Source organism: Phyllostomus discolor, chromosome 6 (genome assembly GCF_004126475.2).
Source record: "Phyllostomus discolor isolate MPI-MPIP mPhyDis1 chromosome 6, mPhyDis1.pri.v3, whole genome shotgun sequence".
NCBI lineage: Eukaryota > Metazoa > Chordata > Mammalia > Chiroptera > Phyllostomidae > Phyllostomus > Phyllostomus discolor.
Genome location: NC_040908.2, coordinates 126,889,380 through 127,018,136, shown reverse-complemented (window position 1 = coordinate 127,018,136; position 128,757 = coordinate 126,889,380). Strand labels below are relative to the sequence as shown.

Genomic DNA, 128,757 nt, shown 5'->3' with positions numbered 1-128,757 from the left:
TCTATATTGTCACCTTAATGGGCAACATCAGCATAATCATGTTAATCAGAAGCAGCCCTCAGCTTCACATACCAATGTACCTTTTCCTCTGCCATTTGGCCTTTGTAGACATTGGTTACTCCTCATCAGTCACACCTGTTATGCTCACAGGCTTCCTCAAGAAAGGAACCTCTATCAGTGTTGCTGGTTGTACAACCCAGCTCGGTTCTGTGGTCACATTTGGGACAGCTGAGTGCTTCCTGCTGGCTGTCATGGCCTATGATCGCTATGTGGCCATCTGTTCCCCATTGTACTACCCCACACACATGTCCCACAGAATCTGCATTCTCTTAGTGGGAATGTCCTACTTGGGTGGGTGTGTAAATGCTTGGACATTCACAGGATGTTTATTAAGTCTATCCTTTTGTGGACCTAATAAAATCAATCACTTTTTCTGTGACTATTCACCACTTTTGAAGCTTTCCTGTTTTCATGATTTTACTTCTGAAATAATTCCAGCCATCTCTTCTGGTTCCATCATTGTGGTCACTGTGGTTATCATTGTTCTGTCTTATGTGTACATCCTTTTCTCAATTCTGAAGATGTGTTCCACTGAAGGACGCCAGAAAGCCTTCTCCACCTGCTCATCTCACCTCACAGCAGTCATCCTGTTCTACGGGACCATCACATTCATTTATGTCATGCCCAAGTCCAGCTACTCAACAGAACAAAACAAAGTGGTGTCTGTGTTCTACACGGTGGTGATCCCCATGCTCAACCCTCTCATCTACAGTCTGAGGAACAAGGAGGTGAAAGAGGCCATGCGAAAACTGATGGCTAGAATATATTGGTGGTCCTAAAGTAATCTGATTTTAATAATAAACACTATATCATGAGGACCTCTTCTGCAGATGCATGGATAATATACCAAGTAAATTTCATTGTATATTCATAGTATTCTAGACTCATAGATTTCATTGTTATTCTCAAGAAAGTTTTCAGTGTAAAGAATAAATGTGCATGCACTAAGACAGTAATACCTAGTAAAAAATAATTGCTTTATGCTTTCTTCACCTACCATTTGTTGCATCTACAAGTATTGTACAAATATTTTCAAGTAAGTTCTGTGCTCTTTGAATGCAGTGTTTGGAATTAACAGCTGGAAGCATGTGAAATTCTTTGACTGGGAAATAGAGAAGAGTGTGGCCATCCAAGATCTCATCATCTAAAGAGGTGGTGCCTGTGCTGTACAGACAATGTAAGGGTTGAAATCAATGATTCTGGTAGTTGTAAATCTTCTGGTGCATTGTGATCTGAGTGTGACCAACAGGATTCCTCCCACAGTACCACTGCAGGTGAGCCTCTTCAAGCCAAATCAGAAGGCACCTGAAAACTCTATTCAGCTAGTAGTTTTTTCCTTTCAGGAATTTATTTGACAAAATACATGAAGAAGTCCCAAGAAGAAACCCTACTGGGGGTTAATTCACATGATCTGGATCCTTTTTAGATGAAGAAGAAAGGTTACTTTTTTTAAAGGTTGTTTCAATCTTTTCAAATGTATGCTGCATACTTTTAAAAATTTTTATTAAATTTCTTGGCCAACATTGGTGAATAAGATTATATAAGCTTTAATACAGTTCCATAATACATCATCTGTATATTGTATTGTATGTTCACCACCCAAAGTCAAGTCTCTCTCTCTCACCATATATTTTAACCCGCTTTACCCTCTTGTCCCTGCCCTCCTCTTCCTTCCCCTTTTGGTACTACCACACTGTTGTCTCTGTTGAAGAGTTTTTTAGTTTCTTATAGGTAACCGATCGGCATGGAAGTGGCAAATATAGCCCAGCATTGATCGGAAAACTGATTGAATGTGAAGTGGCACACAGGAGCCAGGTGCGCAGATTGGCTTTCCCATGAGGAATCAGGACTGCATTGTACCTAGGCTTCTTTAAGATTCTCTTTTGCTAAAACTCCCTCACTCTGAGTTGAGACTGTAGATGTTTAATATATATCTCTGAAGCTACTCGCTAAAGTCTGTACTAAGACATCCCAAAGACAAAATGTAACCAAATCAATCCTTTTTATCATTCCCTGGCATTTGCAACATTTTTTCTTTTTCTTTTGTTATCTGTAAAATATAGTTACTTAATGTAAATCTAAGGATAATGAATGAGAACCTTCTTTGATGTAGGGACTGAAAGCAATAAAAGCTTGTCCAGGCAAGGGTTGAGGCACTCTCCCTTTGAGAGAGTGGCCAATGAGCTCTCTCTCGGAGAGTGGCCGTGCTGTTCCTTTTTCTCCACAGGACTTCTATAGTCCATGTGAATTCATTCATTGCATCCATAACACACAGACTCAGCTGGCCAGAGTCTGCATCAGTTTCTGTTTTAAATCCCATATGAGTAAAATGTTATGGTTCTAGTGTTTTTCTATCTGATTCATTTTGCTTAGCATGCTATTTTCAAGATCCATGTTGTTGCAAATGGCAGTAATTCATCTTTTCCTATGGCTGTATAGTATTCCATTGTGTATATATACACCACATCTTCTTCATCCAATCATCCATTGAAGAACACTTAGGCAGTTTCCATATCTTGGTCACCATGGATAATGCTGCAAATGAGCCTAGGGGTACATATATCTTTACGAATACATGTTTTCAAAATTTTGGGGTAAATACCCAGAAGAGGGATTGCTGAGGCTATTCTTAATTTTTTGAGGAGTCTCCATACTGTTTCCCATAGTGGCTGTACCAGTTTACATTCCCACCAGCAGAGAATGAGGGTTCTTTTTTCTCTACAACCTCTCAAAAACTTATTTGTTGTCTTGTTGCTAATAGCCATTCTAACAGGTGTAAGGTGGTATCTCATTGTGGTTTTCAAAAAATTATATTGTATTGTTTATGTAATTACAGTTGTCCCAGTTTTCATCCTTTGCCCTCCTCCACCCAGCTCCTCCCCTCCTTCATGCAATTCCCACACCACTGTCCATATCCATGTGTCATGCATATATATTTTTTGGCTAGTCTATTCGCTATGCTGTACTTTACATGGTCATGATTATTCTGTCACTATCAATCTGTATTTCATAATCCCTTCACCTTTTTCACCCATCCCCTGAACCCCTCTCCCATCTGGCAACCATCAAAATGTTCTCTGTAACTATGTTTCCTTTCTACTTATATGTCTATTTTGGTTTTATATTCCATTGGTGATAGATATGTATTTATTGCCATTTTGTTGTTCATGTTTTTCCTCTTCTTCTCCCTCCTCTTCTCCTTCTCCTCCTCCTCCTTCTTCTTCTCCCTCTTCTTCTAGAAGAAACTTTAACGTTTCATATAATACTGGTTTGGTGGTGATGAACTGCCTGTAGCTTATCCTTGTCTGGGAAGCTCTTTATCTGTACTTTGATTCTTAGTGACAGCTTTGCTGGGTAGAATAATCTTGGCTGTAGGTCTTTGCCTTTCATTGCTTTGAATATTTCTTCCCAGTCCCTTCTAGACTATGAGGAATCTTTTGAGATCAGTTGACAGTCTTATGGGAGTTCCCTTGTAGGTAACTAACTTAGATTCTCTCGCTGCTTTTAAGATTTTCTCTTTGTCTTTAACCTTTAGCATTTTAATTATGATGTGTCTTGCTGTGGGCCTCTGTGCATTCATGTTGTTTAGGACTCTCTGTACTTCCTGGACTAGTATGTCTATTTCCCTCTTCAAGTCAGGGCAGGAGCTAGATGCAGCTGTCTCTCAGGCAGAAATGTGGGCAGAGGCCAATATTCCTTTTCTGGGTCCTCCCTTTACAGAGCTACAGAGAGACAGAGCTGGTAGGTGAGCCCCATATCTGTGACTCCATCAACATGGCTCACACTGTTTTCCCCACCCTAGTCATTCTGTGACACCTCTGCCACCCATCTTTCAGGCCCACCCAAGCTGTTTCCAGTGACTTTTCCATACAAATAGTTTGTCTTGTCCCATGTTTCAGATTTTTCTAAATTCTTTCAAACAAGTAGCACCTGGCTTCAGTAGCCCCATAACTCTTGTTAGTTGCTCCAGGCCCAGCACTATCAGCTACCAGTCTTAGTTAACAGCTTGGCTATCTCCTGGAAACCTCTAAGCCCAGCATGAGTAGTAGTCATCTGCAGATTTCTTTGTAGCTTATGTTGTGTGATTCTGGACAGAACACAGGCAGTGGCTGACCTTGGATGCATCAAGAGCAACCAAGACTCAACTACAACAGAAGGGTGTACATAGCCCACATGGTGAGTATACCCTGAGTACCCAGCTTGGGTAATAGATGAGGCTGTGCCACCAACCCTACAGAACACCTACAAATCTAGGCCATACTATCAGGCCTGGGAGACATAGCAGCAAACACAGGGAGGCTGCCAGAAGGAGGAGAAAAAGAAACATGACCCAAATGAAAGAACAGAAAAAATCTCTAGGAAAAGAACTAAAGAAAATGGAAACAAGCACCTATTAGATGCAGAGTTCAAAATACTGGTTACAAGGATGCTCACTAAACATAGTGAGAATGTCAACAGCATAAAAAATATCAATCAGAAAGAAAGGATACATTAATTGAAATAAAAGAAAAATTTACAGGGAATCAACATAGAATGGATAAAGCTGAGAATCAAATCAGCAATCAGCAATTTGGAGAAGGAAGCATTAACAACCAATCAGAACAGCAAAAACAAGAAAAGAGACCAAAAGAATGAAGGTAGTGTAAAGAGTTTCAGGGACAACTTCAAGTGTACCAACATTTGCATAAAGGGGTTTCAAGAAGGAAAAGAGAGTAAGAAATTGATAACCTATTTGAAAAACAAGCATTGTGGTTTTGATTTGATTTTACCTTATAGCTTGTGTAGTTAGACACTTTTCCTATATGTGTTGGCCATTTGTATGGGAGAAGTGTCTGTTTGGGTCCTCTGCCTATTTTTAAATTCAATTGTTTGTGTGTGTGCGTGTGTGTGTGTGTTGAATGAGTTCTTATATATTTTGGATATTAGCTCCTTTTGTGAGGTATTGTTTGCAAATATCTTTACTATTTGGTTGGTTGTTTTTTTATTGTTGATGGTTTCTTTTATTATACTGAAGCTTCTTAGTTTGATATAGTCCCATTCATTTATGTTTACTTTTGCTTTCTTTGCATTTGAGAGCAAATTAAAAAAATCCTGGCTAAGACCAAGCACCTATGTTATTTATTGTTTCAGGTTTTATATTTAGGTCCTTGATTCATTTTCAATTAATTTCTTGTGTACATTGACAAATAGCAGTCTAATTTTATTCTTTTGCATGTGGCTTTCTAATTTTCCCAGCACCATTTTTTAAAGAGGCTTTCTTTTCACTCTGAGCAATGATGCTTAGTTGGTTGGGGGTTGTCCCACAAAGTGAAAGGTCACCAGTTTGAGTCCCAGCCAGGGCACATGTCTGGGTTGTGGGTTGTATCAGCGCACATTCAAGAGGCAACCAATCGGTGTTTCTCTGTTACATTTATGTTTCTCTCCCTCTTTCCCCCTCCCTTCACCTCTCGCTAAACAATTTGGGAAACGATACATAAAATTTTAAGAAAATTAAAGTTATGCCAGGGCACAATATTAACAGCTGGAAACTTGAAGGATAAAGAAACTGATTGTTGGAATTGTTGTTTCAGGATTTTTAGGGTATAATCCCAGGAGGGGGATCACTGGTTCAAAAGACAGTTCCATCTTTAGTGTTTTGAGGAAATTCCATACTGTTTTCCACGGGGGCTGCACCAATCTGCACTCCCACTAGTAGTGTACCAGGGTTCCCTTTTATCCACAACCTCACCAGCACTTGTTTTTTGGTTTGTTTATGATGGGCATTCTCTAGTGTGAAGTGGTACCTGGTTGTGGTTTTAATTTGCTTCTCTCTGATGGTTAGTGATGCTGAGCATATTTTCATGTGTCTATGTGCCCTCTGTATGTCCTCCTTGGAGAAATGTCTGTTCAGGCCCTTTGCCCATTTTTTAATTGAATTGTTTTTCTTTCTAATGTGGAGTAGTGTGAGTTCTTTATATATTTTAGAGATCAAACCCTTGCCCAAGGTATCATTGGCAAATATGTTTTCCCACATAGTTGCTTCCCTTTTCATTCTGCTGATAGTTTCTTTAGCCATAAAGAAAATTTTTAATTTGATGAATCCCCACTTATTTATTCCTTCTTTTATATCCCTTATCTTAGGGGATGTATCAGTGAAATATTGCTGCATGGAATATCTGAGATATTTTTCTGCCTATGTTCTCCTCTAGTACTTCTGTGGTGTCACTTCTTATATATAAGTGTTTTATCTATTTTGAATTTATTTTGGTGTATGTATGGTATGGTGATGAAAGACAAATACCATATGATCTCACCTATGATTGGAACCTAATCAACAAAACAAACAAATGATTAAAATGGAACCACAGATATTGAAATAAAGAACAAACTGACAGTGAAAAAAGGGAAGAGGGAATAACAGAGGAAAAAAGGTGAAGGGGCAAGTCGAGAAACATGAATAGAGGACTCATGTGCATGGACAATAGGGTAAAGATTGACTGTGGGAGTGGTGGGGAGCTGGCAGGGGAGAGCAACTAGGGAAAAGGTGGGACAACTGTAACTGAACAACAATAAAATAAAATTAAAAGTACAACATGAAATATAATGCCTTAAAAAAAAGAAAGTGATTTTTAAGGTAATATAGAATTTGAGATGACAATTTACTAAGCCAGTTATTACATTTGTTACATGGATATGAATAAAATGTTGGAAAATATATGCAACCAGTAATTACTGGAACTGATAACATACGTTTCTTGGGGGTAAGATTTACATTTATTCTCTACTTAGCTAGAATATAGTTAAGTAGCTTATTTGTAATAACTGTGCCTATGAGATTCTACTTTAACTCTGCCTGTTTACTGCTATATACCTTTCAAAACTCAATACTACTGCATTTCAGTGCTTGTTATCTGTAAAAACATTAATTTTTATTTTATCTTTGAAATAGAATATTGAATTTAAATTTATTTTTTTCATATTTAATCTGTTGATTACTCTGACCTTCTTATAATAAATTCAACAAATGATATTTATAAAGATCCTCTCCAACTTGTAAAAGCCACAAATTTTTTCTTGTATCAATTATGTCCATATATATATAAAGGGAAACAGGCACAAACACAGACACAAATTCTAAGTTTTCTTTTGTAAAGCATATTATTTAAGGATATTAATAAATCTCAATTGCAAAATAATTTTAAGAGTCAAAAGTTGTTATATGCAGGAAATTGTACTGTAGATATATAAAGAAAGGGAAAATGCATGATACTTTTTTCTTCTAAGTCATTCTAACCAAGTGTGTGTACTATTTAATAGCAGTAGAATGAGCAATATTAAATTATTTTAATAAACAATTCACTCTGGTGGTTCGGTGGAAGACCAAATGAACATATAGGAAAATAAAACAGGTTTTGCAGTGTCCAAATAAAGAGAAGTGGACATGTGACAGGAATTCGGAGGTACGACCAAGAAAAGTTGGTCATGGGTGAACACATGAGACTAAGTTAGGATCCTGAGTACTGGTCTGACACTCAGGGCCAGGCTGTAGGTCTAGCCAGTTTAGGGAATTAGGCAGAGTGTTGAGGGTGGGAGGCAAAACCTGTATGTCAGAGACCAGATGGGAACCAGTGGTCACAACTGAGGCAGTTAGGTCTTGAAGTTGACAGTAGAAGTTAAGAGAATTTGATGACAGTAGAGGTTAAGAGAACTTGAATTTAAAACTTGGATTGAATGATACCACTTGAATATATAGGAGAAGTATCTTGAACTAAGGCTCAGGTTACTCTGTAAAATTAGGGTGATGGGAATACTTAGCTTACCAAATTATTGTGAGGATTCAATGAACATATGTAAATAAAGTGTTAAACAAGTGCTTGGCAAAGAGTAAATTCTGAGTGAAAGCTGGTTAGTATTATTAGAATTTCCATCGAGTGATGCATCAGCTGGGGGGGAAAGAACTTTCTAGAATAAGGGTAAGCAAGAGAATTAGCTGAGTCTTCAGGTTGAAGATAGCTGTTTCTACCATCATTCATCTACTTAAATAAGCCAGTAATCAGTGGTCACCCCTTTGAGGCATGTGGATTAACTCTGACGTGGAAGTCATTCAGACATCTTTTTACTTCATAGTTCTGTATCTACAACTTTAAAGATTATATATATATATTTACCTTTTGCTAGGAAAATATATACACATTTTAAATGACTGTGTTATTTAAATTTCTACTTTACATGACATTCCACTTCAAGGATCCCAGAAGCACCTAAAGGAGTGTCTTACACATATGACAAAACCCATAAAATAATACACATTCAGGAAATAAAGCTAAGGTTACCTTTTTATAGTTGAAGTTTATTATTACTTAACCTGAAACAGCAAAGTGCACTTAGAAACACTATTTAGCTATGAAATAATTTACCATTTATACCCCCAATGACTATCAACTAGAAGTGCACCAAAACCTAGATATTAAAAATGGACAAGTTCAGAGGACTTCTGGCCAAGATAGAGGTGTAGGTAGATACACTGTGCCTCATGGCACAACCAGAAGGAGGACAACAAATTTAAAAACAAAAAGCTACCAGAATTCACAGAAAAATTGAACTGCATGGAAGTTTGACAACCAAGGAGTTAAAGAAGAAACATTCATCCAGACAAGTAGGAGGGGCAAGACAGGCACCTGGGCAGAGAAGACTCATGGCCAAGTGGAAGCTGGAGGAGTGGGGTAGGCAAGGCTGTGGCTGGTGGGCAAGGTGGCAGCTGGAGGCCTGGGTGGTCCTACTTTGTGTGCAGATAAACAGGGAGGAACAACTGGGGAGTGAGACAGACCACACAACCCAGAGTTTCAGCTCAGGGAAATAAAGCATCAAACCTATGATTGGAAACACCTGTGGGGGTTGAGGTGACGGTGAGAGAAACTCCCAGCCTCACAGAAGAGTTCATTGGAGACACCAACAAGGTCCTAGAATGTACACAAAACAACCCACCCAAGAATCAGCACCAGAAGGGCACAGTTTGAGTGTGGGTAGTGGGGGAAATGACTGAAAACTTGCAGAGAGTGGAGCAAGTGGCACTGTTCCCTCTCAGACCCCTCCCCCATGTACAGTGCTACACACAGCCATGTGCATTGCCCCACCCTGGTGAACATCTAAGGCTCCATCCCTTACTACATAACAGGAATTCAAAGACAAAAAGAAAAATGGATGAAATGAAAGAACAGACCAAGGCTCCAGAAAAAATATAACTAAGTGATGAAGAGATAGCCAACCTATCAGATGCACAGTTCAAAACACTGGTAATGAGAATGTTCACAGAATTGACTGAATATGGTCACAAATTAAATGAAAAAAAGGAAGGCTATGCTAAGTGAAATAAAAGAAAATGTACTGGGAACCAATAGTGATGGGAAGGAAACCAGGACTCAAATCAATGGTGTGGACCAAAAGGAAGAAAGAAACATTGCACTAGAACAGAATGAAGAAACAAGAATTAGAAAAGTGAGGAGAGGCTTAGGAACTTCCAAGACATCTTTAAATGTTCCAACATCTGAATCATAGGGGTGCCAGAAGGAGAAGGGGAAGAGAAAGAAATTGAAAACTTATTTCAACAAATAATGAAGGAGAACTTCCCCAAACTGGTGAAGGAAATAGACTTCCAGGAAGTCAAGGAAGCTCAGAGAGTCCCAAAGAAGTTGGACCCAAGGAGGAACACACCAAGGCACATCAAAATTATATTAGCCAAGATTAAAGACAAGGAGAAAATCTTAAAAGCAGCAAGAGAAAAGGAGACAGTTACCTGCAAAGGAGTACCCATAGGACTGTCAGATGACTTCTCAAAAGAAACCTGGCAGGCCAGAAGGGGCTGGAAAGAAGTATTTGAAGTCATGAAAGGCAAGGACCTACGTCCAAGATTACTCTATCCAGCAAAACTATCATTTAGAATGGAAGGGCAGATAAAGTGCCTCCCAGATAAGGTCAAGTTAAAGGAGTTCATCATCACCAAGCCCTTATTATATGAAATGTTAAAGGGACTTATCTAAGAAAAAGAACATCAAAAATATGAACAGTATAATGACAACAAACTCACAGTTATTAACAACCGAACCTAAGACAAAGACAAAAACAAACTAAGCAAACAACTAGAACAGGAACAGAATCACAGAAATAGAGATCACATGGAGGGTTATCAGTGGGGAGGTGGGTGGGGAGACAGGGGGAAACGGTACAGAGAATAAGTAGCATAAATGGTAGGTAGAAGATACACAGAAGGAAGTTAAGAATAGTATAGGAAATGTAGAAGCCAAAGAACTTATATACATTACCCATGGACATGAATAAAAGGGGGGAGGAATACAGGTGGAAGGGGGTGTGCAGGGCAGACAGGAATGAAGGAGGGAAAATGGGACAACTGTAATAGCATAATGAATATAATGTATTTTTTAAAAATTGACAAGTTCAAAATTAACAGCCCCTTCAAGATTAGTTGTGTTCTTGTGAAGTGAACTGTCAATACTCACTTGAGAATGTGATAATGATCCCTGGTGCTTTGGAATTCACATTTGAGTCTCTACAATCTTCAGAGATTTATCCCCAAAGGCAAACAATAATAAAAAACATGGCTAGTATATAACGACAATGATTTTGAATTTATTGCTGGAAGATGAATGAATTCCTATATCAAGAGGTAAAAATTTGGCTTTTGTGAATAATCTGATGTGATGATTTCCATTTCCCTTTTGAAAACACTTTATACTCTAAAGTTATACTCACAAGCCATGGTGCAGAGACAGGGCAGATAGATGTAGTCCAGCAGTCAGCGAGCCAGTAATCTCAGCTGACAGCCTTCAGTCTCCTCAACCCATGTATAAACAGGCAGGATTCAAGGGAGCAGGATTCCTCATTAATCCAGCCATGAGACCAGAAAATCACAATATCTAAACTTGGCACTACCTTAATGCTAATAAACTTACTAGTTTTGAGATGCTTTAGAGACCTATTGTTTGTAATATTCTGTGGGAAATCTTCCTTTATTCATTGTTTTGAATGTTTTAGCTTATAGCTTAGAGGCAACCATATACTTTTGACCAAGTCAAGAATATACAGCCAGAAAATTTGGAGATGAGCTTCAACCTGACCATGAGCTGGGTGAACCTGGGTAAACTTCTAAACATTTTAGGTGTGACTTTATTCAGCTGTATATTATGTTGAAACTAAAATTACTTCATTCCATAATACTCCAATTATAAAGCATTGTTATATTAGAACATGATTCAACTCGTTTGAGTAAATATATTTTAATTATGCTCTAAATAGTAAGCAAATGTTTTGTGTAGTAATTTAGATTGATATTTCAAACTACTTGATAAAACAATATTTTAATTGTCAATGTTAAATATACATAATAAATATATAGTACTTTATTCATCAACTTAATTTGAAATTCCTTTCTCTTTCTTCTTGGTCCTTTAAAATTTTTCTAATTTTCATTTGAAAATGGTCTAGTTTTACCAAGAGAAATTGTAAACTTTGTGATTAACTAGGCACCCCTTTTATACATTAGCTGTCAAACAGTAGAAAAGTAATTTGTTGTCCACCTATTTCCAAGAGCCTTGACTTCATCAATAGTATTATAAATTCCATTTATAGCATATTACTAAAGAAATATACTAGATTCGAATTGTCTGATACTCACAACCAGATTCCACCACTTGATATGTAAACTTAGGTAAATACTTAACATTGTTAAAATAAGTTTCTTCATCTACAAATAAAATAGAAGTTTTTAATGTTACTTCAGAAAATTAACATAGAACTATCCATGTAAAATTCTGAACTGTGTGCCTACCATTAGTCAGCTTTCTATAAATGTGAGTGCTAAAGTCTCCCTTACATGATCCTATATTTATACATGTTTATCTTTGTGGTCATAATGAACATTCATTTTTGCTATTCTAATAAATCTTATGTTTAGATTAAAAGCCACTTTAAGTACATTTTATAAATAGATACTATAAGAGGAAAAAAGGACATTATTTGAAGCAGGTTCTCTAGTGTTTGGGTGAAAAGCAATTGTTAAAATATACAGACTCATTATACATAAATATACACTATGGGCTCTAGAGCAAAAGGAAGCTCCAAACTTAGCTAGAATCATTTTTTTACAATAACCTCTATGTGTATGAAACAAAATGAAACCATCAAATTTATAAATTTTTTAATGTTTTTAAAGATTGTATTTATTTATTTTTAGAGAGGGAAGGGAAGGAGATAGAGAGAGAGAGAGAAATATCAATGTGTGGTTGCTGAGGGTCATGGCCTGCAACCCAGGCATGTACCCTGACTGGGAATCGAACCTGCAATACTTTGGTTTGCAGCTTGTGCTCAAACCACTGAGCTATGCCAGCCAGGGCTTATAATTACTTTAATGTAATGTTTCCTCACAGGTTCGTATTGGTAGCAGCAACGTTATCTCATGGATTCACTGGGGCCTGGGAACCACACTGCAGTAACAGACTTCATTTTACTGGGCTTAACTGATGACCCAGTCCTTCGAGTCATCCTCTTTGTGATCATCCTGTGTGTCTACCTGGTGACTGTATCTGGCAATCTCAGCACAATCATTCTTATCAGAATCTCTTCTCAGCTCCATCATCCTATGTATTTTTTTCTGAGCCACTTGGCTTTTGCTGACATAGGCCTTTCAACTTCTGTCACACCCAATATGCTTGAAGACTTCCTGGTGAAGGGAAATCCAATCTCCTATCATGGATGTGGCATGCAGCTTGGTTCAATTGCTGTCTTTGGGGCAGTTGAGTGCTTCCTTCTAGCTATGATGGCATATGATCGCTTTGTGGCAATCCGCAACCCACTGCTTTATTCAACCAAAATGTCCACACAAGTCTGTGTTCAGTTTATCATAGTGGCTTACATGGGTGGTTTTCTCAATTCTTGCTCTTTTACTATTTCCTTCTATGTTTTACTGTTCTGTGGACCAAATCATGTCAATCATTTTTTCTGTGATTTTGCTCCTCTAGTGGAAGTCTCCTGTTCTGATAGCAGTATCCCTGCAGTTGTCCCCTCATTTGTTGCTGGCTCCATCGTTGTAGTCACAGTGTTTGTCATACTTGTCTCTTACATCTATATCCTCATCACCATCCTGAAGATGAACTCCAAGGAGGGGCGCCACAAGGCCTTCTCCACCTGCACTGCCCACCTCACAGCGGTCACTCTGTATTTTGGGACTGTCACATTTGTTTATGTGATGCCCAAGTCCACCTTCTCAAGTGACCAGAACAAGGTGGCATCTGTGTTCTACAATGTGATCATCCCTATGCTGAACCCCATCATCTATAGTCTCAGGAACAGTGAAATTAAGGGGGCTCTTAAGAGAGAGCTTTGCAGAATATTTTTGTAGTGAAGTTTGATATTTTTTATGATTTGATATAATAAGCCATAAATAAAACAACAAAAAGAAATTCAGTGGTCTGTGGTCTAAATATATTGGTCCATATGTCATCATGTGTGGGGAACATTTCAGTGAAGGTAGGGGTTGGATTTTCTGATGTCAATGGTAACTTCAAGGCACATAGTGAGTTGTTAATAACATTCATTTATAATCAGAAACAAAAACATGAAAAAATACTTAATATGCTGAAAAGGCTATTAAAATAGTGTTTATTTTTTCAAAAGCTATTCTCTGCCATAAGTTAAGGTTATTATACCTCCAAGCATTTAAGGCTGTGTCTGCATATAATAGCGGCTTATTCTGAAATGAGAGGGACGCTTACAGTTGTGATTGTGTATTGATGTGGACTGTGGCCAGCAGTGTCCATGGCGTTGTGAATGTAGCAAACAAATTCACATGAACTACAGAAGTCCTGTGGAGAAAAAGGGATGGAATGGCCACTCTCTCAGAGAGAGAGAGAGAGAGAGAGAGAGTGCCTCAACCCGTGCATGGACAGGATTTTATTGATTTGCAGTAGCACTACATTAAAGAAGGTTCTCACTCATTATGCTCAGGTTTGCTTTAGGTGATTACTTTTACAGATCACAAAGGAAAGGATGTTACTGATTCCTTCCTACAGATTAACAAGGAAAAAATGTTGCAAATGCAAGGGAATGATAACAGTGATTGGTCTTGTTACACTGCATCCTTGGACGAATTAGCACAGACTTTAGGGAGCTAGGTTAAAGATATGTAGTAAGCGTTTGCAGCTTCAATTCAGGGTGAGGGAGTTTTAGCAAAAGCAAGCCACAAAGCAGCCTAGGTATAAGGCAGGCCTGGTTTCCCACTGAAAAGCCGATCCTTGGGTTTGGATCTACTTTGCTGACTCATGCCTGTTGGTTTTCTGATAGGGCTGGGCTATATTCCCCAACACCAAGCAGATTGGTTTGCTATAGTGTGTATTCTGAGTGGAAATGACCAAGTAAAACTAGACTGTAAAACTATTGATGACATTCTTCCTATAGAAAAGTTATCTGCTGGGATGCACTTTGTGGACCTGTAAATTGTGACCTGTGTTCCTGATCTCTGGCTCCAGGCTAGTTCTGAGGAAGGCCATGAAAGAATAGGATGAGATGCCCCGGATTGATTAACTTGTGAGTTCTGTCAGGTCAAAACAATAACTTCTCTGTTGCAATGAGCAGTGTTCCTGAACTCCTAGGGGACTGAGTGAACAAACTCTTGAAGTGACTAGTTCATGGGTAGGCTCATTTGTGTTAAGGAAGCTTGAGAGAACTGGATTGTGTTTCCTGTGAAGCCTAACTGACCTTTGTCACACACTACCATATTTATCTGGTTTTCCCCACCAGCTTCTTAGTGTTGTAGACAATTTTTTTTTGTCTATTGAATTTCCAGGACAAACTGTATATAAAGTGATCATCTGCTTTCACCCAAATTGCTCTCTTGCAATTGTCTGTATTTTATGAAGACACCACCATTCAATCAATTGATTAATTCTGAACTCCTGAGTAACTATTTCTTCCACACACATTGTACATTGTCTTGTACATTCTCAGTCCAATATTCATCACCTACTTCTCTTTTTTTATTGTCAGCACCTCTATTTCAATCTACCACCCAATTCATGGGTTTTACAATAGTACTCATGTGATAGCTAATTTTATGTGTCAAGTTGACTAAGCTATGGTGACCAGCTGTTTGGTCAAACAGCCATCTAGATTTTACTGTGAAAGTTACTGTTTACATGCGATTAACCCTTAAATCAGTAGACTTTGAGTCAAGCAGGTCACCCTCAACAATGTGAGTACCTCTTATGCAATTAGTTGAAAGCCTTAGAGAAAACTGCAGTTCCCCCAAAAAGAGGGACATTGTCTCCAGGCTCCCTCATAACTCAACAGTGTGACATCAGCTCTTACTGAAATTACTGGTCTGGACTGCTCTTGGATTCTGGAATTGCCCACTCCCATGCTCTGTAAGCCAGGTCCTTAACAATCAATCAATCACTTGCTCACTCTCCATCTTTGCATGTATGTACATATGTGTGTGTGTACATACATGTATATATCTCCTATTGGTTGTATTCCTCTGGAGAATCCTGACTAACACATCCCTAACTAGCTTCCTCCTGCCTCTCTCGCTCTCTTCCCATCATTTTCCATATACCAACCATGGCCACAACTCTAAATAGATAAATTCCTTCATTAATAGCCCTAACAATGTTATCATAAGGTTACAATTCTGAACATAGCTTACAAAGTCTTGAACATGGCCCATGTTTCTTTTTTGACCTTCACATCTCTTCCCTTGATCTCTAAACACACAAAATCTAGGACCAATCACTTGGTTTCCTTTACAGGAAATAGATGGCTACTTTTCCCTGTTTTTTGATTAATCTATTTTTCATTTTTGTTCAAGTATAGTTGTATCCATTTAATCTCCCACTCCCCCTAACCCACTCAGCTCCACATCCCACCCTCAATCTTACCCCCTTTGGCTTTGTCCATGTGTCCTTTATACATGTTCCTTAATGACCTTTCTCCTATTTTCTCCATTATCTATCTCCCTCCTCCCCTCTGGTTACTGTCAATTTGTTCTTTATTTCAATGTCTCTGGTTCTGTTTTGCTCATTTGTTTGTTTTGTTGATTAGGTTCCACTTATAGGTGAGATCATATAGGACTTGTCTTTCACCACCTGGCTTATATCACTTAGCATAATGCCCTCCAGATCCATCCACTCTGTCACAAAGGGTAGGAGCTCCTTCTCTCCTTCCACTCCATAGTATTCCATTGTGTAAATGTACCATAGCTTTTTGATCAACTCATTTACTGATGGACACTTAGCTTTCTTCCAAAACTTGGCTACTGCAAATTGTGCTGCTTTGAACATTGGGATGCATAGGTTCTTTTGAAGTGGTGTTTCAGGACTCTTAGGGTGTAATCCCAGCAGTGGAATTGCCAGGCCAAAAGGCAGTTCCATTTTTAGTTTTCTGAGGAAATTCCATAATGTCTTCCCCAGTGGCTACACCAGTCTGTATTCTCAAGAGTGTCCTATGGTTCCCTTTTCTCCACAGTCTCACCATTACTTGTTGTTTGTTGATTTATGATGGCCATTCTGACTGGTGTGAAGGGGTATCTCATTGTGGTTTCAGTTTGCATCTCCCTGATGGCTAGTGATGCTGCACATCTTTTCATTTGTCTCTGGGTCCTCTGTATGTTCTCCTTGGAGAAGTGTCTGCTCAGGTCCTTTGCCCATTTCTTAAATTGAGTTGTTTTTCTTCCTGGAGTGGAATTGTGTGAGTTATTTATATACTTTGGAGATCAAACCCTCTCTGAGGTGTCATTTGCAAATATAGTTTCCCATATGGTTGGTTCCCTTTTCATTTTGCCGATGTTTGCTTTAGTTGTGCAGAAGCTTTTTAATTTAAATCCTTAAACATGCCCATGTTCTTTACCACATCAAGACCATGTCATATGCAGTTGCTCTACCTGAAATGTAATTTTCACCTCACCTGGGCAATGCCTAATGATACTATAGGTACTAACCTAAATGCTGTTTTCTATCCTCTGGAAAGTCTTCTTGAGGCTCCTAACAAATTAAGGACACCTATTATCCCTCTGTAGAACCCTGTATATTTTCTTCAGAATACCCAATGCACATTACAATTGAACATTCAGTACTTGTTTTCTCCCCATTGTTGGAAGCATCATTTAGACAGCTACAGTGTCCTTCCTCACTCCCCATGCATCTATGTTCACACAGTTCCTGAACCATAGTGAGCATAAATGCTTAGTTGAAATGGAACAATTAATAAATGAATGGCTAGCTGAATGAAGCTGTTGCTGTGTGATGAACCACTGGTTCTGCTGGCTGTGAGTCCTGGCCACTGATCTGTTGAATATTTCATCCTGATTCAAGTGACTGAGTAAATGTATGTATCAGATGTTGCTACAACTGTGACTGGCCAGTACACAAAATGATGGTGTACTGATGGTGATCAGTATGTCCTTGCTTCCATACTGATTAATTCAGATTGGCAACTGGAGTTGGAGGATTGCTGAGGCTATTCAGAGTCTTTATGGTTCCCTATACATATTTGGAACACTTTTCTAATTTTCTGAAGCACATCGTGGCTGTGTTTTGATAGGAATTGCAGTTGAGATATCCCTCCAGAACCTCAGCCACCACTGTGGGAGTGGGGTCAGCCCTTTTCATGTCTCTGCCCTTCTTACCAGTCTTGATGTGGCTTCTTCTGTAAATTCTTGGTTATAAAACTTCTGTTCAGCAAGTCAGTAGTTGTTTATAGAGGTAGATTTTTTTAATTAGGTTGAGTAAAATGTTCATTTATATTTTCTGTATGATTGTTCTAGTAGTGCTCAGTTGTCTTTAACTTCATTTGAAGTAATTCTGTTCGATTGTATTCTGACAGCTCTCATCTCAGTGTGCATTAAAAAATACTTAATCAAAGTTCAACTTTTGTGTAGCTTTTTTAATATTGGAGATGGAGGAAGATACAGAACACTTTTATTGCATTATACTTCACTATTTTAAGAAAGGTAAAGATGACACTTAAATGCAAACAAATACATATACTTGTGCAGTGTATGGAGAAGTTGCTATGAGTGACCAGATGAGTCAAAAGTTGTTTTCAACGGTTTGTGATACTCGTAACATTTTGGACAAATAATTCTTTGCTGTAGGGTTGTCTTATGTATTGGAAGATGTTTTGCAGCACCCCTGGCCTCTACACAGAAGAAGCCTATATCATGAGGTAGCTGATATACTCTTGTGCAAATCACTACTTATTGGTGAAAATGAAAGATGTGTCTTTTATTGTAGAGAAAGAAGCTAAACAAACTTTTTGCCCAACCCAATATACTTTATACTTTAGTATCCTTACAATCATTAGTTTAAAGTCTATATCACATAAACTGCTTGCCTCCATTTCATTTAGTTCTTCTTCTAGAGAATACTCTAGTTCTTTCATTTGGGGCCTAATTCTTTGTCTTCCCATTTTAGCTGCTTCTTTGTATTTAATGCATTATACAGATCTGCAAAGACTTTGGTGCGACCCTATATTGGAGACTGCCTGTGACTGGCCCTGGGCAATCTGTTTGGAGTGATCAGTGATCCACAGCTGGTGCTTAAGCTGCACAGGGTGGGCCAGGAAGGATTCCTGTGGTTGTGGCCATTGCTTCCCTTCAGGCTTATGCTGCCTGGTGGAGAGTGTTCTAACCAAGAAAGATGGCTTCAGCATTATGGGGAAGGAGTCAGCACAGGGATCCTGGTGGCTGATCCTTCAGCTCTCTCCACAGAGCCACCACCCCCAGACTGTTCTTGAGCATCTCTAATCTACTCTGCCCTCCCTCCTCTGGAGCCCAGGGTAAAGTGGCTGCTAGTGATATTTTTGCATTACCTCTTTAAGAGGCTCTGTCCATCTCTAGCCATCTCTGTGTGGAAGACAGAAACCCGCTGTTTTTCACAGCCAGGTGTTACTGGGGTTCCTTTCCCAGTTCTGTGCTCAAGGCTGGGGAGCCCTGCTTGGGATCTAGTCCCCTCACTTCTCAGGGGGAACACCCTGGCCACTGAAACATCCCTCCAGAACTTCTGCTGCTGCCCTGGGAGTCCAGCCAGCCCTCTCATGTCCCTGCACTAGATACCAATCTCAATCTGGTGATGTGGTTTCTTCCATCAGTCCTTGGTCATTTGGCTTCTCTACAGCTAGTGTTCAGTTGGATATTCAGGATAATTTTTCTTTGAATTAGTTGTAATTCCATTAGTCCTGGAAAGAGGTTAGTATAACTTCCACTTACTCCTCTGCCATCTTGGGTCTGCCCCATTTTCTTCTCCATTGTTTTATGTTTTAGTTGTAAGTCTAGTTGTTCCTGAGAGCAGGCGACTGTATCTTCTCTTTTCCACTGCCATCTTGGATCCTTCACTCTTGTCACTTGGCATTGTTTTGTAACTTTAGCTATTCCAATGGTTTCATATTTTTTTAGTGGTTTTATGCATCTTCTCAGCTGCTTATTAGTAAATTGCATGTCTCCTCTTTAAAGTACATATTCAAAGTTTTCTCCCATGTTAAAAAGTAGGCTGCCTTCCTTTCATTTAGTTCTAAGAATTCTGTATATATTCTATATTTAGCCTTTTCTCATAAATATGTATTTTCTGATGTAATATGTTCTCCTTTTTAGTCTCCTAGATGAAGTGTTTGAGGAGCAAATGTTTTCAGTTCTGAAATCTAATGTGTCAGTTTTGTTATTTTTTGTAAGTCTCAGTCCTATCTAAAAACCTTTGCCTAATCTAAAGTTATAAATACTTCCTCATATATTTAGCAGTAAAAATGTTATAGTTTTGTGTTTTGTATGCATATCTGTGATAGATTTGGAGTTGATCTTTCTCCATGGCCTGTGACAAGTGTTATTGTTCATTACTTTCATATAATACAAATTTTTCATGTAACAGATGCTCAAAACTTTTCACCTGTTGAATTGCATTTTACATCAGTCCAAAATATATCAATATACATACATATATACATATGTTTGTATGTGTGTACTTCCAATATTTATGTGGATATATTTCTGGACTATCTCTCTGGATCTGTATGTCTATCATTTCACCAATACCATACTGTCATAATTACTTTGGTTTTATGGTAAATCTTGAAGTCATGTAGTGCTAGTCAGCCAAATATTTTGTTTTTAAAAATTACTTTCACTTTCTGGCTTATTTTATATCCACAAATAAGCAGCTTCTCTATTCATATAAAAGCCCTTTTATATTCTTTATCCATATTACATTGAATCTGTAGGTCAATGTTTGGAGAGTCAGTCCCTTAATGATATCAAGTCTTCCAACCCATTAACATGGTTTCTCTCACTCCATTTATTTATGCCTTTTTTCTTTTTCTCATCAATGTTCTATAATTTTTAGTGAAGAAGTGTTACAAACTTTTTGATAATTTTATTCCTAAATATTTGTAGGTTTTGGCATATTATAAATGTACCCTTCTCTTTTAACCCTCCTGTTGTTTGCTATCATATAACATAAAAATGTTTGTATTAACTTTTTATCCTGCAATCTTACTAAATTAGTTATAAAATGATTTTTAGATGTCTTAGGGTTTTCAGTATGAACATTTACTTCCATCATTGTATTTATTATATCTTTCCTTTATACCTCCCAATCCTCACTTCTCTTACCCCATTACACTGAGGCATGGACTTGCATGGTCTAAGTCTTGCTTTCAGATGCTCTCAACAGTCATCAACTGCTTTGAGCTGAGAATTCCTGAGTCCAAACCCTTTTTAGTCTCACGGTGATGATGTAAATGAGGGTAGATCACTACCCAAGAAATACATTTATGTGCAATCTATGAGAACATTTTCAGTTTTTAATGGGTTAGAGTTTCCTTGTAAATCCAGACAATGGAACTATGATTGATGTTAACAACTTAATTTCAAGGCTTAGAATGTAAAAATACTCTTTTTAATTCTTACCATTAAAGAACACTATACTGTGTCAAATGGAACTCTTTGTTTTTAACATGTGTTTAAATATAGATAAACCTCCAGTCAAGTCTTATGATTGTGGTTCCCAAACCTGATTTTCCAAAACATGGGAATCAACCCAGTTTTCCCATGCTACACTTTGTTTTGGAATCTTCACAACCTAGACCTTTCTAGGGCAAGAGTTTGTTCAAGAGAGTGGTACTGAGGCTTGATCACACTATGCAAATCCTCTGGAACAGTAACAGCTGGAATTCTGAGACTGATGCGTGGCATCACAGTAGATGTTAAGGACATAGAATCAGAGTAGTTGAGTCCACCTCTTCCCAGACAAACTATTGGATCTCCCTGAGATTTAGGATTCTAATCTGTACATTGAGGAAAACTTACAGGACTGGGATCATGGGGTTGCTGAGAAAATTAAATGGAGAAGTACAGCAGTTTGGGACCCAAAGTTTGTGGATTCAAACACTGGATGCACAGCCTCCTAGCTGCATGATTTTGGGCAATCTCTTTAATGCTTCTGTGCCCCAAATGATTTATTTGTAAAATAGAAACACTACTTCTACTTAATGCAGTTTTGGTGAGCAATAAACCAGTTAATATATGTAATGTGCTTAGAATAGGGCTTGGTACTTATAAGGACAAATTATTGTTTGCTAAATAAATTAAATAAGAAAAAGTGCTTGCCACCTGCAGGTATTAATAATAGTAATAATAATTGGTTTACAAGTGTATAAAAATGAGAGTTAAAAGAGGTATGAATTTAATTTAAGTAATCAGTTATGCAGTATTTAGTAGCTCCTCAGCGTGATACAGACAGACAAACACAAACTTTATAGGACATCTGCCATGGTTAGAATGGATCCTAAGAATGTAATCTGACAATTGCCTTTATCAGGGCCTCCTTCACATCTCTGTTCCTCAGACTGTAGATGAAAGGGTTCAACATGGGGATCACCACCGTGTAGAACACAGACACCACTTTGTTCTGGTCAGTTGAGTAGCTGGATTTGGGCATGACATAAATGAAGGTAATCGTTCCATAGTACAGAGTAACTGCAGTGAGGTGGGAGGAGCAGGTGGAGAAGGCTTTATGTCGTCCTTCAGCAGAACGCATCTTCAGGATGGTGGTGAGGATGCAGATGTAAGAGACAGATATCACAAACACTGTGACCACAATAATGGACCCAGAAGAGATGGAAGGAATAATTTCAACAATAGAGATATCTGAGCAGGAAATTTTTAACAAAGGGGAGAAATCACAGAAAAAGTGATCTACCTGATTTGGTCCACAGAAAGACAAACTCAATAAACAGCCAGTAAATGTCAAACCATTCACACACCCACCCAAGTAGGACATTCCCACTAAGAGAATGCAGATTCTGGGGGACATGTGTGTGGAGTAGAGCAGTGGGGAGCAGATGGCCACATAGCGATCATAGGCCATGACAGCCAGCAGGAAGCACTCAGCTGTCCCAAATGTGACCACACAACAGAGCTGGGTTGTACAACCAGCAACACTGATAGAGGTTCCTTTCTTGAGGAAGCTCATGAGCATAACAGGTGTGACTGATGAGGAGTAACCAATGTCTACAAAGGCCAAGTGGCAGAGGAAAAGGTACATTGGTGTGTGAAGCTGAGGGCTGCTTCTGATTAACATGATTATGCTGATATTACCCATTAAGGTGACAACATAGATTACTAGAAACACAATAAATAAAATGACACAAGCTGTAGCATTCTCCGTGAACCCCAAAATGATAAACTCAGTCACACTGGTGTGGTTTCCAACCTCCATGTCCTCTGTGAATTATTCCTGCTGTGGGAATGGTGAATATTTTCTACGCTTCTCCATGTTTTGCCATTGTGTTCTGACAAGGGAAAAGTTCCTCTGCTTTGAGGCAGTTCTGCAAAAGCATTATTGATGATGAATAATAAGAAAAGACAAAGAAATTTCAATACACAGCAATAATTATAGGACATACTAAAGATTTGGTGAAAATTGGAAAAGAAAGTTATGTTTATCAAAATGAGAAAATAGAAGTATGAAATTAATGTTTAAATATCTCTGTAAAATATTATAATATAATTTAATTGCTACTTAATTTTCCCAAAAATTTCACTTATGCACTCTTTTTTGCCCATTAACTGCAGCTAAATAAAACTCCTTGCAGATACAACCTACAGGTTTATAAATCCTTTCTGTATGCATTTGCTTTTACTATTTTAACATATATTAATGACTAAAGAAAGGCTCAGTGACACATCTTTAATAATGCCTCACAATACATTTTGATTTATTATAATGGGGTGGCATATATTAAGTAGTATTTACATATGTGTAATCATGTGATATGCTCTACTTTTGTCATTTAAAATTTCAATCAATACCATCAATAGAATATACCTCATTTTCCTAAGAATTTTCATATCAGAAATGCTGAATGGAAAACACATCAAACTGCTCAGCATGGTATTCACGAAGTTTCATAATTTATCTCCAATTACTTTTCTAAATGTATCTTGCTATATATGTGTTTCCTTGCAATTTTTGTGCTATTAAGAGTCATGTGAACATGAAACTGAGGGTTTCTACTCAGTCTTATTGGTTCTAATTTGCAAGGAAACACAATGTTCTGCTAACAACATTATTTCAGTTTTTAACATTGTACCTACTTACCCTAAGTGGTAAATATCAGAACAAAATATCATTGAAAGGTCTTATTTTTCTATTAGGAAGCATTTAATATTTCCAATAATGGGATTTAGTTCTCTGACTCAATGGATGGTAAGATATAATGAACCAATAGTTGGGAATCCACAGTTCATTAAAAAGTACGTTCTATCTCTTCTTTGATTTCATTAAGTACATTTAAATTACTCTAGTGACAGGTAGCTGGCTGCCATTGCTGTAAGCTCTATCATTAAAAGTCTGTTTTTCATCTTATCAATGATCCTCAGGAGCAAACCTTGTCCTTTCTGTAGAAAGGCTGTGACATATTCGAATATATCTAGCTTGCCTCTACTGCCTTTCCTTTCCTAAAATTAAGTATCTATAGTTCTCTGGCCATTCCATCTGTGGCACACTTTTCAGATCCCTCACATTGGTCCTTGTTTACCTCTGAATACACACTGGGGCTGAGCATGGGGTGGAGCATGTGTCCAAACACCGAGCAGCCCTGTGGGACCACCTCTGCATCACTGTGCACGCCCTGTGAGCCTCCATCTGTGCTGACAGCAGGTATGAAGGTGAGGAGAGAAAAACAGATCCTAGACCTCCCACTGGCCAGTTGTTTTAACTTCTACATGAAACCTCCGTGCCTCTCAGTGTTTTCATTTGTAAAATGGGTATAATTGTTTCTGTAATGCAGCTTTGGTGTGAGATTAAAAGAAATTATATTTATCAAGTACCCAAAGGTGTTTGGTCATATACGAAGTGTAAGTAACTATTATTTGTTAGGTAAAAATGAGGTGTTGGTAGGTTTTCTGGTGAGAAGTATATACAGCTCCACTTCCAACACATGGCAGGAGATTTTCACTTCAAACCCAAAAATAAGACTTGAAGTATAATATCTGATGCCATCCCAATTTTGGACTATGTCATTCAGATGCACAAGGAGGTAACTGATTCTTGCTGCTCCCTTCCTCCCTCCACTGCCCACCTACGGTTCCTCCTTGAGTTCTTCACTCTGCTATCCACTCATGCTTGCCACCTGCAGCAGGGACTCTGACTTTCACCTATCCCTTCACTCAATGCATGGTGACGAGAAGGCATAGGACTATGTGAGCCTCATCCAACCTGAATATCTGGTGGCTTCTCTGCAATTCCTTCCATAGTTTCAGTTACACAAGCACAGCAGTGGCTCTGGCTGGGCAGCCTGGTTCAAGTGACCAGAATTACCATCCTGCAGAGGATCCCTTGCTGAGGCCACAGGTTCCACAGTGGTCCAGAGCTAAGTTGATAAGATAGCTTCTTTTATTTTCATTTCATGTAACAAATACAAATATAGAATACTTAAACAAAAATCCAGAAATATTACACTGACCTTCAGAGCCTGAATTGTTGAGGATGAAACCCAAAGAGAATCTTATACAGCAAAAGTTTTCCACTTAGTTTTATAAGTAGCTGTGGCCTGAATACTTGACACTGTAAACCACTGAATGCTCCCCTTCATCAAGGACCACAGTTACATAAATGCTGTGAGGATGAGGGTGGTTATCTATATGGGTGGTGGGAGAAAAGGAAGCTTGGAATAGATTACAACGAATCCCCTGGGGCTGTTTTTGCTTGCCCCATTGGTAAATATGTTCTCTCCTGTAGCAGACTTTCTCAAGCCTTGTGAGTCATTAAGGCCAGGCTGTCCTTCCCAAAGGGACAGCTATATGCCATGTGTACTTTGGAATTCCTTCTCCCTTACTTAATGAAAGTGAAGGAGAAAGTTCTTGCTCTCAAGAGCATGGGAAACACTCAGAATAATAGCTAACTACTTTATTAGCATTAGATGGATAATGCCACTGTACTTTCCAATAAGGTAACCTTTGAGTCAATATGAAAAGAAGCATTAGAACTGAAATAGGGAAAGAAGAAAACTACTGCTTTGACTTAGTGACTATTTAGCTACAGAAAAAAAATTAAGACAATTCCCTTTGGAATTCAGGACACACAAGATGGTCCCTATTTAAATTTTTTTTTTTTTCAATCATTGTTCAAGTACAGTTTTCTCCCCCCTACTCCCGTTCCAGCCCCTCCACCCAACCCTCCCCCCTTCCCCCCATTATCCCCCACCCTTAGTTTTTGTCCATGTGTCCTCCAAATTTGTTCCTGTAATCCCTACCCATTCCCCCCTGAAATTCCCTCTTCTCTCCCCTCTGGCCACTGTCAGACTATCCCCTATTTCAGTGTCTTTGGTTATATTTTGCTAGTTTTTTGTTTTGTTTTGTTTTGTTGTTTAGATTCCTGTTAAAGGTGATATCATGTGGTATTTGTCTTTCACTGCCTGGCTTGTTTCACTTAGCATAATGCTTTCCAGCTCCATCCATGCTGTTGCAAAGGGTATGAGCTCCTTCTTTCTTTCTGCTGTATAGAATTCCATTGTGTAAATGTACCATAGTTTTTTGATCCATTCATTTACTGATGGGCATCTAGGTTGCTTGGAACTCTTTTCTTCTCACTGCTCAACAGAACAATTCAAGGAATTCTTCTGAGGCATCTAAGTATCCACATTCCTTTGAGCGAGCAGGCAATAGTCAATACATTAGATATCCCACCTTCTCTCATGCTTCTAAAGTTTACCATTAAGATCCATTATTGCTATAGATCTTTTCACACATTCTGATAAGATGAGGCATCTCCAATTGATTCATTTGCTAGTCATAACCATCATTTTCCATCCTCAAGTTCTGCTCAAGGCTGGATTACCTTACTTCCTATAGCAATCATTTGAGCACCCCCATTCCAGAATTCTCTGACCCCATGTGAAAAAATATCCTTCAACATAAAACCATCAAAATGTTTCACTGTAATGTGAAGGAGGCTATGTAAGCCTCCTTAGTTCATATGCCTTTCTAAAAGTACTTACATCGTTTTCAAGAAGCAGAATGGATTGCAAATCCAGAACAAGGAGCAAGGCCAAATCTTCACAATGGTGACTGCCAGTAGATCTGCATCTTGCTCAATCCTTCTTCTGCATTAAATTGTACTATTCATCTTTTTGGACAATGGCAGTGGTCAGTGCTCCATGAGCCCTGAGAAGTTGAGAGCAAATCCATTACTCATCCCATCACTAATTTAATCAACACAGCATCAAAACTAAATTGAGGCCCTGCTATCCAAAACACAGAACAACCAAATTTCAACCCAGATGGGATTTATCATGCAGTGTCATATGAAATACAATGAAGGCATGTAGAAGCAGCTTCAGAAATATAGGAGAAAGAATGATTTACTTTGTACCTAAGGCGCTGGTCAGGGAAGGTGGCCTTAATAGGTCAGATGCTGACAAAAGTATATTTTCACAGGTCCTAATGGAAGCTTGGCCCAGAGACTTGGACAAAGAACTGTCAGAACAGAAATTTGGCTGGAGAGATGAAGACAAGAGTCAGTCCCATCAGGGCTCTAATTCCAACACTGCAGACAAAACAGTCCCTTTAGCTGGGGACTTCAAGTAGTGGGGAGAGAGCCATGGAATAATGTGAGTAGGCAAGGAAAAACAAGACACAGTCCACTGTTACTCAAAATGTGGTCCATGGACTGGTGGCCATGAGCAAATTATTCATTACCACTGCATGACAAAACGTGGGCCAGAAGTTGAGGGCAACCGTTATACACTTTCATTGCAATTTGACAGAGTAATAGAGTAAATTTAAGTGTGTTAATTCTAATAATAAAACTGCATTTATATTTTGTTCATATTTAAGTTTTAGTAGTTCCATAGTAGTTTTATTATTTTCTAAAAATTTTTTATCCTTGGATGCTTGAAATAAAATAGTTTGAAAAACCCAATTTTTCAAAGGTGTGGCCTTTTTACCCAGGAGTCCTGGGTTCAATTGGAGATGTATGAGCTCAGGAAACCTGTTTAACCTCTTTGAGACTCAATTTCATGGTTTCTAAAATGGGGTTAATAATTCCTATCCAATAGGCTGGCCAATCATTAAATAGATTTAACTAACAAAGAGTATAGTTATGCAGAAAAGTGAACTGAAGCTATTGATGGATCTCAAATATGTAGTAAATAGAAGAAAGTGCCTAAGCATTTCTCCTTGGATAGGTCACACTGATCAGAATTGGGTGGATCCCTATTACCTTTCTCAAATTATTGTATTTCTTCCTCAATCCCACATACTGCCTCCTATGAGATCCATGACATTGCAACTACAGTACCTTCTGGTTGCCACATTCCTCTCACTGCCATTCCTCACTCCTTGAGGACTTTAGCACCTGCACCAAAATTTTCCTCTCCATCTCTCTATCTTGTCATCAGCAAGGACAACTTCCAACTACTTGCATATGTGAACTGATAATCTAACTTAAATTCCTCTGCATTCTTGACTCTAATAGCTTTTATTCATCTATACTCTTTTAATGAAACCCTCTATCAAATTCATACCCCAAATATCACTCATTTTCAGTTCTGTGCCTCTTAAGAATACGTAAAACTAAAAACATGGTGGTAAAGCCTAATGAGCCAAAGGCCACCAGAAACAGACTTGCAATGCAACAAGATAAAGTTTGTCTGGTCAGTGCAGTGATGAGACGCTTGCTCTCCAGAAGACCACCACATGCCTCTCAACAACAGAGAGAAGGTCCTTTTTGAAAAGTTTGGATTCTTATTGAAGAATTTTGAAGAGAGGAAAGGGGATGCAGAGATCAGTTCTGACTGGTTGCTGTTTCTGAGGAGAGAGTAAAAGAATGGAGTAACCCAGGATTGCATATTGTTATGAAATGAGGGCCATTTGGCAACTGTGTATCTCTAGCAATAAGTGGAAGCAGCACATCAAAACTAGATGTATTATGGAACATGTATAAATAACCCATGGACAAAGACAAGAGGAGGGGGGGGATTGAATGTGGGAGGTGGGGGTGAGTAGGGTGGGGCAGAGGGATGGGGGGAAAGGGGAAAACTGTAATTGAGCAACAATAAAAACTCGATGTATTATTGGGAAGAAAACAGTAGTCATTTAAAAATTAAACCATTATTGCTTTTTACTGCTGCTGCATAAACTTGAAATAAATTAATTTTTCACACCTCTTAAAAATTGGATTTCTGGCTGCCCAGACAGCAGAACAGTGGTAATGCTCTGTCTTGCAGTCCAGTTGTTTGAGCCTGACTTGTATTGGTGGGGGAAAATGGCCCTCCTGTGCTACAACCAGGGCTGCGGTCAGTGCTTCGATCCTGAGACCAATTCCGATAGTGGTTGCACCTACCACCCAAGTGTTCCAGTCTTTCATGATGCATTAAAGGGTTGGTCTTGCGGTAAGAGAAGAACAACTGATTTTTCTGATTTTTTAAGCATTAAGGGCGCTACAAAAGGAAAACATAATAGTGAAAAGCCACCTGAGCCAGTCAAACCTGAAGTCAAGACTACTGAGAAGAAGGAACTATCTGAATTGAAACACAAATTTCAGGAGCACATCATTCAAGCCCCTAAACCAATAGAAGCAATAAAGAGGCCAAGCCCAGATGAACCAATGACAAATTTGGAATTAAAGGTATCTACTTCTCTTAAAGAAGCACTTGATAAACTTAAACTGTCATTGGGGAATGAAAAAAAATAAAGATGAAAACAGTCATGAAATTAAAATGGGGACTTCATGTAAAAATGGAGGGTGTTGAAAGACATACCAGGGTCTGCAGAACCTAGAAGAAGTCTGTGTATATCATTGTGGAGTACCTATTTTCCATGAAGGGATGAAACACTGGAGTTGTTGTAGAAGAAAAACTTCTGATTTTCATACATTCTTAGCCAAAGAGGGCTGTACAACAAGTAACACATGTGGACTGCAAAGGATGCTGGGAATAAAGTTGTTCCATGTAGACATGACTGGCATCAAACTGGGGGTGAAGTCATCATCTCAGTGTATGCTAAAAATTCATGTCCAGAGCTCAGTCAGGTAGTTGCGAACACTACATTGTTAAATGTGCACATTGTATTTGAAGGAGAAAAGGAATTTCATCAAAATGTGAAATTGTGGGGTGTGACTGATGTAAACCAAAGTTATGTAAGTATGACCACAACAAAAATAGAGATCACCATGAGAAAAGCTGAACCTAGGCAATGGGCAAGCCTTGAACCCTTGAACTGCCTATAGAAACAACAACAACAACAACAACAAAACAGGAAAAACAAAAACAAGGTAAAACAGAATAAATTGAGAGGGAATAACCAGTTATTACCTCTTTCAAACTTCTTAATATGTGGTGAAATAATGGCTTGCTGCTGTAATCTTTAGTTTAATCTTTGGTTTTGCTGTTGTAGAATCTGGCATTTTAAGGTCCACAGGCTAGGATCTTAAAAGCCAAAGTCAGTTTATCTTGTGCTTCCCATTTTTCTTTTGAGTTACCTAAGACTGATTATTCATTTCTCCTCACTGATAGAACTATAGTTGTGTCCCACACTTGAAAAAGCTAGAAAATAGCTCATGAATAGAGTAGTTCTTAGTAAATATTATGTCAAGCAGCAAAATGTAAAGTAATATTTGTTCACATCTCTTTGTATTATTTCATAATTAGTAAAACAAGATGAAATGTCAAAATTTTAATTAGTTTTTTTCATGCATTTTTGTTCCTATAATACTTGAAAATCTTGAAGGAAAAGATAAAGTTCTGCAATGTTTCTTCCACTTGGGTCAGTTACTTTCTGTAAGAGGATTAATTCGGAAGTAGTGTAGTAAGTAGTTAAACAGAAATATATGTGTTGATTAATAAATCAGAACTTGCAACTAATTGAAAATTTTTATCAATACCTGTATTACTTGCCAAGAAGTACCATTTAATAGTATAGTAAACATTATAAATAAAAGTGTGGAGGTATCAATTTGGTTAAAATTCACCATTTTGCAAGACTAAGCAATAATGTTAAATATCTCTTCCCTAATTATTTACAAGGCCTTGGTATGGTGTTATGGCTAAATTGTATCTGAATTACAGCTTACACTCTCTTAAAATTTTTAATTAAGTATAAAGAGAAACTAAATCTATATCTGATTTCCCTTGCTAAACTATATCTTTAAAATTATAGATTAAAAGGTTTATGGAAATACATTAGTCCAGAAAGCTAAATATTTAAGCTTTGCTTTATGACAACTATCTATTACATATTAAATAAAAGAGCTTAATTATTTTATAGTTTTTTTAGGCTTTCATGAACAGTTTGACAATACTAGGTGTACAATGTTGATTATATATTGTACTGTATTAAACAGGTATCACAGAATTACATTGTTTATGCTAATTGACACCATTAAATGATAGGTTACTTTTTGAAGTAGTGCAGAGTTCATGAAGACAATGAAAAATGTTATGAAGGCAAAAAATGGCAGAATTTAATAAATGTGGGCATGAATTATGCTTACATAGACTAAAATGATTATTTCCTAAAAATAAATTGGATTTCTTATTCTCTTCTTTAGTCATGAAGGCTCTTTATATGCTTTTGATACAAATCCTTTAATAGATATACATAGTAAATAATTTATTGCAATGTGTATCTTGGCCTTTTATTTTTAACAATTTCTTTTGAAGCCCTTAATGCTTTAATTTTTATGAAGTTTGCATTATTATATTTCAAGTTCATGTGTTTGGTGTTATATAAGATACCTTTGCCTCAGGTTAATCAAATTTCCTGTATAGTTTTTTTCTTTGAAATTATATAAGGTTTGTTTACATTTATTCCTAAACTCTTCTTTATCTTAATTTTTGTTTTATGTGTGAATTAAGTATTGAGGTGTTTTTTTTAATGGATAGTTACTTGATCCAGTCTCCCCAGTGGGAGACACTTGGCCTGTCCTTCTGAGCCCCACTCTGCTGAGCTGAGTCCCACAGGGGGATTCGTGTGCTACTCAGACCTGGAAACTTTGGAGAGTGTCTGTCTTAGAAGCTCTTGTCAGGACTCAAATGAGCACTGGGTTGTGTGCTGTGACTCAGGGCCCAACCTTACCTCACCTGTCAGTTGGCCAGTACTATTCCCTCAACAGGAGATCTTTCTGACCTGTCCTTCCATCTCCTGGGGGCTTTGCTCTGGTGAGCTTGCTCCTGCAGAGGGGCTGGCTGGCTGCACCCACCTGATCCCCCAAAGCACTCCTCCTGGGGGAGCTAGGGTTGGACTATCTGGCAGGGACTGAGTGGTATGGCTCTGGAGTAGGGGCCATATCCTTCCTCCCCCCTCACTGAGTGTCTGATCATGCTGCCTCCAAGCAAGAGATGTACTGTCCCATGCTCCTGACCCTGGTCATGCTGCCCTACCAAGCTCATACCTTGTGTAAGGGTGTGTGGGTTGTGGCCAGCCAGGGCCCACTCTACAGCCTTTCCTTAGAAAGCCCTGGAAGAAAAGCAGGCAATCTCAGGGGGTGGTAGAATAGCTGACAGGTGTAGGCAGATCTCAGGGTGCCTTGGAGCTTTAACTGATCTGCCCCTGGCTCAGAAATGGTCGAATCTAGCCCCTGTATATAGCTTGTCCCCTCCCATGCTCACCCAGGTCCAGCAGAGACAGCCACAAATAGTGAATAGCATGGAGATCCAGTTAGTAGCTCAAGGCCAGGTACTTGCTGCCTCTGACATTCACATGCACCAGAACCACCCCTCCAAATGGACTCAGATCCAATGTAACCATGGTGGGCCTCAGACCACACCAGAGCTAGACACAAATAGCCACACACACAGCATATCTAAAGGGGGATTCTGGCAGGCACCAGACCTCCTTGCTGGAAACTGCACCTCTAGGGCCAGACCCTGCACAATGACTCATATACTGTGATTGAGGTCTATCCTTATAGTCAGCCAGCCTGAAGTTTAACCCCACTCACAATTGGGCCAACAGCATTCAAGTCTCAACTGTAATGGGAGGGCACACATAATCCACAAAGGGGTGTTCCTGGAGCACTAGCTTAGGTAAGCTGGAAGGACAGATAGAGAGCTTTCCAGAAAAGAAAATGATAAAGGGCTACATCATCACCAAACCAGTATTATATGAAAAATTAAGGGGTCTTCTTTAAGAACAAGAAGATCAAACACATGAACAATGAAATGGTACTACATACACCATTAGTAACTGAATCTAAAAAGACAAAATAAATGAACAAGAAAAACAGAAAGAGAATCATACGTACAGAGAATGTTTTGATGGTTGCTAGATGGGAGGGGTGTCAGCAGGATGTACAAAAAAGGTGAAGGGATTAAGAAATACAAATTGGTTGTTACAAAACAGTCATAGGGATGTAAAGTACAGCACAGGGAATATAGCAGCCAAAGAATATACATGCATGACCCATGGACATGGACGATGACACAGGGACTACCTGAGGCTGGTGTAGTCTGAATGAAGGGGGCAACAGGAGAAAAGTTGGGGCAACTGAAATAGCATACACAATAAAATAAAATTTAAATTAAAAAATGAAATAAATTTCCCAAATTATCTCTGAAAGAAGAGACATAAGGTAGCTGAATGTATTAAAAAACAAGATCCATATATATATGCTGTCTAAAAGAGACCCACATCAGAACAAATGATACACAAAGTCTGTAAGTGAAGAGATGGAAAAAGATACTCCATGCAAATGAAACAAATAAAAAGCTGGCATAGCAATACTTATATCACACAAAACAGACTTGAAAACATGGGCCATAACAAGAGACACATAAGAACACTGAAGAATACTAAAGGGATTGATACAAAAGGAAGGCATAAGCCTTCTAAATATATATGCACCCAACATAGGAGCACCTCAGTATATAAAAAAATCTTCTTGGACACAAAGAGACAGATTGACAGTAACACAGTCATAGTAGGGGATTTTAGCACCTCATGTATGTCAGTGGATAGATCTTCCAGACAAAAAAATCAACAAGGCAACAGGGGTCTTTAGAACACATTAGACCACATGGATTTCATTGACATGTGTGACAGGGCAGCTGAATATACATTCTTTTCAAGTCCACTTGGGGCATTCTCTAGAATAGGCCACGTGTTAGACTATAAAACAAGTCTTACTAATATTAAAAAGATTGCAATAATAACCAGCATCTTCTGAACCACAGTGATATGCAACTAGGAATCAAGTACAATAAAATCCCCATGAAAAATGCACAGATGGAGGTTAAATAATACTTTAGTAATAGCAATAAGATGGAAAGGGAACCAACCATATGGGAAAGCATATTTGCCAATGATAGCTCTGCCAAGGGTTTAATCTCCAAAATATATCAGGAACTCACATGACTCCACACCAGGAAAATGAACAATCCAATTAAAAACAGGAAAAGGACCTGAACAGACAATTCGCCAGGGACAGCCCATAGACCCATGAAAAAAACGCTGAACATCACTAGCCATCAGAGACATGCAAATTGAAACCACAATGAGATATGACTTCACACTAGTCAGAATGGCCACCATAAACAAATCAACAAACAACAAGTGCTCGTGATGTTGTGGAGAAAAGGGAACCCTAGTACATGGTTGGTAGGTATGCAAACTGCTGCATCCACTGTGAAAAACAGTATGGAATTTCCCCAAAAAACTAAAGATGGAAGTGCCTTTTGATCCAGTAGGGATTATACCCTAGAATCCTGAATCACCAATCCAAAGGCACCTATGCACCCCAATGTTCATGGCAGTATATTTATAATAGCCAAGTGCTGGAAACAGCCTAAGTGACCATCAGTAAATGAGTGGATCAAAAAACTGTGGTACATTTACATGATGGAATTTTATGCAGAAGAAAGAAAGAAGGAGTTCCTACCCTTTGTGACAGCATGCATGGAACTGCAAAGCTTTATGCTAAGGGAAAAAAGCCAGGCAGTGAAAGACAAATACTGCATGATCTCGCCTGTAAGTGGACTTAATAAACAAAACAAACAAATGAGCAAAATATAACCAGAGATATGGAACTATAGAAAAAACTGACAGTGAACAGAGGGGAGGGAGGAGAGGGATAACAGGAGAAAGAATTGGAAGGGGCAAGCCAAGGAACAGGAATAGAGGATACATGGGCATAGACAGTGGGGTAGGGATTGACTGTGGGAGTAGGGCTGGGGAGAGGAATGGGGGAAAAGGTGTGAAAACTGTAACTAAATAACAAACAAGTGAAGAAACAAACAAAAGTAGCATGTTAGTAAACAATGAATGGATCAACCATAAGATCAAGAAAGAAATCAAAATTTACCTTGAGACAAATGTGAATGAACATACAACCCCAAATCTATAGGACACAGTAAAAGCAGTTCTAAGAGGGAAATTCATAGCATTACAGGATCATATCAAGAAGCAAGAAAAATCTCAAATAAACAACTGAACGTTATACCTAAACTAGGAAAAAAATTAAAAAGAAAGCCCAAAGTGAGTACAAGGGAGGAAATAATAAAGATCAGATCAGAAGTAAATTAAATTGAATCAATATCAACAACACAAAAGGTCAATGAAACCAACAGCTGATTCTTTGAAAAGATAAACAAGACTGATGACCATTTAATCAAATTCATCAAGAAAACACCCAGAGGTCCCCTAAAAATAAAATCATAACACTAAGACAAGTACCAACTGACATTACAGAAATAGAAAGGATGAGTTAGTAAGAACATATTATAAACATTTATATGATAAAAAATTGGACAATCTGGATGAAAAGGGATAAATTCCTACACACAATCCTCCAAAGGTGAATCGGGAAGAATCAGAAAATTTGACTATATCAATTAGAACGAATGAAATCAAAGCAATGATCAAAAAAGTCCCAGCAAACACAAGTTCTGGACCAGATGACTTCATAGGCAAATTTTTCCAAACATTTAAAGAACTAACTGTCCTTCTAAAACTATTCCAAAATATTCAGGTGAAGGCAAGGCTCTCAAACTCATTTTACCATGCCAGCATTATCCTAATTCTAAAACCAGGTAGCACCACAAAAAGAAAGAAAATAATAGGCCAATGTCCCTGATGAACATAGACATGAAAATCTTCAACAAAATATTAGCAAATGGGATCCAGCAATACATTAAAAAGAACATATACTATTATTTATTGGGATTTAGTCTGGGGGCCCATGGTTGGTGCAATATTTGTAAATAAATAAACATGATACACCATATAAAGAAAATGAAGGGTAAAAAGCACATTGTCACATCACTAAATCAAGAAAAAAGCATTAAAAAAATCCAGATCCCATTTATGGTAAAAACAACAACAACGACAATAACAACAACAAAAACAACAAAACTCTCAGCAAAGTGAGGATAGATGGAACATACCTCAACGTAATAAAGGCCATAAAAGACAAACCCACAGCTAACATGATACTCAATGGGCAAAAACTAGAAGCATTTCCCTTAAGGTCAGGAACAAGACAGAGATGTCCACTTTCACCTCTCTTATTCAACACAGTACTACTAGTCCTAGTCACAGCAATCAGACAAGAAGAAGAAATATAAGACATCCTAGTTGTAAAAAAAGAAGTAAAGCTGTCATTATTTGCAGATGGCATGATACTGTATACAGAGAACCCTAAACATTCTACCAAAAAACTAATAGAACTGTAAAAGGACTCCAGTAAAGTAGCAGTATACAAATTAAATATCCAGAAATTGGTTGCATTGTTTATACACCAATGATGAACTGGTTTCTCAGAAAGGGAAACTAAGAAAATAATCCCATTAACAACTGCATCAAAAAGTAAAATACCTAGGAATAAATTTACTCGAGGATGTAAAAGACCTGCACTCAGGAAATTATAAGACACTGAAGAAAGAAACTGAGTAAGATACAAATAAGTGGAAGCATATATGGTGTTCATTGGCAGGAAGAATCATCATGAAAATGTCCATATTACCCAAACCAATCTAAAGACTAAATGTAATTCCTATCAAGACACCAAAGGTGTATTTCACAGAATATTCTAACAAATATTCCAAATATTTATGTGGAACCACAAAAAACCCCAAGTAGCCACAGCAACTATCTTGAGAAATAAGAACAAAGTTGGAGGACTAGGGCTACCTGATATCAAACTATACCACAAGGCCATAGTAATCAAAACAGCATGGTTCTGGCAGAAAAACAGGCAAATGAGGTTCCCAGAAGGTACCCAGCCATGTAATAGGAAAAATGAGAGACATTTTTTGAAGAAGATACAAGAAACATTATGTACAGGACAATGACACCTCAGTGCTCAGACAATGACACTTCAAAGTAGATACCTTGGGACTTCACACAATTCTCCCATTCATCATCAGCTGCCGCATGATATTTTGAGAATCATGCACTGTTGGTGGGAATGAAGATTAGTGCATCCTCTGTGGAAGGCAGTATGGAGTTATCTCAAAAAATTAAAAATTGGGTGGGCTAATGACCTAACAATTCTACTTCTGGGAATATATCCAAAGAAACCCAAAACACTAATTTTAAAAAACAGATGTACTCCAATGTTCATTGCAGCACTACTTGCAAGATCCAGGATTTGGGAGCAGCCCAAGTGTCCATCAGTAGATGAGTAGATAGACAGTAGAATACTACTCAGCTGTGAAAAAAGAAAGAAATCTTGTCCTTTTGGACAGCATGCATGCACCTGGACACATTATGCTCTATGAAATAAGCCAGGCAGAGAAAGACTAGTACCATATGATTTCACTCACATGAGGAAACTAATGAAGAAAGTAAACCAACAAAATAGAAGCAGGTTCAGAAAACAGGCTGACAAGTATTAGAGGGGAGAAGGTTGTGGGGCTAGGTGAAGGGATTAAGCAAGCAAACAAGCAAACAACTCATAGACACAGACAACGACAGCATGGTGATTACCAGAGCAAAGGTGGGGTGACGGATGTTGAAGAGGGTATCAACGTGGCATAAATGGTCAAAAGAGGTATAACCCGGGGTAGTGAACACACAATACAAGATCCAGATACTATATTAAAGAATTGTCACCTGAATCCTATATAATTTTATGAACTAATGTCACCCCAATGAATTCAATTTAAAAAAAGGAGTCAAGCATGTTCCCCTGTGGGAATTTGAAAAGGAAGGGTAAATGAACAATTGTTATCTCTTCTGAGCCATTTTAACCAAGTACATATAATTGACAGCACTAAAATGAGTGATATTAAGTTATTTTAATAAGTAACTCAGGCTGTTCTATGGAAGACCAAATGTACATATAGGAAAATCAATTGTACCACTTTGCACTGTTAAGGTAAAGTGGACATGTGTCAGGAATTAGGAGGTAAGACCAACAGGAGTTGGTCATGGGTACACATATTGGAAAAGTTTGGATCCTGAGTACAGACCTGGTGCTCAGGGTCAGAACTTAGGTCTAGCCACTTTTAGGGAATTAGGCAGACTGTTTTGAGTGGAAAGCAAAAAGTGTAGGTCAGGAACCAATTGGGAACCAGTGATCACAACTGAGGCTCTCAAGTCTTAAAGTCAACTAGAGGATAGGAGCAGTTAAAAGTACATATTCTGGCATCAGTCTGGCTGAAATTTTAAACCTGGATAGAATCATACCACTTGACTATATTAGATAAGTATCTTATACTAAGATTCAGGATACTCTGTAAAATTAGGATAATGGGAATTCTTAGCTCAGCAAATTATCGGGAGGATTACAGGAGTGTGTGTATATAAAGTGTTAAGCAAGTGCTTGGCAAAGAGTAAATTCTGAATGAAAGTTGATTAGTATTATTAGTAGAATTTCCATGGAGTGGTGTATCAGCAGGGTGAGACAGAACTTTCTAAAATAAGGATTAGCAAGAGAATTAGCTGAGTCTTCAGGTTGAAGACAGCTGTTTCTACATTCATCCATCTTCTCAAATAAGTCACTAGTCATTAGTAGTCATCCTTTTCAGGAATGTGGATTAACTCTGATCTGGGGGTCATTCTGACCTTTTTACTTCATAGTCCTGTATCTACAACTTTAAAGATGTATCTACATACACACACACACATATATACACATGCACACATTTACTCTTTGCTAGAAAATATATACATGTTTTAAATAATTGTGTTATTTAAATTCTAACTTTTTGTGCATTCTACTGCAAGGATGCCCAAGGCACCTAAAGGAGTATCTTACATATATTATGACAAAATACATAAAATACATACACACTGAGGGAATAAAGCTAAGGTTACCATTTTATATTAAAGTTTAATATTGCTTAAGTGAAAATATTAAAGTACACTTGTGTCAGGAAAACAAACCCGCCCATGTAAAAGCTTCTATGCTCTGCAGCTTCTTTGATAAGCAGTACTCTCTGTAACACTTGCAAAATTTCACACGGGACTATTTTAGGTACAAGCTGACCAGTAGTTGTTACCAAGGTAACCGTTATCTCAAGGCCAAAACACTGACCTTCCCTTCTGATTCTGTATGCTTGTTTTAAGCAGTTGCTCCCTCTTCCCTTTCTGCCTGTGTAACTAGTATATAAAGAAAACTCCAGCTTAAACTCTTTGCTCAGAATTTGGGATTCCCCTCCTAGCCCCTGCGTAATAAAGTTTGTGCTTTGTCACCTCTCCGAGTGTGATTTTCCGCAACACACTTACAAAGAGTATTTAGCTATGAACTAATTTATTATTTATACTTCAATAATTATCCATTGAAAGTACCAAAATCTAGATATTAAGCAAAAATGAGTAGTTCAAAATTAACAGACCCCTTGAAGATAAATTGTGTTCATGTGAAGTGAACTGCTCCACACTCACTTGGGTATGTGATAATGACCCCTGGTGCTTTAGAATTCACATTTGAGTCTCTACGATCTTCAAAGATTTATCCCCAAAGGGAAACAATAATAAAAGGCACCATTGCTGCTATATAATAACAATGACTTACCTGTAAGATGAATGAATTTCATATCAAGAGGTAAGATTTTGGCTTTTATGGGTAATCTATGATTTCCATGTATTCTCTAAAGTTGCACTCATAAGACACACAGGAAAAATAAGACAGATGTAATCTGGCAGTCAGCTAGCAAGTAACCTTAACTGAACTAATCTAAATTTCTACAGTCCAGTTAGTGGGTATAAACAACTATAATTCAGTATACCAGGATCCCTCATTTATCCACCCATAAGACCAGAAAGTCATAAGATCTTTCACACTACCTAACCTTGGCACTCAACTATAATGCTAATAAATTCAATAGCTTGAGATACTTTGGGGGCTTACTGTTGGTAAATATCCAAATACTTCCTTTGTTTACTGTTTTGGATGCTTTAGCTTAGAGGCAACAAGGTACTTTTCACAAAGTCGAGAATATACAGCCAGAAAACATGGAGGTGAGCTTCAACTTGGTCATGGGTTAGATAAACCTGGGTAAAATAAACTTTTTAGACTGTAGCTTTTATTCAGCTGCATTATTGTGCTGAAACTAAATTTATTTCATTCTATAATACTCTATAAAACATTGATATATTAGGAAATGATTTGATTTCTTTAAATTTATACACTATTTAGGTAGATATTTCAAACTACTTGATATTAACAATAATTTAATTGTAATGTTAAAGATACATAACAAATTTACAACAGGTGTCTTCATTCATAATGTCAATTTAAAAATCCCTTGTATTTCTTCTATGCCATATTAAAAATTGTATTTCTCCTTTCAAGAATACTTTACCCTTAGTGACAGCATGGATGGACATGGAGAACATTTTGCTAAGTGAAATAAGTCAGTCAGAGAAAGACAAATACCATACAATTTCACTGATATGGGGAATCTAATGAATGAACTGAACTAACAAGCAAAATAGAGACAGACTCCTAGATAGAGAGCAGGCTGACAGCTCTGGGAGTGGGTAGTTGGGGGTGGAAGGATTGAGCAAAAAAGAAAAAGAACTCATGGTCATGGACAACAAGGTGGTGACTATGGGGGTGGGTGGAGGTGGAAGAGGGTAGAAATAGGGTAAATGGTAATGGAAAAAAACACAATAAAATGGGATAGCTAAATGAAAAAAATTGTATTTCTCCTTTTAAAAAATGAAGTTGTTTACTGATAAAAATTTAAACTTTCTCATTAACTATGAACCTACTGTATACATTAGCTATAAAGATGGTAATTTGTGACCAATGCATTTCTGACTCAACTACATCATGAATATTATTTAATTTCACTTATAGTATAGTTATAAAAGGAATGGACTAGATTCAAACTCCATGAGAGTCACAACTTCATCCCACCCTTTGATGGGTAAACTTGGTAAGTTACTTAACAATGACAAATCAGATACTTCATCTATAAATGTAAGTCCTCAGTATCATTTCTTAGAAATTAATATCTAAATTTTTACACTGTGCTTAGCATTTAGTAACCTTTCACTAAATGTTAGCTATTACTCTCACTTCCATTATGTAATCCTATATTTACACATGTATCTTTTGTGTTATACTGACAATTCCTATTTGGCATTCTCATAATTTTTATATTTTCAGAGCTTAGATTTCAAGCCACTTTAAGTACATTTTATAAATTGATAATATAAAGAGAAAAACTAATACATTATTTGAAGCAGGTTCTCTAGTGTTGCTGATAAGAACAATTTATTTTTTATCTTTACTACATATTTTCCATTACCATTTAGTTCCTTTATACCCCCTCCCCCCATCAATCACTACACTGTTGTCCATTTCCATGAGTCCCTTCCCTTTCTGCCCAATCACTCCATCCCTTAACCTCCCCCCTCATTAGCTGTCAAAAATATACAAGATTCAATGCACATAACTCTGGACTCTAAAAGGTGCCCAAACTTACCTTGAGTAATTATTTTGTTTAGAATAACTTTTATGTGCATTAATGAAGATAAACTATTGAATTCACACCTTTTCTATTGTTGGCACTATTACAGATATTCTCCATTTCCCCTTACCCATCCCTTGCCTCTCTCCACCCAGCCCTTGTCCACACAACTCCCAGCTTTCATCACATTCTTGTCTGTGTCCATAGGCTATGCATACATGCATATGTGTTCCTTGGCTGACCTCTTCCAGTCCTCCCACCCACCTCCCCTCTGAGATCTGTCAGTCTGTTCCAGGTATCCATGCCTCTGGTTTTATTTTGTTCATCAGTTTATTTTGTTCATTAGATTTCATGTTTGAGTGCTGATATTAATGTAATGTTTCATGACAGGTTCATTTTGGTAGCAGCAACATTATTTCATGGATTCCCTGGGGCCTGGGAACCACACTGCAGTGACAGACTTCATTTTACTGGGCTTACCTGATGACCCAGTCCTTCGAGTCATCCTCTTCATGATCATCCTGTGTATTTACCTGGTGTCTGTATCTGGCAATCTCAGCACAATCATTCTTATCAGAATCTCTTCTCAGCTCCATCATCCTATGCATTTTTTTTTGAGCCACTTGGCTTTTGCTGACATAGGCCTTTCAACTTCTGTCACACCCAATATGCTTGAAAACTTCCTGGTGAAGGGAAATCCAATCTCCTATCATGGATGTGGCATGCAGCTTGGTTCAACTGCTGTCTTTGGGGCAGTTGAGTGCTTCCTTCTGGCTACGATGGCGTATGATCGCTTTGTGGCAATCTGCAACCCACTGCTTTATTCAACCAAAATGTCCACACAAGTCTGTGTTCAGTTCATCATAGTGGCTTACATGGGTGGTTTTCTCAATTCTTGCTCTTTTACTATTTCCTTCTATGTTTTACTGTTCTGTGGACCAAATCACGTCAATCATTTTTTTCTGTGATTTTGCTCCTCTAGTGGAAGTCTCCTGTTCTGATAGCAGCATCCCTGCAGTTGTCCCCTCATTTGTTACTGGCCCCATCATTGTGGTCACAGTGTTTGTCATACTTGTCTCCTACATCTACATCCTCATCACCATCCTGAAGATGAACTCCAAAGAGGGGCATCACAAGGCCTTCTCCACCCGCACTGCTCACCTCACAGTGGTCACTCTGTATTTTGGGACTGTCACATTTGTTTATGTGATGCCCAAGTGTACCTTCTCAAGTGACCACAACAAGGTGGCATCTGTGTTCTACAATGTGGTCATCCCTATGCTGAACCCCATCATCTGTACTCTCAGGAACAGTGACATTAAGGGGGCTCTGAAGACAGAGCTGGGCAGAATATTTTCATAGTGAAGTTTGATATTTTTTATGATTTGATAATAATAATATGCCATAAATAAAACAACAAAAGGAAATTGAGTTGACTATGGTCTAAACAGATTGGCCTATATGTCATTATGTGTGTGGAGCTTTTCAGTGAAGGTAGGGGGTGGATTTTCTGATGTCAATGATAACTTCGAGGCACATAGTGAGTTGTTAATAACATTCATTTATAATCAAAAACAAAAAACATGAAAAAATACTTAATATGCTGAAAATACTCTAAAAATATTATTTCTTTTTTTTCAAAAAGCCTTCTCTGCCACAAGTGAAGGTTATTATACCTCCAAGCATTTAAGGCTGTGTCTACTTATAATAGGAGCTTATCCTGAAATGAGAGGGATGCTTACAGTTATGATTGTGTATTGATGTGGACTTTGGCCAGCAGTGTCCATGGTGTTATGATGCAACAAACAAATTCACATGGACTATAGAAGTCCTGTGGAGAAAAAGGGATGGAATGGCCACTCTCTGAGAGAGGGAGAGCACCTCAACCCTTGCCTGGACAGGCTTTTATTGCTTTCCAGTAGCATTACATCAAAGCAGGTTCTCATTCATTATACTCAGGTTTGCTTTAGGGCATTACTTTTTACAGATAACAACAGAAAGTATGTTACTGATTACTTTCTACAGATTAACAAGGAAAAAATGTTGCAAATGCAAGGAACTGATAAGAGTGATTGGTCTGGTTATACTCCATCCTTGGGAGAATTAGCACAGACTTCAGGAAGTCACTTTAAAGATATGTAGTAAACATTTGCAGCTTCAATTCAGGGTGAGGGAGTTTTAGCAAAAGCAAGCCACAAAGCAGCCTAGGTATAATGCAGGCCTGGTTTCCCACAGGAAAGCCAATCCATGGGTTTGGATCCACTGTGCTGACTCATGCCTATTGGTTTTCTGATAGGGCTGGGATATATTCCCCAACACCAAGCAGATTGGTTCCCTACTGTGTATACCCTGAGTGGAAATGGCCAAGTGGAAGCAGACAGTAAAACTATTGATGACATTCTTCTTATAGGAAAGGTATCTGCTGGGATGTACTTTGTGGACCTGTAAATTGTGACCTGTGTTCCTGATCTCTGGCTCCAGGCCAGTTCTGAGGAAGGCCATGAAAGAACAGGATGAGATGCCCCCGATTAATTAACTTGTGAGTTCTGTCAGGTCAAAACAATGACTTCTCTGTTGCAATGAGCAGTGTTCCTGAACTCCTCGGGGACTGAGTGAACAAACTCTTGAAGTGACTTGTTCATGAGTAGACTCATTTGTGTTAAGGAAGCTTGAGAGAACTGGATTGTGTTTCCTGTGAAGCCTAACTGACCTTTATCACTCACTACCATATTTATTTGGTTTTCCCCACCAGCTTCTTAGTGCTGTAGACAAAAATTATTTTTGTCTATTGAATTTCCAGCACAAACTGTATATTAAGTGGTCATCTGTTATCACCCAAATTGCTCCCTTGCAATTGTCTGTATTTTATGAAAAGACACCACCATTCAATCAATTGATTAATTCTGAACTCCTGAGTAATTTTTTTCCTCCACACGCATTGTACATTGTCTTGTACATTCTGAGTCCAATATTCATCACCTACTTCTCTTACTTTTTATTGTCAGCAGCTCTATTATAATCTACCACCCGATGCATGGGTTTTACAATAGTACTCATGTGGCAACTAATTTTATGTGTCAAATTGACTAGGCTATGGTGACCAGCTGTTTGGTCAACCAGCCATCTAGATTTTACTGTGAAAGTTCCTGTTTAGATGTGATTAACACTTAAATCAGTAGACTTGGACTCAAGCAGGTCACCCTCAACAATGTGAGTACCTCTTATGCAATTAGTTGAAAGCCTTAGAGAAAACTGCAGTCCCCCCAAAAAGAGGGACATTTTCTCCAGGCTCCCTCATAACTCAACAGTGTGACATCAGCTCTTACTGAAATTACCGGTCTGGACTGCCCTTGGATTCTGGAATTGCCCACTCCCATGCTCTGTAAGCCAGTTCCTTAACAATCAGTCAGTCAATCATCCAATCAATCAGCTGCTCACTATCCATCTCTGCATGTATGTTCATATGTGTGTGTACATACATGTATATATCTCCTATTGGTCCTATTTCTCTGGAGAATCCTGACTAACACAACCCTAACTAGCTTTCCTCCTGCCTCTCACACCTCTTCTCATCATTTTCCATATACCAACCATGGCCACAACTCTAAATAGACAAGTTCCTTCATTAATAGCCCTAACAATGTTATAATAAGGTTACAATTCTGAACATGGCTTACAAAGTCTTGAACATGGCCCATGTTTCTTTTTTGACCTTCACATCTCTTCCCTTGATCTCTAAACACAAAAAATCTAGGACCAATCATTTGGTTTCCTTTACAGGAAAAAGATGGCTACTTTTCCCTGTTTTTTCATTAATCTATTTTTTTATTGTTGTTCAAGTATAGTTGTCTCCATTTCATCCCACACACCCCCCAACATACTCAGCTCCACCTCCCACCCTCAATCTTACCCCCTTGGGTTTTGTCCATGTGTCCTTTATACATGTTCCTTAATGACCCTTCTCCTATTTTCTCCATTATCCATCTCCCTCCTCCCCTCTGGTTACTGTCAGTTTGTTCTTTATTTCAATGTCTCTGGTTTTGTTTTGCTCATTTGTCTGTTTTGTTGAGTAGGTTCCACTTATAGGTGAGATCATATAGTACTTGTCTTTCACCACCTGGCTTATATCACTTAGCATAATGCCCTCCAGATCCATCCACTCTGTCACAAAGGGTAGGAGCTCCTTCTTTCCTTCCACTCCATAGGATTCCATTGTGTAAATATACCATAGTTTTTTGATCCACTCATTTACTGATGGACACTTAGCTTGCTTCCAAGACTTGACTACTGCAAATTGTGCTGCTATGAACACTGGGGTGCATAGGTTCTTCTGAAGTGGTGTTTCAAGGTTCTTAGGGTGTAATCCCAGCAGTGGAATTGCCAGGTCAAAAGGCAGTTCCATTTTTAGTTTTCTGAGGAAATTCCATAATGTCTTCCCCAGTGGCTACACCAGTCTATATTCTCAAGAGTGTCCTATGGTTCCCTTTTCTCCACAATCTCATCAGAACTTGTTGTTTGTTGATTTATGATGGCCATCATGACTGGTGTGAAGGGGTATCTGATTGTGGTTTCAATTTGCATCTCTCTGATGGCTAGTGATGCTGCACATCTTTTCATTTGTCTCTGGGCCCTCTGTATGTTCTCCTTGGAGAAGTGTCTGCTCAGGCTCTTTGCCCATTTCTTAAATTGGGTTGTTTTTCTTCCTGGAGTGGAATTGTGTGAGTTATTTATATATTTTGGGGATCAAACCCTGTCCAAGGTATCATTTGCAAATATAGTTTCCCACGTGGTTGGTTCCCTTTTCATTTTGCTGATGTTAGCTTTAGTTGTGCAGAAGCTTTTTACTTTAAATCCTTAAACATGCCCATGTTCTTTACCACATCAAGACCATGTCATATGCTGTGGCTTCACCTGAAATGTAATTTTCACCTCACCTGGGCAATGCCTAATGATACTATAGGTACTAACCTAAATGCTGTTTTCTATCCTCTGGAAAGTCTTCTTGAGGCTCCTAACAAATTAAGTACAACTGTTATCCCTCTGTGGAACCCTGTATATTTTCTTCAGAATACCCAATGCACATTACAATTGAACATTCAGTACTTGTTTTCTCCCCATTGTTGGAAGCATCATTTAGACAGCTACAGTGTCCTTCCTCACTCCCCAGGCATCTATGTTCACACAGTTCCTGAACCATAGTGAGCATAAATGCTTAGTTGAAATGGAACAATTAATAAATGAATGGCTAGCTGAATGAAGCTGTTGCTGTGTGATGAACCACTGGTTCTGCTGGCTGTGAGTCCTGGCCACTGATCTGTTGAATATTTCATCCTGATTCAAGTGACTGAGTAAATGTATGTATCAGATGTTGCTACAACTGTGACTGGCCAGTACACAAAATGATGGTGTACTGATGGTGATCAGTATGTCCTTGCTTCCATACTGATTAATTCAGATTGGCAACTGGAGTTGGAGGATTGCTGAGGCTATTCAGAGTCTTTATGGTTCCCTATACATATTTGGAACACTTTTCTAATTCTCTGAAACACATCATTGCTGTGTCTTGATAGGAATTGCAGTTGAGATATCCCTCCAGAACCTCATCCACCACTGTGGGAGTGGGGTCAGCCCTTTTCATGTCTCTGCCCTTCTTACCAGTCTTGATGTGGCTTCTTCTGTAAATTCTTGGTTATAAAACTTCTGTTCAGCAAGTCAGTAGTTGTTTATAGAAGTGGGTTTTTCTATTAGGTTGAGTAAAATGTTCATTTATATTTTCTGTATGATTGTTCTAGTAGTGCTCAGTTGTCTTTAACTTCATTTGAAGTAATTCTGTTCGATTGTATTCTGACAGCTCTCAAATCAGTGTGCATTAAAAAAAACTTAAAGTTGAACTTTTGTGTAGCTATTTTAATATCAAAGATGGAGGAAGATACAGAACATTTTTATTGTTTTATACTTTATTAATTTAGTAAAGGTAAATATGAAGCTGAAATGCAAAAAATACACATACTTGTGCAGTGTATGGAGAAACTGCTGAGAATGACCAGATGAGTCAAAAGTGGTTTGCAAAGCTTTGTGGTACTCTTGACATTTTGGACAATAATTCTTTGCTGTAGGGTTGTCTTATGTATTGGAAGATGTTTTGCATCACCCCTGGCCTCTACCCAGTAGAAGCCCACATCAGGAGGTAGCTGACATACTCACATGCAAATTGTTAGTTATTGGTGAAAATGAAAGATGTGTCTTTTATTGTACAGAAAGAAGCTAAACAAACTTTTTGCCCAACCCGATATACTTTATACTTTAGTATCCTTACAATCATTACTCTAAAGTCTATATCACATAAATTGCTTGCCTCCATTTCATTTAGTTCTTCTTCTAGAGAATGCTCTAGTTCTTTCATTTGGGGCCTAGTTCTTTGTCTTCCCATTTTATCTGCTTCTTTGTATTTAATGCATTACACAGGTCAGCAAAGACTTCGGTGCCACCCTATGTTGGACACTGCCTGTGACTGGACCTGGGCAATCTGTTTGGAGTGATCAGTGATCCACAGCTGGTGCTTAAGCTGCACAGGGTGGGCCAGGAAGGATTCCTGTGGTTGTGGCCATTGCTTCCCTTCAGGCTTATGCTGCCTGGTGGAGAGTGTTCTAACCAAGAAAGATGGCTTCAGCATTATGGGGAAGGAGTCAGCACAGGGATCCTGGTGGCAGATCCTTCAGCTCTCTCCACAGAGCCACCAACCCCAGACTGTCCTTGAGAATCTCTAATCTACTCTGCCCTCCCTCCTCTGGAGCCCAGGGTAAAGTGGCTGCTAATGATATTTTTGCATTACCTCTTTAAGAGGCTCTGTCCATCTCTAGCCATCTCTGTGTGGAAGACAGAAACCCACTGTTTTTCACAGCCAGGTGTTACTGGGGTTCCTTTCCCAGTTCTGGTGCTCAAGGTTGGGGAGCCCCACTTGGGATCTAGTCCCCTCACTTCTCAGGGGGAACACCCTGGCCACTGAAACATCCCTCCAGAACTTCTGCTGCTGCCCTGGGAGTCCAGCCAGCCCTCTCATGTCCCTGCACTAGATACCAATCTCAATCTGGTGATGTGGTTTCTTCCATCAGTTCTTGGTTAATAGGCTTCTCTACAGCTAGTGTTCAGTTGGTTATTCAGGATAATTTTTCTTTGAATTAGTTGTAATTCCAGATTAGTCCTGGGAATAGGTTGGTGTAACTTCCACTTCCTCCTCTGTCATCTTGGGTCTGCCCCATTTTCTTCCAGATTGTTTTATGTTTTAGTTGTAAGTCTAGTTGTTCCTGAGAGCAGGCGACTGTATCTTCTGTTTTTCTACTGCCGTCTCGGATCCTTCACTCTTGTCTCTTGGCATTGTTTTGTAATTTTAGCTATTCTAATCGTTTCATATTTTTTAGTGGTTTTAAGCATCTTCTCAGCTGCTTATTAGTAATTTGTATGTCTCCTCTTTAAAGTACATATTCAAAGCTTTCTCCCATTTAAAAAAGTAGGCTGTCTTCCTTTCATTTAGTTTTAAGAATTCTGTATATATTCTATATTTAGCCTTTTCTCACAAATATGTATTTTCTGATGTAACATGTTCTCCTTTTTAGTCTCCTAGATGAAATGTTTGAGGAGCAAATGTTTTCAGTTCTGAAATCTAATGTGTCAGTTTTGTTATTTTTTGTAAGTCTCAGTCCTATCTAAAAACCTTTGCCTAATCTAAGGTTATAAATAATTCCTCATATGTTTAGTAGTAAAAATGTTATAGTTTTGTGTTTTGTATGCATATCTGTGATAGATTTGGAGTTGATCTTTCTCCATGGCTTGTGATAAGTGTTATTGTTCATTACTTTCATATAATACACATTTTTCATGTAACAGATGCTCAAAACTTTTCACCTATTGAATTGCATTTTACATCAGTCAAAATATATCAATATACATATATACATATGTGTGTATGTGTATATTTCCAATGTTTATGTGGATATATTTCTGGACTATCTCTCTGGATCTGTATGTCTATCATTTCATCAATACCATACTGTCATAATTACTTTGGTTTTATGGTAAGTCTTGAAGTCATGTAGTGCTAGTCAGCCAAATATTTTGTTTTTAAAAATTACTTTCACTTTCTGGCTTATTTTCATATCCACAAATAATCAGCTTCTCTATTCATAGAAAAGCCCTTTTATATTCTTTATCCATATTACATTGAATCTGTGGGTCAATGTTTGGAGAGTCAGTGCCTTAATGATATCAAGTCTTCCACCCCATAAACATGGTTTCTCTCACTCCATTTATTTATGTCTTTTTTCTTTTTCTCATCAATGTTCTATAATTTTTAGTGAAGAAGTGTTACAAACTTTTTGATAATTTTATTCCTAAATATTTATAGGTTTGGCATATTATAAATGTACTCTTCTCTTTTAACCTTCCTGTTGTTTGCTATCATATAATATAAAAAGGTTTGTATTAACTTTTTCTCCTGCAATCTTACTAAATTAGTTAGAAAAGGATTTGTAGATGTCTTAGGATTTTTGGTATGAACATTTACTTCCATCTTGGTATTTATTATATCTTTCCTTTATACCTCTCAATCTTCACTTCTCTTATCCCATTACAGTGGACTTGCATGGTCTAAGTCTTGCTTTCAGATGCTCTCAACAGTCATCAACTGCTTTGAGCTGAGAATTCCTGAGTCCAAACCCTTTCTAGTCTCATGGTGATGATGTAAATGAGGGTAGATCACTACCCAAGAAATACATTTATGTGCAATCTATGAGAACATTTCCAGTTTTTAATGGGTTAGAGTTTCCTTGTAAATCCAGACAATGGAACTATGATTGATGTTAACAACTTAATTTCAAGGCTTAGAATGTAAAAATACTCTTTTAAACTCTTACCATTAAAGAAAACTATATTGTGTCAAATGGGCCTCTTTGTTTTTAACATGTGCTTAAATATAGATAAACTTCCAGTCAAATCTTAAGACCTGATTTTCTAAAAGATGGGAATTAACCCAGTTTTCCCATCCTACACTTTGTTTTGGAATCTTCACAACCTAGACCTTTCTGGGGCAAGAGTTTGTTCAAGAGACTCATACTGAGGCTTGATCACACTATGCAAATCCTCTGGAACAGTAACAGCTGGAATCCTGAGACTGATGAGTGCCATCACAGTCGAGATTAAGGGCATGGAATCAGAGTACTTGAGTCCACCTCTCTCCAGACAAACATTGCATCTCCCTGACACTCAGGAATCTAATCTGTACATTGAGGAAAACTTACAGGACTGGGTTCATGGGATTGCTGGGAAAATTAAATGGAGAAGTACAGCAGTTTGGGACCCAAAGTTTGTGGATTGAAGCACTGGATGCACAGCCTCCTAACTGCATGATTTTGGGCAATCTGTTTAATGCCTCTGTGCCTCAAATCATTTATTTGTAAAATAGAAATACTAGTTCTACTTAAAGGCAGTTTTGGTGAACAATAAACCAGTTAATATGCGTAATGTGCTTAGAATAGGGCTTGGCACACAGTAAAGAAAAATTATTGTTTGCTAAATAAATTAAATAAGAAAAATGCTTGGCCCCTACATTTATTAATAATAGTAATAATTATAGTAATAATAATTGGCTTACAAGTGTATAAAATGAGAGTTAAAAGAGGTATGAATTTAATTTAAATAATCAGTTATGCAGTATTTAGTAGCTCCTCAGTGTGATACAGATAAACACAAACTTATAGGACATCTGACATGGTAAGAATGGATCCTAAGAATGTAATCTGACAATTGCTTTTCTCAGGGCCTCCTTCACATCTCTGTTCCTCAGACTGTAGATGAAAGCGTTCAACATGGGGATCACCACCGTGTAGAACACAGACACCACTTTGTTCTGGCCAGTTGAGTAGCTGGATTTGGGCATGACATAAATGAAGGTAATCGTTCCATAGTACAGAGTAACTGCAGTGAGGTGGGAGGAGCAGGTGGAGAAGGCTTTATGTCGTCCTTCAGCAGAACGCATCTTCAGGATGGTGGTGAGGATGCAGGTGTAAGAGACAGATATCACAAACACTGTGACCACAATAATGGACCCAGAAGAGATGGAAGGAATAATTTCAACAATAGAGATATCTGAGCAGGAAATTTTTAACAAAGGGGAGAAATCACAGAAAAAGTGATCTACCTGATTTGGGCCACAGAAAGACAAACTCAATAAACAGCCAGTAAATGTCGAACCATTCACACACCCACCCAAGTAGGACATTCCCACTAAGAGAATGCAGATTCTGGGGGACATGTGTGTGGAGTAGAGCAGTGGGGAGCAGATGGCCACATAGCGATCATAGGCCATGACAGCCAGCAGGAAGCACTCAGCTGTCCCAAATGCAACAGCAGTACAGAGCTGGGCTGTACAACCAGCAACACTGATAGAGGTTCCTTTTTTGAGGAAGCCTGTGAGCATAACAGGTGTGATGGATGAGGAGCAACCAACGTCTACAAAGGCCAAATGGCAGAGGAAAAGGTACATTGGTGTGTGAAGCTGAGGGCTGCTTCTGATTAACATGATTATGCTGATGTTGCCCATTAAGGTGACAACATAGATTACTAGAAACACAATAAATAAAATGACACAAGCTGTAGCATTCTCTGTTAACCCCAAAATGATGAACTCAGTCACGCTGGTGTGGTTTCCAACCTCCATGTCCTCTGTGAATTACTCCTGCTGAGGGAAATGTGAATATTTTCTATGCTTCCCCATGTTTTGCCATTGTGTTGTGACAAAGGCAAAGTTCCTCTGCTTTGAGGCAGTTCTGCAAAAGCAGAATTTATGATGAATAATAAGAGAAGACAGAGAAATTATAGTACAATGCAATAATTTCAGGACATACTAAAGATTTGGTGACAATTGGAAAAGAAAGTTATGCCTATCAGAATGATAAAATAGAAGTATGAAATTATTTTTTAAATATTTCTGTAAAATATTATAAAATAATTTAATTGCTACTTAATTTTCCTGAAAATTTCACTTATGCACATCTTTTCTCACCATTAACTTCACCTAAATAAAAATCCCTGCCGATACAACCTACAGATATATAAATCCTTTCTGTATACATTTGCTTTTACTATTTTAACATATATTAATGATTAAAGAAAGACTCAGTAACAAATCTTTAATAATGCCCTGTGATCCATTTTGATTTATTGTACTTTGGTGGCATACATTAAGTAGTATTTACATATGTGTAATCATGTAACATACTCTACTTTTGTCATTTAAAATTTCAATCAATATCATCAATAGAGTATACCTCATTTTCCTAAGAATTTTCATATCAGAAATGCTGAATGGAAAACACATCAAACTCCTTAGCATGGTATTCACGAAGTTTCATAATTTATCTCCAATTACTTTTCTAAATGTATCTTCCTATATATGTGTTTCCTTGCAATTTTTGTGCTATTAAGAGTCATGTGAACATGAAACTGAGGGTTTCTACTCAGTCTTATTGGTTCTAATTTGCAAGGAAACACAATGTTCTGCTAACAACATTATTTCAGTTTTTAACATTGTACCTACTTACCCTAAGTGGTAAATATCAGAACAAAATATCATTGAAAGGTCTTATTTTTCTATTAGGAAGCATTTAATATTTCCAATAATGGGATTTAGTTCTCTGACTCAATGGATGGTAAGATATAATGAACCAATAGTTGGGAATCCACAGTTCATTAAAAAGTACGTTCTATCTCTTCTTTGATTTCATTAAGTACATTTAAATTACTCTAGCGACAGGTAGCTGGCTGCCATTGTTGTAAGCTCTATCATTAAAAGTCTGTTTTTTGTCTTACCAATGAACCTCAGGAACAACCTTGTCCTTTCTGTAGAAAAACTGTGACATATTTGAATATATCTAGCTCGCCTCTACTGCCTTTCCTTTCCTAAAATTAAGTATCTATAGTTCTCTGGCCATCCCACCTGGGCACACTTTTCAGATGCCTCGCACTGGTCCTTGTCAACCCCTGAATACACACTGGGGCTGAGCATTGGGCAGAGCATAGAGCTGAGAACCCAGCAGACTGTGGGGCTGCCTCTGCACCACTGTGCACACTGTGTTAGCCTCCATCTGTTCTGACAGCAGTTATCAAGGTCAGGAGAGAAAAAGATATCCTAGACCTCCCACTGGCCAGTTGTTTTAACTTCTACATGAAACCTCCGTGCCTCTCAGTGTTTTCATTTGTAAAATGGGTATAATTATTTCTGTAATGCAGCTTGGGTGTGAGATTAAAGAAATTATATTTATCAAGTACCCAAAGGTATTTGGTCATACACCAAGGCTAAGTAACTATTATTTGTTAGGTAAAAATGAGGTGTTGGTAGGTTTTCTGGTGAGAAGTATATATAGCTTCTCTTCCAACACATGGCAGGAGATTTTCACTTCAAACACAAAAATAAGACTTGGAGTATAATATCTGATGCCAGACCACTTTTGGACTATGCCATTCAGATGCATAAGGAGGAAACTGATTCGTGCTACTCCCTTCCTCCTTCCACTGCCCACCTAGGGTTCCTCCTTGAGCTCTTCAGTCTGCTACCCACTCATGCTTGCCTATCTGCAGGAGGGACTCTGACTTTCACCTATCCCTTCACTCAATGCATGGTGACGAGAAGGCATAGGACTATGTGAGCCTCATCCAATCTGAATATCTGGTGGTTTCTCTGCAATTCCTTCCATAGTTTCAGTTACACAAGCACAGCAGTGGCTCCAGCTGGGCAGCCTGATTCAAGTGGCCAGAATAACCATCTTGCAGAGGATCCCTTGCTGAGGTCACAGGTTCCACAGTGGTCCATAGCTAAGTTGATGAGATAGCTTCTTTTATTTTCATTTCATGTAACAAATACAAATTTAAAGTACTTAAACAAAATCCACAAATATTAAACTGACCTTCAGAGCCTGAATTGTTGAGGATGAATTCCAGAGAGAATCCTATAAAACACAAGTTTTCCACTTAGTTTTATAAGTAGTTGTGGACTGAATACTTGACACTGTAGACCACTGAATGCTCTCCTTGATCAAGGACCACAATTACATAAATGCTGTGAGGATGAGGGTGGTTATCTGTATGGGTGGTGGGAGAAAAAGGAAGCTTGTAATAGATCACAACGAATCCCCTGGGGCTGTTTTAGCTTGCCCCATTGGGAAATATGTTCTCTCCTGTAGCAGACCTTGTTAAGCCTGGTGAGTCATTAAGGCCAGGCTGCCCTTCCCAAAGGGACAGCTATATGCCATGTGTCCTTTGGAATTCCTACTCCCTTACTTAATTAAAGTGAAGGAGAAAGTTCTTGCTCTCAAGAGCATGGGAAACACTCAGCACAATAGCTAAGTACTTCATTAGCATTAGATGGATAATACCACTGTACTTTCCAATAAGGTAACCTGTGAGTCAATATGAAAAGGAGCATTAGAATTGAAATAGGAAAAGAAGAAAACTACTGCTTTGACTTATTGACTATTTAGCTACAGAAAAAAAAATAAGACAATTCCCTTTGGAATTCAGGATACACAGGATGGTCCCTATTTAAGTTCCTTGGAACTCTTTTCTTCTCACTGCTCAACAGAACAATTCAAGGAATTCTTCTGAGGCATCTAAGTATCCACATTCCACTGAGCAAGCAGGCAATAGTCAGTACATTAGGTATCCCACCTTCTTTCATGTTTCTAAAGGTTACCATTAAGATCCATTATTGCTACAGATCTTTTCACATGTTCTGATAAGATGAGGCATCTCCAATTGATTCATTTTGCTAGTCAAAACCATCATTTCCCATACTCTAGTTTTACTCAAGGCTGGATTACCTTACTTCCTGTAGCAATCATTTGAGCACCCCCTTTCCAGAATTCTCTGACCCCATGTGAAAAAAATATCCTTCAACCTAAAACCATCAAAATGTTTCACTGTAATATGTAAGCCTCCTTAGTTCATGTGCCCTTTTAAAAGTGCTTATATTGTCTTCAAGAAGCAGAGTGGATTGCAAATTCAGAACAAGAAGGAGCAAGGCCAAATCTTCACAATGTTGATTTCCAGTAGATCTGTATCTTGCTCTATCCTTCTTCTGCATTAAATTGCATTATTCATCTTTCTGGACAATGGCATTGGTCAGTGCTCCATAAGCCCTGAGAAGCTGAGAGCAAACCCATCACTCACCCAATCACTAATTTAACCAACACAGCATCCAAACTAAATTGAGGCCCTGCTATCTAAAACACAAAACAACCAAAATTCAACCTGCATGGAATTTATCATGCAGTCTCATATGAACTACAATGAAGGCATGTAGAAGCAGCATCAGAAATATAGGAGAAAGAATGATTTACTTTGCACCTAAGGGGCTGGTCAGGGAAGGTGGCCTAAATAGGTCAGGTGCTGACAAAGGTGTATTTTCACGGGTCCTGATGGAAGCTTGGCCCAGAGACTTGGACAAAGAACCCTCAGAACCAAAATTTGGCTGGAGAGATGAAGACAGAAGTCAGTCTCGTCAGGGCTCTAATTCCAACACTGCAGACAAAACAGTCCCTTTAGCTGGGGACTTCAAGTAGTGGGGAGAGAGCCATGGATTAATGTGAGTAGGCAAGCAAAGATAAAGCATTATCTACTGTTACTCCAAACGTGATACATGGACTAGTGGCCATGAGCAAATTGCTCATTACCACTTCATGGCAAAAGATGGGCCAGAAGTTTAATTGCAATTTGACAGAGTAATAGAGTAAATTTAAGTGTGTTAATTCTAATAATAAAACCGCATTTATATTTTGTTCATATTTAACTTTTAGTAGTTCCATAATAGCTTTATTATTTCCTAAAAATTTTTATCCATGGATGCTTGAAAAAAATAGTTTGAAAAACCCAGTTTTTCAAAGGTGTGACTTTTTTAACCAGGAATGAGGGCCATTTGGCAAATGTGGAACCCAGGAGACCTGGGTTCAATTGGAGATGTATGAGCTCAGGAAAACTGTTTAACCTCTTTGAGACTCAATTTCATGCTTTCTAAAATGGGGTTAATAATTCCCATCCAATAGGCTAGCCATAGATTTAACGAACAAAGAATATAGTTATGTCGAAAAGTGAACTGAAGCTATTGATAGGTCTCAAGTACGTGATAAATAGAAGAAAGTGCCTAAGCATTTCTCCTTGGATAGGTCACACTGATCAGAATTGGGTGGATCCCTATTACCTTTCTCAAATTATTGTATTTCTTCCTCAATTCCACATACTGCCTCCTTTGAGATCCATGACGTTGCAACTACAACACCTTCTGGTTGCCGCATTCATCTCCCTGCCATTCCTCACTCCTTGAGGACTTTAGCACCTGCACTGAAATTTTCCTCTCCATCTCTCTATCTTGTCATCAGCAAGGATAACTTCCAACTACTTGCATATGTGAACTGATAACTTAAATCCCTCTGCATTCTTGACTCTAATAGCTTTTATTCATCTATACTCTTTTAATGAAACCCTCTATCACATTCATACCCTAAATATCACTCATTTGCAGTTCTGTGCCTCTTAAGAATAAGTAAAACTAAAAACATGGTGGTAAAGCCTAATGAGCCAAAGGCCACCAGAAACAGACTTGCAATGCAACAAGAGAAAGTTTGTCTGGTCATTGCAGTGGTGAGATTCTTGCTCTCCAGAAGACTACCACATGCCTCTCAACAATAGAGAGAAGGTGCTTTTTGAAAAGTTTGGATTCTTATTGAAGAATTCAGAGGAGAGGAAAGGGGATGCAGAGATCAATTCTGACTGGTTGCTGTTTCTGAGGAGGGTAAAAGAAGGGAGTAACCCAGGATTGCACATTGTTATGAAATGAGGGCCATTTGGCAACTGTGTATCTCTAGCAATAAGTGGAAGCAGCACATCAAAACTAGATGTATTATGGGACATGTATAAATAACCCATGGACAAAGACAAGACGGGGGGGGGGGGGGGAATTGAATGTGGGAGATGGGGGTGAGGGTGGGGCAGAGGGATGGGGGGAAAGGGGAATACTGTAATTGAGCAACAATAAAAACTCGATGTATTATTGGGAAGAAAGCAGTAGTCATTTAAAAATTAGATCATTATTGCTTTTTACTGCTGCTGCATAAACTTGGAATAAGTTAATGTTTCGCACCTTTTAAAAATTGGATTTCTGGCTGCCCAGACAGCAGAACAGTGGTAACGTGGGGGGAGTCATAAACACACCGTCTTGCGGTCCGGTTGTTTGAGCCTGAATTGTATTGGTGGGGGAAGATGGCCCTCCTGTGCTACAACCAGGGCTGTTGTCAGCACTTCGATCCTGAGACCAATTCCAATGATGCTTGCACCTACCACCCAGGTGTACCAGTCTTTCATGATCCATTAAAGGGTTGGTCTTGCTGTAAGAGAAGAACAACTGATTTTTCTGTTTTTTTAAGCATTGCGGGCTGTACAAAAGGAAAACATAATAGTAAAGAGCCACCTGAGCCAGTCAAACCTGAAGTCAAGACTACTGAGAAGAAGGAACTATCTGAATTGAAACACAAATTTCAGGAGCACATTATTCAAGCTCCTAAACCAGTAAAAGCAATAAAGAGGCCAAGCCCAGATGAACTAATGACAAATTTGGAATTAAAAGTATCTGCATCCCTTAAACAAGCACTTGATAAACTTAAACTGCCATTGGGGAATGAAAAAAATAAAGATGAAGACAGTCATGAAATTAAAATGGGGACTTCATGTAAAAATGGAGGGTGTTGAAAGACATACCAGGGTCTGCAGAGCCTAGAAGAAGTCTGTGTATATCATTGTGGAGTACCTATTTTCCATGAAGGGATGAAATACTGGAGCTGTTGTAGAAGAAAAACTTCTGATTTTAATACATTCTTAGCCAAGAGGGCTGTACAACAGGAAAACACATGTGGACTGCAAAGGATGCTGGGAAAAAGTTGTTCCATGTAGACATGACTGGCATCAAACTGGGGGTGAAGTCACCATCTCAGTGTATGCTAAAAATTCACGTCCAGAGCTGAGTCAGGTAGTCACGAACACTACATTGTTAAATGTGCACATTGTATTTGAAGGAGAAAAGGAATTTCATCAAAATGTGAAATTGTGGGGTGTGATTGATGTAAACCAAAGTTATGTAAGTATGACTGCAACAAAGATTGAGATCACCATGAGAAAAGCTGAACCTATGCAATGGGCAAGCCTTGAACTGCCTGCAGGAAAAAACAAAAACAAAAACAAAACAGGAAAAACAAAAAGAAGGTAAAACAGAATGAATTGAGAGGGAATAACCAGCTATTGCCTCTTTCAAACTTCTTAATATGTGGTGAAATAATGGCTTGCTGCTGTAATCTTTAGTTTAATCTTTGGTTTTGCTGTTGTAGAATCTGGCATTTTAGGGTCAACAGTCTAGGTTCTTAAAAGCCAATGTCAATTTATCTTGTGCTTCCCATTTTTCTTTTGAGTTACCTAAGATTGATTATTCATTTCTCCTCACTAATAGCACTGTACTTGTGTCCCATCCTTGAAGAAGCTAGAACACAGCTGATGAATAGAGTAGTTCTTAGTAAATATTATGTCAAGCAGCAAAATGTAAAGTAATATTTGTTCACATCTCTTTCTATTATTTCATAATTAGTAAAACAAAATGAAATGTCAAAATTTTAACTATTTTTTCATGCTTTTTGTTCCTATAATACTTAAAAATCTTGAAGGAAAAGGTAAAGCTCTGCAATGTTTCTTCCACTTGGGTCAGTTACTTTCTGTAAGAGGATTAATTCTGAAGTAGTGTAATAAGTAGTTAAACAGAAATATATCTGTTGATTAACAAATCAGAACTTGCAACTAACTGAAAAAAAAATTTATCAATACCTATATTACTGGCCAAGCAGTACCATTTAATAGTATAGGAAACATTATAAATAAAAGTGTAGAGGTATCAATTTGGTTAAAATTCACCATTTTGTAAGACTAAGCAATAATGTTAAATATCTCTTCCCTAATTATTTACAAGGCCTTGGTATGGTGTTATGGCTAAATTGTATCTGAATTACAGCTTACACTCTCTTAAAATTTTTAGTTAATTATAAAGAGAAACTAAATCTATATCTGGCTTCCCTTGCTAAAGTATATCTGTAAAATTATAGATTAAAAGGCTTATGGAAATACATTAGTTCCAGAAAGCTAAATATTTAAGCTTTGCTTAATGGCAACTATCTATTACATGTTAAATAGAATAGCTTAATTATTTTATAGTTTTTTTAGGCTTTCATGAACAGATTGACAATTCTAGGTGATACAATGTTGATTATATATTGTACTGTATTAAACAGGTATCACAGAATTACATTGTTTATGCTAATTGACACCATTAAATGACAGGTTACTTTTTGAGGTAGTGCAGAGTTCATGAAGACAATGAAAAATGTTATGAAGGCAAAAATGGCAGAATTTAATAAATTTGGGCATGAATTATGCTTACATAGATTAAAATGATTATTTTCTGAAAAAATTGGATTTCTTATTCTCTTCTTTAGTCATGAAGGCTCTTTATATGCTTTTGATACAAATCCTTTAATAGATATACATAGTAAATAATTTATTACAATGTGTATATTAGCCTTTTATTTTTAACAATGTTTTTTGAAGCTATTAGTGCTTTAATTTTTATGAAGTCTGGGTTATTATATTTCAAGTTCATGTGTTTGGTGTTATAAGATATCTTTGCCTCAGGTCAATCAAATTTCCTGTATAGTTTTTTTTCCTTGAAATTATATAGTGTTTGTTTACATTTATTCTTAAACTTTTCTTTATCTTAATTTTTGTTTTATGTGTGAATTAAATATTGAGGTGTTTTTTTTTAATGGATAGTTACTTGATCCAGTCTCCCCAGTGGGAGACACTTGACCTGTCCTTCTGAGCCCCACTCTGCTGAGCTGAGTCCCACAGGGGGATTGGTGTGCTACTCAGAACTGGAAACTTTGGAGAGTGTCACATTGGGAAGCTCTTGTCAGGACTCCATGAACACTGGGTTGTGTGGCTGTGAGTCAGGGCCTGGCCTTACCTCACCTGTCAGTTCAGCCAGCACTATTCCCTCAAAAGGAGATCTTTCTGACCTGTCCTGCCATCTCCTGGGGGCTCTTCCCTGCTGAGCTAGCTCCTGCAGAGGGGCTGGCTGGCTGGCTGCACCAACCTCATCCCTCAAAGCACTCCTCCTGGGGGAACTAGGGTTGGACTATCTGGCAGGGACTGAGTGGTAAGGCTCTGGAGGAGAAGCCATATCCTCCCTCCCCCCTCCCTGAGTGTCTGATCATGCTGCCTCTAAGCAGGAGATGTACTGTCCCCATGCTCTTGACCCTGGTCATGCTGCCCTACCAAGCTCATACCTTGTGTAAGGGTGTCTGTGTTGTGGCCAGCCAGGGCCCACTCTACAGTCTTTCCTTAGAAAGCCCTGGAAGAAAAGCAGTCAACCTCAGGGGGTGGTAGAGTAGCTGACAGGTGTAGGCAGATCTCAGGGTGCCTTGGAGCTTTAACTGATCTGCCCCTGGCTCAGTAATGGTGGAATCTAGCCCCTGTACATAGCTTGTCCCCTGCCACGCTCACCCAGGTCCAGCAGAGACAGCCACAAATAGTGAATAGCATGGAGCTCCAGTTAGTAGCTCAAGGCCAGGTACTTGCTGCCTCTGACATTGACCTGCACCAGAACCACCCTCCAAATGGACTCAGATCCAATATAACCATGGTGGGCCTCAGACCACACCAGAGCTAGACACAAATAGCCACACACACAGCATACCTAAAGGGGGATTTTGGCAGGCACCAGACCTCCTTGCTGGAAACTGCACCTCTAGGGCCAGTCCCTACACAGTGACTCACTATACTGTGATTGAGGTCTATCCTTATAGTCAGCCAGCCTGAAGTTTAACCCCCACTAACAAATGGGCCAATAGCATTCCAGACTCAACTGTAATGGGAGGGCACACATAATCCACAAAGGGGTGTTCCTGGAGCACCTAGCTTAGGTGAGCTGGAAAGACAGATAGAGAGCTTTCCAGACAAGAAAAAGATAAAGGGCTACATCATCACCAAACCAGTATTATATGAAAAATTAAGGAGTCTTCTTTAAGAACAAGAAGATCAAACACATGAACAATGAAATGGCACTACATACACCCATTAGTAACTGAATCTAAAAAGACAAAATAAATGAACAAGAAAAACAGAAAGAGAATCATACATACAGAGAATGTTTTGATGGTTGCTAGATGGGAGGGGTGTCAGCAGGATGTACAAAAAAGGTGAAGGTATTAAGAAATACAAATTGGTTGTTACAAAACAGTCATAGGGATGTAAAGTACAGCACAGAGAATATAGCAGCCAAAGAATATACATGCATGACCCATGGACATGGACGATGACACAGGGACTACCTGAGGCTGGTGTAGTCTGAATGAAGAGGGCAACGGGAGAAAAGTTGGGGCAACTGAAATAGCATAAACAATAAAATAAAATTTAAATTAAAAAATGAAATAAATTTCCCTAATTGTCTCTGAAAGAAGAAACATAAGGTAGCTGAATGTACTAAAAAATAAGATCCATATATATATATGCTGTCTAAACGAGACCCACATCAGAACAAATGATACACAAAGTCTGTAAGTAAAGAGATAGAAAAAGATACTCCATGCAAATGAAGCAAAAAAAAGCTGGCATAGCAAAACTTATATCAGAAAAAACAGACTTGAAAACAAAGGCCATAACAAAAGACAAATAAGGGCACTAAATAATACTAAAGGGATCGATCCAACAAGAAGGCATAACCCTTCTAAATATATATGCACCCAACATAGGAGCACCTCAGTATATAAAAAATCTTCGTGGACACAAAGAGAGAGATTGACAGTAGCACAGTCATAGCAGGGGATTTAGCACCTCGTTTATATCAGTGGAGAAATCTTTCAGACAAAAAATCAACAAGGCAACAGGGGTCTTTAGAACACATTAGACCACATGGATTTAATTGACATGCGTGACAGGGCAGCTAAATATACATTCTTTTCAAGTGCACTTGGGGCATTCTCTAGAATAGGCCACATGTTATAATATAAAACAAGTCTTACTAATATCATAAAGATTGCAATAATAACCAGCATCTTCTGGACCACAGTGATATGCAACTAGGAATCAAGTACAATAAAATCCCCATGAAAAACCCACAGATGGATGTTAAATAACACTTTAGTAATAGCAATAAGATGGAAAGGGAACCAACCATATGGGAAAGCATATTTGCCAATGATAGCTCTGCCAAGGGTTTAATCTCCAAAATATATCAGGAACTCACATGACTCCACACCAGGAAAATGAACAATCCAATTAAAAACAGGAAAAGGACCTGAACAGACAATTCGCCAGGGACAGCCCATAGACCCATGAAAAAAATGCTGAACATCACTAGCCATCAGAGACATGCAAATTGAAACCACAATGAGATATGACTTCACACTAGTCAGAATGGCCACCATAAACAAATCAACAAACAACAAGTGCTGGTGATGTTGTGGACAAAAGGGAACCCTAGTACATGGTTGGTAGGTATGCAAACTGCTGCATCCACTGTGAAAAACAGTATGGAATTTCCCCAAAAAACTAAAGATGGAAGTGCCTTTTGATCCAGTAGGGATTATACCCTAGAATCCTGAATCACCAATCCAAAGTCACTTATGCACCCCAATGTTCATAGCAGTATATTTATAACAGCCAAGTGCTGGAAACAGCCTAAGTGACCATCAGTAAATGAGTGGATCAAAAAACTGTGGTACATTTACATGATGGAATTCTATGCAGAAGAAAGAAAGAAGGAGTTCCTACCCTTTGTGACAGCATGCATGGAACTGCAAAGCTTTATGCTAAGTAAAAAAAGGCAGGCAGTGAAAGACAACTACTGCATGATCTCACCTATAAGTGGATTTAATAAACAAAACAAACAAATGAGCAAAATATAACCAGAGATATGGAACTATAGAAAAAACTGACAGTGAACAGAGGGGAGGGAGGAGAGGGATAACAGGAGAAAGAATTGGAAGGGGCAAGCCAAGGAACAGGAATAGAGGATACATGGGCATGGACAGTGGGCTAGGGATTGACTGTGGGAGTAAGGCAGGGGAGAGCAATGGGAAAAAAGTTGTTAAAACTGTAACTGAATAACAAACAAGTGAAGAAACAAACAAAAATAACATGTTAGTAAACAATGAGTGGATCAACAATAAGATCAAGAAAGAAATCAAAATTTACCTTGAGACAAATGTGAATGAACACACAACAACCCCAAATCTATGGGACACAGTAAAAGCAGTCCTAAGAGGGAAATTCATAGCATTACAGGACTACCTCAAGAAGCAAGAAAAATCTCAAATAAACAATTGAACCTTTTACCTAGAGTAGGGGAAAAAAAATAAAAAGAAAGCCCAAAGTGAGTAGAAGAAAATAAATAATAAAGGTAAGAACAGAGGTAAATGAAATAGAATCAATATCAACAACACAAAAGATCAATGAAACCAACAGCTGATTCTTTGAAAAGATAAGCAAGACTGATGAACATTTAATCAGATTCACGAAAAAACCCACAAAAACCCAGAGGTCCCCTCAAAATAAAATCATAAAAGAAAGACAAGTACCAACTGACATTACAGAAATACAAAGGATGTTCGTAAGAACATATTATAAACATTTATATGATAAAAAATTGGACAATCTGGATGAAAAGGGATAAATTCCTACACACAATCCTCCAAAGCTGAATCAGGAAGAATCAGAAAATTTGACTATATCAATTAGAATGAATGAAATCAAAGCAATGATCAAAAAAGTCCCAGCAAACACAAGTTCTGAACCAGATGACGTCATAGGCAAGTTTTTCCAAACATTTAAAGAACTAACTGTCCTTCTAAAACTATTCCAAAATATTCAGGTGAAGGCAAGGCTCTCAAACTCGTTTTACCATGCCAGCATTCCCTAATTCTAAAACCAGGTAGCACCACAAAAAGAAAGAAAATAATAGGCCAATGTCCCTAATGACATAGACATGAAAATCTTCAACAAAATATTAGCAAATGGGGTCCAGCAATACATTAAAAAGAACACATGCTATAATCTATTGGGATTTAGTCTGGGGACCCATGTTTGGTGCAATATTTGTAAATCAAAAAACATGATAGACCATATAAAGAAAATGAAGGGTAAAAAGCACATTGTCACATCACTAGATGCAGAAAAAAGCATTAATAAAAATACAGATCCCATTTATGGCAAAAACAACAACAACAACAACAGCAACAACAAAACTCTCAGCAAAGTGAGGATAGATGGAACATACCTCAACATAATAAAGGCCATAAAAGACAAACACACAGCTAACATGATACTCAATGGGCAAAAACTAGAAGCATTTCCCTTAAGGTCAGGAACAAGACAGAGATGTCCACTTTCGCCTCTCTTATTCAACACAGTACTACTAGTCCTAGTCACAGCAATCAGACAAGAAGAAGAAATATAAGACATCCTAGTTGTAAAAAAAGAAGTAAAGCTGTCATTATTTGCAGATGGCATGATACTGTATAGAGAGAACCCTAAACATTCTACCAAAAAACTAATAGAACTGTAAAAGGACTCCAGTAAAGTAGCAGTATACAAATTAATTATCCAGAAATTGGTTGCATTGTTTATACACCAATAATGAACTGGATTCTCAGAAAGGGAAACTAAGAAAATAATCCCATTAACAACTGCATCAAAAAGTAAAATACCTAGGAATAAATTTACTCGAGGATGTAAAAGACCTGCACTCGGGAAATTATAAGACACTGAAGAAAGAAACTGAGTAAGATACAAATAAGTGGAAGCATATATGGTGTTCATTGGCAGGAAGAATCATCATGAAAATGTCCATATTACCCAAACCAATCTATAGATTAAATGTAATTCCTATCAAGACACCAAAGGTGTATTTCACAGGATATTCTAACAAACATTCCAAATATTTATGTGGAACCACAAAAAAAAAAAAAACCCAAATAGCCATAGCAACTATCTTGAGAAATAAGAACAAAGTTGGAGGACTAGGGCTACCTGAAATCAAACGATACCACAAGGCCATAGTAATCAAAACAGCATGGTTCTGGCAGAAAAACAGGCAAATGAGGTTCCCAGAAGGTACCTAGCTGTGTAGTATGAAAAATGAGAGACACTTATTGAAGAAGATACAAGAAACATTATGTACAGGACAATGACACCTCAGCTCTCAGACAATGACACTTCAAAGCAAATACCTTGAGACTTCACATAATTCTCCCATTCATCATCAGCTACCCCATCATATTTTGAGAATCATGCACTGTTGGTGGGAATGAAGATTAGTGCATCCTCTGTGGAAGGCAGTATGGAGTTATCTCAAAAAATTAAAAATTGGGTGGGCTAATGACCTAACAATTCTACTTCTGGGAATATATCCAAGAAACCCAATACACTAATTTTAAAGAACAGATGCACTCCAATGTTCATTGCAGCATTACTTGCAATATCCAAGATTTGGAAGCAGCCCAAGTGTCCATCAGTAGATGAGTAGATAGGCAGTAGAATACTACTCAGCTGTGAAAAAAGAAAGAAATCTTGTCCTTTTGGACAGCATGCATGCACCTGGACACATTATGCTCTATGAAATAAGCCAGGCAGAGAAAGACTAGTACCATATGATTTCACTCACATGAGGAAACTAATGAAGACAGTGAACCAACAAAATAGAAGCAGGTTTAGAGAACAGGCTGACAAGTATTAGAGGGGAGAAGGTTGTGGGGCTAGGTGAAGGGATTAAGCAAGCAAACAAGCAAACAACTCATAGACACAGACAACGACAGCATGGTGATTACCAGAGGGGAAGTGGGGTGAGGGATGTTGAAGAGGGTATCAACTTGGCATCAATGGTCAAAAGAGGTATAACCCGGGGTAGTGAACACACAACACAAGATCCAGATACTATATTAAAGAATTGTCACCTGAATCCTATATAATTTTATGAACTAATGTCACCCCAATGAATTCAGTTTAAAAAAAGGAGTCAAGAGTGGTTTCCTGGGGAGATTTGAAAAGGAAGAGAAAATGAACAATTGTTTTCTCTTCTGAGCCATTTTAACCAAGTACATATAATTGACAGCACTAAAATGAGTGATATTAAGTTATTTTAATAAGTAACTCAGGCTGTTCTGTGGAAGACCAAATATACATATAGGAAAACCAATTGCACCACTTTGCACTATTAAGATAAAGTGGATATGTGTCAGGAATTAGGAGGTAAGACCAACAGGAGTTGGTCATGGATGAACACATAAGAATAAGTTAGGATCCTGAGTACAGACCTGGTGCTCAGGGTCAGAACTTAGGTCTAGCCACTTTTAGGGAATTAGGCAGACTGTTTTGAGTGGAAAGTAAAAAGTGTAGGTCAGGAACCAATTGGGAACCAGTGGCCACAACCGAGGCTCTCAAGTCTTAAAGTTAACTAGAGGACAGTAGCCATTTAAGAGTACACGTGGCATCAGTCTGACTCAAATTTTAAACCTGGATTGAATTATACCACTTGAATATATTAGAGAAGTATCTTGTACTAAGACTCAGGATACTCTGTAAAATTAGGATAATGGAAATTCTTAGCTCAGCAAATTATCGGGAGGATTACAGAAGAGTGTGTATATAAAGTGTTAAGCAAGTGCTTGGCAAAGAGTAAATTCTGAATGAAAGTTGATTAGTATTATTAGTAGAATTTCCATGGAGTGGTGTATCAGCAGGGTGAGACAGAACTTTCTAAAATAAGGATTAGCAAGAGAATTAGCTGAGTCTTCAGGTTGAAGACAGCTGTTTCTACATTCATCCATCTTCTCAAATAAGTCACTAGTCATTAGTAGTCATCCTTTTCAGGAATGTGGATTAACTCTGATCTGGGGGTCATTCTGACCTTTTTACTTCATAGTCCTGTATCTACAACTTTAAAGATGTATCTACATACACACACACACATATATACACATGCACACATTTACTCTTTGCTAGAAAATATATACATGTTTTAAATAATTGTGTTATTTAAATTCTAACTTTTTGTGCATTCTACTGCAAGGATGCCCAAGGCACCTAAAGGAGTATCTTACATATATTATGACAAAATACATAAAATACATACACACTGAGGGAATAAAGCTAAGGTTACCATTTTATATTAAAGTTTAATATTGCTTAAGTGAAAATATTAAAGTACACTTGTGTGAGGAAAACAAAAACCCCCATGTAAAAGCTTCTATGCTCTGCAGCTTCTTTGATAAGCAGTGCTCTCTGTAACACTTGCAAAATTCCCATAGGAGTATTTTAGGTAGAAGCTGACCAGCAGTTGTTACCAAGGTAACCGTTATCTCAAGGCCAAAACACTGACCTTCCCTTCTGACTCTGTATGCTTGTTTTAAGCAGTTGCTCCCTCCTCCCTTTCTGCCTGTGTAACTAGTATATAAAGAAAATTCAAGCTTAAGTTCTTTGCTCAGAATTTGGGATTCCCCTCTGAGCCCACGCGTAATAAAGTTTTTGCTTCGTCACCTCTCTGCATGTGATTTTCCAAAACACACTCACAACCAATATTTAGCTATGAACTAATTTATTATTTATACTTCAGTAATTATCAATTGAAAGTACAAAAATCTAGATATTAAGCAAAAATGAGTAGTTCAAAATTAGCAGACCCCTTGAGATAAATTGTGTTCATGTGAAGTGAACTGCTCCACACTCACTTGGGAATGTGATAATGACCCCTGGTGCTTTAGAATTCACATTTGAGTCTCTACAATCTTCAAAGATTTATCCCCAAAGGCAAACAATAATAAAAGGCACCATTGCTGCTATATAATAACAATGACTTACCTGTAAGATGAATGAATTTCATATCAAGAGGTAAGATTTTGGCTTTTATGGGTAATCTATGATTTCCATGTATTCTCTAAAGTTGCACTCATAAGACACACAGGAAAAACAAGACAGATGTAACCTGGCAGTCAGCTAGCAAGTAACCTTAACTGAACTAATCTAAATTTCTACAGTCCAGTTAGTGGGTATAAACAACTATAATTCAGTATACCAGGATCCCTCATTTATCCACCCATAAGACCAGAAAGTCATAAGATCTTTCACACTACCTAACCTTGGCACTCAACTATAATGCTAATAAATTCAATAGCTTGAGATACTTTGGGGGCTTACTGTTGGTAAATATCCAAATACTTCCTTTGTTTACTGTTTTGGATGCTTTAGCTTAGAGGCAACAAGGTACTTTTCACAAAGTCGAGATTATACAGCTAGAAAACATGGAGGTGAGCTTCAACTTGGCCATGGGTTAGATAAACCTGGGGAAAATGAACTTTTTAGACTGTAGCTTTATTCAGGTACATTATTGTGCTGAAACTAAATTTATTTCATTCTATAATACTCTATAAAACACTGATATATTAGGAAATGATTTGATTTCTTTAAATTTATACACTATTTAGGTAGATATTTCAAACTACTTGATATTAACAATAATTTAATTGAAATGTTAAAGATACATAATAAATTTACAACAGGTGTCTTCATTCATAATGGCAATTTAAAAATCCCTTGTATTTCTTCTATGCCATATTAAAAAATGGTATTTCTCCTTTCAAGAATACTTTACCCTTAGTGACAGCATGGATGGACATGGAGAACATTTTGCTAAGTGAAATAAGTCAGTCAGAGAAAGACAAATACCATACAATTTCACTGATATGGGGAATCTAATGAATGAACTGAACTAACAAGCAAAATAGAGACAGACTCCTAGATAGAGAGCAGGCTGACAGCTCTGGGAGTGGTTGGTTGGAGGTGGAGGGATTGAGCAAAAAATAAGAAGAACTCATGGTCATGGGCAACAGGGTGGTGATTATGTGGGTGGGTGGAGGGGGAGGAGGGTAGAAATAGGGTAAATGGTAATGGAAAAAAACACAATAAAATGGGATACCTAAATGAAAAAATTTGTATTTCTCCTTTTAAAAAATGAAGTTGTTTACTGATAAAAATTTAAACTTTCTCATTAACTATGCACCTACTGTATACATTAGCTATAAAGACGGTAATTTGTGACCAATGCATTTCTGACTCAACTACATCATGAATATTATTTAATTTCATTTATAGTATAGTTATAAAAAGAATGGACTAGATTCAAACTCCCTTGAGAGTCACGACTTGATTCCACCCTTTGCTGGGTAAACTTGGTAAGTTACTTAACAATGGCAAATCAGTTACTTCATCTATAAATATAAGTCCTCAGTATCATTTCTTAGAAATTAATATCTAAATTTTTACACTGTGCTTAGCATTTAGTAACTTTTCAATAAATGTTAGCTATTACTCTCACTGCCATTATGTAATCCTATATTTATGCATGTATCTTTCGTGTTATACTGACAATTCCTATTTGGCATTCTCATAATTTTTATATTTTCAGTGCTTAGATTTCAAGCCACTTTAAGTACATTTTATAAATTGATAATATAAAGAGAAAAAGTAATACATTATTTGAAGCAGGTTCTCTAGTGTTGCTGATAAGAACAGTTTATTTTTTATCTTTACTTCATTTTCCATTACCATTTAGTCCTTTTATACCCCCTCCCCCCATCAATCACTACACTGTTGTCCATTTCCATGAGTCCCTTCCCTTTCTGCCCAATCACTCCATCCCTTAACCTCCCCCCTCATTAGCTGTCAAAAATATACAAGATTCAATGCACATAACTCTGGACTCTAAAAGGTGCCCAAACTTACCTTGAGTAATTATTTTGTTTAGAATAACTTTTATGTGCATTAATGAAGATAAACTATTGAATTCACACCTTTTCTATTGTTGGCACTATTACAGATATTCCCCATTTCCCCTCACCCATCCCTTGCCTCTCTCCACCCAGCCCTTGTCCACACAACTCCCAGCTTTCATCACATTCTTGTCTGTGTCCATAGGCTATGCATACATGCATATGTGTTCCTTGGCTGACCTCTTCCAGTCCTCCCACCCACCTCCCCTCTGAGATCTGTCAGTCTGTTCCAGGTATCCATGCCTCTGGTTTTATTTTGTTCATCAGTTTATTTTGTTCATTAGATTTCATGTTTGAGTGCTGATATTAATGTAATGTTTCATGACAGGTTCGTTTTGGTAAGAGCAACGTTATCTCATGGATTCCCTGGGGCCTGGGAATCACACTACAGTGACAGACTTCATTTTACTGTGCTTAACTGCTGACCCAGTCCTTCGAGTCATCCTCTTCATGATCATCCTGTGTATCTACCTGGTGACCACATCTGGCAACCTCAGCACAATCATTCTGATTATCAGAATCTCTTCTCAGCTCCATCATCCTATGTACTTTTTTCTGAGCCACTTGGCTTTTGCTGACATAGGCCTTTCAACTTCTGTCACACCCAATATGCTTGAAAACTTCCTGGTGCAGGGAAATCCAATCTCCTATCATGGATGTGGTATGTAGCTTGGTTCAACTGCTGTCTTTGGGGCAGTTGAGTGCTTCCTTCTGGCTATGATGGCATATGATTGCTTTGTGGCAACCCACAACCCACTGCTTTATTCAACCAAAATGTCCACACAAGTCTGTGTTCAGTTCATCATAGTGGCTTACATGGGTGGTTTTCTCAGTTCTTACTGTTTTTCTATTTCCTTCTATGTTTTACTGTTCTGTGGACCAAATCACATCAATCATTTTTTTCTGTGATTTTGCTCCTCTAGTGGAAGTCTCCTGTTCTGATAGCAGTCTCCCTGCAGTTGTCCCCTCATTTGTTGCTGGCTCCATCGTTGCGGTCACAGTGTTTGTCATACTTGTCTCCTACATCTACAACCTCATCACCATCCTGAAGATGAACTCCAAAGAGGGGCATCACAAGGCCTTCTCCACCTGCACTGCCCACCTCACAGTGGTCACTCTGTATTTTGGGGCTGTCACATTTGTTTATGTGATGCCCAAGTGTACCTTCTCTAGTGACCAGAACAAGGTGGCATCTGTGTTCTACAGTGTGGTCATCGCTATGCTGAACTCCATCATCTATAGTCTCAGGAATAGTGACATTAAGGGGGCTCTGAAGAGAGAGCTCGGCAGAATATTTTCATAGTGAAGTTTGATATATTTTATGATTTGATAATAATAATATGCCATAAATAAAAGGAAATTGAGCTGACTGTGGTCTAAATATATTGGTCCATATGTCATCATGTGTGGGGAACATTTCAGTGAAGGTAGGGGGTGGATTTTCTGATGTCAATGGTAACTTCAAGGCACATAGTGAGTTGTTAATAACATTCATTTACAATCAGAAACAAAAAACATGAAAAAATACTTAATATGCTGAAAATACTCTTAAAATATTATTTCTTTTTTTCAAAAAGTGTTCTCTGCCATAACTTAAGGTTATTATACCTCCAAGTATTTAAGGCTGTGTCTACTTATAATAGGAGCTTATCCTGAAATGAGAGGGATGCTTACAGTTATGCTTGTGTATTGATGTGGACTTAGGCCAGCAGTGTCCATGGTGTTAAGATGCAACAAACAAATTCACATGGACTACAGAAGTCCTGTGGAGAAAAAGGGATCGAATGGCCACTCTCTGAGAGAGAGAGAGAGAGAGAGCACCTCAACCCTTGCCTGGACAGGCTTTTATTGCTTTCCAGTAGCATTACATCAAAGCAGGTTCTCATTCATTATACTCAGGTTTGCTTTAGGGCATTACTTTTTACAGATGACAACAGAAAGGATGTTACTGATTACTTTCTACAGATTAACAAGGAAAAAATGTTGCAAATGCAAGGAACTGATAAGAGTGATTGGTCTGGTTATACTCCATCCTTGGGGGAATTAGCACAGACTTCAGGAAGTTACTTTAAAGATATGTAGTAAACATTTGCAGCTTCAATTCAGGGTGAGGGAGTTTTACCAAAAGCAAGCCACAAAGCAGCCCAGATATAATGCAGACCTGGTTTCCCACAGGAAAGCTGATCCATGGGTTTGGATCGACTGAGCTGACTCACGCCTGTTGGTTTTCTGATAGGGCTGGGCTATATTCGCCAACACAAAGCAGATTGGTTCGCTATAGTGTATATTCTGAGTGGAAATGGCCAAGTGGAAGCAGACAGTAAAACTATTGATGACATTCTTCTTATAGGAAAGGTATCTGCTGGGATGCACTTTGTGGACCTGTAAATTGTGACCTGTATTCCTGATCTCTGGCTCCAGGCTAGTTCTGAGGAAGGCCATGAAAGAATAGGATGAGATGCCCCCGATTGATTAACTTGTGAGTTCTGTCAGGTCAAAACAATGACTTCTCTGTTGCAATGAGCAGTGTTCCTGAACTCCTCGGGGACTGAGTGAACAAACTCTTGAAGTGACTTGTTCATGAGTAGACTCATTTGTGTTAAGGAAGCTTGAGAGAACTGGATTGTGTTTCCTGTGAAGCCTAACTGACCTTTATCACTCACTACCATATTTATTTGGTTTTCCCCACCAGCTTCTTAGTGCTGTAGACAAAAATTATTTTTGTCTATTGAATTTCCAGCACAAACTGTATATTAAGTGGTCATCTGTTATCACCCAAATTGCTCCCTTGCAATTGTCTGTATTTTATGAAAAGACACCACCATTCAATCAATTGATTAATTCTGAACTCCTGAGTAATTTTTTCTTCCACACACATTGTACATTTGTCTTGTACATTCTGAGTCCAATATTCATCACCTACTTCTCTTACTTTTTATTGTCAGCACCTCTATTTCAATCTACCACCCAATGCATGGGTTTTACAATAGTACTCGTGTGATAGCTAATTTTATGTGTCAAGTTGACTAGGCAAACAGCCATCTAGATTTTACTGTGAAGGTAACTGTATATGTGATTAACCTTTAAATCAGTAGACTTGGACTCAAGCAGGTTACCCTCAACAATGGGAGTACCTCTTATGCAATTAGTTGAAAGCCTTAGAGAAGGCTGCAGTCCCCCCAAAAAGAGGGACATTGTCTCCAGGCTCCCTCATAACTCAACAGTGTGACATCAGCTCTTACTGAAATTACCGGTCTGGACTGCCCTTGGATTCTGGAATTGCCCACTCCCATGCTCTGTAAGCCAGGTCCTTAACAATCAATCAGTCAATCATCCAATCAATCAGTTGCTCACTGTCCATCTCTGCATGTATGCACATATGTGTATGTGTACATACATATATATATATCTCCTATTGGTTCTATTTCTCTGGAGAATCCTGACTAACACAACCCTAATTAGCTTTCCTCCTGCCTCTCTCACTCTCTTCCCATCATTTTTCATATACCAACCATAGCCATAACTCTAAATAGACAAGTTCCTTCATTAATAGCCCTAACAATGTTATAATAAGGCTACAATTCTGAACATGGCTTACAAAGTCTTGAACATGGCCCATGTTTCTTTTTTGACCTTCAAATCTCTTCCCTTGATCTCTAAACACAGAAAATCTAGGACCAATCATTTGGTTTCCTTTACAGGAAAAAGATGGCTACTTTTCCCTGTTTTTTGATTAATCTATTTTTGTATTGTTGTTCAAGTATAGTTGTCTCCATTTCCTCCCCCACTCCCCCCAACCCACTCAGCTCCACCTCCCACCCTCAATCTTACCCCCTTGGGCTTTATCCATGTGTCCTTTATATATGTTCCTTAATGACTCTTCTCCTACTTTCTCCATTATCCGTCTCCCTCCTCCCCTCTGGTTACTGTCAATTTGTTCTGTATTTCAGTGTCTCTGGTTCTGTTTTGCTCATTTGTTTGCTGTATTGATTAGGCTCCAATTATAGGTGAGATCATATAGTACTTGTCTTTCACCACCTGGCTTATATCACTTAGCATAATGCCCATCAATCCACTTAGCAGTTCTATCCACTATGTCACAAAGGGTAGGAGCTCCTTCTTTCCTTCCACTCTATAGGATTCCATTGTGTAAATGTACCATAGTTTTTTGATCCACTCATTTACTGATGGACACTTAGCTTGCTTCCAAGACTTGGCTACTGCAAACTGTGCTGCTATGAACATTGGGGTGCATAGGTTCTTTTGAAGTGGTGTTTCAGGGTTCTTAGTGTATAATCCCAGCAGTGGAATTGCCAGGCCAAAAGGCAGTTCCATTTTTAGTTTTCTGAGGAAATTCCATAATGTCTTCCCCAGTGGCTACACCAGTCTATATTCTCAAGAGTGTCCTATAGTTCCCTTTTCTCCACAATCTCATCAGAACTTGTTTTTTGTTGATTTATGATGGCCATTCTGACTGGTGTGAAGTGGTATCTCATTGTGGTTGCAATTTGCATCTCTCTGATGGCTAGTGATGCTGCACATCTTTTCATTTGTCTCTGGGTCCTCTGTATGTTCTCCTTGGAGAAGTGTCTGCTCAGGCTCTTTGCCCATTTCTTAAATTGGGTTGTTTTTCTTCCTGGAGTGGAATTGTGTGAGTTATTTATATATTTTGGAGATCAAACCCTGTCCGAGGTATCATTTGCAAATATAGTTTCCCATGTGGTTGGTTCGCTTTTCATTTTGCTGATGTTAGCTTTAGTTGTGCAGAAGCTTTTTACTTTAAATCCTTAAACATGCCCATGTTCTTTACCACATCAAGACCATGTCATATGCTGTGGCTTCACCTGAAATGTATTTTTTACCTCACCTGGGCAATGCCTAATGATACTATAGGTACTAACCTAAATGCTGTTTTCTATCCTCTGGAAAGTCTTCTTGAGGCTCCTAACAAATTAAGTACACCTGTTATCCCTCTGTAGAACCCTGTATATTTTCTTCAGAATACCCAATGCACATTACAGTTGAACATTCAGTATTTGTTTTCTCCCCAATGTTGGAAGCTTCATTTAGACAGCTACAGTGTCCTTCCTCTCTCCCCATGTATGTATGTTCACACAGTTCCTGAACCATAGTGAGCATAAATGCTTAGTTGAAATGGAACAATTAATAAATGAATGGCTAGCTGAATGAAGCTGTTGCTGTGTGATGAACCACTGGTTCAGCTGGCTTTGTATCCTGGCTACTGATCTGTTGAATATTTCATCCTGATTCAAGTGACTGAGTAAATGTATGTATCAGATGTTGCTACAGCTGTGACTGGCCAGTACACAAAATGATGGTGTACTGATGGTGATCAGTATGTCCTTGCTCTCATACTGATTAATTCAGATTGGCAACTAGAGTTGCAGGATTGCTGTGGCTATTCAGAGACTTTATGGTTCCCTATACATTTTTGGAACACTTTTCTAATTCTTGGAAATACACTGTTGGTGTATCTTAGTAGGAATTGCAGTTGAGATATCCCTCCCGAACCTCAGCCATCACTGTGGGAGTGGGGTCAGCCCTTTTCATGTCTCTGCTCTTCCTACCAGTCTTGATGTGGCTTCTGTAAATTCTTGGTTATAAGACTGTTGAGCAAGTCAGCACTTCGTTGTAGAGGTGGATTGTTTATTGGGTGGACCAAAAAGTTCATTTATTTTTTCTGTATGATTGTTCTAGTAGTGCTCAGTTGCCTTTAGCTTCATTTGAAGTAATTCTGTTAGACTGTATTCTGACAGCTCTCAAATCAGTGTGCATTAAAAAATACTTAATCAAAGTTGAACTTTTGTGTATCCATTTTGATATTGAAGATGGAAGAAGTTACAGAATATTTTTGTTGTATTATCCTTTACTATTTTAAAAAAGGTAAAAATGCAGTGAAATGCAAATATATATATGCAGTGTATGGAGAAGTTGCTGTGAGTGAGGAGATGAGTGAAAAGTGGTTTTCAACGTTTTGCGGTACTCTTGACATTTTGACAAATAATTCTTTGCTGTAGGGTTGTCTTGTGTATTGGAAGATGTTTGGCAGCACCCCTGGCCTCTACCCAGTAGAAGCCCATATCAGGAGGTAGCTGACATACTCACATGCAAATCATTAGTTATTGGTGAAAATGAAAGATGTGTCTTTTATTGTACAGAACGAAGCTAAACAAACTTTTTTTTCCCAACACAATGTACTTTATGTTGTTTAGTAGCCTTATAATCATTACTCTAAAGTCTATATCATAAAAATTTCTTGCCTCCATTTCATTTAGTTCTTCTAGAGAATGCTATAGTTCTCTCATTTGGGGCCTAGTTCTTTGTCTTCCCATTTTATCTGCTTCTTTGTATTTAATGCATTATACAGATCTGCAAAGACTTTGGTGCCACCCTGTGTTGGACACTGCCTGTGACTGGCCCTGGGCAATCTGTTTGGAGTGATCAGTGATCCACAGCTGGTGCTTAAGCTGCACAGGGTGGGCCAGGAAGGATTCCTGTGGTTGTGGCCATTGCTTCCCTTCAGGCTTATGCTGCTTGGTGGAGAGTGTTCTAACCAAGAAAGATGGCTTCAGCATTATGGAGAAGGATTCAGCACAGGGATCCTGGTGGCAGATCCTTCAGCTCTCTCCACAGAGCCACCAACCCCAGACTGTCCTTGAGAATCTCTAATCTACTCTGCCCTCCCTCCTCTGGAGCCCAGGGTAAAGTGGCTGCTAATGATATTTTTGCATTACCTCTTTTAGAGACTCTGTCCATCTTTAGCCACCTCTATGTGGCAGACAGAAACCCGCTGTTTTTCACAGCCAGGTGTTACTGGGGTTCCTTTCCCAGTTCTGGTGCTCAAGGCTGGGGAGCCCTGCTTGGGATCTAGTCCCCTCACTTCTCAGGGGGAACACCCTGGCCACTGAAACATCCCTCCAGAACTTCTGCTGCTGCCCTGGGAGTCCAGCCAGCCCTCTCATGTCCCTGCAGTAGATACCAATCTCAATGTGGTGATGTGGTTACTTCCATCAGTCCTTGGTCATTTGGCTTCTCTACAGCTAGTGTTCAGTTGGTTATTCAGGATAACTTTTTTTTCATTAGTTGTAATTCCAGATTAGTCCTGGGAAGAGGTTGGTATAACTTCCACTTACTCCTCTACCATCTTGGGTCTGCCCCATTTTCTTCCAGATTGTTTTATGTTTTAGTTGTAAGTCTAGTTGTTCCTGAGATCAGGCGACTGTATCTTCTCCCTTTCCACTGCCATCTCGGATCCTTCACTTTTGTCTCTTGACATTTGCAGGGGACTGGTTTGTTTCATTTTAGCAAATGTGACTCAGCTCTGTATGGAAAACCTACAGAAGCAAAGTGGTGGGCAGGAACCAGACCTTCAAACTGAGTTTTCCCATGGGAATCACACCTAGAAAATGCGTACAGACTGTTATGGCTTGCTTTTGCTAAAACTCCATCACCTTGGTCTAAAATTACAAATGTGTACCCTCTATCTTCAAGGTAATTTCCAAAGCCTCTGTGAATTCACCGAAGGACAGGGATAATCAGCTCACTGCCATTCCCCTCTGCATGTTATTTTCATTTCCCCAAATGTACCTAACATGTGGACAATAACATTCTATGTAATAGACAATAAATCTTTCTCTGATGTAAGCCTCGAGAAAAACAATAAAAGCCTGTCTAGGCAAGGGTTGGGGTGCTCTCCTTTTGAGAGAGTGGATGAGGCATTCATAGACACTTTCCCCTCAAGAGAGTAGCCGTCCTGTTTCCTTTTTCTCACTGTCTCCTGTGCATTTATTTTCTTTTTTAGCCACAACAGGCGTACTCTGGCTAGCAGAGGCATTGTTTTGTAATTTTAGTTATTCTAATGGTTTTATAATTTTTTTAGTGGTTTTAAGCATCTTTTCAGCTGCTTATTAGTAATTTGTATATCTTCTCTTTAAAGTACATTTCAAAGCTTTCTCCCATTTAAAAAAGTAGGCTGCCTTCCTTTCATTTAGTTCTAAGAATTCTGTATATATGCTATATTTAGTCTTTTCTCATAAATATATATTTTTGATGCATGTAACATGTTCTTTTTAGTATCCTAGATGATTTGTTTGAAGAGTAAATGTTTTCAAACTTGAAATCTTTATGTCATTTTTATTTGTTAGTTTTTACAAGTCTCTGTTCTATCTAAAAACCTTTGCCTAATCTAAATGTATAAGTACTTCTTCATATATTTAGCTGTAAAAATGTTATATTTTTGTCTTTTGTATGCATATCTGTGATAGATTTAGAGTTGATCTTTCTGTATGGCATGTGATAAGTTTTATTGTTCATTATTTTCATATAATACAAAGTTTTTCAAGTAACAGATGTTCGATACTTTTCCCCTGTTGAATTGCATTTTACATCAATCCAAATAAATTTATATATATATCTCCAATATATATGTGGATCTATTTTTGGACCATCTTTCTTGATCTGTATGTCTATCATTTTACCCATACCATACTGTTATAATTACTTTGCTTTTATGGTAAGTGTTGAAGTCATGTAGTGCTAATCTGCCTAATTTTTTGTTTTTAAAAGATATTTCACTTCCTGACTTATTTTCATAGCCACAAATAATCAGCTTCTCTATTCATATAAAAGTCCTTTTATACTCTTTATCCATATTGCATTGAATCTGTAGATCGGAGTTTGGAGAGTTAGGGAAAGTTAGCTTGTTAATGATATCGAGTCTTCCAATCCATAAAAATGGTGTGTGTCACTCCATTTATTTATGTCTTTTTTCTTTTTCTCATCAATGATCTACAATTTTTAGTGAAAAAGTGTTACATAGCTTTTGATAACTTTATTCCTAAATATTTATGGTTTGGGCATATTATAAATCATTTTTCTGTTTAAACCTTCCTGTTGTTTGCTATCATATAAATATAAAATTGTATTAACTTTTTATCCTATAATCTTACTAAATTAGTTATAGAATGTTTTGTAGATTTCTTAGAACTTTCTGTATGAACACTTACCTACAGTGAAGATAGTTATATTCCTTCCTGTTTTACCTTTATGATTTTTATTACTTGCGATTTCCTTATTTCAATATTCTGGAACATCCATTATAATGCTGACTAGAATAGGTGAAGTCTCCTGCCTTTCCCCCTAATGTATAGAGAGTTCATTCAATATTTTATTATTAAGAATAATGTGAGCTAAGTGTGTTTCATAGATGCTCATTATCAGTTTTTGTTGGTGGTGCTGTTTTCCTCACTCCACTTTTCATTCTTCTTTTGGGTGAGTTGAAAATTTTAACTTCCATTTCAATCTTTCCATTGGCATTTCAGGCATACATCTTTGCATTACATTCTTAGTAGTTGCTTTCAGGATAATACATGTTCCTAAATTTTCAGTTTGAGTTAATGATATGGTACCTTCCATAAAATATAGAGATCCTGAGACCTTATATGTTTATTTTCCTCCTTCCACCTTTATGTTATAGTTGTCATGTGTTTATAACTCTCTACAAAAAGACTCCAGGATACTATTACAAGTTTTATTTGGTTTTATGTATTTTAAAGAAATTAAGAGAAATATATTTTTATATTAAACCTGGTATTTATCATTTTATTTACATTTTATTTTATTTAAATTTCATTCCATTTCATTTTATTTTATTTAGAGGTAAGGAAGGGGAGGGTAACAGAGGGGGAAAGAGAAAGAGACATCAATGTGAAAGAGAAACATCAATTGTTTGCCTCTCATATACACCCTGACTGGGGACCAAATCCTCAACCTAAGCATGTGCCCTGGCCAGGAATTGAACCTGCGACCTTTTGGTTTGTGGGATGATGCCCAACCAACTGAGCCACACTGCCTAGGGCCAGGTTTTTACCATTTTAGATTTTCTTCAATCATTCCTAGAACTCAAGGTTCCCATTTTCTTCACTGATGTTTTGCTTCCTGGTTATATGATCTAAGTTATTGCTGCAGCCAGACTGGCAATCTCAGCACAATCACTCTTATTAGAATCTCTTCTTGGCCCCATCATCCTACATATTTTTTTCTGAGTCAGTTGGCTTTTTCTGAAATGTGCTTTTCAACTTCTGTCACACCCAATATGCTTGAAAATTTCCTCATAGTGGCTTATGTAGGTGGTTTTCTCAATGCTCCCTCCTTTAATATTTGCTTCTATTTCTAATTCTTCTGTGGGCTAAATCAAATCAACATTTTTTTTCTGTGATTTTGTCCCTCTAGTGGAACTCTCCTGTTCTGATAGCAGTATCCCTGCAGTTGTCCCCTCATTTGTTGATGGCTCCATCGTTGTGGTCACAGTGTTTGCCATAGTTGTCTCCTACATCTACATCCTCATCACCATCCTGAAGGTGGACTCCAATGAGGGCACCACAAAGCCTTCTCCACCTGCTTATCTCACCTCACAGTGGTCACCCTGTTCTACGGGACCACCACATTCACATATGTGATGTCCAAGACCGCCTTCTCAACTGACCAGAACAAGCTGGTGTCTATGTTCTACATGGTGGTGATCCCTATGCTGAACCCCATCATCTACAGCCTCTGAAACAATGAGATTGAGGGGAGGGGGGTGGTCTAAAGAGAAAGTTTGGAAGAAAAATATTTCCTTGCTGAAACATAATATTTTATAGCATTTGACATAATAATATAACAACAAAAGGAAATTGAGTTGTCTGTGGTCTAAATATATTTGTCCACTTATCATTAGTTTATATGGAGCACTTCAGTTGATATGGAGTTGATTTTCCAATATCGTGCTGTAAATTTGAGGCCCATAGTAAGTTACCTTTAATAACATTAAATGTATTACTAGAAACACATACTGACTCATATGAAAAATTCCTAATTTGTTGTGGTCCTTTAAACATTTTATTCATTCATTCATTTATATATAGTTATATGTATAAATTATATATATATTTATTATATATGTATCATTCTTTAAGGTTATTCTCTGCCATACATTAAAGGTTATTGTATTTCAAAACATTTAAGACTACATCCATTTTCAACAACATCTTATCCTAAAGTGAGAGTGATAATTACAGTTTGAACTAAGAGCATTCTAAGAGGAAATGATAAAGTGGAACAAATAGAAAACTGGTAGAAAGGTTTTTCTTTAAGTAAAGTTTACTTCTGAGGGTTGATAGGCTTTGTGGACCCCTAAAATTCTGGCCCATACTCCTGATTAACCTGTTTGTGAATTCTGTCAAGTTGAATCATGTGACTTCTACGTGGAGACGAGAGTTTCCTGAACTCCTTAGGGACTGAGTGGAACAAACTTTTGGAGTGACTTATTCATGGGAATGGCCACATATTGCTCAGCAAACTGGAGGGAACTGGATGGTCTCTACATTGAATTTGTTACTGCCTGATGGAGAGGCTTCATCAACTTCTATAGGCTACAGCAGCCACATTTATTTGCCTTTCCTGTCCCCTTTTTAGTGCTTTTGACACAAAATCTGTATTTCTGGAGACAGAGTCATTGAACATTAATCACTTCATCCATTCATTTGTTCCTTATATTCAAAAATTATATTACATGATTCTTACATTCTAGGGATTGTCCTAGGCTTTTGGGAGTATAAGTGACAAGCACCCAAAGATATGTGCCCTGATGGAATTTATTTTATAGCATAAGAGAGATAATAAAACTAACAAATAATTGATTCAGACTACACAAAAGGGATAGTGCTATGAGGAAAGAAAAAGGAGAACATAGTAAGGAAAATTAATATGTCACGGTAGGGAGTGGGAACATAACGTTGGAGCCAAGGTGCAGGAGGTGAGGACACTTCCTGTCAACTGTGGTTACCTGTGTACATTTGTAGAAGTCTAATCTTCTACTCACAAGCATATAATTTACCTTTGAGACAATGTCAGATTTGATATTTTTAATCAATACTATGGTGAGCACAACTAAAAAAGTGACAAATGCTAAATATCTTATCATCTGAGAGGATAATAAGGAATTGGGAAGCTAGACAAGTACACCTCATACTCCAAAATGTTTTTCCCATGAAAGATTTTGACAAGTCAGGCCAGCCAGGCCATGGATTTGGTGTTCTTTTGGAATGGGAAGAGCATAAGACAAAGCCTAGGCCATGTCCAGGTGAAAATTTTGATTGACAGACCTCATAAATATCCTTAGAATAAGGAGAAACCTGATATAACCAAGTCTTGCACAGATTTACAGCCCTGGACATGTAGCGAGTCTTCTCAAACCTTGAACTTGGATATATGATAGTTAAGGACAGGTGATGCTTCAAGGTGAACTGAATAAGCAAACAAACAACTCAAGCCTAAATTATTTCTACCAACAATTATTCTAATAAAATGAGTGGAATCCAGTGAAAAACAATGACTAAATAGTATGCAAAATACCCATATAGAACTTCACAACTGAAATATTCACCATGCCAGCAGTTATACTGAGCATTTCTCTTTCGTGAGAATAAATAATCCTTATGGGCTTTCACATTGGATCCTGAGAGAAAGCATAGGCAGAGGAGCCATCCTAGTTTAGAAGTCTCATGATTTTAATTGGGAACAACACATCTAATAATACTGTCAGGTATAATTCCGGGGTCCCTACAAGCATTGTTTCCAGTTATAAGAATAAATGCAGTCAGAAAGCTTTAAAAAAAACCCAGAATATATTTCCTATATGGTCCTTTACAACTAAAGGACCATATAGGAATGGTCCTTTACCTATATGGATGTACTTTACAACTAAAGAATCCCTTTTGTTATATCCAATGTTGCACATAACAAAGCTGGCATTCCATTTTTTGTCAAAATTTAGGATAAACAGAAAGTTCACAAAGTCAAATTTGTCCTTAGAAAAATCAAAGCATTTTGTTAAGGCTTTACCATAAATGGGATCATACTTGCCATCTGGGATCTTAAATGCCATGCAGTCTCTACATGGATCCTGAACAAGTGTACTGTTTAGGCTTTTGTACTGGATCATAAGCAGAACAGAAGGGCCCTCTGTGGTGGTACTTGAGAAATGGGCCACCCACTTTAAGTGCACATACAGGGTTCTCAGAGAAATTACAGAACATTTCTGGATGTGATCAAAGAAGTCCTTGGCAACCTTTTAGTTTTTGTTTGGCAAAGTTGTGAAGTCCTTTGCCAAAACTGTATACCTACCTCTATACTATTGAGCCTATGCTGATTTTGTGAGTTTAACAAAAACGTATTTTCTTGGTTGGTCTTGATGGTTTTTATAACAGTTATTTGGCAATTTCACATAATATTACTGACACATGTTAACCCTTAGTTATTGGTTAATGTTAACCCTTAGTTAAGAAAAAATAGTTGGGGAAAAATATAAAACTTAGCTCTTAGCTAAACCAAATGGAAAGAAGTCATAATTTTAATTTTTCATAATGTATTTTAACACTTTCTGAGAGTTCCAGCCAAGATGGAGACATAGGTAGAAACCTTTCACGTCCTTGCACAACCAAAAGGAGGATAACAACCAATCTAAAACCAATAAACAACCAGAAGTGCCAGAAAATCAAGCTGCCTGGAACTCTGATAACCAAGGAATTAAGGGAAAAAACAACCAGAACAACCAGATTGGTAAGGCAGTGGACTGCGAGGTCAGCTCAGAAAAATGGAGGTGAGGCAGCAGACAGGGCAAGTGGGGCTGGGTGAAGGGGAAACTGAGACTCAGAGTTGACTACAGACTATAGCAGTTGCCACAGTGGGAGAAAGTCCCAGTTTCACACGAGAGAATTCATTGAAAAGTGTGCTAAAGACCAGCAGGTGAGCTGCACTGTTCCCTCTCTGGCCCCTCCCCCACAAGCAGCGCTGCAGTACAACAAGGAGGGTTGCCCTGCCTGGGTGAATACCTAAGGCACTGCCACCTTACAACTTATCAGGTGCACTGAGACAAAGAAATATGACCGAAATGAAAGAACAGAGCAAAACCCCAGAAAGAGAACTAAGTGATGAGAGGATCATCAACCTATCTAATGGAGAATTTAAAGTCCTGGTAATCAAAATGCTCACAGAACTGATTGAGCTTGGTCAAAAAATGAAAAAGGAAATAAAAGATACCCAAAGTGAAATAAAGCAAAATATTCAGGGAACCAACCAGGAAGGAAACCAGGACTCCAATCCATGATTTTGAACAAAAGGAAAAAAATAAACATCCAACCAGAACAGAATGAAGAAACAAGAATTCACAAAAGTGAAGATAGGCTCGCAAACCTCTGGGACAACCTGAAATGTTCCAGTATCCAAATTATGGGGGTGCCAGAAGGAGAAGAACAATAGCAAAAAATTGAAAACTTATTTGAACAAATAATGAAGGAAAACGTCCCCAATGTGGCAAAGGAAATAGACTTCCAGGAAGTCTAGGAAATCCAGAGAATTGTAGAGAAGTTGGACCCAAAGAGGAACAAACCAAGGCACATCATCATTAAGTTACACAAGATTAAAGATAAAGACAGAATCCTAAAAGAAGCAAGAGAAAAGGAGAGAGTTACCTACAAAGGAGTTCCTATAAGGCTATCAATTGATTTCTCAAAAGAAACCTTGCAGGCAAGAAGGGGCTGGAAAGAAGTATTTGAAGTCATGAAAGGCAAGGATCTACATTCAAGATTGCTCTATCCAGAAAAGCTTTCATTTAGAATGGGAGGCCAGATAAAGTGCTTCTCAGATAAGGTCAAGTTAAAGGAGTTCATCATCACCAAGCCCTTATTATATGAAATGTTAAAGGGATTTATCTAAGAAAAAGAAGATAAAAAATAGGTACAGTAAAATGATAGCAAACTCACAATTATTAACAACTATACCTAAAACAAAAACAAAAGCAAACGAAGCAAACAACTAGAACAGGAACAGAATCACAGAAATGGAGATCACATGGAGGGTTATCAACAGGGGAGTCAGAGGGGGAGAAAGGGGGAAAAGGTACAGAGAATAAGTAGCAAGGATGGTAGGTAGAAAATAGACAGGGGGAGGTAAGAATAGTATAGGAAATGTAGAAGCCAAGAACTTACAAGTATGACACATGGACATGAACTAAAGGGGGGGAATGTGGGTGGGCAGGAGGGGGTTTTCAGGGTGGGGGGGAGTAAAGGGGGAAATGGGACAACAGTAATAGCATAATCAATAAGATATATTAAAATAAATTAAATAAATACAAAAGTAAAAAAATCACATTAGTTAAAACTTAAAAAAATATGAATAGTAAAATGATAACAAACTCACAACTATCAACAAATGAACCTAAAAGAAAACAAAAACAAAAACTAAGCAAACAACTAGAACAGGAACAGAATCAGAGAAATAGACATCAAACGGAGGGATATCAGTGAGGAGGGAGAAGGGAGGAATGGGGGGTAAAAGGTACAGGGAAGAAGAAGCATAATTGGTAGGCATAAAATAGACAGGGAGAGACAAAAAATGGATATGGAAACAGAGGACTTGAAGAACTTTTATGTATAACCCATGGACATGAACTAAGGGGGGGAATGCTGGAGGGTTGGGGGGGCATGGCGGAGGGGGGAGAAAGGGGAGAAAATTGGGAAAACTATAATAGCATAAACAATTAAAAATACTTTAAACAATCCACTTTTTCTTCCACTGCAATTGCCACTGAGGCACAGCAGCCATGACTCTCTGCTACCCAATGGCTGTGGGCTTCAACAAGGGCCACAAAGTGACAAAAAATGTGAGCAAGCTGAGGCACAGCCACTGGCATGGGTGCCTCACCAAGCACACCAACTTCATGTGGGACATGGTTCGAGAGGTGTGTGGCTTTGCCACCTATAAGCAGCATGCCACAGAGCTGCTCAAGGTCTCTAAGGACAAGAGGACCCTGAAGTTCATCAAGAAAAGGGCAGGGACACACATCTGTGCCAAGAGCAAAGAGAGAGGAGCTGAGCAATGTCCTTGCAGCCAAGAGGAAGGCAGCAGCCAAGAAGGACTGAGCCCCATGCCCTTTGTATAATAAAACCTGTTCAGAAAAAAAACCCCAAAACATTCTTAAGTAAGATGACATACAAAATCTGTCCCACAATACAGATATCATTGAACATTGAACATATATGAACACAGCAACAAAGTGCAAAAATGCATTGTTTTTCAATACAGCATTGGGGAATAAACCTAGCTCAACCTATTTTAATGGTTTTCAATTATATAAAATATCTTCTCTATATACAATGTAACAAACCTGGAAGCCAATAACAAAAAGTTAACCAGAAAATAACCCACATATTTGGAAATGAATCAAGTAATCCATTAAATAACCCATATGTCAATGAAAAAAAAACAAATGGAAATTAAAAATAACAATGATACATATAAAAACTTGTGATAAAGATGTATCAGTTCTTGGAAGGAAATTTATACTAGAAATACTAGAAAATAAACCCCCCTAAAATTAACAACATTTACATTAATTTTAACAGGTAGAAAAGAATAGCAACATAAAATTCAGGGTTGAAGAAGAAAAACAATTGTAAAATTAATAGCTGAAATTAATCCAATAGAAATCTAACATACAATGAAGGGGAATAATAATGCCAAATATTTTTTCTTTGGTGAATTCACCTGGATTTATCATGAAAAATGTTTTAAAAAGAAAGCCCAAATAATCAGTATAAGAAAGGTAAAGGTGGACCTAACACAGATTTGTAGATATTGATACAACTGTAAGAATAATTATAAATCCTAAAGCAGTTAGGGAAGAAAAAGAAATAAAAGTCATCCAAGTTGGAAAGGAAGAAGTAGAACTATCTTTATTTGTAGATGACATGATATTATGTAAACAAAACCCTGATGATTCCACAAAAAAACTATTAATATTAATGACCAAGTTCAGTAAAGTTGCAGGGTATAAAATAAATGTACAAAAATCAGTTGCAGTTGCATACTGTAGTAGTTAACTAGCAGAAAAAGAAATTAAAAAAATAATCCATTTACAATCATATCAAAAAGAATAAAAATACCTGGGAATAAATTTAACAAGGAGATGACAGCTCTCTACCCTGAAAACTATGACAGTGATGAAACAATTGAAGAAGACATAAATAAACAGAAAGATATTCCAACACACATGGATTGGAATATTGTTAAAATGTCCTACAAATTTAATGTAATCGCTACCAAAATTCCAATGGTATTTTTCTCAGAAATAGAACTATCCTAAAACTGTATGGAACCATGGAAGATCCCAAATAACCAAAGCAATCTGAAGAGCAAAGTTGAAGGTATCACATTGCCTGATTTTAAACTATGTTACAAAGCTATAGTAAACAGTATGGTATTGACATAAAAACAAACACATAGATAAATGGAACAGAATAGAGAGCCAAAAATAAACCCATGCATATACTGTCAATTTACGACAAAGGTGGAAAGAATATGCAATATGGAAAGGATAGTCTCTTCTATAAATGGTGTTGGGAAAATAGGACAGCCGCATGTGAAAGAATGAAAATAGACCACTATTTTACATCATTCATAAAATTAACTCAAAATGAATTAAAGACTTGAAATGTGACACCTGAAACCACAAAACCCCTATAAGAAAACATGGGCAGTAAACTACTTGACATTGGTCTTGTTAATGATTTTTGAGAGATCTGATTTCAAAAGCAAAGGTGGCAAAAGAAAAAATAAACAAGTGGCACTATACCAAACTAAAAAGCTTCTGCACAGCAAAGGTGATTACCAACAAAATGAAAAGACAAATTACAGAATGGGAGAAAATATTTCCAAATGATATATTCAATAAAAATGTTACTCATATTAATCAATGACAGAAGCCAAACAATCCAATTTAAAAATGGGCAGGGTATCTAAATAGAGATTTCCACAAAGAAGATACACAGGTGATTAGTATGCACATGAAAAGAGGCTCAACATCACTAATCATCATGAACATGTAAATCAAAACAACAAAGAGATATCACCTCATACCTGTTAGAATGGCCATTATTAAAAAGTCAGGAAATAACAAGTGTTGGCAAGGATGTGGACAAAAGGGACCCCTCATGCACTGCTGGTGGGATTATAAATTGGTGCAGCCACTATGGAAAACACTATGGAGATTTCTCAAAAAAATAAATATAGAACTACCATGTAATTCAGCAATTCCACTTCTAGGTTCTTATCTGAAGAAAACAGAAACACTACTTTGGAATGATATATGAATCCCTATGTTCACTGCAGCATTATTTACAATAGCCAAGATATGGAAGCAATCTAAGTGATATGGAAGCAATAAATCATCAACAGACTTATTATGGATAAGGAAAATGTGGTACATTTATACAATGGAACATTAGTCAGTCATAAAAAATGAAATTTTGCCATGATGCAACAACATGGATGAACCTTGAGGGTATTAAGTCAAATAAGTCAGAGAATGACAAATACTATAGGGTTTCACATATAGGTGGAACCTGAAAAGCAAAACAAATGAACAAACACAAAACCCTAAAATTCATAGGTAGATAGAATAGATTGGGGTCTCTAGATGTGAGGAGAGCTGGAAGGGTCAACAAAATAGGTGAAGGGGGTCCAGAGGTACAGACTTCCAGTTAAAAATAAATAAGGCATGAGGATATAACATCTTACAAAGTCCTTGCAAAATTATACCAGCTTATACTGCAAGGGGCAGTGAAAACGAAGAGGTATTGGACTCTCAGCTTAGAATGGGCAGAAAATCGCACAAGAAAACAATTCAGCTATAACATGGGCTAGTTTTTTCCTGGAAAAGGAAGGATGATTTAGAGGACTGAATTTATAAGCTCAGAAGGCTGAAAGCCATGAGCCACAGAAACTTTTTAGCAGGAAGCAGGACTAGATACTAATAAAAAAATGGCAACATGTGTCTAGTTGGATTTTGTGATTTTCATGGGCCGGTGTTGCTAGATGATGAAAAGGAGTACTTACTGCAGGTTTTCTACCCTGGTATCAACAGTGCCTGATGGCTGTTTAGGGGTCACATTTATATGCCTTGTCTCTTTAGTTCCTAGTTCTTCAAATCAAGAGGGACTGCAACTGAGGAGTCCTGCCTAAGGAATCTCACCCATGCCTGATATGGATCTCAAGATAATAGACTCAGTGCTATTGCTGAAATGGCATAATGTTTCGAGGAAAGGTAGGAGAGTAAAAATGTATTTTGGTAGGTGGGAAATGCATAAGTAATTGTGGTCAGAGGGATTATGGTAGATTGGAGATGATTTCAAAGTCTTTACTATTCTCTCACTGAAAGATGTGATCTAATTTCCCTCCCTTTAAATCTGGATTGGCTTTAGTGATTGTGTGTGTGTGTGTGTGTGTGTGTGTGTGTGTGACAGCAGGTCTCCTGAGGCTCACATTTATCATTAAGTTCACTACCTTATATGGGCACAGTTCACTGTGCCTCAAAACAATTGCAATCGTAAGGTCAAAGATCACAGAGCACTGATCATCACATCACATATAATAATAATAAAAGAGTTTGAAATGTGAGAATTACCAAAATGTCACACATAGACATGAAGGGAGCAAATGTTATGGAGAAAATGGTACCAACAGACTTGCTCAACACAGGGTTGGCACAGATATTTAATTTGTAAAAAATTGCAGTCTCCAAAATGCAATGAAATAATTTAAGCCTGTATATAAATAACTGTGGTTAGAGGGATTATAGTACATTGGAGATGGTTGCAAAGTCTTTGATACTTCTCTCTTCCACTGAAACGTGTAATCTAATTTCCCTCTCCTTGCCTGGAATCTGATTGGGCTTTAGTGGTTTGTTTTACCAATAGAAGAGTGTGGAAATGATGTCCTGGGCCTCCTGAGGCCAGCTCACAGGAAACACCACAGCTTCCTTTTTAGTCTCTCAGGATACCTGCTATTGGAATCTAAGCAATCATATAAGAAATTCAACTGCTCTGCTGATAAGACTCTGTGGAAAGACTAAGACTTCATGGTGAAGGAGAGGCTTTCAAACCATCCCTGCCAAGGTGCCAGGCTTCTGAGTGTAGCTGTCTTGGATTCTCTACATATGCCCAGATGTCACCTAAGTGACCCCTATTATGCTATGTAGAACAGAAGAAATGCTGAGCCAAGCCCAACCTGAATTTCTGACTACAAAAGAATGGAATACAAAAGAATCATTTTGTTTTAAGCCATTAAGTTTTGAGTGACTTATTGGCAGCAACAGATAACCTAAAAAGCACCTTTCCTTAGCTAATTAATGACATCCCATTCACATCCATCAAATAATCAAAGCCAAAAATTTCTGAGGTATCCTCAGATGCTTTTTAAATGTTTAAGCTCCCATATGAATCCATCAGCAAGTCCTTTCTGGTCTTTTACCTAAACTATACCTTGAATAGGTTAATTTTTGTCTACACTGCAACTGACTAGCCCAATGTACCATCACCTCAGATCTTGACTATTAACCTCACTGGACTCCAGCTCCCACTCATCCTTTTTATAATTAATTTCCCAACAACAACCATCTTTAAAAAGTGATCTTTAAAAAAACTATTCATAGTAGATTAGACCTATTTAAATTACCACTTAATGGCTTCCCATTCTTTTTAAAAGAAAATTCAAACACTTTTCCATGGTCTATGAAGTTCCCCTTGATCTCACTGTTTTTGAGAGCCTCTGTCCTCCTAGTTTACCAAGGAGGTTTTCTTGAGATTTTCAGGATCTTTGCACTTGCTGATTTCCTCTCACTCTGCATATCAATGGGTACTTCTCACCTTTCAACTTTCTACTCAACTATCACCTCCTCCAGTGGCCTTCCTTGTCACTCAAGGGTAAAGCCACCCAGATCTCAGAGTTACCCTTTATAAAGTCATATCAACCCAATTGTCTCTTCCACACCCCTTATCATGTTCTGTATTTATTTTGTGTATTTATTCTCTAGTGTCTCCCCCATTAAAATCTAAACTGCATGAGAACTCTACTCATCAGCATATCTTCAGGATTTACTCAGCTGCTAGAATATAATCAAGGCTCAATAAATATTTTTGAAATGAATGACTATCACATATCTACCTATAAAATGACTTCAAGGTCTGTATCAAATATTCCCTACAGACTTTGAGATCACAATGGAAGGCAAGTAAAAATGTTTGAGTCCCCCTTTCCCACCTTCTCCCTGAAATATCTAAACACACTAGGAAAATGTGTATGTATACATACACAGGGTCCAGCAGAAGTAACGCTTGTTTGAGCGTCATTGGTAGGGTATGTGCTAGTCTCGCATGAGATGGGCAGCAATTTGAAGATTTTACTTAAGATGTCATATGATGTACTTAAATGTGATATTGTTATATTAAAGAAGTACATGCTTGTGATTTTGTAACAGAAAATGGCCATTATTTGTGCTGGACCCTGTATATGTGTGTATGTGATATGTGTGTATAAATCAGTATTTGTTACTGGTCTTTCACTTGAATTATTTTCTAACTAGAAAAGCTCAAATGATGCCTTGTATAACATAAAGAACACTCTGACAGCTCTAAGACATAAATCCACAGTATCCAAAGAGATGCTAGTCTTTGCATTCTTAACTTCAGGGTACACATAGCTAAAGCTCTGAGATGTCAGGGGAGTCAGGGTGCACCTAGAATTTTTACAGAACAATTGAAAATGTTGTTTATCAAAAATCCAGCACTACAGTAACACCTAAAAATAGGCTTAGAGCAAAAGATGATACTGTCTCTTAGTTCAATTATACCAATTAACGAAAGGGCAAAGCCATATATTGCTGATGCCACTCCTGCTTTTAGTATCAAATGGAAGTCTATGAACATGAATAGTCTCACCCTGGGAGGCATTTTCATATATGATGATGAACTGAATAATTATTGACTGAATGAGAATCTAGTGATGTGCCAGAGCCTTTGTACTTTTATTATCATTTGCTGTGAGGTGTTCTGTGTAGACTGTAATATAATAGAAATATTCCAAGAGGTATAAAGGGACTAAATGGTAATGGAAAAAAATATAATGAAGCTTAAACAACAAAAAAAGAAATATACCTTTGGCCTCTGCTTCCAGTTCCTCATACAAATCTCTTAAACCCTTGTAATTTCCTGAGTAACAGGGGTACCAGGAGCATCAAATTGATATCTGGATATTTAGAAAATATTGGTTTTCCAATGGCTTGAAACAGGGGAAATACACCACATTTAGTGTCAGTACAGAAAGTTTTCCTTTACACATTACTTAATCATTTCGTGTTTTTAAATTTATCTGTGTTACCTTTTTAGTCCTTGGTATGCATCTTCTACCCCAAATCTGCACTATTATAGATGCTCTACCTTTTCACTTAACAGTTTAAGTATTTTCTATTTTATTACATCTTTCCCTTACACCTCCCAATCCTCACTTCTCTTATCCCATTACACTGAGACATGGACTTGTATGGCCTAATTCTTGTTTTCAGATGTTCTCAACAGTCATCAACTGCTTTGAGCTGGGAATTCCTGAGTCCAGACCCTTTTTAGTCTCATGGTGATGATGTAAATGAGGGTAGATCACTATCCCTCATTTGTAAGTAAGAAATACATTTAGTGCAATCTATGACAACATTTTCAGTTTTTAATGGGTTATAATTTCCATGTAAATTCAGACAATGGAACTATGATTGATGTTAACAACTTAATTTCAAGGCTTAGAATTTAAAAATACTCTTTTAGTTCTTACCATTAAAGAAAATTATATTGTGTCAAATGGACCCCCCCTTTTTTTTTAACATGTGCTTAAATATGGATAAACTTCCAGTCAAATCTTATGATTGTGGTGCCCAGACCTGATTTTCTAAAAGATGGGAATTAACCCAGTTTTCCCATCCTACACTTTGTTTTGGAATCTTCACAACCTAGACCTTTCTGGGGCAAGAGTTTGGTCAAGAAACTCATACTGAGGCTTGATCACACTATGCAAATCCTCTGGAAAAATAACAGCTGGAATCCTGAGACTGATGAGTGGCATCACGGTAGAGATTAAGGGCATGGAATCAGAGCACTTGAGTCCACCTCTCTCCAGACAAACTATTGGATCTCCCTGAGACTCAGGAATCTAATCTGTACATTGAGGAATACTTACAATACCAGGATCATGGGGTTGCTGGGAAAATTAAATGGAGAAGTACAGCAGTTTGGGACCCAAAGTTTGTGGATTCAAACACTGGATGCACAGCCTCCTAGCTGCATGATTTTGGGCAATCCGTTTAATGCCTCTGTGCCTCAAATGATTTATTTCTAAAATAGAAATACTATTTCTACTTAAGGGCAGTTTTGGTGAGCAATAAACCAGTTAATATATGCAATGTGCTTAGAATAGGGCTTGGCACATAGTAAGGACAAATTATCGTTTGCTAAATAAATTAAATAAGAAAAAGGGCTTGGCACCTGCAGGTATTAATAATAGTAATAATTATAGTCGTAATAATTTGTTTATGAGTATATAAAAATGAGAGTTAGAAGAGGTATGAATTTAATTTAAGTAATCAGTTATGCAGTATTTAGTAGCTCCTCAGTGTGATACAGACAAACACAAACATTACAGGACATCTGACATGGTGAGAATGGATCCTAAGAATGTAATCTGACAATTGCCTTTCTCAGGGCCTCCTTCACATCTCTGTTCCTCAGACTGTAGATGAAAGGGTTCAACATGGGGTTCACCACTGAGTAGAACACAGACACCACTTTGTTCTGGCCAGTTGAGTAGCTGGATTTGGGCATGACATAAATGAAGGTAATCGTTCCATAGTACAGAGTAACTGCAGTGAGGTGGGAGGTGCAGGTGGAGAAGGCTTTATGTCGTCCTTCAGCAGAACGCATCTTCAGGATGGTGGTGAGGATGCAGGTGTAAGAGACAGATATCACAAACACTGTGACCACAATAATGGACCCAGAAGAGATGGAAGGAATAATTTCAATAATAGAGATATCTGAGCAGGAAATTTTTAACAAAGGGGAGAAATCACAGAAAAAGTGATCTACCTGATTTGGTCCACAGAAAGACAAACTCAATAAACAGCCAGTAAATGTCCAAGTATTCACACACCCACCCAAGTAGGACATTCCCACTAAGAGAATGCAGATTCTGGGGGACATGTGTGTGGAGTAGAGCAGTGGGGAGCAGATGGCCACATAGCGATCATAGGCCATGACAGCCAGCAGGAAGCACTCAGCTGTCCCAAATGCAACAGCAGTACAGAGCTGGGCTGTACAACCAGCAACACTGATAGAGGTTCCTTTCTTGAGGAAGCTCATGAGCATAACAGGTGTGATGGATGAGGAGCAACCAACGTCTACAAAGGCCAAATGGCAGAGGAAAAGATACATTGGTGTGTGAAGCTGAGGGCTGCTTCTGATTAACATGATTATGCTGATGTTGCCCATTAAGGTGACAACATAGATTACTAGAAACACAATAAATAAAATGACACAAGCTGTAGCATTCTCTGTTAACCCCAAAATGATGAACTCAGTCACGCTGGTGTGGTTTCCAACCTCCATGTCCTCTGTGAATTACTCCTGCTGAGGGAAATGTGAATATTTTCTATGCTTCCCCATGTTTTGCCATTGTGTTGTGACAAAGGCAAAGTTCCTCTGCTTTGAGGCAGTTCTGCAAAAGCAGAATTTATGATGAATAATAAGAGAAGACAGAGAAATTATAGTACAATGCAATAATTTCAGGACATACTAAAGATTTGGTGACAATTGGAAAAGAAAGTTATGCCTATCAGAATGATAAAATAGAAGTATGAAATTATTTTTTAAATATTTCTGTAAAATATTATAAAATAATTTAATTGCTACTTAATTTTCCTGAAAATTTCACTTATGCACATCTTTTCTCACCATTAACTTCACCTAAATAAAAATCCCTGCCGATACAACCTACAGATATATAAATCCTTTCTGTATACATTTGCTTTTACTATTTTAACATATATTAATGATTAAAGAAAGACTCAGTAACAAATCTTTAATAATGCCCTGTGATCCATTTTGATTTATTGTACTTTGGTGGCATACATTAAGTAGTATTTACATATGTGTAATCATGTAATATACTCTACTTTTGTCATTTAAAATTTCAATCAATACCATCAATAGAATATATCTCAGTTCCCTAAGAATTTTCATATCTGAAATGCTGAATGGAAAACACATCAAACTCCTTAGCAGGGTATTCACAAAGTTTCATACTTTATCTCCAACTACTTTTCTAAACGTATCTTCCTATATATGCGAGTCCTTGCGATTTTTTTTTTGCTATTAACATGAAACTGTTAACATGAAACTGAGGGATTCTATTCAGTCTTACTGGTTCTAATTTGCAAGGAAACACAATGTTCTGCTAACAACATTATTTCAGTTTTTAACATTGTAACTGCTTACTCTAAGTGGTAAATATCAGAACAAAATATCATTGAAAGGTCTTAGTTTTCAATTAGGAAGCATTTAATATTTCCAATAGTGGGACTTAGTTCTCTGACTCAATGGATGGTAAGATATAATGAACCAATAGTTGGGAATCCACAGTTCATTAAAAAGTACGTTCTATCTCTTCTTTGATTTCATTAAGTGCATTTAAATTACTCTAGTGACAGGTAGCTGGCTGCCATTGCTGTAAGCTCTATCATTAAAAGTCTGTTTTTCATCTTACCAATGAACCTCAGGAGCAAACCTTGTCCTTTCTGTAGAAAAACTGTGACATATTTGAATATATCTAGCTTGCCTCTACTGCCTTTCCTTTCCTAAAATTAAGTATGTATAGTTCTCTGGCCATTCCACCTGTGGCACACTTTTCAGATCCCTCACACTGGTCCTTGTTTACCTCTGAATACATAATGGGGCTGAGCATAGGGAGGAGCACGGGGCCAAGCACTCAGAAGCACTGTGGGGCCACCTCTGCATAACTGTGCACAGTGTGGGAGCCTCCAACTGTGCTGACAGCAGGTATGAAGGTGAGGAGAGAAAAAGAGATCCTAGACCTCCCATTGGCCTGCCGTTTTAACTTCCACATGAAACCTCTGTGCCTCTCAGTGTTTTCATTTGTAAAATGGGTATAATTGTTTCTGTAATGCAGCTTTGGTGTGAGATTAAAAGAAATTATATTTATCAAGTACCCAAAGGTGTTTGGTCATACATCAAGGCTAAGTAACTATTATTTGTTAGGTAAAAATGAGGTGTTGGTAGGTTTTCTGGTGAGAAGTATATATAGCTTCTCTTCCAATACATGGCAGGAGATTTTCACTTCAAACCCAAAAATAAGACTTGAAGTATAATATCTGATGACATCCCAATTTTGGACTATGCCATTCAGATGCATAAGGAGGTAACTGATTCTTGCTGCTCCCTTCCTCCTTCCACTGCTCACCTAGGGTTCCTCCTTGAGCTCTTCACTCTGCTACCCACTCATGCTTGCCCACCTGCAGCAGGGACTCTGACTTTCACCTATCCCTTCACTCAATGCATGGTGACTAGAAGGCATAGGACTATGGGAGCCTCATCCAACCTGAATATCTGGTGGTTTCTCTGCAATTCCTTCCATAGTTTCAGTTACACAAGCACAGCAGTGGCTCTGGCTGGGCGGCCTGGTTCAAGTGGCCAGAATAACCATCCTGCAGAGGATCCCTTGCTGAGGCCACAGGTTCCACATTGGTCCAGAGCTAAGTTGATAAGATAGTTTCCTTTATTTTCATTTCATGTAACTAATACAAATTTAAAATACTTCAACAAAAATCCATGAATATTACACTGACCTTCAGAGCCTGAATTGTTGAGGATGAATTCCAAAGAGAATCTTATAAAACATAAGTTTTCCACTTAGTTTTATAAGTAGTTGTGGACTGAATACTTGACACTGTAAACCACTGAATGCTCCCCCTGATCAAGGACCACAGTTACATAAATGCTGTGAGGATGAGGGTGGTTATCTGTATGGGTGGTGGGAGAAAAGGAAGCCTGTAATAGATTACAACGAATCCCCTGGGGCTGTTTTTGCTTGCCCCATTGGGAAATATGTCCTTTCCTATAGCAAACCTTGTCAAGCCTGGTGAGTCATTAAGGCCAGGCTGCCCTTCCCAAAGGGACAGCTATATGCCATGTGTCCTTTGGAATTCCTTCTCCCTTATTTAATGAAAGTGAAGGAGAAAGTTCTTGATCTCCAAGAGCATGGGAAACATACAGAACAATAGCTAACTACTTTATTAGCATTAGATGGATAATGCCACTGTACTTTCCAATAAGGTAACCTTTGAGTCAATATGAAAAGGAACAATTCAATTGATATAGGGAAAGAAGAAAACTACTGCTTTGACTTATTGACTATTTAGCTATAGAAACAAAATTAAGACAATTCTCTTTGGAATTCAGGATACACAGGATGGTCCCTATTTAAGTTTCTTGGAACTCTTTTCTTCTTACTCAACAGACTAATTCAAGGCCATACCCAGTCTTTCGATATCCCACCTTTCTTTATATGTTTCTAAAGGTTACCATTAAGATCCATTTTTGCTGCAGCTCTTTTCACACATTCTGATAAGATGAGGCATCTCCAATTGATTCATTTTGCTAGTCATAACCATCATTTTCCATCCTCAAGTTCTGCTCAAGGCTGGATTCCCTTACTTCTTGCACAAATCATTTGAGCACCCCCAATCCAGAATTCTCTGGCCCCATGTGAAAAAAACATCCTTCAACCTAAAACCATCAAAATGTTTCACTCTAATATGTAAGCCTCCTTAGTTCATGTGCCCTTCTAAAAGTACTTACATTGTTTTCAAGAAGCAGAGTGGATTGCAAATCCAGAACAAGAAGGAGCAAGGCCAAATCTTCACAATGGTGATTGCCAGTAGATCTGCATCTTGCTCAATCCTTCTTCTGCATTAAATTGTACTATTCATCTTTTTTGACAGTGGCAGTGGTCACTGCTCCATGAGCCCTGAGAAGTTGAGAGCAAACCCACCACTCATCCAATCACTAATTTAATCAACACAGCACCTGAACTAAATTGAGGCCCTGCTATCCAAAACACAAAACAAACAAATTTCAACCCAGATGGAATTTATCATGCAGTGTCATATGAACTACAATGAAGGCATGTAGAAGCAGCTTCAGAAATATAGGAGGAAGAGTGATTTACTTTGCACCTAAGGGGCTGGTCAGGAAAGGTGGCCTAAATAGGTCAGGTGCTGAGAAAGGTGTATTTCATGGGTCCTGATGGAAGCTTTGCCCAGAGACTTGGACAGAGAACTGTCAGAACAGAAATTTGGCTGCAAAGATAGAGACAAGAGTCAGTCCCATCAGGGCTGTAATTCCAACATTGCAGACAAAACAGTCCCTTTAGCTGGGGACTTCAAGTAGTGGGGAGAGAGCCATGGAATAATGTGAGTAGGCAAGGAAAAACAAGACACAGTCCACTGTTACTCAAAATGTGGCCCATGGACTGGTGGCCATGAGCAAATTGTTCATTACCACTGTATGACAAAACGTGGGCCAGAAGTTGAGGGCAACCGTTATACACTTTCATTGCAATTTGACAGAGTGTGATAGAGTAAATTTAAGTATGTTAATTCTAATAATAAAACTGCATTTATATTCTTGTTCATATTTAATTTTTGGTAGTTTCATAATAGTTCTATTATTTTCTAAAAATTCTTTGTCTATGGATGCTTGGAAAAAATAGTTTGAAAAACCCAGGTTTTCAAAGGTGTGACCTTTTTAACCAGGAGACCTGGGTTCAATTGGAGATGTATGAGCTCAGGAAAACGGTTTAACTTCTTTGAAACTCAATTTCTTGGTTTCTAAAATGGGGTTAATAATTCCTATGCAATAGGCTGGCCATAGATTTAAATAACATAACATAGTTATGTTGAAGAGTGAACTAAAGCTATTGATGGATCTCAAATATGTGATAAATAGAAGAAAGTGCCTAAGCATTTCTCCTTGGGTAGGTCACACTGATCAGAATTGGGTGGATCCCTATTACCTTTCTCAAATTACTGTATTTCTTCCTCATTCCCACATACTGTTTCCTATGAGCTCCATGATGTTGCAACTACAACACCTTCTGGTTGCCGCATTCATCTCCCTGCCATTCCTCACTCCTTGAGGACTTTAGCACCTGCACTAAAATTTTCCTCTCCATCTCTCTATCTTGTCATCAGCAAGGACAACTTCCAACTACTTGCATATGTGAACTGATAATCTAACTTAAATTCCTCTGTATTCTTGACTCTAATAGCTTTTATTCATCTATACTCTTTTAATGAAACCCTCTATCAAATTCATACCCCAAATATCACTCATTTTCAGTTCTGTGCCTCTTAAGAATATGTAAAACTAAAAACATGGTGGTAAAGCCTAATGAGCCAAAGGCCACCAGAAACAGACTTGCAATGCAACAAGATAAAGTTTGTCTGGTCAGTGCAGTGGTGAGATGCTTGCTCTCCAGAAGACCATCACATGCCTCTCAACAACAGAGAGAAGGTCCTTTTTGAAAAGTTTGGATTCTTATTGAAGAATTTTGAAGAGAGGAAAGGGGATGCAGAGATCAGTTTTGACTGGTTGCTGTTTCTGAGGAGAGAGTAAAAGGAGTAACCTGGGATTGCACATTGCCAGGAAATGAGGACCATTTGGCAACTGTGTATCTCCAGCAATAAGTGGAAGCAGCACATCAAAACTAGATGTATTATGGAACATGTATAATAACCCATGGACAAAGACAAGGGGGTGCAGGGAAAAGTGAAGATGGGAGGTGGGGGTGAGTACGATGGGGCAGAGGAATGAGGAGTGAAAGAGAAAACTCTAATTGAGCAACAGTAAAAAACTAGATGTATTATTGGGAAGAAAGCAGTAGTCGTTTAAAAATTAGATTATTATGGAAAGGTGGCAACTTTACTCCAGGCACCATGATTCTCAGCTTCTGTGAAGAGGAGGGAAACTTGCAGATTGGTGGAGGAGCAGAGCAAGTGGCCTAGGTTACCAAAACATATTTGAAAACAGGACATCAAAAATTATAGCGATCATTGCAAAACCAGATGGTAAGGAGACTGCTTCAGGACAAAAGGGACCCAGGGATCAGTGCGGGGACCAAGGGGATTGCAGTCCCCAGGCCCAGTGCTCCCAGGTCTGCCTCAGGGCACATGGGAGAGCGGGGTTGCTGCTCCCTCCCTGGACTAGGGGGGTTGAGCAACACCAGGGGAGACCTTGTGGCTTGAAGCACAGAGAAGGCCGTTGGGCTGGGAGAAAATCACCCACGGGCTGTGAACACCCACCCATAGCCCTGGGAGAAGTGAGTGCCTCCAGCTGGCATGACCAGGGGTGGCCTGGAAGTGTGCTCACACCCCCAGCCCAGTGGGAGTGTGGATTGGTGGAAAACCCAGACCTCCCAACCCCGATCCAGGAAAGGGCACAGGCATTCTCAGGATTCTGGAGACTGCAGTGCTGAACTGTGGAAGTGCGCACCCCCTCGGGAATCCTGACTCTCGTGCTGTGAACCCAGAAGGGACGCGGCGCATTAGTGCATTCCTAGAGCCCGAAACTCAAAAATTTGGTGGATGGGCTTGCCCTTTCACAATCCCCAGAGATGGCACTGTGAATCCCAAAAAGTCGCGGGTGCTTCCTGAGATCATAGAGCTTGCCAGGGTGGAATCTGGGGGAAGGGCACATCTCCTTGCAATCCCAAGAGCTTGCATCCTGAAACCGAAAAGTCACAGGAGCCCTGTGGGGCCCTGGAGCCAAGGAGGCCGTGGCAGTGAGCTCAAGAGAGCATGCTCAGGAGCACCCAGGGTCCTGTAGGGGAAAGTCAGATTGGAACTGGGGAGAGCACCCTCCTGACCCTGGGGATAATACCTGAGAGACTTACTGAGATTTGGCTGGGAAGAGTGATAAGCATTTCAAATGCCCCTCAGCCTGCTGAAGCCAGCAAGATCAGGAAAACTGGTCTGGCCAGTTAGAAACCAACAAGAGGTTTTTTTGTTTTGCTTTGCTTTGTTTTGTTTTGTTTTGGCTGTTGTGGGTTGATTGATTTTATCTTGTGTTTTAAGTGACTTTTTATTTTTCAATTCTTATTATTTTTATATCTCTCAATCCCTTATGTTTCTCTTCCATTCATCCTAGTATTATTCCTTCCACTCCAAATTTATCTCTCCGGCACTCCATCTTCTGTTCCCCCCACCTTTTTTTTTTTTGATCTTGCAAGTTACTGCAAATTTGTATTATCTTTTTCTCACTTTTCTGACATTTTTTATTTTAACAGTATCTTGGTATTCTTTTTCTTTCTGTATAATCTTCTTTGCTTGGCTGGTTATTCTGTCATTTGATAGGTTCCCCCTGGTATCTCAGTCACAGTGTGTTGATAATTTACTATCCTTCATCTGTGTTCCATTAATACACCTCTCAAGGTTCTATACTCCTTATTCGTGTTATCTAGATCTCATCGATTCTGCCACAACACTGTCACTTTAATATTACTGTAAATAAGACCTAGTTCATACAATTGTAAATACTACTCAACACCCCTACCTGACCTCAGACCACTTTGCAATATCCTGAACTATACTATTGTGGGGGTTGTCTCTATTCTTTTACACACTACTCCTATTTACTAATCTTTATTCCAATCCTACCTTAGAATCTGACCTCCCACAGCCTCACAGCTTTCTAGATCCAACTAACAATCCTTTCATCCCCAAGAAGAGTCTTACCTTCTTTCCATCCTTTCTAAAACATGGATAGTGGGGTGGAGGATCACAGTTAACACTAAAAGGAGCCAAAGAATAACCTATCTCTTCTCTACTGGCTGCTAATGTAAATATCATAGTATACTGTCTTGCTGTCTTAAACCATTTTGCCTTACTCCTCCAACTGATCACAAAAAAGAGTAGGGGGAAGTTGTGAACACAAGGATACACAAAGGAGACTGCACCATTGAATCTCACAAATATTCTACCACAGAAGTTCACACCATAATTACAGGGAATCAGAATAGATCAATTTAACAAACAAGAAGAAAAAAGAAGAAACCCACGAATAATGAGAAAACAAAGAAACAACCCCCAATTGAAGGGAAAGGAGGAAGCCTCAAGAAAAATGCTAAATTAAACAGAGGCAACTCAATGATCAGATAGTGAGTTCAAAACAATGATTATCAGGAAGTTCAATGAACTCACAATGAGCTATCAGAAATTAGAGGGAAACTACATCAATCTCACTGCAAACTATATAAACATGAAAAAGGAAATAGAAACTCTCAACAAAGGTCAAGAGGAAATGAAGAATACAATTTCTGAACTGAAGAACACAGTAGAAGGAATGAAAAGCAGGATCCATGAAGCAGAAGAATGGATTAGTGAGCTAGAGGACAAAGTAGAAAACAACACCCAGAAAGAGCAAGAAAAGGAAAAGAGGCTCAGAAAAATGAAGAGGGATTAAGAGAAATGCAAGACAATATGAAATGTAATAATATCTGTATAATAGGGATACCAGAAGGAGAAGAAGAAGAGCAAGGGATAGAAAACCTAGTTGAACAAGTAATGAAGGAAAACTTCCCTAATTTGATGAGAGAAAAAGTCACACAAATCCAGGAAACACAGAGAGACCCAAATAAGAGGAACCCAAAGAGGCCCACCTCAAGACACATCATAATTAAAATGGCAAAATTTCAAGACAAAGAGAGAATCTTAAAGGCAGCAAGGGAGAAACAGGAAGTAACATACAATGGAGCCCCAATAAGGCTAACAGCTGACTTCTCAATGGAAACACTTCAAGCCAGAAGAGAATGGCAAGAAATACTCCAGGTAATGAGAACCAGAGGTCTGCAACCAAGGCTACTATATCCAGCAAGGCTCTCAATCAAGATAGAAGGCCAAATAGGAAGCTTCTCAGACAAAAGAAATCTAAAAGAATACACCTCCACCAAACCAGCTCTGCAAGAGATTCTAAAGGGACTGCTTTAAGGAAGAGAAGGAAAAGAGAGAGAGAGAGAGAGAGAGAGAGGAACACACGTACATAAAACACAATGAATAAGTACCTATCAATAATAACCTTAAATGTAAATGGATTAAATTCTCCAATCAAAAGACATAGAATAGCTGAATGGATAAGAAAAAATGACCCACATATATGCTGCCTACAAGAGACCCACCTCAGGATAAAAGACCTGCACAGGCTGAAAGTAAAGGGCTGGAAATAAAGCTTCCAAGCAAATGGAAAGGAAAAAAAAAGCTGGGGTAGCAATACTCATATCAGATAAAATAGACTCCCAAAAAAGGGCCATAAAGAGACCCAGAAACTCACTTCATAATACTCAAGGGAAGAATCCACCAAGAAGACATAAATATTGTAAATATATATGTACCTAACATAGGAGCACCCAAATACATAAAGAAAATCTTAGAGGACTTCAAGAAAGATATGGACAGCAACACAATTATAGTGGGAGAATTTAACACCCCACTATCAAAAATAGACAGATCTTCCAAACAAAATATCAACAAAGATATTGTGGCATTGAACAATACCCTTGATGAAATGGGCTTTACTGATATATGCAAAGCCCTCCATCCAAAAGAAGCTAAATATACATTCTTTTCAAATGTACACGGAACATTCTCAGAGACTGACCATATGATAGGACACAAAACAAGCCTCAAGAATTTCAAGAAAATTGAAATCATACCAAGCATTTTCTCAGACCACAAGGGACTGAAGCTAGAAACCGACCCCAAGGAAAAAACCCAAAACACTCAAAATCATGGAGATTAAATAGCATGCTATTAAACAAGGAATGGGTCAACAATGATATTAGGGAAGAAATCAAAAGGTTTCTGGAAACAAATGAAAACCAACTCACAACAACCCAAAACTTATAGGACACAGGCAAGGCAGTCCTGAGAGTGAAGTTCATAGCGATACAGGCCCATCTAAAAAAGTTAGAAACATTCCAAACAAACAACCTAACCCTACGTGTACGAGAACTCGAGGAACAACAACAAAGGCAGCCCAGAGCAAGAAGGAGGAAGGAAATAACCAAGATCAGAGCAGAATTAAATGACATAGAGACTAAAAGCACAATTCTAAGGATCAATGAATCCAAGAGCTGGTTCTTTGAAATGATAAACAAAATCGACAAGCCTTTAAGCAGACTCATCAAGAAAAAGAGGGAGAAGACCCAAATAAACACAATCAGAAATGAAAGAGGGGGGATTATAACTGACACCACAGAAAAACAAAGGATTGTAAGAAATTACTATGAAGAACTGTTTGCCAAGAAATTTGAAAACCTAGGTGAAATGGATAAATTTCTAGAAGACTATAATCTTCCAAAACTCAAGGAAAAAGAAGCAGAAAGCCTGAACAGACCAATAACAAAAGAAATTGAAGCAGCAATCAAAACCTCCCAACACACAAAAGTCCTGGACCAGATGGTTTCACAGGAGAATTTTACAAACCATTTAAGGAAGAGCTAACCCCTATCCTTCACAGACTATTCCAAAAAATCCAAAAAGAAGGGAGTCTCCCAAACTCTTTTTATGAGAATTCCAAAACCAGATAAAGACACAACAAAGAAAGAAAACTTCAGACCAATATCACTGATGAACATTGACGCTAAAATCCTCAACAAAATACTGGCAAACCGCATCCAACAATACATTAAAAAGATCATACACCAGGACCAAGTGGGATTCATTCCAGGGATGCAAGGATGGTACAATATTCACAAGTCAGTAAATGTAATACATCACGTAAACAAAAGCAAAGACAAAATCCACATGATCATATCAATTGATGCAGAAAAAGCATTTGATAAGGTACAGCACCCATTCATGATAAAAACACTCAGCAAAGTGGGAATAGAGGGAGCATTCCTCAACATAATAAAGGCCATATATGAGAGGCCTACAGCCAACATCATACTCAATGGGCAAAAACTAAAATCTTTTCCACCAAGATCAGGAACAAGACAAGGCTGTCCACTTTCACCACTTCTATTCAATATAGTACTAGAAGTTTTAGCCACAGCAATCAGACAAGAAAAAGAAATAAAAGGCATCCAAATTGGAAAGGAGGGAACAAAACTGTCACTGTTTGCAGATGACATGATAGTATACATAGAAAACCCTGTAGACTCTACCAAAAAACTGCTTGACCTAATAAATGAATTTGGCAAAACAGCGGGATACAAAGTCAATATCCAGAAATCAAAGGCATTTCTGTACACCAACCATGAAACAGCAGAAGCAGAGAACAAGGAAAAAATCCCATTTGAAATAGCAAAAAGAAAAATAAAATATCTAGGAATAAACCTAACCAAAGAGGTAAAAGACCTGTATTTAGAAAACTACACAACACTGAAGAAAGAAATCAAGGAAGACACAAGGGGAAACATATACCGTGTTCATGGATTGGAAGAATTAATTATCATCAAAATGTCCATACTACCCAAAGCAATTTACAGATTCAATGCAATTCCTATTAAAGTACCAATGGCATATTTCACAGACATAGAACAAACACTTCAAAAATTTATATGGAATTATAAATGACCCAGAATAGCTGCTGCAATTTTGAGAAAGAAGAGTAAAGTAGGAGAGATCACAATACCCGACACTAAACTATACTACAAGACCACTGTAATCAAAACAGCCTGGTAATGGCATAAAAACAGGCACATAGACCAATGGAACAGAACAGAGAGCCCAGAAATAAGCCCAAGTCTCTATGGTCAATTAATATTTGACAAAGGAGGCAGCAACATAAAATGGAGTAAAAATAGCCTCTTCAACAAATGGTGTTGGGAGAACTGGTCACCCACGAGCAAAAAAATGAAACTCGAGCACCAACTTACACCATATACAAAAATAAATTCAAGGTGGGTAAAAGATATAAAACGTGACACCATTAAAGTCCTAGAGGAGAATGTAGGCAGGAAAATCTCAGATATTTCATGAAGAAACTTTTTTACGGACATGTCTCCTAGAGCAAGGGACATAAAGGAAAGAATAAACAAATGGGACCTCATCAAAATTAAAAGCTTCTGCACAGCTAAAGTAAACAGTATCAAAATTAAAAGAGAACCAACTGTATGGGAAAACATATTTGCCAATGATACCTCAGACAAGGGTTTAATCTCCAAAATATATAAAGAACTTACAAGACTGCACTCTAAGAAGACAAGGAATCCAATTAAAAAATGGGCAAAGGACTTGAACAGGCACTTCTCCAAGGAGGACATACAGAAAGTCCAAAGACACATGAAACGATGTTCAATATCTCTAACTATCAGAGAGATGCAAATTAAAACCACAATGAGATACCACTTCACACCAGTCAGAATGACCATCAGAAACAAAGCAACAAACAAGTGTTGGAGAGGTTGTGGAGAAAAGGGATCCCTAGTGCACTGCTGGTGGGACTGCAGATTGGTACAACCACTATGGAAAGCAGTATGGAACTTCCTCAGAAAACTGAATATGGATCTGCCTTTTGACCCTGCAATTCCACTGCTGAGGCTTTATCCTAAGAATACTAAAACAGCAATCCAAAAGAACCTATGCATCCCAATGTTCATAGCAGCACAATTTACAATAGCTAGATGCTGGAAGCAACCAAGATGCCCATCAGTTAATGAATGGATCAAAAAACTATGGTACATTTACACCATGGGATGCTATGCAGCAGAAAGAAAGAAGGAGCTCCTACCCTTTGCAACACCTTAGATGGAGCTGGAAAGCATTATGCTTAGCAAAACAAGCCAGGCAGTGAAAGACAAATACCATATGATGGCATCTTTAACAGGAACCTAAACAACAACAACAAAAAAACAAGCAAAATATAAACAAAGACACTGAAATAGAGGACAGGCTGACAGTGACCAGAGGGGAGAGAAGAGGGAATTTCAGGGGAAAATGGGAAGGGGTCATGAGAACAAACTTAAAGGACACAAGGTCATAAACTAAGGGGAGGGTGGTAATGGGAGGGAAGTGGGGAAGGCTGAGTGGGTGAGCTGGATTGGGAATAAAAAGGAGAAAACTGTATTGAACAATAATTAAAATAAAATTTTTAAAAATTAGATCATTGTGGCTTTTTACTGCTGCTGCATAAACTTGGAATAAATTAATCTTTCACACCTTTTAAAATTGGATTGCTTATTCTCTTATTGAGTCATGAAGGCTCTTTATATGCTTTTGATACAAATCCCTTAATAGATATTCATGGTAAATAATTTATTACAATGTGTATATTAGCCTTCTATTTTCAACAATGTCTTTTGAAGCTATTAATGCTTTAATTTTATGAGGTTTTCATTATTATATTTCAAGTTCATGTGTTTGGTGTTATATAAGATATCTTTGCCTCAGGTCAATCAAATTTCCTGTATAGTTTTTTCCTTGAAATTATATAGTATTTGTTTACATTTATTCCTAAACTCTTCTTTATCTTAATTTTTCTTTCATGTGTGAATTAAGCATTGAGGTGTTTTTTTTTAATGGATAGTTACTTGATCCAGTCTCCCCAGTGGGAAACTCTTGACCTGTCTTTCTGAGCCCCACTCTGTTGAGCTGAGTCCCACAGGGGGACTGGTGTGCTACTCAGACCTGGAAACTTTGGAGAGTGTCTCTTTGGGAAGCTCTTGTCAGGACTCAAATGAGCACTGGGTTGTGTGGCTGTGGCTCGGGGCCTGTCCTTACCTATGCTGTCAGTTCAGCCAGCACTATTCCCTCAACAGGAGATCTTTTTGACCTGTCCTGCCATCTCCTGGAGGCTCTTCCCTGCTGAGCTAGCTCCTGCAGAGGGGCTGGCTGGCTGGCTGCACCAACCTCATCCCTCAAAGCACTCCTCCTGGGGGAGCTAGGGTTGGACTATCTGGTAGAGACTGAGTGGTATGGCTCTGGAGTAGGGGCCATATCCTCCCTCCCCCCTCACTGAGTGTCTGATCATGCTGCCTCTAAGCAGGAGATGTACTGTCCCATGCTCCTGACCCTGGTCATGCTGCCCTACCAAGCTCATACCTTGAGTAAGGGTGTGTGGGTTGTGGCCAGCCAGGGCCCACTCTACAGTCTTTCCTTAGAAAGCCCTGGAAGAAAAGCAGGCAACCTCAGGGGGTGGTAGAGTAGCTGACAGGTGTAGGCAGATCTCAGGGTGCCTCGGAGCTTTAACTGATCTGCCCCTGGCTCAGTAATGGTGGAATCTAGCCCCTGTACATAGCTTGTCCCCTCCCACGTTCACCCAGGTCCAGCAGAGACAGCCAAAAATAGTGAATAGCATAGAGCTCCAGTTAGTAGCCCAAGGCCAGGTACTTGCTGCCTCTGACATTGACCTGCACCAGAACCACCCCTCCAAATGGACTCAGATCCAATGTAACCATGGTGGGCCTCAGACCACACCAGATCTAGACACAACTAGTCACACACACAGCATACCTAAAGGAGGATTCTGGCAGGCACCAGACCTCCTTGCTGGAAACTCCGCCTCTGGGGCCAGTCCCTGCACAGTGACTCATATACTGTGATTGAGGTCTATCCTTATAGTCAGCCAGCCTGAAGTTTAACCCCACTCACAAATGGGCCAATAGCATTCAAGACTCAACTGTAATGGGAGGGCACACATAATACACAAAAAGGGTGTTCCTGGAGCACTAGCTTAGGTAAGCTGGAAGGACAGATAGAGAGCTTCCCAGACAAGAAAAAGATAAAGGACTAAATCATCATCAAACAAGTATTATATGAAAAATTAAGAGGTCTCTCTGAAGAAGATGAAGAAGATAAAAAATATGAACAATGAAATGGCACTACATACACCATTAGTAACTGAATCTAAAAAGACAAAATGAATGAACAAGAAAAACAGAGAATCATACATGCAGAGAATGTTTTGATGGTTGCTAGATGGGAAGGGTGTCGGTAGTGTGGACAAAAAAAGGTGAAGGGATTAACAAGTACACATTGGTTGTTACAGAACAGCCATGGGGATGTAAAGTACAGCTCAAGGAATATAGCAGCCAAAGAACATATATGCATGACCCATGGACATGAACAATGACACAGGGACTGCCTGAGGCTGGTGAAGTCTGAATGAAGGGGGCAAAGGGAGAAAAATTGGGGCAACTGAAATAGCATAAATAATAACACATAATTTAGATTAAAAAATAAAAGTCCCCAATTATTTCTAAAAAGAGAGACATAAGGTAGATGAATATATAAGAAACATGATGCATATATATATATATGCTGTCTAAAAGAGACCCACATTAGAACAAATGATACACAATGTCTGTAAGTGAAGAGATGGAAAAAGATATTCCATGCAAATGAAACAAATAAAAAGCTGGCATAGCAATATTTATATCAGACAAAATCGACTTCAAAACATGGGCCATAACAAGAGACAAATAAGAACACTGAAGAATAGTAAAGGGATCAATCCAACAAGAAGACATAACCCTTCTAAATATACATGCACCCAACATAGGAGCACCTCAGTATATAAAGAAATCTTCATGGACATAAAGGGAGAGACTGACAGTAGCACAGTCATAGCAGGAGATTTTAGCACCTCATTTACATCAGTAGATAGATCTTCCAGACAAAAATCAACAAGGCAACAGGGGCCTAAACAACACAATAGGCCACACGGATTTCATTGATATATATGACAGGGCAGCTGAATATACATTCTTTTCAAGTGCACTTGGGGCATTCTCTAGAATAGGTCACATGTTATAATATAAAACAAGTCTTACTAATATCAAAAAGATTGAAATCATAACCAGCATCTTCTGAACTACAGTGGTATGCAACTAGGAATCAAGTACAATAAAATCCCCATGAAAAATCCACAGATGGATGTTAAATAACACTTTAGTAACAGCAATAAGATGGAAACGGAACCAACCATATGAGAAAACATATTTGCCATTGATACCTCTGCCAAGGGTTTAATCTCCAAAATATATCAGGAATTCACATGACTCCACACCAGGAAAATGAACAATACAATTAAAAACAGAAAAAGGACCTGAACAGACAATTCTCTAAGGACAGACCATGGACCCATAAAAAAATGCTGAACATCACTAGCCATCAGAGACATGTAAATTGTAACCACAATGAGATACAACTTCACACCAGTCAGAATGGCCATGATGACCAAATCAACAAAAAATAAGTGCTGGGAACATTGTGGAGAAAAGGGAACCCTAGTATACGGTTGGTGGGAATGCAAACTGCTGTATCCACTGTGAAAAAAAGTATGGAATTTCCTCAGAAAACTAAAGGTAGAACTGCTTTTCAATCCAGTGGGGATTATACCCTAGAATCCTGAATCACCAATCCAAAAGAACTTATACACCCCAATGTTCATATCAGCAAATTTATAATAGCCAAGTGTTAGAAACAGCCTAAGTGCCCATCAGTATATGAGTGGATCAAAAACTCTACTACATTTACACAATGGAATACCCTGCAGCAGAAGGAAAGAACTGCTATCTTTTGCAACAGCATGGATGGGACAGTAAAGTATTATGCTAAGTGAAATAAGCCAGGTGTTGAAAGACAAATACCACATGATCTCACCTATAAGTGGACTTAATAAACAAAACAAAGAAATGAGCAAAATGGAAAGTTCCATTTCAAGAGATATGGAAATATAGAACAAACTGACAGTGACCAGAGGGGTGGGAGGAGAGGGATAACAGGACAAAGAAGGGGAAGGGGCAAGCCAAGGAACAGGAATAGAGGATACATGGGCATGGACAATGGGGTAGGGATTGACTGCAGGAGTGTGGCAGGGGACAGCAGTGGAGGAAAAGGTGTGAAAACTGTAACTAAACAACAAAAAAGTGAAGAAACAAACAAAATAACATGTTAGTAAACAATGAATGGATCAACAATGAGATCAAGAAAGAAATCAAAATTTACCTTGAGACAAATGTAAATGAACACACAACAACCCCAAATCTATGGGACACAGCAAAACCAGTCTCAAGAGGGAAATTCATAGCATTACAGGACTACCTCAAGAAGCAAGAAAAATCTCAAATAAACAGTTGAACCTTATACCTAAACTAGGAAAAAAATTAAAAAGAAAGCCCGAAGTGAGTACAAGGAAGGAAATAATAAAGGCCAGAACAGAAGTAAAATAATAGAATCAATATCAACAATACAAAAGGTCAATGAAACCAACAACTGATTCTTTGAAAAGATAAACAAGACTGATGAATATTTAATCAGATTCATCAAGAAAAAAATACAGAGGTCCCCCCAAAATACAATCATAAAAAAGAGAAGTAACAACTGATGTTACAGAAATACAAAAGATGCTAGTAAGAACATATTACAAATGATTATATGCCAAAAAATTGGACAATCTGTAAGAAATGGATAAATTCCTACATATAATCCTCCAAAGCTGAATCAGGAAGAATCAGAAAATCTGACTATACAAATTACAACTAATAAAATCAAAGCAGTAATCAAAAAACTCCCAACAAACACATGTCCTGAACCAGATGGCTTCACAGGCAAATTTTCCCAAACATTTAAAGAACTAATACCTATCCTTCTAGAACTATGCCAAAAAATTCAGGAGGAGGGAAGACTCTCAAGCTCATTTTACCATGTCAGCATTATCCTAATTCTAAAACCAGGTAACACCACAAAAAGAAAGAAAATAATAGGCCAATGTCCCTGATGAACATAGACATGAAAATCTTCAACAAACTATTAGCAAATGGGATTCAGCAATACATTAAAAAGACCATATATTCTGAGCAATTGGGATTTAGTGTAGGGACCCATGGTGGGTACAATATTTGTAAATCAATAAACATGATACACCACCTAAAAAAATGAAGGGTAAAAAGCACATTGTCACATCACTAGATGCAGAAAAGGGAGTTAATAAAGTCCACATCCCATTTATGGTGAAAACAAACAAACAAGAAAACAAACAAACTCTCAGCAAAGTAAGGATTGATGGAACATACCTCAACATAATAGAGGCCATAAAAGACAAACCCACAGCTAACATGATACTCAATGAGCAAAAACTGGAAGCATTTCCCTTAAATGGGGAACAAGACAAGGATATTCGTTTTCACCTCTGTTATTCAACACAGAACTAGTAGTGCTAGCCACAGCAATCAGACAAGAAGAAGAAATAAAAAACATCCTAGTTGTAAAAAAAGAAGTAAAGCTGTCATTATTTGCAGATGGCATGATACTGTATATAGAGAACCCTAGACATTCTACCAAAAAACTAATAGACCTGCAAAAGCAATTCAGTAAAGTAGAAGGATACAAAGTAAATATCCAGAAATTGGTTGCATTTTTTATACACAATGATGAACTATCAGAACGGGAAACTAAGAAAATAATCCCATTAATAACAGCATCAAAAAGTAAAATACCTAGGAATAGATTTAATCGAGGATGTAAAAGGCCTGCACTCAGGAAATTATAAGACACTGAAGAAAGAAACTGAGTAAGATACAAATAAGTGGAAGCATATATGGTGTTCATTGGCAGGAAGAATCATCATGAAAATGTCCATATTACCCAAACCAATCTATAGATTAAATGTAATTCCTATTAAGACGCCAAAGGTGTATTTCACAGAACCAGTACAAATATTCCAAATATTTATGTAGAACCACAAAAGAAACCCAAATAGCCACAGCAACTATCTTGAGAAATAAGAACAAAGTTGGAGGACTAGGGCTACATGATATCAAACTGTACCACAAGGCCATAGTAATCAAAATAGCATGGTTCTGGCAGAAAACAGGCAAACGAGGTTCCCAGGAGATACCCAGCTATATAGTATGAAAAACGAGAGACATTTATTGAAGAAGATACAAGAAACATTATATATAGGACAATGGCACCTCAGCTCTCAGGGAATGATACTTCAAAGTAGATATCTTGGGACTTCACACACTTCTCCCATTCATCATCACCTGCCCCATTATATTTTGAGAATCATGCACTGTTGGTGGGAATGAAGATTAGTGCATCCTCTGTGGAAGGCAGTATGGAGTTATCTCAAAAAATTAAAAATTGGGTGGGCTAATGACCTAACAATTCTACTTCTGGGAATATATCCAAGAAACCCAATACACTAATTTTAAAGAACAGATGCACTCCAATGTTCATTGCAGCATCACTTGCAATATCCAAGATTTGGGAGCAGCCCAAGTGTCCATCAGTAGATGAGTAGATAGACAGTAGAATACTACTCAGCTGTGAAAAAAGAAAGAAATCTTGTCCTTTTGGACAGCATGCATGCACCTGGACACATTATGCTCTATGAAATAAGCCAGGCAGAGAAAGACTAGTACCATATGATTTCACTCACATGAGGAAACTAATGAAGACAGTGAACCAACAAAATAGAAGCAGGTTCAGAGAACAGGCTGACAAGTATTAGAGGGGAGAAGGTTGTGGGGCTAGGTGAAGGGATTAAGCAAGCAAACAAGCAAACAACTCATAGACACAGACAACAACAGCATGGTGATTACCAGAGGGGAAGTGGGGCGAGGGATGTTGAAGAGGGTATCAACGAGGCATAAATGGTCAAAGGAGTTATAACCTGGGGTAGTGAACACACAATACAAGATCCAGCTACTATATTAAAGAATTGTCACCTGAAACCTATATAATTTTATGAACTAATGTCACCCCAATGAATTCAGTTTAAAAAAAGGAGTCAAGAGTGGTTTCCTGTGGAGATTTGAAAAGGAAGAGAAAATGAACAATTGTTATCTCTTCTGAGCCATTTTAACCAAGTACATATAATTGACAGCACTAAAATGAGTGATATTAAGTTATTTTAATAAGTAACTCAGGCTGTTCTACGGAAGACCAAATGTACATATAGGAAAACCAATTGTACCACTTTGCACTGTTAAGGTAAAGTGGACATGTGTCAGGAATTAGGAGGTAAGACCAACAGGAGTTGGTCATGGATGAACACATAAGAATAAGTTAGGATCCTGAGTACAGACCTGGTGCTCAGGGTCAGAACTTAGGTCTAGCCACTTTTAGGGAATTAGGCAGACTGTTTTGAGTGGAAAGTAAAAAGTGTAGGTCAGGAACCAATTGGGAACCAGTGGCCACAACTGAGGCTCTCAAGTCTTAAAGTTAACTAGAGGACAGTAGCCATTTAAGAGTACACGTGGCATCAGTCTGACTCAAATTTTAAACCTGGATTGAATTATACCACTTGAATATATTAGAGAAGTATCTTGTACTAAGACTCAGGATACTCTGTAAAATTAGGATAATGGGAATTCTTAGCTCAGCAAATTATCGGGAGGATTACAGAAGAGTGTGTATATAAAGTGTTAAGCAAGTGCTTGGCAAAGAGTAAATTCTGAATGAAAGTTGATTAGTATTATTAGTAGAATTTCCATGGAGTGGTGTATCAGCAGGGTGAGGCAGAACTTTCTAAAATAAAGGTTAGTAAAGAATTAGCTGAGTCTTCAGGTTGAAGACAGCTCTTTCTACACTCATCCATCTTTTCAAATAAGTCACTAGTGATTAGTAGTCATCCTTTTCAGGAATGTGGATTAACTCTGATCTGGAGGTCATTCTGACCTTTTTACTTCATAGTTCTGTATCTACAACTTTAAAGACATTATAAATATATAAATACACACACAGATGTATATATACGCATATATGTATATGTACACACACATATTTACTTTTTGCTAGAAAATATATACATGTTTTAAATAATTGTGTTATTTAAATTTCAACTTTACATGGCATTCCACTCCATGGATCCCCAAGGCACCTAAAGGAGTGTCTTACACTTATCACAACAAAACACATAAATTACCTGGTTGGCGTAGCTCAGTGGATTGAGCGCAGGCTGCAAACCAAAGTGTTGCAGGTTTGATTCCCAGTCAGGGCACATTCCTGGGTTGCAGGCCACGGCCCCCAGCAACCGCACATTGATGTTTCTCTCTCTCTTTCTCCCTCTCTTCCCTCTCTAAAAATAAATAAATAAAATCTTTAAAAAAAACCTTTCACATCTTTTATTAAAAAAAACACATAAATTACACAAACATTGAGGGAATAAAGCTAAGGTTACCATTTTATATTAAAGTTTAATATTCCTTAACTGAAAATATTAAAGTATACTTACAACCAGTATTTAGCTATGAACTAATTTATTATTTATACTTCAATAATTATCCATTGAAAGTACCAAAATCTAGATATTAAGAAAAAATGAGTAGTTCAAAATTAGCAGACCCCTTGAAGATAAATTGTGTTCATGTGAAGTGAACTGCTCCACACTCACTTGGGAATGTGATAATGACCCCTGGTGCTTTAGAATTCACATTTGAGTCTCTACAATCTTCAAAGATTTATCCCCAAAGGCAAACAATAATAAAAGGCACCGTTGCTGCTACATAATAACAATGACTTACCTGTAAGATGAATGAATTTCATATCAAGAGGTAAGATTTTGGCTTTTATGGGTAATCTATGATTTCCATGTATTCTCTGAAGTTGCACTCATAAGACACACAGGAAAAACAAGACAGATGTAATCTGGCAGTCAGCTAGCAAGTAACCTTAACTGAATTAATCTAAATTTCTACAGTCCAGTTAGTGGGTATAAACAACTATAATTCAGGATACCAGGATCCCTCATTTATCCACCCATAAGACCAGAAAGTCATAAGATCTTTCACACTACCTAACCTTGGCACTCAACTATAATGCTAATTAATTCAATAGCTTGAGATACTTTGGGGGTTTACTGTTGGTAAATATCCAAATACTTCCTTTGTTTACTGTTTTGAGTGCTTTAGCTTACAGGCAACAAGATACTTTTGACAAAGTGGAGAACATACAGCCAGAACACTTGGAGGTGAGGTTCAACTTGGCCACGGGTTAGGTAAACCTTGGTAAAATGAACTTTTTAGACTGTAGGTTTTATTCAGCTGCATTATTGTGCTGAAACTAAATTTATTTCATTCTATAATACTCTAATTATAAAACATTGATATATTAGGAAATGACTTGATTTCCTTAAGTAAATTTACACAGTATTTAGGATATTTCAAACTACTTGATATTAACAATAATTTAATTGTAATGTTAAAGATACATAATAAATTTACAACAGGTGTCTTCATTCATAATGTCAATTTAAAAAATCCTTTGTATTTCTTCTGTGCTATATTTCTTCTGTGCTATATTAAAATAATGTATTTCTCTTTTCAAGAAAACTTTACCCTTGTGACAGCATGCATGAACCTGGAGAACATTTTGCTAAGTGTAATAAGTCAGTCAGAGGAATACAAATACCATACAATTTCACTCATATGAGGAATCTAATGAACAAACTGAACTAACAAGCAAATAGAGACAGACTCCTAGACAGAGAGCAGGCTGACAGCTCTGGGAGTGGGTAGTTGGGGGTGGAGGGATTGAGCAAAAAAGAAAAAGAACTCATGGTCATGGACAACAGGGTGGTGACTATTGGGGTGGGTGGAGGTGGAAGAGGGTAGAAATAGGGTAAATGGTAATGGAAAAAATACAATAAAACGGATAACTAATGAAAAAAATTGTATTTCTTCTTTTAAAAAAATGAAGTTATTTTACTGATAAAAATTTAAACTTTCTCATTAACTATGCACCTCCTCTATATATCAGCTATAAAAATGGTAATTTGTGACCAATGCATTTCTGACTCAACTACATCATGAATATTATTTAATTTCATTTATACTGTAGTTACAAAAAGAATGGACTAGATTCAAACTGCCTTGAAATTCACGACTTGATCCCACCCTTTGCTAGGTAAACTTGGTAAGTTACTTAACAATGGCAAATCAGTTACTTCATCTATAAATATAAGTCCTCAGTATTATTTCTTAGAAATTAATATCTAAATTTTTTATACTGTGCTTAGCATTTAGTAACCTTTCAATAAATGTTAGCTATTGTTCACATTGCCATTATGTAATCCTATATTTATGTATGTATCTTTTGTGTTATACTGACAATTCCTATTTGGTATTCTCAGAAGTCTTATGTTTTCAGTGCTTAGATTTCAAGCCACTTTAGGTACATTTTATAAATTGATAATATAAAAAGTAATACATTATTTGAAGCAGGTTCTCTAGTGTTGCTGATAAAAACAGTTTATTTTTATCTTTACTACATATTTTCCATTACCATTGAGTCCCTTTTTACCCCCTCCTCCCATCAATCACTACACTGTTGTCCATTTCCATGTGTCCTTTTACCTTTCTACTCAATCCCTCCACTCCTTAACCTCCCCCCCCTCACTAGCTGTCAAAAATATACAAGATTCATTGCACATAGCTCTGGACTCTAAAAAGTGTCCAAACTTAGCTTGAGTAATTATTTTGTTTAGAATAACTTTTATGTGCATGAATCAAGAAAAACCATTGAATTCACACCTTTTTTTATTGTTGACATTATTACAGATATTCCCCATTTCCCCTCACCCATCCCTTGCCTCTCTCCACCCAGCCCTTGTGCCCACAACTCCCAGCTTTCATCACATTCTTGTCTGTGTCCTTGTCTGTATATACATGCATAAGTGTTCTTTGGTTAACCTCTTCCAGTCCTCCCCACCCACCTCCCCTCTGAGATCTGTCAGTCTGTTCCAGGTATCCATGCCTCTGGTTTTATTTTGTTTATTAGATTTCATGTTTGAGTGATGATATTAATGTAATGTTCCATAACAGGTTTGTTTTGGTAGCAGCAACGTTATCTCATGGATTCCCTGGAGCCTGGGAACCACACTGCAGTGACAGACTTCATTTTACTGGGCTTAACTGCTGACCCAGTCCTTCGAGTCATCCTCTTTGTGATTATCCTGTGTATCTACCTGATGACTGTATCTGGCAATCTCAGCACAATCATTCTTATCAGAACCTCTTCTCAGCTCCATCATCCTATGTACTTTTTTCTGAGCCACTTGGCTTTTGCTGACATGTGCTTTTCAACTTCTGTCACACCCAATATGCTTGAAAACTTCCTGATGCAGGGAAATCCAATCTCCTTTCATGGATGTGGCATGCAGCTTGGTTCAACTGCTGTCTTTGGGACAGTTGAGTGCTTCCTTCTGGCTACAATGGCATATGATCGCTTTGTGGCAATCTGCAACCCACTGCTTTATTCAACCAAAATGTCCACACAAGTCTGTGTTCAGTTCATCATAGTGGCTTACATGGGTGGTTTTCTCAATGCTTCCTCCTTTATTATCTGCTTCTATTTTTTATTCTTCTGTGGACCAAATCAAATCAATCATTTTTTCTGTGATTTTGCTCCTCTAGTAGAAATCTCCTGTTCTGAGATCAACATTCTTGTAGTTGTCCCCTCATTCACATCTGGCTCCATCATTGTGGTCACAGTGTTTGCCATACTTGTGTCCTACATCCACATTCTCATCACCATACTGAAGATGAACTCCAATGAGGGGCGCCACAAGGCCTTCTCCACCTGCACTGCCCACCTCACAGTGGTCACCCTATTCTATGGGACCATCACATTCATATATGTGATGCCCAAGTCCACCTTCTCAACTGACCAGAACAAGGTGGTGTCTGTATTCTACACAGTGGTGATTCCTATGCTGAACCCCATCATCTACAGCCTCCAGAACAAGGAAATTAAGGGGGCTCTCAAAAGAGTGCTTCGCAAAAAACCATTTTCTTACTGAGACCTGTTATTTTGATATGATAATATATCATAAGTATAACAACAAAAGGAATTTAAGTATCTGTATTCAAAATATATTTATCTATATGGAATTAACCAATGTGGAGCTTTTTGTGAGGATAGGAGGTGAATTTTCTGGTGTCAATAATGTGGGTGGCCCTCATCCAATCAGTTAAAATGATTAAAAACAAGACAAAACAAATGGAGGTCCCTGATAAAACACCAGTTCTGCGTTGTGGTGTCTCAGAACTCAACACTGTGACAACAATTCTTACTGGAATTTTTATTCTGTGGACTGCATTTGGTTTTGGAACTACTACCTCCACAGTTGTCTGAGCTAATTCCTTAAAACATCTATTTCTCTATCACTCTATCTTTCTATCTATCTCTTATTGGTTTTGTTTCTCTAGAGAATACTAATACAGCTGTAACTAGTTTTCTTCTTCCTGCTCTCATTCTCTTCCCATCATTCTCCACACATCAACCATAACCATAAATCTAAATAGCTTAGTTCCTTTGTTAATATCCCCCAAAGATCTTAGAATAATGGCAACAATTCTGAGCATGGTTTGCAAAGTCTTGAACATGGCCCAGTTTCTTTTTGCCTCTCACTACTTTTCCCTTGATCTCTAAACACTCGAACCCTAGGAACTGGTTGTGGTTTTCTTTAAATCCTTAAGTATATCCATGTTCTTTACCACATCAGGACCATCTCATAAGCAGTAGCTGTACCTAAAATGCATTTTTGTCCTCACCTGGGTAATGCCTAATACGTACCTATAGGTACTATAGGTACTAACCTAAATGCTGTTTTCTATCCTCTGGAAAGTCTACTTGAGGCTCCTACCAAATTAAGTACACCTGTTATCCCTTTGTAGAACCCTGTATATTTTCTTCAGAATACTCAATGCATGTTACAGTTGGACAGTATTTGTTTTCTCCACAATGTTCGAAGCTTTGTATAGATAGCTACTATGTATTTCCTCCCTCCCCATGCATCTATGTTCACACAATTCCTGCAATATAGTAAGCATAAATGCTTAGTTGAAATGAAACAATTAATAAATGAATGGCTAGCTGAATGAAGCTTTTCCTGTCTCATGAACCACTGGCCTTGGTAGCTTTGACTCCTGACCACTGAACTGTTGAATGTTTCACCCTGATTCAACTGACTGAATGAATGTCTGTGTCAGATTTTGCTATAACTCTGACTGGCCATTACATAAACCTATGTGTCCACAATTATGCCCCTGTCTGCACACTGATGAAGTCAGATTGTCAATTAGAATCACAGCATAGTTATTAAAAGTTTTATGAACACCGTCTTTTGAATAAAGTTCCCCTTGTGTCCTTGCCTGGTTGGAGAGTTAGAAGATCTAGAAGTCAAATATTAGTAAGGGTAGTGGTAGCAGTATGAAGAGTATTAGCACTAGAAGCTAACAATATGAGATTGTTCACTACATTCCAGGTACTGCTTTGGAGATCTACAAGCATTAAGCCAATTAATCATCAGCAGAATACCCCTATGAAGTTTTTTTTTAATCTATATTTTACAGACAACATAACTGGGGCACATAAAGGTTAAACAAAAACACAAAATCAGAAATATCCTCTTAATACTTTTCATTCTTTTAGGTATATGCTCTGTTAAGGGACAGATGAAGGGTTCTTTGAGAATAAAACAAGATTCATACATATGCTGCCTACAGGAGACTCACTTCAGACTGAAGGACACAAAGAGACGTAAAGTAAAGGGATGAAAAAAGATATTTCATGCAAATGGAAACAAACAAAAAAAAAGCTGGGGTACCAAAACTTACATGAGACAACATAGACTTTAAAACAAAGGCCATAACAAGACACAAAGAAGGGCATTTCATGATGATAAAGTGAATAATAGAACAAGAGGATATAACCCTAGTAAACATTTATGCAGCCAACATTGGAGCACCTAAATATATAAAGCAAATATTGAAAGACATAAAAGTAGAGCTCAACATTAATAAAGTCATAGAAGGATACTTTAACACCATTATTATCGATAGATGTATCACCCAGACAGAAAATCAACATGAAAACAGCAATCTTAAATCACACAATAGACCAGATGAATTTAATTGGCATTTTTAGGACATTTTACCCCACAGCAACAAAATATAGATTCTTTTCCATAGCAACAAAATATAAATTCTTTTCCAGAATACTAGGCAGGAGGGATTACAATACCTGATATCAAATTGCATTACAAGGCCACTGTAATTAAAACAGCCTGGTAGGTACTGGCATAAAAACAGACACATAGACCAATGGAAGAGAATGGAGAGCTCAGAAATAAACCAAGTCTCTATGGTTAAGTCATATTTGACAAAGGGGACAGAAGCATAAAATGGAGTAAAAATAGCCTCTTCAACAAATGGTGTTGGGAGGTCTGGATGCTACATGCCAAACAATGAAACTCGACCTCCAATTTACACCATACACAAAAATAAATTCCAGGTAGATAAAAGACTTTAATATAAGTCATAACACCATAAAAGTCCTGGAGGAAAACATAGGCAGGAAAATCTCAGATATTCCACACAGTAATATTTTCACTGATATGTCCCTTAAAGCAAGGAATATAAAGAAAAGAATAAACAAATGGGACTTCTTCAAACTAAAGAGCTTCTGCATGGCTAAAGAAAACAAATGAAAAGGGAACCAACCATATGAGAAAATACATTTCCCAATGAAACCTTGGGCAAGGGTTTGATCTCCAAAGTATGCAAAGAACTCATAGGACCCTACACAAAAAAGACAAACAATCCAATTAAAAAATGGGCAAAGGACCTAAACAGATACTTCTGTAAGGAGGACATACAGAGGGCCCAGAGACATATGAAAGGATGCTCAGCATCACTAGCCTTCGGAGAGATGGAAATTAAACCCACAATGAGATACCACTTCACACCAGTGAGAATGCCCATCATAAACAAATCAACAAACAACAAGTACTGGTGAGGTTGTGGAGAAAAGGGAACACTAGTGCACTGTTGGTGGGACTGCACACTGGTGCAGCCACTGTGGAAAACAGTACGGAATTTCCTCAGAAAACTAAAAATGGAACTACCTTTTGAACTGGGCAATACCACTACTGGGATTATACCCTAAGAATACTGAAACACCAATTCAAAAGAACCTGTGCACTCCAATATTTAGTGCTGCATTATTTACAGTAGTGAAGTGTGGGAACAGCCTAAGTCCCCATCAGTAAGGGAATGGATCAAAAAACTGTGGTATATTACACAATGGAATACTGTGCAGCAGAAAGAAAGAAGGAGCTCCTACCCTTTGTGACAGCATGGATGGAACTGGGGAGCATTATGCTAAGCGAAATAAGCCAGGTGGCAAAAGACAAATACCATATTATCTCACCTTTAAGTGGAACCTAATCAATAAAACAAATAAGCAAGCAAAATATAACCAGAGACATTGAAATTAAGAACAAACTGACAGTAACTAGAGGGGAGGTGGGAGGGGATAAAGGTCTTCAGGAACAACTATGAAGGACACATAGACAAAACCAAGGAGCAGGTGGAAGCAGGGGAAGGAGTGGTGGGGGTAAATGCAGACAAGTGTACTTGAACAACAATAATATTAAAAAATAAAATAAATAAAAATAAAATAGTAATAGGAAAAAAATCAATGCAATCAAGAGCTACTTTGCTGGATAAACAAAGTTGATAAAACTTTATCCAGAGTCATGGAGAAAAAAAATATAAGGGCCAAATAAATAAAATCAGAAATAAAAGAGGATAAGTGACAACCAACATCAGAGAAATACAAAAATTATTTAAAGATGACGGCCCTGGCTGGCGTAGCTCAGTGGATTGAGCGCGGGCTGGGAACCAAAGTGTCCCAGGTTCGATTCCCAGCCAGGGTACATTCCTGGGTTGCAGGCCATAACCCCCAGCAACCGCACATTGATATTTCTCTCTCTCTCTCTCTCTCTCTCTCTCTCTCTCTCTCTCTCTCTCCTCCTGCCCCCGCTGCCTTCCCTCCCTAAAAATAAATAAATAAAATCTTAAAAAAAAAAAGATGATGAATAATTATATCCCCCAAAATTGGACAATCTGGAAGAAATAAATGAAATCCTAGAAACACAGAATCCCCCAAGGCTGCATCAGGTACAGAAATAAAATCTGAATAAACTAACTACTCACAAAGTAAAATCAGTAATTCAAAAACTCAAACAAAGTCCTGAAGATGGCTTCACAGGTAAATTTTACCAAACATGTGAAGAGGAATTAATAACTATTCTCAAACTGTTCCAAAAATTTGAAGAGGATGGATGGTTCCCAAACTCATTTTATGAGGCAGTGACATCACTCTTAGTAACTCTTTTTGGAATATCTCTCCTTCAGAAGGAGGAACAAAAGAAAAAATAAATAAATGGGACTACATCAAATAAAAAGTTTTTGCACAGCAAAGGAAACCATCAACAAAACAAAAAGATAACCTAGTGAATGGGATATGACATTTGCCAATGATATACCCAGTAAGGGGTTAATATTCAAAATATAAGAAACTCATAATAACACATAATAAAAAAAAACTCAATCTGATTTAAAAATGGGCAGAGAATCTAAATGGACACTTCTCCAGGGGGGGACATACAAATAGCAACATGAAAAGATGCTCAATGTTACCAATCATCAAACAAATGCAAATTAAAACATAATGAAATAGCACTACACACCTGTCACAATGCCTACCTTTAAAAAAAGAAAACAACAAACGAGAAGTTTTTATGAGAATGTGGAGGGAAGGGAACCCTTCTGCATTGTTGGGTGCATTCTAAATTGATACAGTGACTTTAGAAAATGGTATGGAGGTTCCTCAAATACTTAAAATGGAACTCCACATGATCCAGCAATTCTACTTCTGAGTATTTATCAGAAGAAATGCAAAACTAATTTGAAAAGATTCCTGCACATCTATATTCACTGCATTATAGCCAAGATATGGAAGCAACCTGTGTCTATTGACAAATGGATGAAGATGTGGTACATACATACCATAAAATATTACTTAGCCATAAAAAAGTGAAATCTTGCTATTTGTAATATTATGGATGGACCTAGAGGGTATTATGCTAAGTGAAATAAGTTAGCCAGACAAAGACAAATACCATGACTTCACTTATATTTTGAATATAAAAAATAAAATAAATGAACAAAACAGAAACAAACTCATTCTGTCCAAGATGGACACGAGGGAGATATACTTTGCCTCCTCACACAACCAAAAGAAGAACAACAATAAATTAAAAAAACAAAACCAAAAAAAAAGAACTGCCAGAAAATCAAACAATATGGAAGTCCAACAACCTAGGAGTTAAAGAAGCAACATTCATCCAGGCTAGCAGGAGAGGTGGAGACCAGCAGCTGGGGTGCCTAGGATGTGCAGAGAGGCAGCCCCTGGAGGGCTGGGAGAGCAAGGAAGCAGCGGCTGGTGTACAGGTGGATAACTGGGAGGAACAACTGGAGGAACAACACAGAACAGGCAGCCCAGGCAGCACAGGAAAAGAAAGCCTCAAAACATCTGATTGTAAATACTTATGGGGGTTGCTGCAGCAGGAGAGACTCCCAGTCTCACAGGAGAGTCAGTTGGAGAGATCCACTAGAACGATCCTAGAATGTACACAAAACCACCCACCCAGGAATCAGCACCAGAAGGGCCCAATTTGTTTGTGGGTAGCTAGGAAAGTGACTGAAAGCTGGCTGAGAGCTGAGCAAGTGGCATTGTTCACTCTCGGACCCCTCCCCAACATACAGCACTACAATGCAGCAACTGTTGGTTGTCCCACCTTGGTGAATACCTAAGGTTCTAGCCCTTAAAACATAACAGTTGCACTGAGACAAAGAAATATGGCCCAAATGAAAGAACAGATGAAAGTTCCAAAAATACAACAGAGCAATGAAGAGATAGCCAACTTATCAGATGCAAATTTCAAAAGACTGGTAATCAGGATGCTCACAGAAATGGTTGTGTATGGTTGCAAAATGGAAGAACAACTGAAAGCTATGCAAAGTGAAATAAAGAAAAATATACAGAGAACAAACAGTGAAGAGAAGGAAACCAGTACTCAAATCTACGGTGTGGAACAGAGGGAAGAAATAAACATTCAACCAGAACAGAATAAAGAAACAAGAATTTTAAAAAATGAGGAAAGGATTAGGGACCTCCAGAACAACTTTAAATATTCTAATATCTGAATCATAGGTGTGCCAGAGGGAGAAGAGGAAGAATAAGAATTTGAAAACTTATTTGAAAAAATAATGAAGGAGGGGGATGGAAGATGGCGGCTTTACTCTAGGCAGTGTTTTTCTTGGCTTCTGTAAAGAGGAGAGAAACTCGCGGATCGGTGGAGAAACAGAGCAAGTGGACTAGGTTACCAAATCACTTTTGAAAGCAGGACATCAAAAATTATTGCAATCACTGAAAAACCAGACGGTAAGGAGACTGCTTCAGGACAAAAGGGGCTCAGGGATCAGCGCAGGGTCTAGGGGTGTGCAGTCCCCAGGCCCAGTGCTCCCGGGTCTGCCTCAGGGCTCCCGGGAGAGGGGAGTCGCTGCTCCCTCCCCCTAATACGGGGGGTAAGCAATTCCAGGGGAGAACATGTTGCTAGAAGGAACAGATTGGCCAGTTGGACTGGGAAAAAATCGCCCAGGGACTATGAGCACCAGCCCAGAGACCTGGGAGAAGTGAGGGCCACTAGCTGACACGACCAGGGGCAGCCTGGAAGAGTGCCCCCACCCCTCGCCCGGTGGAAGTGCAGATCGGTGGAAGTGCAGATCGGTGGAGAGCACAGAGCTGGGCCGTGCTCGTCTCGCGCCCCCATAGGAGGCCTGAATCGTGCGCTATGATCCCAGGAGGGATGTGGCACTTGGTGCATTCCTACAGTAGTGGCTCAGAAATTTCCAGCCAGCCCAACTGGGGGAGCTGGGAAAGGCACCAACACCCCTAGCCCAGTCAGAGTGCGGTTCGGCGGGGAACACGGAGCTGGAAAGGGCTCGGCTTGCACACCATCGGGTAGACTGACTCGCGTGCTCTGTGAACCCAGAAGGGTCGTGGCGAGGCGCTTAGGGCGATCCTAGACCCCAATCTCAAAAGTATGGGGGAGGGGCACGCCCTTTTACAATTCCCAGGGAGGGAGCAGTGAATCCGAAAACATTGCGGATGCCTCCTGAGATCATAGAGCTGGAACCCTGCAGGACCCCGGAGTCCGGAAAAATGTGGAAGTGAGATGCAGAGAGCCAGTGTGATCGAGAGCCCCCAGGGTACCTGACAGACTTGCTGAGATCTGGCTGGGAAGAGAGAAGCATTTCAAAGGTCCCTCAGCCAGCTGAAGCCAGCAAGATCAGAAAAACTGGTCTGGCCAGTTAGAAACCAACAAGAGGGGTTTATTTTGTTTTTTTTTGTTTTGTTTTGTTTTTTGGGTTTTTTTTTTATTTTGTTTGGTTTGGTTTGGTTTGGTTTTTGTGGCTGTTGTTGGTTGATTGGTTTTATCTTGTGTTTTATGTAACATTTTGTTTTTCAATTCTTATTATTTTTATCTCGCAATTCCTTAGATTTCTCTTCCATTCATCCTAATATTATTCTTTCCACTCCAAATTTATCTCTCCAGCACTACATCTTCTGCTTTTCTTTCCTTTTTTTTTTAATCTTGCAACTTACTGTAAATTTGTATTATCTTTTCCCCACTTTTCTGACATTTTTTATTTTAATAATATTTTGGTATTCTTTTTCTTTCTGTATAATCTTCTTTGCTTGGCTAGTTATTCTGTCATTTGATAGGTTTCCCATGGTATCTCAGTCACAGTGTGTTGATAAGTTACTATCCTTCATCTGTGTTCCATAAATACACCTTTCAAGGTTCTATACTCTTTATTCTTGTTATCTAGACCTCATGGATTCTGCCACAAGACTGTCACATTACTATTACTGCTAGTAAGACCTAGTCTATACAATTGTAAATACTACTCAATACCCCTACCTGATCTCAGCCCACTTTGCAATTTTCTGAACTATACTATTGTGGGGGTTGTCTCTATTCTTTTACACACTACTCCTATTTACTAATCTTAAATCCATCCCTACCTTAGAATCTGACCTCCCACAGCCTCACAGCTTCCTAGATCCAACTAACAATCCTCTCATCCCCAATAAGAGTCTTACCTTCTTTCCATCCTTTCTAAAACGTGGATAGTGGGGTGGAGGATCATGGTTCACACTATAAGGAGCCAAAGGATAACCCATCTCTTCTCTATTGGCTGCTAATGTAAATATCATAGTATACTGTCTTGCTGTCTTAAACCATTTCGCCTTACTCCTCCAACTGATCACAAAAAAGAGTAGGGGGAAGCTGTGAACACCAGGATACACAAAGGAGACTGCACCATTGAATCTCACAAATATTCTACCACAGAAGTTCACACCATAATTACAGGGAATCAGAATAGATCAATTTAACAAACAAGAAGAAAAAAGAAGAAACCCACGAATAATGAGAAAACAAAGAAACAACCCCCAATTGAAGGGAAAGGAGGAAGCCTCAAGAAAAATGCTAAATTAAACAGAGGCAACTCAATGATCAGATAGTGAGTTCAAAACAATGATTATCAGGAAGTTCAATGAACTCACAATGAGCTATCAGAAATTAGAGGGAAACTACATCAATCTCACTGCAAACTATATAAACATGAAAAAGGAAATAGAAACTCTCAACAAAGGTCAAGAGGAAATGAAGAATACAATTTCTGAACTGAAGAACACAGTAGAAGGAATGAAAAGCAGGATCCATGAAGCAGAAGAATGGATTAGTGAGCTAGAGGACAAAGTAGAAAACAACACCCAGAAAGAGCAAGAAAAGGAAAAGAGGCTCAGAAAAATGAAGAGGGATTAAGAGAAATGCAAGACAATATGAAATGTAATAATATCTGTATAATAGGGATACCAGAAGGAGAAGAAGAAGAGCAAGGGATAGAAAACCTAGTTGAACAAGTAATGAAGGAAAACTTCCCTAATTTGATGAGAGAAAAAGTCACACAAATCCAGGAAACACAGAGAGTCCCAATCAAGAGGAACCCAAAGAGGCCCACCTCAAGACACATCATAATTAAAATGGCAAAATTTCAAGACAAAGAGAGAATCTTAAAGGCAGCAAGGGAGAAACAGGAAGTAACATACAATGGAGCCCCAATAAGGCTAACAGCTGACTTCTCAATGGAAACACTTCAAGCCAGAAGAGAATGGCAAGAAATACTCCAGGTAATGAGAACCAGAGGTCTGCAATCAAGGCTACTATATCCAGCAAGGCTCTCAATCAAGATAGAAGGCCAAATAAGAAGCTTCCCAGACAAAAGAAATCTAAAAGAATACACCTCCACCAAACCAGCTCTGCAAGAGATTCTAAAAGGACTCCTTTAAGGAAGGGAAGGAAAAGAGAGAGAGAGAGAGAGGAACACACGTACATAAAACACAATGAATAAGTACCTATCAATAATAACCTTAAATGTAAATGAATTAAATGCTCCAATCAAAAGACATAGAATAGCT

The 128,757-nt window shown here is 38.2% G+C and overlaps 7 protein-coding genes and 5 pseudogenes across 10 annotated transcripts; 9 read left to right on the top strand and 3 right to left on the bottom strand.

Moving 5' to 3' along the window:
* The first annotated feature begins 8 nt into the window (after positions 1–8).
* LOC114500329 (olfactory receptor 508-like) lies at positions 9–1,136 on the top strand. Its single transcript, XM_028516998.2, has one exon. It carries the CDS (start codon positions 18–20, stop codon positions 837–839), a length of 822 nt encoding a protein of 273 aa, XP_028372799.1. The 5' UTR covers positions 9–17; the 3' UTR covers positions 840–1,136.
* Positions 1,137–12,495: 11,359 nt separating this feature from the next.
* On the top strand, positions 12,496–13,450 carry LOC114498957 (olfactory receptor 502-like). Its single transcript, XM_028514946.2, has one exon. It carries the CDS (start codon positions 12,509–12,511, stop codon positions 13,448–13,450), a length of 942 nt encoding a protein of 313 aa, XP_028370747.1. The 5' UTR covers positions 12,496–12,508.
* Positions 13,451–21,844: 8,394 nt separating this feature from the next.
* On the bottom strand, positions 21,845–22,808 carry LOC114500304 (olfactory receptor 491-like). Its single transcript, XM_028516956.2, has one exon. It carries the CDS (start codon positions 22,806–22,808, stop codon positions 21,876–21,878), a length of 933 nt encoding a protein of 310 aa, XP_028372757.1. The 3' UTR covers positions 21,845–21,875.
* Positions 22,809–28,796: 5,988 nt separating this feature from the next.
* LOC114500246 (cysteine and histidine-rich domain-containing protein 1-like) lies at positions 28,797–29,431 on the top strand. The gene has a single exon (XM_036028960.1). It carries the CDS (start codon positions 28,803–28,805, stop codon positions 29,283–29,285), a length of 483 nt encoding a protein of 160 aa, XP_035884853.1. The 5' UTR covers positions 28,797–28,802; the 3' UTR covers positions 29,286–29,431.
* A 12,365-nt stretch (positions 29,432–41,796) lies between these two features.
* LOC114500333 lies at positions 41,797–42,813 on the top strand (annotated as a pseudogene).
* Positions 42,814–51,164: 8,351 nt separating this feature from the next.
* On the bottom strand, positions 51,165–54,609 carry LOC114500303 (olfactory receptor 477-like). 3 transcript variants are annotated; one of them, XM_028516955.2, is made up of 2 exons: positions 54,408–54,609; positions 51,165–52,180 (listed from the first exon to the last, which is right to left on the bottom strand). In XM_028516955.2, exon 2 carries the CDS (start codon positions 52,160–52,162, stop codon positions 51,230–51,232), a length of 933 nt encoding a protein of 310 aa, XP_028372756.1. In that variant the 5' UTR covers positions 52,163–52,180; positions 54,408–54,609; the 3' UTR covers positions 51,165–51,229. The 3 variants fall into 3 exon arrangements, with proteins under 3 accessions (XP_028372756.1, XP_035883476.1, XP_035883475.1); XM_036027583.1 differs by having other exon boundaries at positions 51,165–52,065; XM_036027582.1 differs by having other exon boundaries at positions 51,169–52,271.
* Positions 54,610–57,661: 3,052 nt separating this feature from the next.
* Positions 57,662–59,328, top strand: LOC114498956 (annotated as a pseudogene).
* Positions 59,329–70,665: 11,337 nt separating this feature from the next.
* LOC114500531 lies at positions 70,666–71,709 on the top strand (annotated as a pseudogene).
* A 4,756-nt stretch (positions 71,710–76,465) lies between these two features.
* LOC114498955 lies at positions 76,466–80,982 on the top strand (annotated as a pseudogene).
* Positions 80,983–86,067: 5,085 nt separating this feature from the next.
* LOC114500832 lies at positions 86,068–86,428 on the top strand (annotated as a pseudogene).
* Positions 86,429–93,893: 7,465 nt separating this feature from the next.
* On the bottom strand, positions 93,894–97,366 carry LOC114500314 (olfactory receptor 491-like). 2 transcript variants are annotated; one of them, XM_028516972.2, is made up of 2 exons: positions 97,201–97,366; positions 93,894–95,054 (listed from the first exon to the last, which is right to left on the bottom strand). In XM_028516972.2, exon 2 carries the CDS (start codon positions 94,943–94,945, stop codon positions 94,013–94,015), a length of 933 nt encoding a protein of 310 aa, XP_028372773.1. In that variant the 5' UTR covers positions 94,946–95,054; positions 97,201–97,366; the 3' UTR covers positions 93,894–94,012. The 2 variants fall into 2 exon arrangements, with proteins under 2 accessions (XP_028372773.1, XP_035884852.1); XM_036028959.1 differs by having other exon boundaries at positions 93,894–94,848.
* A 19,712-nt stretch (positions 97,367–117,078) lies between these two features.
* LOC114500272 (olfactory receptor 502-like) lies at positions 117,079–119,504 on the top strand. The gene is made up of 2 exons (XM_028516920.2): positions 117,079–117,273; positions 118,182–119,504. Exon 2 carries the CDS (start codon positions 118,211–118,213, stop codon positions 119,156–119,158), a length of 948 nt encoding a protein of 315 aa, XP_028372721.1. The 5' UTR covers positions 117,079–117,273; positions 118,182–118,210; the 3' UTR covers positions 119,159–119,504.
* The last annotated feature ends 9,253 nt before the right edge of the window (positions 119,505–128,757 follow it).

Excerpts from the sequence above, each read along its gene's own strand:
- LOC114500329 (XM_028516998.2), top strand. The coding sequence starts at position 18 with ATGGGCAACATCAGCATAATCATGTTAATCAGAAGCAGCCCTCAGCTT.
- LOC114500314 (XM_028516972.2), bottom strand. The coding sequence starts at position 94,945 with ATGGAGGTTGGAAACCACACCAGCGTGACTGAGTTCATCATTTTGGGG.
- LOC114500304 (XM_028516956.2), bottom strand. The coding sequence starts at position 22,808 with ATGGAGGTTGGAAACCACACCAGTGTGACTGAGTTTATCATTTTGGGG.
- LOC114500303 (XM_028516955.2), bottom strand. The coding sequence starts at position 52,162 with ATGGAGGTTGGAAACCACACCAGCGTGACTGAGTTCATCATTTTGGGG.
- LOC114498957 (XM_028514946.2), top strand. The coding sequence starts at position 12,509 with ATGGATTCACTGGGGCCTGGGAACCACACTGCAGTAACAGACTTCATT.
- LOC114500272 (XM_028516920.2), top strand. The coding sequence starts at position 118,211 with ATGGATTCCCTGGAGCCTGGGAACCACACTGCAGTGACAGACTTCATT.
- LOC114500246 (XM_036028960.1), top strand. The coding sequence starts at position 28,803 with ATGCTCTGTCTTGCAGTCCAGTTGTTTGAGCCTGACTTGTATTGGTGG.